Genomic DNA, 144,179 nt, shown 5'->3' with positions numbered 1-144,179 from the left:
TAGAGCTGCGAAAATCGGTGGGTAAGTCATTTAGAATATGGGTAAGCGCTTTGTAGATGAAAAAAAAAAAAAAAAAAATGTTCAAATTTCCGCCACCAAGGGAAAAACGGCGCTGCACATACGTAAAGGTTGTCGTTTACTTCAAGACAAGCTGTTTACGCAAATGACATCCTGTTAGATAAAAGCAGAAAGACCAACGCCACCTTCAATAACCATGATAGCTCTTACAAAAAAGGAACGTGCGCTTTTAGTAAAACTGTTCTACCAGAATAATAGTAACACTACTGCATCACTACGTGAATATTGGAAACTTATAAAGTTTTGCGTAAAGGACCTTTGACGTTAGTGGGGCTTCGAAAATTAATAAATAATTTTGAAGCGATCGACCGGGAAGTTAGGTGTAATTCCAGGCAGGGGACGACCACGTATCCCAACGGAGGTAGTGTTTGAAGTGGCGGTTGCAATGGTTTTTATGTACAATAATTAAATCCATAAATATGGTTCGAAGAACCATGTTTATGGATTGCTTCGTAAATTGCTTCGAATAATTTTACGTTGGTTTCAGTACAAGAACTAAAGTCTTGTGATCAGTAACAACAAATAGACTTTGCTCTACGATTTCTGGCTCCTATGTAACTTGACGATACACGGGCTCGAATGATCTTGTGGTCTTATGAGGCACATTTCACTCTTCTGCGGCTGTAAATGCGCAAAACTGCCGAATATGTGGAACTTCTCGTCCATCTGCTGTGCATGAAAGCCCACTACAAAGTCCATACGTCACAGTATGGTGCAGATTCACAGCAGAATTTATAATCGGACCATTTTTCGTCTACACCTCATGGCCCCGTAAGGTGTACGGTACTGCGCTCTTCTAAGAGATCACATTATTCCCGCTCTGCAAGAAGAGCAATGCTTAGAGACCGTAGTATTCATGCAAGATGGTGCTCCTCCCAACATTGGTCGACAAGTGAAGGAACTGCTCCGTTCAACATTCGGAAATAATCGCATAATTTCTAGAGACTTTCCTCAATTCTGGCCAGCCCGATCACTAGATCTCAATCGCTGTGATTTCTGGCTGTGGGGATACCTGAAAGGCAGAGTTTACCGTTGCGGCATACAGACGCTTGTCGATTTGAAAGCAAGCATTAAACAGCAAGTAGCCAACATCCCCAATGAGATGCTACGCGGAACTTTGTCGCATTCAGTCCTCCGTTTTCAGAATGTCATCTCAAGTGAAGGAAAGCACATGGGACAATATCTGTAGATTTCTAAGTTCTAATATTAAAATCTAATCCTAAGTTAAGTATTCCATCTCATGTTTACAGTGCCAATTTTTCTCCTGGCGGCGGAAATTTGAAGTAATTTTTTTTCTTCTACAAATGACATACCCACCGACCGATTTTCACAGCGCTATCTCTAACCGTTTCGACACTAGGGTCTCCTGAATAGGGAAACTTATTTTATAACTACCCGGTATATATATATATATGTATATATATACATCCTTAGTAAAAGAGTGTCGAAAAATTTTTCTTCCCGGGACCAGGTCATGAGGCTGACGACAATATTAACACACATAAATAACGAAAAAAACATAAAATCTCAATTTGCGCCAAAATAGTGACACTAGAGAAACTGATGCCATCTTTTGAACAGCACACAAAAACGGTTAAAAATAAGCATACACTTTTTTTCGTTATGTAATGTAATTTTACCTGAGGTTAATGACTTTGGCCGCCATGAACATTGTTCATCAGTTGCGCCAGATTTCCCCCCCACCTCCTCGTTTTCTTGCTATTACTGCACAGCGGATTGCGCACATTTTTTAATTTTAGCAGTTTTCTAAGCTGACAATAATTTTCTCCTCCGTAATTCATAAAAAAAAAAAAATTAAATAATAAAACTAAAAAAATAAAATAATAAAAATAAAACAATAAAACTAAAAAATTAAAGTAATAAAAATAAAAATAAAATAAACAATAAAAAATAAAAATAAATAAATAAAATTTTAAAAAAATTCTCTGACTTTAACAGAAACTAATATCTGATAAAATCAACTGAAACAAAACAAAAAATAATAATAAAATTAAAATAAAAAATAAAATGAAGGGAATAATCCACTTTAATTATTTCTGTTGGTATTGTTATTATGAATCGAACGTAAACGAAGTGACAAGTACACTGTAAAAAGTAGCAATTACTCAATGGGCAAAGGTATAGCTGCATTACTGCCCACCACTAGTGGAAATAACAGAACCTAATTCGACTCCCTCCAACTTGTGTCGTGTCACACGTATTTAAATAAACAGTCGAGTGTATTTCGAGTACAACACAGTCGTTGTCAACCTTTTCATTCCAGCGCAGGCAGAATTTACAGCAAACCTTTTTCTGGCTTGACATGGAACTACTACAAAGTAATCTTTTCACTACAGCTGAAGGGTGGCATATAGATCACCTCTGTAGATCGCTATGGAATATGCTATAGATCGCTGACTATTTAAAAAGGTATTCAAAAGCAATTCATAGTTAAGATATTCGCAATAAACGATACTAGACATTTTCCTTCCTAAACATATTTATCGAGGATAAGTATTGTTTTTCTTTTAAAAAGTTAGATGCGCTGGGAAAGGTTACGTAGTTTTTGTTCAGACTATGCCAATTTTAAAAGCGTATACATACCCTATTATTTCGATTTTTCAAACTCTTGTTTTTCTTGCAAGTAACTAATCGGCCGAATTAAAAATTGACTCGATGAGATGATAGGATTTATAATTTGTAATGCCACTTGTATAGATAATTATGAAAAGCATATAATGTGAACGTAGTTTATGGAAAAATGCTGTAAATTTTGAAGTATTTCTCGTTTTAAAACTTTTAGCATTATTTGTAAAAGATGCTAAAATTTATAAATTTCAGAGAGAGAGAGAGAGAGACATTTATTTAATGAAATATGAAATATTTACACCCCCCCTTTCGCAAACACGTGACTACAGATATAAATAGATAAAAAAAATTTAAATATATTAAAGATAGTTTTTATTAAAGATATTAAAGATAGTTTTTGATATATTAAAGATAGTATTTTTCATATTTTTCGGCAGTAGGAAAGGGGGTTTCTAACAACGTAAATTTTCCCCTATCATTTTACTTAGCATTACGACTTCAGTTGCTGCTGTGATAGCATAGTTAACAAAAACTAGTGGTGAAAATAATAATAATAATAATAGTAGTAATATTTTTAATCTTCCTATTGTATTGAAAAAAAGATGCTGAACTTTATCAATTGATTTAAAGGTTAGTTAAACTTTTTTAGGCGCTTTCACATTTATATACAGTGCCGGAAAAAAAACTGTATCACTTATGAATTTTGCAAATACTGTAATGTGTTTTGTGCTGCATTGTGGGTTGCAGAAATGTTCAAAATGCATATTTTAGATGGATATATATCTCTGTGAATGAAATCCAATAAAAAGACTCCACCTGATATACCTAATTGCCATAAATATCTTCCCAAAGGGTAAAATACGTAATTAATGGAAATATGAGAAATCATGCAACCAAACATACATTTTATGGCATTTACGTGTACAAACTGAAATGACAAGTTAACGTAATACTATTATGTACTGTAAATCGGCAAAATAAGTCCTCAATATTGTGTTGTTCCTCCTCCTTCATGTTATATTAAAGATAGTTTGTTTATTTTATTTTATATGCAATAATTAACTCTATGCCAGATCGTTGCAGCCTTGCAACGATCTGGCATAGAGTTAATCGACTTCTGGATATATGGTTGCCCAATTTCGTGGTACCACACCCTTACAATGCTCTTCTGCAGCTGAATCTTACTTGTTGGCTTCTTTTTAAACGACATTATGTACCAGCAATTTTCAATAGGGTTCAAATCTGCTCTGTTGCTGGGCCAGTCCCGGCAACACTGTAATGCCGGCATTTCTGAGGTATGACTGCATCTTTAGGGAGAAAAACGAGGGAAAACATTGGTGTAAGTATGTTTTAAGCCTTTTGAGAAAGAAGACAAACTCATCATTAAATCTCAATAGCATAAAACTTACCAATTTTGCTGTGTGGCAAGGTGCTGATTCCCGTTGAAAAATGCAGTTTTGGACGTCTGTGTGGTGATCTGTGGGGGATGGAAAACAAAAAATTGATTTTGATATTTTTATTTTATTTTAATTATTATTTTGTACATTTATTTGGTTCCTATATGAGTTCCCTTATACTGTTTACCCACCTTATTTTAATTTCCCCACTTACACATCTGACTTTACTTTACAGGAGAATTCCAGATTCAAGAGAACTTCTTAATTATTTATAATTCCCTTCGGACAGGCTGAGTGTTCAAGAATGACAAACAACACACACATTAATATATAACATAACATTTTATTTACGCTTATATACACAATATAAAAATTAACAATTCTCAAGCACATATTATTATTACTCAAATTTTGCCTATGTATTATCAGTTATATATGGCAATTAAATACATTGATTTTACACTAGAAAGATTATTTCTTTATACACAACAAACTTAATATCTTTACAAAACTGCTATAGCTTCTTCTTCACACATGAACAATAATTACTTAAGAGGATTAGGTACACCCTTTCTCCACTTTAAATCAAATTCTTACCTTATGTATTGATTTAGGAATTTCACTCTTAACTTCCGTTTTAATTAGTGCCCCATCTTATCTTGTCTTGGGGAATATAATTTCACAACTTTCTCTAATCAAGACAGATAGTACATTTGACATCAATTTCTGGACTAATGCTGGTCCCAAGTGTTAGCTACATTCATAAGGCTATTTCTTTCTCTGTATTTCTCTACCCTTCCCTTCCAAAATATATTATACCTATATGTTAAACAATAACTAATAGCAAATATCAAATTTCTCTCCTTTGCCTTTCTACATATGTCTAATTATACATTAATCAAAACCCCTATCTGATTTATGTATATATAATTATATTTTTGTACATCCTTCCCTTAACATCTTTCTAAACATTATACTAATCTGATATTAGAGTTCCAACAGTCCTTTATTTGTGAGGGAGAATACTATATAACTAGTCACTTACTTAATTTTACGAATCGGATTTCTCCGTTTTGGGTCCTTCAGCTCCTTGTCTGGGAATGGCATCATCGTTTACTAACTGCATTCATCTCAGAACTTCAACTTTCTCCATGGTCTGTAGTCTACGTCTGGATAGGGCATCATTGTGTCTTTTAGGAAATCATGGGCTCGTCTTCGATACTGCTACTTAACCTTCGGTTCAGCTATTCTGGCGGACTAGGAATTACATCTTTATCTTCTCAGCTCACTTATCTGCGCCTTGCCTTTATCACTGCCTTCAGATGATGGACTATGGTTATTTCTTTCCTTGGCCTTTATCACTGCCTTCTTATGATGGGCTAGGGTTATTTTTCTCCTTACACTACTTATTTTCACGCTGGCCACTTTCACTACCTTCCTATAACGGACAGGTTTATCTCTCCATACACTTCAGTCGTTTGCATACGGGCTACTACCCTTGCCTTTAGACGACGGACAGGCTTATTCTCCTTACACTTCATTCATCTGCATACGGGCCACTACCCTTGCCTTCCGACGACGGACTGACTTATTTGCATACGGGCCACTACCCTTGCCTATAGACGACGGACTGACTTATTTGCATACGGGCCACTACCCTTGCCTATAGACGACGGACAGGCTTATTCTTCTTACACTTCATTCATCTGCATACGGGCCACTACCCTTGCCTATAGACGACGGACTGACTTATTTGCATACGGGCCACTACCCTTGCCTATAGACGACGGACAGGCTTATTCTTCTTACACTTCATTCATCTGCATACGGGCCACTACCCTTGCCTTCCGACGACGGACTGACTTATTTGCATACAGGCCACTACCCTTGCCTTCCGACGACGGACTGACTTATTTGCATACAGGCCACTACCCTTGCCTTCCGATAACGGATTACTCGACTGTTCTCTTCTATTATGAAACTCCACTGACTTTTCTTAACTTACTGACTGCACTTAACTTATCTAACCCTTCACTACTCCATCTTACCCTGTCAAATCTTTCCTAACTGGCTGACAGGACAGGACAGGACTTATCTAACCCCACACAACTTATTACTCAATTTTCCCACTAACACTGTCAAAAAACTCACGTCTGTCTTTCCTAACTCATCTCCACAAACCGCCAACAAAAGCCCAACTCTGTGTTCTTTTTAACCCATTTTCACAAAACACTAACAAAAACTGAACTCAGTAACTTTTAACTCATTCTTTCCCTAACACCTTCAAAAACTCAACTCTATGTTTTTACTAACCCATTTCCACAAACACCAACGAAATCCCAACTGTGTGTGTGTATCTTCTCTCCCCGTTCACTCACTTTTGTTACTCTGAATTCAGCAACGCCCCTCATAATTCCTGCCCGCCTTTTTTTTTTTAGTTTACCCAATCTTCTCATTTTGTCAACTTTCATCATTTCCTATTCATCATTTCCAAATTTTTCCCAGGCAATCCGCTGCTTTGAAGTTCGCCGTCACCTTCGCCACCCCTTGTTAAACTTAGCAGATTTATTTTACATGCTCTAACAACCTTACCATCGCCGACAGTCAGACGCTGTGATTGCTAGCCGGAGTAATTTGAACTGGCTTTACTACCTGGCCGATATTTTAGGTGTCACCGGACAAAGGGATGTCCGACAATGTTCAGTCTACAGCCCTTTTGTTCTTTGGAGCCATAGTTATTCGCACCTGCACGCCAGTAGTTGCTGCCATGGTGGGAACTGAAATGTGCCCCTAATTGCTAATAGCTTACTGCTCCCTTCTCTAATTCGACCTTGTCTAATTTTAAATCCTTGTGAGTGACCTAGAATAATATTAGTGACTGATAATGTTTACTGTCCTATTTTGCTATTTCCTAAGTTTTATTTTAAATAAATCTCACTCATTTCTAAAATATTAACATGTAAGATTTTACATCTTACATACCTTCCGCTCTCCAAGAAAAAATTTATACTTGTGTAAATTTTTTTCTATTCTCTTACACTTTCCAAATTTAACCACTGTACATCTACAGTATTTACAAATCCCTATTATATACAATAGCTTAAGCTAAGTTATTTCCTGGAACAAAATTGTCCCTTAACAGTCTTTCTTATTCGACTTCTATCCCTGCTATCTGTTTTTCTAAATATTCTAATTTCTTATTCTATTTACAGATCCCTATTAAGTTTCTTAAATATTTACTTAGCTTTAGGGACCCATTTAAACTATATCCTATGCTGGAGTTTGCCCTTAGGGATTCTTCCCTTTCGTTTCTATTCTCACTAGTAGCCATCGGAGATCTTAATAGCATTGTTTATATTTTCTCTATTTAGATTATTCTAATAGCTAATACAAAATGATAATCAACCTCTATTAATCAATCTATAACTTATTAACTGACTTTCAATTAATACTTTCTCTGTTCATTAATTGTTTATACTTTCTCTATTTGAATTATTCAGATAGCTAACAACAAAATGATAATCAACTTCTATTAATCAATCTATAACTTATTAACTGACTTTCAATTAACACTATCTCTGTTCATTAATCTATCAATAGTCAACTTACCATACAATCAATCCATAATCACTTTGGAGTAATCCACATCTGTATGAATTCCCATCTATATATGAATTCAAATCCACATTTGAATAATTCACATCTATATGGTGCTTACACTTTTTATTTATTAATCAATATTGAACACATTTGCTCTTACCATTCCTTGCCCTATCTTCATCAATCTCCTGTTAATCTATCAATAGTCAATTTACCATATAATCAATCCATACTCACTTTTGAATAATCCACATCTATATATGCATTCAAATCCACATTTGAATAATCAACATCTATATGTTGTTTACACTTTTATTTATTATTTAACACATTTCTACTACCATTCCTTGCTCTACATTCGTTAACCTCCTGTTTATCTTTTACTACTGTTCTGGCTCGCCAGCTGAATTTTTTTTTTCAGTTTCAGCAACTGTTCTAAAATTGCTTTGTCATCCTGAACACAACCTTCCGATTTGGGGAATTAATCCTGGCGGGATTTTCGCCAATTGTGGGGGGTGGAAAAAATGATTATAAGGAATTGATGAAAATTCCCTTCGGACACAATATTAACATGTAAGATTTTACATCTTACAGATCCCTAATAACGAGTTTCAGGCACTCCTCCAAGATAGCAGTGTAGGTTTCTGCTAATAAACTTAATTCGCCCCACTCCTTTGCTTGTTATGCATCCCCAGACCATCTGATCTGCGGGGAACTTTAGTCGGTGTTATGCAGTCAGGATGGTATGCCTCCGATTTTCGTCTTCTGACATATCGCTTCCCATCCTAGCCATGCAGGTTGAATTTCGATTAGTCAGAAAAGATGACGGTGTCCCATTGCTCTTTTGTCCATGAAAACGTGTTTTAGCCCAAGCAAGTCGCTTCTTCCTCATTTGTTGGGTCAACAAAGGCTTCTTAGGCCGATAGGTATACAGACCACATTCTGAACGCTGTCTTTGGATAGTCCGTGCACTTGTTTCAACACAGAGGCCATCTCAAAGTCCAATTTTAGATCAGGAGCACTAGCATGGCGATTAGGAAGGCATAGCCACTTCAAATATGGATCTTGGGAAGGCATAGTTACTCTTACTCTCTTACGGTCTGATCCAGGTCTTCTCTTCACATCACTGGTTTCACGCTTTAATTTCAGCACCCGGGATACTGTTGACTCGTGGAAGCCTATTTTATCAGCGATAGCACGCGTAGGAAGCCCTTCCTGGGACAGAGCAACACCTATTTTCTTGGTGTCAACTGAACATATGGAACTATACTTACACCTCCGCAAAACAGGATACTAATGAGCGTGTATACCCTTCCAACGCCGTATTTATAGAAGCGGCTGATGCAATACCCTGTCTGATGCAATAGAAGCGTTATCTGACGCAATACCTTTGCCTTGCGACAAACAAAATGACTGTAATCAAACAATATCTTATACGTTTCACTACAAATGTTACTTTAAGGTGATGCAGTTTTTTTTGTCCGCCACTGTATATGTATAAGCACCAATTGTCTGCACCGTGTCCATCCGTCCGCAAGTAACAACTCGACTCCCAGTGGAGGGATTTTCATTAAATTTTACATTTGTTGGAGCTATTCCAAATTAATCGGACAACTAGAAATTCATAATTTTTTTTATTTTCCAACACAATTAGTATGGAAAAATAAATTCATACATTGAATGTAGTTTTAATGCAGCATTTAGCTTTATAGACAGTTCGTATACGCTTCGCGTGTTATATAATACTCATGAACGTGGTCTCGCTTATGAAGAGATGAATACAGCAGCTCCTCGACTTATGACCGAGTTCTGTTCCAATGACCACGTCTTAAGTCGATTCGATCATAAGTCGGACGTAAGCCCGTTTTTTATGAACATAACGCATTTATATTTATTTAATTGTTTGTTTATTAAACTATTTTATTTTATTTTTTATTAGATTAGTTTTTACAAACTGTTAAAATCCGCTTCTTTACAGGACATATAATTTCCTAAAGACCCATCGTCTAGGAGTGTTAGTGTTGTCATTTGATCAAACGTTTCATGTTATATTAAAGATAGTTTGTTTATTTTATTTTATATGCAATAATGTCCAGAAGTCTCCTTGATAAAAAATAATAACTTGGAATTCGTATTTTGTCTCAATCTGTTGCTAGGCTTTAAAGCTGAAGGATCTTTCTCCAATTTTTCCTCCTTGTAGGCACGATTTACGTATATAGATGGGGTTTCCAATGCGGATACATAGAATTAACTTTAAAAAAAAAATGTATCTAACTCGAAATTGGTGATTTTGAGCAATTTCGTAGGCTATCTGTGCGGACACCTCCTTTAATACCACTGCGCTGGTAATCATACGGCAATGTCACAGCTTCGTAAATTATTTATTTTATTTTATTTGGAAACTATCGTCGTAAGTCGAGAAGAGCCTATATACTGTATATCGAGAAGAGAGACTTAAAAAAAACCAGAATATACGAGAGCAGCGTAAATAAATATACAGTTGTAATTAAATTAAACGTCTAAGTTTAGAGAATGTAAAACTACGCATGTATAGTTTTATTTAGCGTTCTATAAAGTTGTAATTTAGTAATTAATTGATAAGTAAATTACTATATTTACTTTTCACTTCTATTAATCACAGAAAGTGAAAAAAAAAATAATAATAAAATCGAATGTTCCTGAAATGTATATGTTTGGCCATAACCCTCCATAGTATTCTACCCCCAGACGATCCACTATCACCAACCTCATGGAAACACATTAAGCAATAAAGAGCAACTTGATATTGTGTTTCTCAACGTTAAGGCGGCTTTCGACAATCTGTCCATCCCTGTACTATGTGCCATAATAGGCGATTACTTCAAAATCTCTAACCACCTATTAGATCTTCTTAAGAAGCTCCTACAGACCAGGACCCTACGGATAAAAGATTGTAACCATCATCGAACCATCTGCTCCAGAGGGCTCCCCCAAGGGGATGTCCTCTCTGCTGCATCTTTATAACCTTTCCTCGCAAATCATGTTAACTTTACCACACCACATATGCCGATGATTTAAAGTTGTTTGTTGTTACAAAATCCCACCAGTCTCTCCAGTCTACCACAATGATCTCCAACCGACAGTTACAAGAACTTGAAAATTACCTTCATGTGATTGGGCTCTCCATAAACAAAGAAAAACTGTTCAACGTACTGTCACCAAAAAGAGAAATATAAACGATGTAAAAATCAAGAATCGGAACTCCCTAGTTAAAAGTCACCCAGCATAAGGATTTGGACCTCACCTGGAACAAAGACCTTACATTCTTGCTTTATTTTAATGCCACTCGAGAGAAAAAAAAAAAAAAAAAAAACATGCAGCTATATGGGCCGTGAAACAGGAGATCTCCAACTTCCATAATCCGCATCTTATCGTCAACTATATTCTTCGTCGCATAACCCTAATCCCATTGTATGCCTCAACTATACGGTCCTCTGCACCCCATCTTACCAAATCAGGTTTCTATCACTGGAATGCTGATTAAAATGGCTAAATAAGATTGCACTCCTACCACCCAATCATGCTCTCTGATCTAAATATGCTACTTTGGCAGTATTACACCATCTCTAGGAACCTCGTGATCTTCGCTCACCTTCTGTCTGGAAAATTAAACTCACCTGATATCTCGGATGTCTTTGCCAGACCGTAATAGAAGTCATACCAGTGCACTGCCATGCAAATCTAAGTTGCGTAGCATGACCTCTCTGGATAACATGTTTCCATTTTTAATTCCATCGAAATATTTAATTGGTTATCCATTGACTTTCAGCTGTGCAAGGACAAAACCCACAGATCTTTCTCTCTAGCAGATATGTATGTCCTCGTCACGCTCTAGGTGATGCTACATTATTCACATATTGTATTTATGTATCTACGATTATGCATTCATGTTGTATTTATGTAATAAGATGCTGTTTTAGGCCATGTATTGTATTAACTCATTTGAGTACTCTGTACATAAATTGTAAATAGCGTGCAATTATTCAATATTATCATGTAACCTGTGTCCTCTAGCTGGATAGCTGTAAAGGGACATTTCTTTGGAAATAAACTGATATTATTAATAATAATAACACACTGCGTTCATTAACTAACTTATCCTCAATATTAGAAGCGGTTTATACCATTAGCCAAGCTATCATAGTTAGATCTAAACCAAATAGCAATACAGATTAGATTTCTTATTACAGGACGTAATCTATTTTATACTCCGGCACGACAACCAAGTCAGTAGAGTTTACAATAAATGGTCAATACAAATATTTATCGTATTTAGTAGTCACAGGCTTGAACCCTGGTCACTCAAGGAACGCGTGCTATGTACTCTCGCTCCTGACCACTCGGCTATGCCTGCCAGGACGTAATCAAATGCTTCTAACAGTAATAATGACAGTTACAAGAAGCTCCTACAGAGAACCTCCTAATAATGACATTGGAATGTCTTAGGCTAAGAGAATAAAATCGAATTCCTTGAGGACCTCTTTACCAAATTTTCTGACGATTCACCCTACTACAGATTAACACAGTCTGGAAATTGCTGGTTCGCCAAAAATGGAAAAACGATTACTGTCGAGGAGTGGTTCTCTTAATTATGAGAATTCATGAAAAGGTATATGAGAATGGGGTGTGGCTTTTACTGAAAATGAGATTACACAATTGAAAAAAGAAAATAAAACAAATAAATTTTATGTTTATACCACAGGTCGATCACATAGGGTATGATGAGTTTCCAAGGTAGATAGACTAGAAGAACATCACTGTGTTTAGATGTCACGCAGGCTTAAACCAGGGTAAATTCAAAGGCTGTATACTACTGCACCCTTGCATTCTGGCTAAAGTCACTTTGGTTAAGGACGACACAACCAATAACAGATGATGAGCTCGTAGTTTGATTATTAAGAATTAAAGTTGATATACGAGGAAAACTTTATATTTGCAAATAATGGAAATCTTTTGGAATATCTGTTGCTGTTTTAAAGTTGAGAAATTAAGACGAAAGATTTAAATTTAACAGAGAAGCAAAACCTATTTCTGCTTTAACAGCTCGGCTCGTATCCCAACGTGGTGAATCAAATAAAAAAATTGATGTTTATTCCCCCCGAAAAAAAACGATCAGATATTTATTACGAGGATTTTTTAAAATACAAAACTAGTTTATAAAAACCGTTTTAAATATTTTTGCTGATTGTACAAAAATTAAACACTTAGTTTGTTTCAAAGTAATTAGCTATTGGCATTCGTTATTGGCTATTACTTGTCGCATATTTATGTCATACTCACTTTCTTTTATTTTATTGTGTTTTAATTTTCGATAAAGAATTAGCATTAGCATTAGTAGAGGCATTTGATGCAAGAAAGCAAGCTTATGCAGCATCAGCCAAAAAAAAAAAAAAAACCACTTCCACTTCACGTCTCTGTTCGTTCAAAATACCTGTCCAGCTGAGCCTTAAACTTATTTAGGCTATCAACCTCCACCACAAGGGATGGAAGTCTGTTCCACCAACCAACCACTCGCTGGCTAAAGGCAAATTTCCGCACGTCTATCCTACATCTGTCTTTCCTCAATTTGAATTTATGCCCTCTCAGGTGATTATTCTGAGCGAGAGGAAGAATCCCATCAGCCTTGAGCATGCTCAAACCATTCAAGGCTTTATACACCTCTATCAGATCACCTCGCTGGTGCCTAGTCTCCAGACACTGTAATTTGCAAAACTTAAGCCTTTCTTCGTAAGAGCACCCCTTTGTTCCATTCACTAATCTTGTTGCCCTTCTCTGTACTCGTTCCAGCAGCTCTACATCCTTCTTGAAATGAGGCCTCCAGACCTGTAAACAGTACTCTAGGTGTGGCCTGACCATTGCCTTATACAAGGGAATAATCACCTCCTTATTCCTGCTAGAAAAATTCCTATATATCATTGACAATACACCATGAGCTACCCTTGCAGCCCGTCTGCACTGCTCAGAGAACTTCATATCTGCCTGCACAACCACCCCCAGGTCCCTTTCATTCTCTACCACTGTCAGTGTAGTACCACAGAGTTGATACGTTGCTCTGGGGTTGCTGTTTCCCATGTGTAGTACTTTACATTTGTCAATGTTAAACTTCATTTGCCACCTCTCGGCCCATCTACCCAACCTTTCCAGATCCTGTTGCAGCAGCATAGTGTCAGTAGTGTCCTTGACAACCCTGCCTACCTTTGTATCGTCTGCAAACTTCGACATTAAGCTTGATATACCATCATCAATATCATTTATGAATACAGAAAACAATAATGGACCCAACAGAGCCCTGAGGGACTCGACTAATAACATTAGTCCATGACGAGCAGTGTCCATTGATTACCACTCTCTGTCTTCTCCCCCTCAGCCACCCCTTTATCCACAGCAGCAATTTGCCTCCAATGCCACACTGCTCCAATTTGTGCAGCAGTCTTCCATGTGCAACAGTATCAAAAGCGTTTCTAAGATCCAAGTATATAATATCAAAGTTATTCCCTGCATCCAGTTCCTTTGTGACTGCACCATAGTATCCAATCAAATTGGTCAGGCAAGACTTCCCTTTAACAAAACTATGCTGTCCGAGCTATAACTGAAGTCTTGTCTAAATGATCCTGCAGTGCTTCTTTAACCAGTGCCTCCATTAATTTTCCTGGAACAGAAGTTAAGCTCACAGGTCTATAATTACTTGTGTCAGCCTTTGATCCTCCTTTGTGAATTGGGGTCACATTTGCACATCTCCAGTCTGTGGGTACTTCCCCTGAGTCCAAGGAAGCTCTCATAATTATGGCTAAGGGTTTGCTTACTTCCTCTGCTGCCTCCTTTAATATAACTGGATAGATCCCATCCACCCCAGGTGCCTTTCTTGTATTTATCTTCAACAATTTCTCCTCCACTTTACTCTCAGTTATTACAAGATTCTCTAGCTTACTGCTGGAGTTGAATACACCTCTGGCTTTCCCCTCGCTAAATAACTCCTCATGTGTGAATGTCGATGCAAAATATTCATTTAGTTTGTTAGCTACCTGAGCAGGATCATCAACAGTTGACCCATCGGTATCAAGTGGGCCAATCTGATTCATCCCCTTCCTTCTAGAGTTTACATAAGTAAAGAACTCTTTGCTGTTTTTCTTTGCATCCCTTGCCAAAGATTTCTCGTAATCTGCCTTCGCCTGCCTAACCTCCTTTGTAACTTGGTTACAGATCAACTTGTATCTATCATAGGCTTCTGTGTCACGTGTTAATTTGTATGTATCCCATGCATGTTTCTTCTCTGCCATATGTCTCATCAGTTCATCTGACATCCACTTAGGCCTAAACCTTGAACAATATTTCTTAGTTGGTATGTAAAGCCTAGTAGCTTCCAAGATAAGTTCTTTGAATGCTTCCCATTTTGCATTTACTGTTGGTAACATCATCAGTTGGTCCCACTGTATAGAATTTAAATACTGTCTCAGTCCATCGTAGTCGCCTTTACGAAAGCAATAACCCTTCCCTTTACCCCTAATGGTAGTTACCTCTTTGAGTAAATCCCACTTCAGCACACTGTGATCACTGCCACCTAGTGGTTCATTTATCTGCAGATTCTTAATGCATGAAGAATCACTGCTGATAATCAAATCAAGAGTATTCCTCCCTCTAGTTGCCTCCCGAACATGCTGATGCAGAAAACAATCATCCAATAAATCCACAAAAGCCTTGCTAGTGTGTGAGTGACCAGCCCCCAAATTCCAGTCAATATCTGGGAAATTAAAATCCCCCATTATAAGACTCTCTGATTTACTGGCCCACTCTATTTCCCTGTACAGTTTCTTATTATACTCATCAGAGTCATTAGGCCTATAGCACACTCCTACTCTCAATTTTAATCTCCCAAATGCTTATGTCACACCAAACCGACTCGACACTGCACTGTCCAGCGATGTCGACTGGCTTCACTTCCTTGGATTTTATGTATTTCTTAACTAATAGCATAACCCCTCCTCCCTTCCTATCCAGTCTATCCTTTCTGTAGACGTTGTACTCCCCAAATTCCAGTTCTGCATTCCTTATATCTGTGTGACACCAAGTCTCTGATATCCCAATAATATCTGCCTTTGATGTTTTGAGCAATACCTCAAATTCATCAAATTTATTTACTAAACTCCTAGCATTGGTGTACATGCAAGTATACATGCACCTATTTTTATTCTTAGCTACCCTAACACAACCCATGTGTTTACTTGTACCGCAATGACTCCCAGCAGTCTCTGAAATATCCTGAATCTTATTTTTCAGGCTTCTGCTCATTCCAATAGAAGCAGTGCAAGAATCTCTTTCACCTCTGCCAGTGGCTACTGTTAATCTATTCGTCTTTGTATCCCCCCCAAGCTAGCAGTTTTCCGACAAACCTAACACTGCCTCGATAGCATCAGCAAATATTCTTGCATCCTTTCTATTTAAGTGTACCCCATCCCTGTAGAAGCAGTCTTTCCTGTTAACAAGTACAGTCCAGGCTGAAAAAAATTCTACCCCTTGAGCCTTGCACAATCTTTCCAGGGCCGAATTGATCGACAAGGCTCTCACCATATACTCCCTCCTATCGTGTCTGGGCAGATTTGCAGACACTTTCAAATTGAACCCTAATTCACGGCTTTTTTTCAACAGTGACCTGTACTTGTTAAGCAATTCTGCCGGTCTCCTACTCTTGATATCGTTAGTGCCAACGTGTACAACTATATCACCTTTTGTGCTCTTAAAAGATGATATCTGCTCTACAACGTCATCAACCTTTGCCCCTGGCAGACATTAGGTATACTGTATATGAATTGTTTCTCCACTGATAAAGACGATGAATCATCCACCAACAAGGAAATCTGGAAATTATTTTATTTTTATTTTCTCGATTCAAATTTCTATGTTTGATTTGTCTGTTGGGGAATGCTCCACCATTAGTACCCAAACCAACTATTCAATACCATTAGATCCACAAAGTACAATAAACCGACTCTCTTTGTTTTCAGCACTCTATTTCGTGATTAAAAATTTTTTTCGATTACACTGAAAACACCAGCTATTATACAGAGTATTTAACGCTTTCGAAACCTTCCGGAACTATTTCTTGGCGTCTCCTTCAACATAGATATATTAGACACTATTTTAGATGATGCAGAATTCTTTTTTAATTTAGGGCAGTAACTCTTGGTATGTGCCTTGTCTCCTGTAGCTCCACATAATTCGCATATATGGCTCCTCAGAATGGGACATATTACACATTTGGTCAGTGGATCTAATAATATATGAGTTCTGTAAAAGCTTCTCCGGTCTCCATTTCTTTTGCAAAAGGAACATTCAACTCTTAGAGGTTTATTCTGGGAAGGTTCACGTGGTAAATCAGGATCTTCGGATTCTTTTTTCTTGGTCGCCGTGTCTTGAAAAAATCCTGTAAAGATTAAGATATAGAGAATTTAGGAAAACTTATTAAGTGTATATCCAACTTGAAAAATACAATGAAATAATATTTTCTGCAAGCACTTGTAAATATGGGACGAGCCACGAACCATGATACAATTTGCAGTGCCGAAAAACAAATCTAAAATTCTCGATCTTTTGTTACTAAACATATCTCTGAAATTGAATTTTACTCTTTGTAAGATTTGAATCTTATAGCTATAATATATTTAATTTTATTGTATAATCAATACGTTGCATAATTGGTAACACACCTGCATTAGGCATTTCACATCCAAAGTTATATTTTACAAGTAGTAAACATTAAATGAAATTTTTTCAAGATAACAAATTTTTTGTATAATTTTGATAATAAATCCCATAGTCCTCACCATTAAGACTAACAGGCCAGAAAAGAGACCTACAACTGGTATTTTTCTCTCTGCTTTTCCCCAGCTTCTGTAATCTACAAAACAAATTGTTAGGAGGAGGAGGAGCTGGAAGTAGATTTTTATTATTTACCAGTAAGCCGCCAGTTTTGCGGTTGTTCACATATTTATGACTAATGACATGACAATCGCCTGTAGCCTTACCACGTCATTAGTCAGTCTGTCCGCATGTGATAATTTGATTCCCAATGAACGGATTTAAGAGAAAATTTATTTGGCTCTTTTAAAGAAAGATTTTGAGAGCCAAGCTAAATTTCATTAAAATCGAATCAATAGAAACCAGGAAGTTATTATTTCTTTTATTTTCGTAAGTATCATATGTACATTATAAAAACGACTGTGATTTCCAATAATAATCCACGCATTATTATTGGAAATCACAGAAGATCCGTTTCAATTTTTATTTAAAAATCCTGGAGGAAATAAGTTGCAGAATATTGAGTGGTATGATGTATATGAATATTAGGAAGTGAGGTGTGTGTAGTAAGGTAAAAGTGAAAACAATTACTTTTATGTATTATTAGTTAATTAATTAGTAATTAACTAGTAAAAAGGTAATTATTTATTTACTTTTCAGTTCTAGAAGTCACATAGAAAAAATTCAATTAATTTAAGACATAAAAATCGAACGCGCCTGAAATTTAACTCACTGTGTACATCACCTAACTTGCCAAAGTATATCCTCACAATATCGCGCTAAAGTGATTGTAACTGTCATAAACTAATTCCAAAATTCAAAAATTTCAACCCAAACATGGGAAAAAAGATCCAGACCACATACAGCCTAACCCTAAATATAAACTGAATAAACCCAGCCTTGGAATTGAAGCACAGAGTGTGTGCAATATAACTTAACTTTTATATTTTATTAGTTAAGTTAATTAATTAGTAATTAACAAAGTACGAGGCAATTATTTATATACTGATTCTGCTGCACAGCAGATTTTACCCAACGAGGAACCTCGTTATAACGTGGTAGCGTTATAATAAGGATGTTATCTTACGAAAGTGGTTATTACTATTCAAAGGACGTGTATCATAATAAAAATTAAATAAATAAATATACAAAAATACGTTATTAGGATATTTTAGTATCATAACAGGAACAAGAACATTAGATATAATTATAAACTTAAATTAGATTTTAAAAACAAAATAAAACAAATTCCTTTTGTATACACAGGAATGCAGTTTAAGTCGAAACAAGATCAGATCCAATTATAAAATAAATAAATAAATTTTCTGTTTATACTCCGGGACGACCAAACAGTCAGAGGAGTTAACAAGATAGACGGAATACAAGAACCAGCACCGTATTCAGCAGTCACGGGCTTGAACCCCGGTCACTCAAGGCACGTGTACTTATGCACCCATGCGGACAGGGTTCTCTGGTATACACGTATAGTATTTTATACTAGGGTCCACCGACAACAACCAACGTCAACGTTAAATCCCCCCAGCGTTACCACCCTACAATAAAGTCACCCGATCCTTCGCCGCTTTGAAACCTGGCATGTTTTTTTTCTTCTTTCAATATGAAACTTCTTTTAGGCATTCGTTTCCACAAAAGTCCTGCCTCACCTTTGTTAAAAACTTTTTGAGAAGTATAACACATAATATCCCTCTTCAATAATTTTAAGAAGTTCTTTTTTGAAAGTTTCGGCTCCTTCTGCACTTGCGGCTTCTCCCTGGATTTTAAATCTATTCAACCAGCCCTTACTAGTTTTAAATGGTTCCACATTTTTTTTTTTTTAGGTGAGTTTTCTTCAGATCATCATATTGGCTAATCTCTCTCTCTCTCTCTCTCTCTCTCTAATAATATTTAACTTAACTGAATTCTGCATTGGATATTATCTTCAATAAAATTAGTTAAAGTGTTTCCATTTCAATCCTAATAGCCGGCCTAGCCTTAGTTGCTTGCAGTGGAACAGCTATCTTTCCCGCTGCTAAAATTAATTCTTTATTTATTTTTTTATAATTGTTCTTAACAGTTAAACTTGCAAGTCCTAAATTATTAGCACATCCGCTTGATATAATGTTCAAGTAAACTGTCCGTTTCGCACGATGTCTAATACGGTACTGAGTGATGACTAGACTTCGGATAAATGCATATAACGCAAATATTACAAGCAATATACTTGATCATTTTTTTAAAATGTTGATCTTGGAACTACGTAACAATCACTCTACTGCAATTAAATTAGCGTGCGAGAAAATTTCACTGAGCGTGGGAAACATTTTAATGCCGTTTTGCTATTCATTTTCAAGCTATCGACTCCATCAAATGAAACGATTTCGTTAAATATGCCAAAAATGCAATCTGTAAAAGAGCCTTATAGTGATCTGTGACAGCGTTATGGTCAGATACCGGTTATAATATAAAAACAGCGTTATAGCGAATCAGCGTAAAGCGAACCGCGTTATAACGGGGCCTTCTGTAATCTAATTATGACAAATGCAGAGTACACAGAAGCAATGAGGTATTTCATCCAGACTGTACGTATGGTGTCGTACGCGCTCGCGATGGATCAGTAATGCTTTGCAGATGTTTTAACTAACGGGCCTCCTACTTGAATACCAACCTAGATAACCATGCTGGCTATACAAACTGTGTTGGATGATCAGGTTATCCTTTTGCTGAACATTTGAGGGACACTCATGATTTCGATACTCCTGTATTCCAGGATGACAACTATCCGGTTCATAGAGCCTCTGTTGTTTTAAACTGGCATGAGGGAATGGCAGGGCTTTTAAATTACCCACCAAATCACTAGATTTAAATCATATAGAGAACGTATGAAATTATCTTGAACGGAAAGTGAAAACATATCATCCAGAATCCTGAATGAATTATGGGTTCAATTTCAGGAGTCTAGTTGAATCCCAATCAACGAAAATTTCAGAAGTGATTCTTACTAAAGGAGGGGTTAAAAAGGTAAAAAAAAAATGAAGGTAAACTGCAGCCATTATCAATCCACTGCAGGATGAAAGCCTCCTGAACGGTTCATGTTGAAGTAAATGGACCATAATCTTCCATGCTGGTCCAGTGCGGGTTGGCAGATCGACCGAATTTAGCAGTCAGTGGCTCGAACCCTGGTCTATTCAAAGAGCGTGTGCTGCAGATTATTAATTGAAAAATTGCACAGGTGTGAAAAGAAAAAAATAATAAAAATTAGTTTTTATTATTATTTTTTTTCCGATGGTCAGTGTATAATACAAATGTAATGAAGAAATCTTAGCAACCATCACATCGTTGCCCATCGCATGTATAGTCAAATTATACCGCATGTTTTGGGTTGTTTCCGGTGAACTTGTATTCAACACACAATGAACTCGCCTTTCGTGAGGTGATATCAACAAAGATTGTTCATGAGCTTGTTTTCAGCGTGGAAATGTTTACAATTGTTGTCGGTTTAGTCTTGTTTCAGAAGCCAAGCAAGACAAGATACGCAATAATGTTTTAAATTGAATAGATAAACCGATTTTGTTTGTCGATACGTATACACAGTAGTGAGTATCCTGTTTTGCGGTATCTAGCACTATAGATGAAAACTGTAAACAGAAATGTGTTGAATGGTATCGCGCTTAGAAATCATGTAGGAGGGCAAGGGTCGCATTACAATAACTACCGCTATATAGCCTCTGTGTTTTATTGTGATTAGTAATATGATACAAAATAATACCCAGTGGCCAGTTTGGCCCTTATTCGGTACAATTTTTAAAATAATCGGGAGTCTACTCTTTCGATTTGCTTACATAAAATCACACGTTCAGGAAAACCTGTCAGTTATGCCTGCGCAGGCACCTGTACAGGTCTACTGGAACATGTGGATGATAAAACTGCCCAGTTATTTTGACCTGCACAGGCGACCGGAGGAAATACGAAAAATCATTCGATTTGCCTGAACCGGAGTGGCCTTTGCAGGCAAACCGGAGCGTGTGTAACGACGTGGCAAGAGCACTGCCAGATTGGGGGATTTCCCTATTCGACTATCATCAATAATTACATCAATTCTAAGGAAAATTCACTATTAATTTTGTCGCCGATTATTAAAAATTTTGCCTGGATTAGAAGTAAATTTTAACTTTTAATATCAGAGTGTCAATAAATATAATTTATAATAACAGCAATAATAAAATTAATTACTATATTATTTTATTAAATTTTAATAAATCTGGGGGATTTTTCTGAGAATTTCGTTAAAATTTAAGATCTTTTTTTTTTAATTACTGGAGTAACTAATGAAAGAAGCTCTAAATAAGTTTCTTCATTCATCCGCAAATAATTATGCCAATCTTTAGGGGCCAACTGCACAAGTTCACATGTGAATAAACTTTTCTTTTTTTCCATCATTCTTTGCACCATATATTACGTTTAAAACACTTCGTTGCAAATGATAAGCCAACTATTGCTAAAACGTCATCTGTTGATGCCATGGTCAGCCAGCTGAATGAATGGTGTCAGGTGTGGATGCCCTATGGGCGTCCTGTAGACCTGTACAGGCGTGCCTGCGCATGTATAACTGACAGATTTACCTGAACGTGTGTAGCGGCCTTTAGTGAGAATGGGTACAAGGGGCCTTAGTCCATCTTAAATTTTTAAAATTGTCACAGGTGAATTCTAAGAGAGAAGGGCCTCATACATCTTATAGCTTAGGGCCACAAGTTTAAATCCAGCCCTGGGGTTAGTGCACGGCAAAATATGAAAGAACCCAGTTTGTTATAAGAGTTTAACAATAAAAGTCAAAAGTCAGCGTGATCCCATCTCGATTTAAGGAGGAAACGAATATAAAAAAGTGCTGTCGTAAGTTTCTATTTAAAAATGTCTAACTTAAAAAAAAAGCCATTTGTTTATCCGATTTCATTAAAATTACACAAATTACACAAAAGCGAGAAAAATATACTAATCCTATCAAGTTTTTGTGTGTTAACCCCTCCCTCACTTCCCACTCCTTTAAATAAAAAAAAATAAATAAAAAATCATGACTGACGTTTTGGAAATAGCGATGGGCATAATCGAATTATTCCCACAATGGAATGATTGTCATAATCGATTATTTCAATAATTAAAATTGTCCATTATGAAATAAAAATAATACCAGTCGAACTAATGCTAAGTTCTCTCCCTCCCTCTGTATATTGTACCTCACTACAGACAAATTATTACAAAAACATTTAAAAGTGAAGAACTGCATATTACAAGTTTTATATAGTGGTGGGCACAATTGAGGTCATAATGGAAAGTCGCTTCCTTCGAAGGTGGGTGAGTGGGTGGGAGGAATAGTTTTGATAACATCCGTTCGAACCCCACCGCTGTTATGTCCTTTATTTTCGATTTCATAATCGAATGTCGATAATAATGGACAATACTGATTATTTCGATTATTGAAACATAAATTAATAAATAATGAAGACTGAAAGGACAAATGACAGTTGATTTAATTTGATATAATATATAGTATTTTTGCTTGCTTTCGGACCAATAATAAAGTATCTTTTTATACACCGATACATTCTCTCCCGAGGAGCTAGAAGAATCTTCATTTATTCACCAGTTATAATTTATTGTCATAATTCGGAAATACATTTAGGAACCGATAAATCCTCTTTGATCCTATTTCAACTTTATGCTTGGAATATACATCTTTGCGGAGATATTTACCATGTTCTCTACCTTTTATTATTTTCCCTCTCTTTTATTTTTACATGTGGTATACTAGCTTAACTATATACAATTTTAAAAAAAAAACCTCTTCGGTATCTCCTTCAGTTAATCTTATTTAAAATACAAAATACTGCAACATACCTTTTACTGATGGCTGTGGTTCGCATAACAGGCGAATTATTTCATTATTTAATGACTTGTCAGGATAAAATCTAAAAGTAGCCATGAAGGATGAACGATTTAACTGTCTTGTTGAGTAGTGTGCTTCGAAAACTTTTGTAAGGCTACAGAACATCAGTTGTCTATTGTTTCCCTTAAAACCAATCCCACAGCGTTCACTAATTGGTTCATTTTTCCGAAATAATAAACACGAGAGTTATTTATGGGTGTTTCAACAACGTGCTAAAACGGAACGGCTTTTCCTGGGAAACTCTTCTGACCTATGTGGTCATTCCGGAGTATAAAGTGACAATAGTAAATTTATTATTGTTGTGTACGAAATAGTATGGAGAGCTGTTTTTTTTTTTTTTTTTTTTTCGTGGTGTCACGTGGATCTTAAAATGTTAGGGCCTGTATTAGGTTTACAGGAATGGAGGTACAGTATTAGTATTAGTAATGACACACAAAGGCATTGCTAGGTTTTTGGCGCCCTTGACAAATTCGTGGCTACGCGCCTTTTTTTTTTTTTTTTTTTTTGGATAATTGGTAAAAAGCATTAAAAATAATAATAAGTACAGCAGAACCTCTGTTTAACAAACAGAGTATGATGGGCAGCCTGGCTCATCTCCTAGTGGTGGTGGTGGTGGGCAACGTGGGGTCCCACTAGGGGCTCTGCAGGAAAGCACCCAAAGATAAACAACAGCACATTACAGTCAGGGCCGGCCCGGACAAAAGGGGAACCCGGTGCAAAGTTGACTTGCGGGGCCTTGATACAAATTCGTACAACAAAATAATTTATTGCATTTTAATATTTATTACATTGCACAAATTGGTTTAGTAAGGATTACATGAAAATGATAATTAATTAAATTATTTTAATAAACTTAACATTTCAATCACAAAAAAATCTTTAATAAATCAAATAAGAAAAATAATTGCTTCATATACTTATAAAATACAATTTGGTATGCGACTTAATCGAATAAGGTCACAATATGTGATTTTTGTTTCATTTTCTTACATGTTTTATAGCAAATTCGTTGATAATATCATCATAATTTAGTTTTTTTCGGATTCGATAGATAAAATGGCTAAGGAAGTAAATCGTTTTTGACTAATGCTAGATCTCAAGTAATTTTTTTATTATTTTCAATCTTGAGAAAGATCTTTCTGCCGATGCGACGGTAATTGGTAAGGTTAATATAATTTTCAGAACAGTAACAAAATTTGGATACAATTCAGGTAAATATTGTAATATTGTGATCCTGGAAGGCAAAACTCGACGACAAATTTTGATTTCATTAAATAAATCAATGCAATCAATATCGTCTTGCAAGGTCGCATTTAAGAAGATCGTTTTCAGTCAGTTTTTGAATATTATCCGAATTATATAAAAAAACCATATGATGTCTCATGTTCGTGATAAATTTCGAATCTTTTCTTAAAAGAAATAATCCCACTATCGGTTATGATTAGAAAATATTGAATTCTGAAATATTCTTGGCCCGATGAAAGAGGCTGATCGGTTCCTTCATAACAAAATTGCTTCGTTTCTCGTCCAGTTCTTTGATTCTTAAATTCAGATGTCGCTTGTAATTCTTCAGCTATTTCCTTTGCAGAAGATTCGAATCCCGATTCACGATACTGTTCAAAAAAATTTAAAAGGCCTTTTAAATGTGAATTTGCAGTACCGATATCTATATTTGAATTTTGAAAATCTTGTTCACAATATTTACTTCATTCAGTATGTCGTACCAAATGACCAAACTTAATAAAAATTCAAATGAAGTAAGTTTATTTTCGATTGATTGGATTTCGTTTTCATGTCACTGGTATGTTCATAAAAGTATTTCAAAGCTAGAGAAAATTGTGGTACTTGGTATCTCACAGATTTCACACTTTCGAAGCGACATTCCCACCTCGTTTCTGACAGTGGTTTTGGAGTAAGATGTTTGACACGCTCTTTTAATATATCCCAGCGTATCACAGAACTTGCAAAAATATTATATACGCTTTGTAAAGTCCCAAAAAATGAATTTGCAAGAGAAGATGATTTTGAAATGTCTTCAAGAACTAAATTCAAATTATGACTTCCGCGGGGCATATACTGTGCTTTGGAATTCTTTTGCAGGATAAGTGCTTTGGTCAAACCAGTATTATTAACTTAAAATTTTCTCAGAAGAAAATTTAAGTCGACTTTTTGAATAATTTCGAATTCACTCGATCTCTCGAAGATAGAAAGCGAAAAAGGGCCGAGAAAACCTAGTCGGTGGTATATATAGCCCTTAGAGTACGATAACTATGCAAACGCTGGCAACATATAATCGTACGTCGCTAAGAGCGAATTAAGAGCTAAAGAGATTACCATATGCAACTTAGTGGTACTCGTAAAACCTATCCAACTACCTGTCCCACATATCGAGAAGTCGAGCTCGTTAACTAGTTTCTATGTATCCATAGCCAGTGGGCATATCAAGGCGTGTTCCACATTCGGACAATAGGCCTGGTCAACCTTCTACTGTGAGCACCTGTTAGAGATTCTCTCTCTCTCTGAGCAGCAGTGTACTTTTGCCACTGCTGTTGATATAATTGTTGTTAGCAGTTCTAGAATTATTCTGGCTCGATAGTATGGAGAGCATCTTGAGTTTCAATGTTATGTATTTCGTATGTCTGTATGGATGTGGAGGCGAATATGTATTATAAATCCTATATATCATCATGCATTGACGAAGAGTGCGTTTTCTTTATCCCAAGTGGCCATGTATTGTTTCATCCACACTTTGCCGTAAATTTTCCCTAATTCTGTTACAGTTGTTGAATATCCGAGTGATTCTGACATATTGGAGAGTTTCAAAAAAAAAAAAAAAAAATTCAAATTTAGGAACTAGTGACAATATCGAATTGCATCATAATTTGTTTCATCCTCATCGAACTACGTATTTTCGTTTTCGTTGTCCCGTTCAGGTTTGGAGTGGCTCATTATACGTCAATTTTGTAAGCTAGCGGAATGTTTTTTTATTTTATTTTATTTTTACGCAGTCTTTCTACGCCGTACTGATGTCTGCTTTTTTCTTTGGTGGCATGTCTAAAATTAATTGGGCTTTTGTTGTTTTATTTAAATTATAAATCACAATATTCACGATTACCTGTTTATATAGCAGGCAAAAACGCACATTATTTATAAGCTCTAACTTATTCAATATCGTAAAACGTACACAATGCGTGAATTGCGAACTGTTATGCATTCGAGCATGCGCTGATGAAGCGTTCGCTTGATTGGTCCCTTCAAAGTTAGGTTCTGGATGGCAAATAGAGCTAAGCTGCTATGCGGTATGAACTCAGATTTAAAGATGCACGCTGGCTTGAATCACCCTCTGAAAACTTTTGGCAAAAATTAATTTTCACCTCGCCCTCTGCTACATCCTAATGCGACATCATCTAGGGGCACCATTTCGTCAGGGAGCCTCGGGTATCGAATAGATTGACATGGAACTGATGTGGTCTGTCAATGCGCTCTTTTGATACCGGCGCTCTTGGCACCTGCCCCAATGCCAAGGCGTTCCAGCGCTACTGGTGGCAAATAATATAAGGAAGCAAGCTTGTATAGCATTAGCCAAAAAAAAAAACCTTCTAAGAATGTATCTAATTAAGATACATTAGTATCTTAATTAGATACTAATGTATCCAACTAATTAAGCCATGGCATGAAAAATACCATAAAAGTTCCTCACGTCATTGAAACTCCAGAGACTGGAGTTTTTCGTCCAGCAAAACAGGCAAATCGACGAAAGAACAATTTACAGACACAATACATATACAGTTATACACTGAGTGATCACTGAATTATGACCACCCCTATGAAAATTGAATGCGACCTGTTGACCACGTGAGGTACGAGATTGCGAAGTTAGCCAACCTATGTAGCATAGATAAAATGTCAGTGGTTTAGAAGGTAGTAAAATTTCGAGCGTGATGGATAAAAGGAAGGATTTATCGGACTTTGATAAAGGACAGATTGTGGGTGCTCGACGAGCTAGTGCCTCGATTTCTCAAACGGCTGAACTGGTGGGGTGTTCGAGAGCCGCCGTAGTTAAAGTGTACCAGGACTAGCGTTAAAATGGTGAAACAACGACCCGACGGCAAAACTACAAAGGTCAGTGAAAGGTTGTGTTAGAACTGAGCGCCGGGTCCGATGATTCGTACAGGCCAACAGGCGCAGCACTGTTGAAGAGTTGACTATCCAATACAACATGGGCCAACCTGCAACAATATCTGGCATGACCATGCGTCGAACGCTCGCACGTATGGGCTATACCAGCAAACGACCCCTATGGCATCCTCTCCTAACAAAGGTTCATCGGCTTAAAAGACTCGCTTGGAGCAAAGACCATGCAAGTTGGACGTTAGAAGACTGGAAGAAGATGTGCTGGTCGGATGAGTCACGTTATTTACTCCACAGCACACCGGGAATAGTCGTGTATGGATTTGGCGTCAACAACTTGAGGCTCTTCATCCATCATACATGGTATCAAAAGTGCGGGCCGGCAGAGGCAGTTGTATGGTGTGGGGCATGTCCACTGGCAGGAACTTGGAACCCTGTTGCATGTGGGACAACGTATCAGTGGTCTCCGCTGTCGTCAGCTGCTTGTTGACTGTGTACAACCCGCTATGTTACACTTTTTTCCGAATGGCGATGATGTCTTCCAAGATGATAATGCGGCGAGCCATCGGGCACTTGTTGTGTATGAATGATTTGAGGAACACTGTTCTGACTTCCAGCATATCGATTGGCCTCCAAACTCGACCGATATCAATCCCATAGAGCACTTGTGGGACACAATGGAAAGGCATATCAGGAGTCTGAATACACCAGTCACCTCCATACCTGCATTGCTGACCGCATTACACACACAGCTTGGGTGGCATACCTCCCGAACGCTTCCGACATCTTGTTGAATCAATGCCACGTCGGATAGCTGCTGTACGGAAGGCAAAAGGAGGTCCTACGAAGTATTAGGTAGGTGGTCATAATTCAGTGATCACTCAGTGTATGAAGTAACTTTCCGGATGATGCTAATGTAATAGTGTTAAGGACATGGCAATAGGCTGTCAATGTTTTAATAGTTTAGAATTATGGACTTTAGGAATGGGAAAGGTATAGTACTCACTTTAGAATTGGTGGGAATTTTTTTAAAATAAGATATCTATTTATTAGAGTGACTAATAATTCTAAAATGTAGCAACTGGCAAGCTTTATAACAAAGTTAGGGATATTGTCAGACCTGATGGAATTTCCATGGGGAAGGTTATTCAGAGGCGGGCCCTCCCTGGCATGAAGGCTGCACTGCACCCATGTGCCAACGTTCAAGGGGAACCTGAAAACATGAAACTTACATACACATAAGCTCGTAAGAAGAAAATTTTAAAGGGGGTGGCAAATTTAAATTGGTACCAGGGTCCCACATACCCTAGGAACTTCCCTGCGATTATTAATGGATATTTTTAGATCTGAAGCATTGAAGGGGAATTCAGATACAGTATAAGAATCTCACAGAAAGGGTCAGACCAGAAAACTGAGAGATTAAGAGAGAAGAAAGGTCATCAAATCAGCCTTGCATGTTCAAGCCATGCAAAGAGTTCAGAATGGAGGGGAATAATCAGTCCAACAGGACAAAATATTTTTAAAGTAGGTAAATGGAAGAGAGACTCCAAGAATTTACATTTTTCTTTTAACAAAACAAAAGTTTCATGGGCCTGAGTATGGAGGCGAGAGTTAGGGTGTGGGTGGGAGGTTGTTTTTCATTAAAGCACTGCCCTCAGGTAGCACAGTTCGTACGATTGCTGTCCTTCCCACCCAAGGGTAAAAAGACCTGAGTGCGAATTCCGGCAATGAGGTGAGGAATTCTTATTGACTTTTTCAAAACTTGTCTGAGTTAGTTGGTCTCAAATGAGAGTAACAAGTTTTTTTCCCCCCAGAAATTTGCATTTGTCATACAGCAAACAGGGAAATCGATCACAGAACACATGCAATTTACATACAATACACTGAGTGATCACTAAATTATGACCACCTACCTTTTGCCCTCAGTACAGCAGCTATCCGACGTGGCATTGATTCAAAAAGATGTCGGAAGCGTTCGGGAGGTATGGCCAACCAAGCTGTGTGTATCCTTGGTGTATCCAGACGCCCGATATGCCTTTCCATAGTGTCCCACAAGTGCTCTATGGGATTGATATCGGTCGAGTTCGGGAGCCAATCGATATGCTGGAAGTCAGAACTGTGTTCCTCAAACCATTCCTGCACATCAAGTGCCCGATGGCGTGGCGCATTGTCAATTTGGAAGACACCCTCGCCATTTGGGGAAAAGTGTAACCTAGCAGGGTGTACCCAGTCAGCAAGCTGTTGACGTTAGCAGAGACCATTGATACGTTTTTCCACATGCACCAGGGGTCCAAGTTCCTGACAGTGAAACATGCCTCACACCATACAATCGCCTGCACCGCCTGCACTTTTGATAACATGCGGCGCCTTCGTAGCCAGGTGAGAAGGAGCAGCAGTGCGTAGTACACACGCTTCTTGAATAGACCGGGGTTCGAGCCTCTCACCATCAAATATGGAAGATGCGGAAAGGTCAGGGAATGGCCACTGAATATCATCGGAGAAATATGGCCTTAGTTGCTAATGCTCCTAAAAAAAAAAAAAACCACATAACAATAACAATTGATAGCATGCATGTTGTTGAAGCCAAACCCCTACACGACCATCCAGGGTGTGGAGTAAATAACGTGACTCATCCGACCAGCACACCTTCTTCCAGTCTTCTAACGTCTAACTTGCATTCTCTTTGTGCCAGGCCAGTCTTTTACGCCGATGAACCTTGGTTAGAAGAGGATGCCATAGGGGTCATCTGCTGGTATAGCCTATACGTGCGAGCGTGCGACGCAGTGGTCATGCCCTATATTGTTCCGGTTTGGCCCATGTTGTATTGGGTAGTCAACTCTTCAACAGTGATGCGCCTGTTTACCTGTACGAGTTGTTGGACACGGCGCGCACCTCTAACATCAGCCTTTCGCTGACCTTTGCAGTTTTGCCGTCGGGTCGTTGTTTCACCATTTTGACGCCAGTCTTGGTGCACTTTAACTATGGATGCTCTTGAACACTACACCAGTTCAGCCGTTTGGGAAATCGAGGGAGCAGCTCGTCGAGCACCCATAAACTGTCCTTTATCAAAGTCCGATATATCCTTCCTTTTACCCATCACGCTCGGAAGTTTACTACCTACTGAATCACTGACAACTCCTCTATGCTACGCAGGTCGACTAACTGCAGACTCTCGTACCTCACGTGGTCAAAAGGTCGTATTAAGTTTTCATAGGGGTGATCATAATTCAGTGATCACTCAGTGTATATACGATGCAATATGGCCTAATTAGGTGATGCGCCAGAACTCCACAACAACAACAAACAAACAAAAGACTCACTTGTAGGCACGATGGAACAAATGTGTGATTGAAGTTCATTGTAGGATTTTAGGCGCATCAACGGCTTAGCCCATATTGAGCATATAGATATTCAGGCGTATATACATTATGCCTGATAGTATATAACAGAGCTATGATGCTCAATAAATGCTCATTCCAGAAAGCTCACCAGACCGGTCTTTAGGGGTCTAAAAAAATTTAAGTTATTATTTTTTTAGGGTTGCCCGTAATTAAATACATTAACCCATATTTGTGTCTGTAAATTGCGTATGTTCTATGGTCGATTTGCCTGTTTTGCTGGACGAAATAACCGCAGTTACTGGGGAGAAAAACCTTACTATCTACGCCTGAGACCGACTAACTCAGCTACGGAGTGAAAAAAGCCCATTAAAGTTCCTCGCGTCATCGACGGGATTCCAACCCAGGCCTTTTCCACCCGGTGTGGAGAGGACGGTGACGATACCACTGTGCTACCCGCGCAGACGTCTTTAGAGGTCTAGTGTAAAGTGTAAAGTGTAAAGTGTGTTCGTGTCAAACGGCACCAGGGGTTTCCCCCATCTCCGCGTGGTTTTCTTTGTAGGTGTAACAGATCACTGTTAAGGCCAGAGATTTAAAAGTGTATGGGATTTGGAAGTATTGTGTTGTGTATCGTTGTTCCTCTGGCCATTTAGCCGCTAGACCCCTGCTGGGGCCCAACGTTGCCCACACTCAGCCCCGTGGAGGCAGACCAGGTACACCCAGCATAATTATTTACTCTGGCAGGCCCTGCCACCTAATTTCCTGAGATTTCAGTGGCTAGGGCCTATAAAAAAAAAAAAAAAAAAAAAAATAGTAATAATAAATAAAATAAAATAAATAAAAATAATAATAATAACGCGATTTTAAGGGGTGGTTCGCTAATGAGGTTAAGTTTTGGAATTGATGCACGATTTGGCTGTTATAATTTGGAAGTTTAATTTTTTTTTTTGTCGTGTGGGGCGTACACTGTAATGTATAGAGAGAGAGAGAGTGGGGAGAAAGACTGAAGACTGGAGGGGAAAGACAGAAGTATGAGGCCAATAGGGTAGACGACCCCAGATATCAGTGTGGCATGCCCATGCCGCACCAGGAGAAGTAAACGGGGAAGACGGGGGAGGGGACGGTCCCAGCCCCTCCCACCGCCAGGATATGGAGAGAAAGTGGGCCAGACTAGGTGTCCAACCCAGATCGCCAAAAGGCGAGGCAACAGCGTAGCTGCGGTCACAGTCATGGTTTTTGGATGTTCAGTTCAGTGTCACTTCAGGTAGGTCACAGTCTTGGTTCAGTCTCACTTGTCTCGTGTTCATCTTATGGGATCAGGAAGAGGAGTGATGACTTTGGTCAGTTTGTAGTACTGCTTTGATGTCAATTCAGGTAGTCATATTCGTTGAGAGCATCAGTCCTGGCCATTTGCACCAGGTCATGAATGGAGAGTTATCTTTGTTGGTAATTTCTTCTGATCGGTTGTAGTCATGCGGTATGTTCATGCTGTAGTCTCCTCCTTGGTTAGTTTCAATGGAGTTCTTCTATTCAGATGTTTCCATATTGTTGCGGATAGCGATTTCTGTTCTCCTTCTGTTAAAGATGTCCTGGGCGTAGCGGCTGAACGCGGTGTACTCGTCTTCCGAATCCAGGAGGTGATGCTCATTGTCTTTTGGTACAAATTTTATACTGGTGATGAGTACTGATCTTTGTTCCTCATAGCATTCACATTTGTGCATGATATGTTGCCACGTCTCCATATTGCCACAGGTGCAAGTTGGGTCCTCGGTCAGTCCGAATGCATTCAGTTTTGCGTTAAAGGGCCCATGGCCCGTCAGGAGGAAGGTGGTGTTCAGTCCTGGGTAGAACCATTTGGGGGCTTTTGGATAGGTCTTGTCTACGTAGGGTATAAATTTCCGTGTGACTTCACCCTTGGTCGTCTCTTGCCATCTCCTCTGCCAAGTTTCTTTCAGGTGTTCCATGATTTTCTGTTTTTCCATTCGGTGGTTGTTTGTAGGGTCCAGTGTAAAAGTGTCAAACGTGGTCGGTGTTCCCTTTGCCAGGTAGTACATCAACCCACATCTCGCCACCTCCAGGTCCAGAGGGAGAGTTCCCGCCAGGACCTGCAGCGCACAGGTACTCACCGTGTTACATGCCCTGGTGATGGTGAGGAGTATTTTTCGCTGTATTGTATCGAGGATTCTTTTATTTACTGCAGTTCTTGCTTTGACGTACCATATTGGGGCTCCATAAGTAATTGCTGGGACGAAAATTGCTTTATAGTAGAGGGATAATGTTCTTTTGTTTAGTCCCCAGTCTCTGCGTGTTACTCTGACTACTAGTGCTGCGTATTTTCTCAGCTTCTCCTTCAGATATAAGAGGTGTTGTTTAAAGGACAGGTTGGAATCTAGGATAATGCCTAGGTATTTCATCTGTTTTGCCAGTTTGATTGTGCTTCCCCTTACTTTTATCTGGGGCGGCCGTCTGATGTCGAGTGTTCCTCTCAGTAGAATTGAGTTCGTTTTGGTCGGGGAAATCTCCAGTGTATGCAGGTTTGCCCAGTCCTGGAGCACTTGCAGTGCATGAAGGTAAAACTATCAAATTTCCAAACAAATAAAATAACTGGGGGTTACCTTTGACTCTCGTCTCTCTTTCCGACCACTTTTAATGTACATCGGAGATAAGATTCAGAAATACTTGACGATGATCGCTAGGGTATCCAGAAGGGACTGAGATATCAACAGATGGAAGCTGTCACTTTACTAGAAGGCCACCCTTATTCCAATTATAACTTACGCCTCTGCTGTTTGGTTCCACAAAAGCCGCCAATGTAGTCAACAAACGCCTTCTGGACACAATTCAAAGAATCATTTTTACTTACCGTCACCCGCTTACCACGGGTGACGGTAAGTAAAAATGATTACAGGTCCTGGCAGGAGCACTCCCGCTTGACCTCGAAGTAATCAGAACTGCCATGTTGTACCACCTATCTAACGGATCCACACGTACCCTCCTGGACTTCACACTTGATCCGGACAACGACCGAAAACTGGAAAAAAGCAAGACGCCATAGACACCTACAGCAGACATGGCAGACCAGATGGATGGCCTTGATGTAGGGGAAGATCACTAAAACCCTCGTCCCGACAGATGACAAGTTTTACCCCAGCTTCCCGACCTGGTTTCACCCAGCACTCCATGTAACGTTCCCCCTCATGAGCCATGGTGCATTTAACGCCAAACTCACCTACTTTCGGGTCACCCATGATCCCCTATGTATCTGTGGAGGATTGGAGTGTTGGCATCATCTGATGTTTAACTGTGAACTCTATGAAGATATCAGATGCATTCTCATCACAAAAATAACATACCTGCCGTGAAACGAGGAATCGCATCTACTGGACACGGTGGATGAATATAACGCCTTTACAAAGTTTGCACAAGCACTATTTGCACAAAGAAAAGCCGCCACCATAACGGCAAACTCGTAACTCCCGAAAACGACCGTCTGGTTTACCAAAGGAGACCAACACTGAACTACTCTAACTCCAAACGCTGCAATGCCCAATGTATGGGTAGCACAACCTCCTAGACGACTCAACAATGCCACAAGAATGGACTCCATGGACAGCACAATGTTCCCATGTATGACCAAAAACAAACCTGACAATTCTTGGATGGGACTGCACTGTCCCAGGAACTGCAACCAGACTTGACCTACTTGATTTGACCATGACATCTGCAGCTTTTCTGCCAGCGCCATTCTGGTGATCTGTACCGACTCATTTGCTCTGTACCTTTATTCCTTCCCCTGGGTGGGAGGGGAGGGGAGTGGACGGGCTTCTGTCTCTTTTTCCTCTTGGCTGCCCCCTTCTTCCTCTGGTGGGGCCTGTCTCTGCTGATCTATCGGGGGTCACCATATTTCTGTCTTGAGTCTTCCCCCACACTAACTAAAATGACAGCATATGCCCCCTAAATTAACACAGCCAAATTACTAGCGTCAAAATTCCAACCTCACTCTCATGTAATAGTTTTATTTCGGCCTTATCAAACTCTAGCGCTTATCCCATTTTTTTTTTTTATTTTTAGAAATGGCCCTTGCCACTGAAATCTTCGAAAACTAGGTGGCAGGGCCTGCCAGAGTACGAATATAATCTACTGGGTGCTGACCTACCTCCTCCTGGCAAGTGTGGGCAACGGTGGGTCCCATTAGGGGTTGAACGACTAAATGGTCAGATGATACAACATACCACGACATTACACAACAGAACAATACCCATATACTTATATAACGCGGAGATGGGAGTAACCCCTGGTGTCGTTAGACCCTTAATACTTTACACTTTTATGTTCTACGTTGATATCAATATAGTTTTCAATTGATTTTTTAAGTGTTAATCTTTAATTCGTTTTAATTTCTGGAGAGTATCATACGCTCCCTAAGTGTTCCACGTATCATGTTAAGGTAAATTTTTTCTTATTCTTCTACAAATACATTACGCCTGTAAATTGTGTGTTATATGATCTATTTGCCTGTTTGCGGGACGAAAAACCCGAATTAACATGAACAAAAATTGTGTCGCCCTCGACATAGACTAGCTGACTCAGCCATATTGTGAGAAAAGCCATTAAAAATATTTCTCACGTCAGAGACGGAATTTATTATTGTGTGTGTGTGTGTGTGTGTGTGTGTGTGTGTGTGTGTGTGTGTGTGTGTGTGTGTGTGTGTGTGTGTGTGTGTGTGTGTGTGTGTGAGAGAGAGAGAGAGAGAGAGAGAGAGAGAGAGAGAGAGAGAATTTGAAATTAGATCTTTCCCATCCGATCTGGGGGAGAATAGCGATACTGCCAACTGTGTTACCCACGAGGGCAGGTTGTAGAAGGAAATTATGAAATATCTGTAGAAGCAGAGTATGAGATATAGTATTTGCAGAAGGAGATTATTAGATATTTACTGACGAAAATGTGCGGAAATTTGCTTTCAGCCCGAGTGTAGTTGCTTGTCAAAATAAATATCATATAGTGTTGTGGAAGTAGGTAGTTTTAATAATTAAGTTGTTCAGCATAAGCACATCAGAAACTTAGGCCACATTGTGCCGTATATAATATGTCTGTCAATAGAAAGGGTTTTGTGGTGTGTTTACTGGATGAAAACCATGATGCCTGAGACCAACTAACTCAACCATATTGTGAAAAAGATCCACAAAATCCTTGACGGCATTCGAACTCAGGCCTTTTTCCACCCAGGTGGGAAGGATGTTGATTACGGCAACTGTGCTATCTACGTGAGCTACACTGATCAACAAAATTAACAGAACAAAATATTTTTCACGAATATTTTATTGTGAACAGTGCTACTGAAGGCGAATAACAGGCATCCCGGCATGAAAATTCCTAGTATACAATAGAAATCGATCTACCACCTAACAGGGCCGCACATAATGCAAATTATTCATGCCTATAAAAACACGAGTTGCAACCACATCACTTCATTCCCATTTTTTTTTTTTTTTTTGGCTTGCTCAGTGAGATTGTCACATCTCCAGTACTCAGGATGGCAAGACATCGTCCTTTAGATGAGTCTTTGAGATGGCGGCCGTTGGACTACTTGAAGCTGGGCAATTTCAGGCAGAGGTGGCACGTTGGCTTAATATGCCATGAGTGTCTTCTCAGAACTGTGGAAGCAGTTTCAGGAGACGGGACTATTACAAGAAAAGCTGGCCAAGGGCACCCGAGGACTACGTCAAACAGAACAGACGGCTATCTGGCTCTAACAGCAACATGAAACCTTACGATGTCCTGATATCAACTGTCTTTTGAGGTTGCTGCGGCCACAGGTGAAAATATTTCCAACCGGACTGTGTTAAGAAGGTTCAATTCAAGTGAACGCTACTACAAGGAAGTCAGCAGTTTGCATCCGATTAATTCCAAACCACCGCAGAGCTCGTCGAAAGTAGTGTGATTAACTTGTGATTTAGAGCCCTGATAAATGGGGTATAGTTCTGCTCTCTGATGAGTCCTATTTTAGCCTACAAACAGATTATAGACGTTATTTCATCTAAATATGAGAAATGCGGTACCATCCCTCCAACATCAGAGAAAGTGACAATTACGGTGGAGGCGGTGTTCCCATGAGGGGTGGAATAATGGTCAACGCCCCACCGCTCTTTATGTTTTTGATTAGGTACTGTAACTGTGGAGAGGTACCGAGAACAGATCCTGGAAACCTATGTGCGATTTTCTTGGGGTGCGATTAGCCTAGATTTTCTTTTCTTCCACGACAACAGCACTGCACATAAAGCTCAAGTGGTGGAGTAACATTTTGAAACTGAAGTTATTCAATCACTACCATGGCCAGCACGATCAGCAGACATCGATCAGCATCATGAAACGATCAGCATCCGATCGAACATGTGCGGTACGCCCTTGAGCTTCACATTACAACCGACAGCTAACTCCTAGATCGCGTGACGAGTTAAGGTCTGCGCTGGTGGAAGAATGGGATTTGTGCCACAGAATCTTATAGACAGCTTTAAGCGAGCATGATTCACCGTTGTCAGGCCTGTTTAGCAGTTGGAGGATGAGGATCGTACCCCGTACTTAAGTCATGTGACCATATTTTCGAGATCTTGTATCGACTTTTGTAATGTGACCGTTTTGGTAATTCTTATACAATCCCTATAAATGTCCCTTAAATCTGTCTGAAGTTTCTACCTGTCTCTTCTTTTCATTGTGATTCTATGGTGCACTACCATAAATTTTGTTCAACTTCATCGCAAGCTGCACGAATTGCACCATGTTTTCTACGTGTTCTATTACTTTTATCGAGCAGTGTATAATAATAAATTTAATTAAAGCAGGATGAAAAAAATTATTATAGAACAGGGGCAGCCAACTTAATTTGTGATGCGATCTACTTTTTTTCTTCCAAATGTGCCGCGATCTACCATCTCAAGAGTTTCATCGCACACGGTTAAAAAAAAGTTAATCAACCCATATTGAAAAATGTTGTTTATAAATTTTAAAATTAAATACAACTTAGAATTTTTATTTTTAATTCATACGTATTTAAATTTTTAATTTCTGTGAAGTTTGTCTTCATGTCATCTGCCAAGTTTTCAAAATCGGGGATATACTGTGATAAGGCCAACCGTAAAGAATCTTCTGTATGCAAGTCCGTAAGAGTAGAGCGAGTCTTCGTCTTTGTTTGTTTCAAATACGAAAAGGCCGATTCATATGTGGAACCAAAACAGGAATCTAAAAGTTTACTGCATTTTTTTACATTTGGGTACTTTTCTCGGCAAATATATTTCCAAAAGTCTTCTTCTGATGATCTGGCTTTTAGGAAGATATCGTTTCGCAATGCAATAATTTCATTTTCCAGTAATGTTTTATCCATGTGAAAAATCTCAGCGATTTTTTCTGCATTTGTTTCGTATCTAAGTCGACATTAAATGGATAAGAAATACAGTATATTGGTTCTTAAAATTGCTGAATCTGGTTTAAATATCATCCTCAACTTTTTCAATTTCAGAAACATTTTTCTCACTATTAAATTCAAAAACAAGATATATTTGCAAAATTATCGATTTTTTTTCCCTTTTAGATCCTTAGGCATTGCCAAAAATTGATATTTATATGCAGAAATACTACTAATCATACCACCCACATTTTTATTTTTTCCTTGTAATTCCAAATCACTTAATTTACTGGTAAAATCTGCCAAAAAAAGCCAGATCACACAACCACTCTGCATCTTGTAGCTACTGATAATAATCTCCCCTTTGATCAACATTTTTTTAAAAATTTCATTCAGCAAATTTCTAAATCTCTGTAGAAACTTACTCCGATTTAGCCACCTCACATCTGTGTAATATCAGATCTGTTTCATTTTCATCTAGTTTCATTTTGAAAAGTCTCCTTTGAAGAGATTCTCTGATAGAATTCATGATTTTGAAAGTAATGGCCATAATTAAGTTCTTAAATAAGTTAAATAAGAATTCGACGCATACACTATGTTCTCCACAACGTAACTGCTCGAATTTTCACTTTTAGTATTTAATCTTTTTCTGGCTAACACTTGTTGGTAGATGATACAGTGGTAACTCAAAAAATCTGGGAATTCATCATCCTTTTGGCACAATGCGATGAATCCGTTAAGATGCCCCGTCATTGCTTTAGCTCCAGCTGTTGCTATTGATACGAGCTTAGTGGTAATTTAATTTTTTCAATAAAAATATTGAATGCGTTAAATATATCAAGATAATGAAAATATGGTTTCTATAACTAAACCATACCCAGCATTTCTTCTCTAGTGGCAGAATCATCGAAAACCATACTAACAAAAACAGCAATTGATCTATATCACTGATGTGTCGTAAAGAAAAGGAGACACAATTAGCAATATGAGCACGCAATTGTTCACTCACATTTTTACTCATTTTTTCGATGCATCGCATCACAATATTTCGAGATAATTGCAGATCTTGAAGAGCACTTCTAATTAATTTAATTTTTGTTCTTAAAATTTTCAAAAAGAGAACCTGTTATTTGTAAAAATGCGTCTTTGCACTTTTTTGCAAGAAATGACTCACTTTAAATGATGCTACAGTTACTGCTTTAGATTGTAAGTTAAATGTCACGAAGAAATTTTGCCGTGCAAATAATCTGGATTTAAGTTATTTTAATTTATTTTTTCTAAGGTCACTTAAAATTAGGCGGAAAATCCGATTGGTATTTACCACGGAGTGCTTTGAAGTGCCTTTCTAAATTTCCTTTTTTGGTTATAGCCACGGAAGCATTGCAAATCAAACAATATTTTCATTTTATCATTACCAAAAAGTATTCCAATTCCCACTCTTGTTTTAAATGATACGTTTTACTCTTTTTCGTAGTTTTCATTTTAAATCAAAGGGTATTAAATTAACATATAAGTACTGTCCAGTTATTAATATTAAGTAAGCTGAATAAGAATTCGACACATACACTATGCTCTCCACAACTTAACTGCGCGAATTTTCAGTCGACAAGTCTAGCGGCTGCGCGGCGACAAGAGTAGTCATGTGGTTCAACGGATTTTAATAAGAATATTCCGTTGGGCGCTTAATAATAATAACATTTAGATTTTGACTAATCTATTTTTATATGTCTGCGTGGGTAGCACAGTTGTATCGTCACCGTCCTCCCCACATCGGGTGTAAATGGCCCGGGTTCGAAGCCCGTCGATGACGCGAGGAACTTTAGTGGGCTTTTTTCACTCCGTGGCTGAGTTAGTCGGTCTCAGGCGTAGATATCAAGGTTTTTTTCCCTCAGAAACTGAGGTTTTTTCGTCCAGCAAAACAGGCAAATCGACCAGAAACACACGCAATTTACAGACACGAATACGGGTTAATGTAATCATTTACGGATAACCCTAATTTAATCTATTTTTATATATATTTTAAATTCGTCGTGATTTACCGAAATTAAAGCGGCAATCGACTGGTAGATCGCGATCAACTTGTTGGCCATCCCTGTTAAAGAGGATGGACAGGTGATGTGGACTTTTTTTTTGGTTGATGCTGTATAGAGGTTTGCTTCTTTTCATCGTTTGATGAGATTAATGCTTATACTCTCTTGAAGAATATAACACTGTAGACATCTATCTTTTAAGAATGTAAATACTGTATATATTAATTTGAATAAAATTAATATTATTTATGCAACATTCGCTGAACTTTATATTTATTAATTATGTTAAGTGTCGCTAGTGTCGTTTTAATTTTTGGTTTCTGGAAGTTGTATCGTCTGCTATTTCGCTTACTGCTGTTAAAGTGGCATTTGTTATTATCGCAGCAATGTATTTACACTAAACTAGAATCAGTATGAATACTACGACAGATATGTCTCGATCTCTTATCACAAGTGGTATAACAGCAGTAAACTCGGCGGAAAGCAACCAAGATTCGATATTTCAGTTTTCCCAGTCGGATTGCCCTGCACGTGGATCATCCAGGTTGTTAAGTTTTAGTGTTCATAATTTGAAAATTAAATGTATCATCGAAAGATGATACATTTTTTTTATATATTTTTTATGGTATTTGGCTATTTCTTTCTTTCTTTTTTTTTTTTTTTTTTTTTTGGTAGACTCCTGTCACAGATATCTTCGTTAACTAAAATTTGACAAATTGTACATGATTTTGTATAAACGATTATAAGTACAGCATAAACCTCAGGCTTTCTTACACCCTATGGCTAATAATAATAAGTGGCGACAATTAGGTCTGTTTATCTTTGTGAAAGACTACAGAAACCACCCCTCAGATACTGCCGAAAATGTGTATCGTTCTTTCTTTACCATTATTATTATTGTTTAATTTACATCAGAGACGAACTTAGGCTGTCAAGTGACCGAGTTTTATGCCCCCCCCCCCATTCACTGGCATCTTTCCAAAGTGGAACCCCGCCGTCAGGAGGGGATTGATCTGTCGCAACATGTATCTGTGCATAAATATTTTCATGATTTACACATAAATAAACAGATGGATAGATAAATATACAATTGCCATTTGCAGCTCGCACTTTCTGCTGCTGCTGTTATGAAGAGCCACTGTACTTCGTGTTGTAAAACTTACTACACCTGCATTATTCGTATTTGATTAGGTGATCGTGAGCACATGCCGAAAAGAATGATATCCCAAATTTTCAGGTCTGGATCAACTGGTTGTTGGGATATGTGCTTGTGGGCTCAGTACGGTCTTTGCCAGGCATCTGAAATCCTATGCATGTGCGCCATGAGGTGGCACGTAGTAAGATTTTCTGTGGCATAGCAGAAATTTTTATTATGACCTTTTCTAAATTTTTTGCAGTGGTGAGCAATAAATTTTGTGAGAGGAAATAGTGGCCATGATTCTTAAGTGCATTAGTGTTATCTTTTTCTTTTGTCATTTGAAAACAATTTAATATAATATATATTTTATTGTTCTCATTTGGCTTACAGTACCCACAAGCTTTACAGGCCTCGCTGTTTATTTCACTCATATAATGCAGACAGAAAGAGGTTCTCAGGGTTTTTATTCTTCTTTTAAAGTGAGGAAAAAAACTTAAAAATAGACTGTTGTAAACACAGAACTGAAAGAGTTACAGAAAAATTAAAGTGTAGTTTAATTAAAATTTATAGACAACATACTGTTTCATAAGTCTTCAACAAATTAATAAAATATTGAAAATTTAAAGAAAACCAAACTGAAAAATCATGCATGGATAACCTACAAACCAGTTAATCCTCACACAGGTAAATAATATTCTATATTATTTTTGTAAAGAGAAGTTGTTATGATCATAAAAATAAGTTTCATTATTTAATATTAGTTTGTGTGTTCCACTAGAGCTAGTCCACCAGTCCTTTTGACGTATGCCATAATTGCCAGTCCAAAAGGAATGGCAATTGCTGACTATTCTTGGTGAAATAACAGATGAACAGAGAAAGCTGAACAAAATATTGCACAGATAATTACTAGAAGTTAGGTAAAGAGGCCTGTGTACTCTGGATTCATTCTGTATAATATATTATGTAGCACAGAGTGAAACGGAAAGTAAAATAAAATAAATGACAGGTTTAATGTTAAATAGTAAAACAGAATATATTAAATGCATGCAGTACAAAAAGCTTTCGGTTATTATGGTAACCTTCATCAGTTACAGAGGTTATTGACCAGTTCACTTGGGTGATGCACACCACATGTTAGCTGGTTGCATCTGGCAGAATATATCTTTCTTTGCTCTGTAAGCGTATTGGAACTGCTAAGGAGGGAGGGAGGATGTGATGCTATTACTGCACTGATCTGTATATTTATTTTATTTTATACTCTGATAAAGCCTCAAAATAGCCAGAGAAGTTTACACCTTCACTGTATAACTTTGGATCTTTTTTTTTTTTTTTGGTAGCCAATGTACGAGTGTCATACAGTCGAATGTCATCAATACAAAGTTCAAGGGACCTAAATTTCGAGGTCCCCCTAAAGTGTCAAAATTTTACCTTTTTTTTTTTTTTTTTTTTTTGGTATATACTGTATATCTAATAATAATAATAATAATAATAATATCAAAAATAAATTAATTAAAATTATTAAAATAAAATTAAAACAAAAGACTTGTCTAACAATACGGTAATAGGAATAGCATATTTTTTAAAGATTTTATTTTATTTGTAAGATAAACTAAGAAAAAAGCAATTAATAGAAATGAAAATATTGTACAGTATATATTTTGATATATACTGTTACACTGGGGGTTTTATACTTCTTACTATTATTATTTTCGTTCGGACTTCTCTGGACAACACATCTGTATAGCGGGACGTTTTCCTTCCTTAATCATTTGTTTTAACATAACCCCAGTATACTCATGTGACTGTCTAGTGGTTTTTATATTAGGGCAATGGTCTCAGCCCTCAGTATCCATCCTTTTGAGGGGAATGGAACTGCAGCATCGACCAGGGCGCTGTGTTGATACTCAAACCCTTTCCGGTTTTAGTCAGGAATTTTGAGCACCGCAATAAAAGTTCTATATATAATTCTTTACTTACTCATTCGTGTGAATGGAGAATAGGCTTGAGGCATATGTTTAAAACAAAACATAGTTTAATACAATCTACTATAGAATCGATACATGTATAAGAACTACTGCCCTAGTGGCAATGACAAGCAAATCCTAAATCATCTAGTTACACTAATATAACTGATTTCATGGATTTAAGAGTTCTTAGCATTATTGATCTTTGAAAATTAATGGGTTCCTCACATAGGTGTTCTTCATGTGGGTACTTCATCTCAGGCAAGAACTGACATATGACATAAAGGTTATACAAACATGGTGGGTGTCAATACTAAAATACTGCGCTATAAGATACATCACTTTACCTACCGTTAATTTGTGAAACCGACAATCTGAGTGATGCGCTATTTAAGATAGCACTATTAGGGTATCCTAGACTTAAAAATACTAGCATAATAAATCATATTCAATGAGGAGTAAAGTTTATGCATAACTGTAGGGAGTAATTAGAACTTACCGAAGTTAAGTCGACTCCTTCGGCTATTTACGGGGCTCAAAGGTCGGTCTCTCCATCATTTTTCCATCTTCCTCTGTCTTTGTCACCAGACTTCACTGCTTAGCTCGCAATTACTCTTTGCTACTCCGAAACTGCTTGTTCTCCCGTTGACCTCACGTTCTCCAACTCCTCGTCGGTCTCTCATCCTCCTGGTATTATGCACCTTATCGCGTGAACTTTCGCTACCCCCTCGGAGCCCGATCGAGGGTGGGGGCACCTTATTCTCACTTCGACACGACCGATAAGCTCACCAGTATTTGCCAGAGAGAGCGAAAGCTCATATTTTTCTGGACTGGTAAACTAACTTCTCCCTAACGACTGCTTATCTTGCGTAGCGACAACAGTAAACAGGGGGGGGGGGTTGATACAATATTCGGATGGTATTCAGACGTGTGAAGCCTCGGCCCTCCTGAATTTTGGACTCTTATCGCTAACGCGAGCTGGTAGTCAAGTTTGTCCTGTGTGTTTCTTAGTAATGTTTTCACTGGGATACCCAAGAAAACAAAAACACCTCTTTTAGCATAAGGGATACAGTAAAAGGGGGAAAGGGGGGTACGAAAAGTAGAATGTAAAATGAATGCATTTTACAATACAATATTTTAGTATCACATTAAAAAGAATTACAATCTTAATATTAAAGGAGACATATAGATCATTAACTTTTTAATAAATTAATCTGATTTAAAGAAAGAATCTAATGATTTTGCACAGTTTTTGTCCTATATGCATTTTTAACAACAGCACAGATATTATCAAATGCAATAGTTGTTTCTTTATAGTTGTCAATAGTGACTTCAATAGTTGTCACTGCAGGCCAACACATTCTCTATTATGTTCAATGCATTTTGGGCATTGTTTTTAGATGGCAGTGTGTGCACGTCTTCACTTTCGCTGTCGTTGATAACAAAAACATCATTGTTTTGTCTGGTGCTCAGCAGCTCTTCTGGTGTTGGCATTGCAGTATTAGCAACTTCATCATCGACCTTCACAAACTCTTCAAATTTGCCAACAAAATTCATATCCTCCTTCGAATTCCTCCATTCCTCAATATTGCTATCACATTCGTCTGCTGAACCATGTTTTTCGATGATATTCTCTCCAAAGCCACTCTTTCTGAAGCAGTTGATTATTACATTGATGCAATACTGTCGCAAGCAATAACAAGATTACGGATAGCATCCCAAGGCATTCCAATTTGGCTGCAAATGTTCCCTCCTTCTGTGTTGCGGATCACATACCTTATCAGGTCGGGCTCTATATGCTCCCTTGAATTTAGAAATGCCTTGATCCAGTGGTTGCATTAAACTGGTGGTATTAGGGGGATAAAAACAACAGCCATATATATGTCAACTTAAGTGTCTCGGTCTAAAATCATCAAAATGTTCTGTTTTTCTGAAGCCATTCTTCTGTCCACTTTTGATAACCAAGATGGAAAAATTTTGACCATAAGCCAAGCACTTCTATTGGCCTCGTAATCACAGGGAGGTTGGTTAACTGCTTTAAAACATCTTGGCTTGGAAAACTTACCAATCACAAATAGTTTTGTACTGCCATCTGAATTGCAGCATAAGAGAACAGTGAGTCTTTGTTTACTAAATTTTCCACCACACCAAGACTCTCCTCGAACAGCAAATGTTTAGTTTGGCAGCAAATTATAAAATAAATCTGTCTCATTAAGATTAAAAATATCCTTTGCCTCATATTTTTTAAAGAATGGACCATACAGAACACAACCAGTTTTTAGCCTTTTCTTTGTCGACTTATCCAGACTCACTGCAAACATTTCGCAAAACCAAGTTATTCCTATCCTTAAATCTTTGGAGCCAGCCACTGCTGCATTTTAATTTGCTAATTCCATGTTGCTGAGTTGAATAATTTGCCTTTTTTTGCAAAATCGAATATTGGCAAATTAGCATCAGATCTTGGCAAATGATATTGGCAAATTAGCAAATGATATTGATCTTCATTTGATCTTGGCAAATGATATTGGCAAATTGGCAAATGATATTGGTACCAACAAATGCATGCATTTGTTGGTACCACTTGAAAAGGTTTGTTTCAAGCTCCTCATATTTTGCACCACGAATTCATTTCCTGTTTTTCATCACTGCTCCAGTGTCACGCACTTCAAGTTTTTACGGTTTTTCAGTATTGTAGATAAAGGGATGTTGTATTACTTTGCAATGTCTGTTTTGCTTCTTTCCATCCTATCAGCCGCTTGTATAATTTTTAGTTTAACTTCCTGGCTTAATTCCATCCGTTTACGATTTGTCGCCATAACACTGTAGATAGGATTTAATATAAACAAATTTTAAATTAATTTAAAGATGCAAGTTCCAAAAAAGACATCAGCTCAGATAAAATGGCACAAAAAATAAATTGCTGTATATGGTAGAAAAAACTCTTTGAATTGGGGTACAATTGCAACTGACCTTATTCCTGTGGAGAATGAGGGAGTACATTTAACAAAAAAAAAGCTGTGGAGCAATCGGGTATGAGACATGATATTGCCATGGGGGATGTCTTTGTGTGTGCGCGATGTAAGGAGTGTAAGGAAATCAGGTGAGAACTGGGCCTATATGAGAACTTGAAGGACAGGGTGGATGCCCTCGAAGGATCTAAATTGAGGAGCCCATCAAGGTCTCAGCTACCCACATCAACGCCAGAGCTTGCACTTGGTCATTATGCAACACAGCGGCAACCCCCAAGGCAGAATGTGCTGGTCCCACAGGAACTAGTAGTTGTTGGTGATTCTATTGTCAGGGAAACGGGGAACATGCTTTGTAAAAAAAAGATAGGTGGAACAGAACCAGGGTGTGTCTGCCAGGGGCAAAGGTTGATGACGTTGTAGAGCGGATATCATCTTTTAGGGGTACAAAAGGTGATATAGTTGTATACGTTGGCACTAATAATATTAAGAGTAGGAGACTGGCAGAATTACTTAATAAGTACAGGTCACTGTTGAAAAAAAGCCATGAATTAGGGTTGAATTTGAAAGTGTCTGAAATTCTGCACAGACATGATAGGAGGGAGTATATGATGAGAGCCTTGTCGATCAATTCGGCCCTGGAAAGATTGTGCAAGGCTCAAGGGGTAGAATTTTTTTCAGCCTGGTCTGTACTTGTTAACAGGAGAGACTGCTTCTACAGGGATGGTATACACTTAAATAGAAAGGGTGCAAAAATATTTGCTGATGCTATCGAGGCAGTGTTAGGTGGGTTGGAAAACTGCTAGCTTAGGGGGATACAAGGACTAATAGATTAACAGTAGCCACTGGCAGAGGTGAAAAAGTGATTCTTATACTGCTTCTGTGAGAATGAGCAGCAGACTGGAAAACAAGATGCAGGATATTTCGAAGACTGCTGGGAGTCGTTGCGGTACAAGTAAACACATAGGTTGTGTTAAGCTAAAAATAGGAACAGGTGCATGTATACTTGCATGTATACCAATGCTAGGAGTTTGGTAAATAAATTTCATGAATTTGAGGTATTGCTCAAAACATCAAAGGCAGATATTGTTGGGATATCAGAGATGTGGTGTCACACATATATAAGGAATGCAGAACTGGAATTTGGGGAGTACAATGTGTACAGAAAGGATAGGAAGGAAGGAGGGGTTATGCTATTAGTTAAGAAATGCATAAAATCCAAGGGAGTGAAGCCAGTCAACATCACTGGACAGTGCAGTGTCGAGTCAGTTTGGTGTGACATAAGCATTGGGAGATCAAAATTGAGAGTAGGAGTGTGCTATAGGCTTAATGACTCTGATGAGTATAATAAGAAACTGTACAGGGAAATAGAGTGGGCCAGTAAATCAGAGAGACTTGTAATGGGGGATTTTAATTTCCTAGATATTGACTGGAATTTGTGGGTTGATCACTCACATGCTAGCAAGGCTTTTGTGGATTTGTTGGATGATTGTTTTCTACATCATCATGTTCAGGAGGCAACTAGAGGGAGTAATACTCTTGATCTGATTATCAGTAGTGATTCTTCATGCATTAAGAATCTGCAGATAAAGGAACCACTAGGTGGCAGTGAACACAGTGTGCTGAAGTGGGATTTACTCAAAGAGGTATCTACCATCAGGGGTAAAGGGAAGGGTTATTGCTTTCGTAAAGGCGACTACGATGGTCTGAGACAGTATTTAAATTCCATTTAGTGGAACCAGCTGATGTGTTGCCAACAGCAAATTCAAAATCTTGGAAGCTTCTAGGCTTTACATACCAACTAAGAAATATTGTTCATGGTTTAGGCCTAAATGGATGTCAGATGAACTAATGAGACATATGACAGAGAAGAAAAATGCATGGGGTACATATAAATTAATGAGTGAAATGGAAGCCTATGATAGATATAAGTTGATCTGTAACCAAGTCACAAAGGAGATTAGGCAGGCAAAGGCAGATTATATGAAATCCTTGGTAAAGGATGCAAAGAAAAACAGAAAAGAGTTCGTTACCTATGTAAACTCTAGAAGGAAAGGGATGAATCAGATTGGTCCACTGGATATTGATGGTTCAACAGTTGAGGATCCTGCTGAGGTGGCTAACAAACTAAATGAGTATTTTGCATCAACATTCACACATGAGGAGTTATTCAGGGAGGGGAATGCCAGTGGTGAAGTAAACTCTGGCAGTGAGCTAGATGATTTTGTAATTACTGAGAGGAAGGAAGGTGGAGGAGAAATTGTTGAGGTTAAACATAAAAAAGGCACCCAGGGTGGATGGGATCTATCCAGTTATATTAAAGGAGGCAGCAAAGGAAGTAAGCAAACCCTTAGCATTAATTGTGAGAGCTTCCTTGGACTCAGGGGAGGTACCCATAGACTGGAGATGTGCAAATGTGACCCCAATTCACAAAGGAGGATCAAAGGCCGACACAAATAATTATAGACCTGTGAGTTTAACTTCTGTTCCAGGAAAATTAATGGAGGCACTGGTTAAAGAAGTACCCCAGGATCATCTAGACAAGACTTCAGTTATAGCTCGGACACAGCATGGTTTTGTTAAGGGAAAGTCTTGCCTGACAAATTTGATTGGATACTATGATGCAGTCACAAAAGAACTGGATGCAGGGAATAACTTTGATATTATATATTTGTATCTTAGAAAGGCTTTTGATACTGTTGCACATGGAAGACTGCTGCACAAATTGGAGCAGTGTGGCATTGGATGCAAATTGCTGCTATGGATAAAGGGATGGCTGAGGGGGAGAAGACAGAGAGTGGTAATCAATGGACACTGCTCATCATGGACTAATGTTATTAGTGGAGTCCCTCAGGGTTCAGTGTTGAGTCCATTATTGTTTTCTGTATTTATAAATGATATTGATGATGGTATATCAGGCTTAATGTCCAATTTGCAGACGATATGAAGGTTGGCAGGGTTGTTAATGATGTATGCTGCTACAACAGGATCTGGAAAGGTTGAGCAGATGGGCTGAGAGGTGGCAAATGAAATTTAACATTGACAAATGTAAAGTACTACATATGGGAAACAGTAACCCCAAAGCAACGTATCAACTCTGTGGTACTGCACTGACAGTGGTAGAGAATGAAAAGGACCTGGGGGTAATCGTGCAGGCAGATATGAAGTTCTCTGAGCAGTGCAGACGGGCTGCAAGAGTAGCTCGTGGTGTCTTGTCAATGATATACAGTAATTTTTCTAGCAGGAATAAGGAGGTGATTATTCCCTTGTATAAGGCAATGGTCAGGCCACAGCTTGAATACTGTATACAGGTCTGGAGACCTCATTTCAAGAAGGATGTAGAGCTGCTGGAACGAGTACAGAGAAGGGCAACAAGGTTAGTGAATGGAACAAAGGGTTGCTTTTTCGAAGAAAGGCTTAAGTTTTGCAAATTACAGTGTCTGGAGACTAGGCACCGGCAAGGTGATCTGATAGAGGTGTATAAAGCCTTGAATGGTTTGAGCATGCTCAATGCTGATGGGATACTTCCTCTTGCTCAGAATAATCACCTGAGAGGGAATAAATTCAAATTGAGGAAAGACAGATGTAGGATAGATGTGCGGAAATTTGCCTTTAGCCAGCGGGTAGTTTGTTGTTGGAACAGACTTCCATCCCTTGTTGTGGAAGTTGATAGCCTAAATAAATTTAAAGCTCAGCTAGACAGATATTTCGAATGAACGGAGGGGTGAAATGGGAGTGTTTTTTTTTTTTTTTTTTTGGCTGATGCTGCATAAGCTTGCTTTCTTGCATCATATGCCTCTACTAATGCTAGTGCTTTTTATTCTTTTGTTAATTTAACAACTCATCCTTCAGAAAGATGTTTTTCAGAGTGCACTTGATGTTGTAGCTACCATAACCTGGTTTTGTTTACACAAAACTAATTTATAACAAGTCAGCGCCATCCTTTGGGAAGTAGAGATCCAGGTGGCCAGAGGCCAAAATAGTCGCAATAATCGTACAGCTCTGCCAAGATTTGTATTAAACATACAAAATGGCAATATTTATTTCTCATGGGGTGAAAAAGAACTTTGTAATATGTAATAACCAAATTTTGTAATAAACAAATATATTTACATAGAAAAGTCTATCCTTTCACAGGGGAATGGTATGTGCCTCATATAAACAAGTACTTTGTATAAAATAAGTTTGTATTAACGAGATTTTACTGTAGTTATCAGTAGGCCATGCTCTTTTATGTTTAAATGTACAAACTCGGTCTTCCATTGTGTGGGTTGCATCATAGCCAGCCCAAATACATTTCTGTTTGCAACTTCATTGTAATTGTTTTATTGCAGTCAGTATATGAGTGTAACAGCTAACAGTGGGCTGTGCACTTTTCATGGCAGTGAAAGACTCAGTTTCACAATTTGCACAACAGTGTCCATATTCATTACTTCAGGACCACAACCAGCCCTAGTTGGAGTTGTGGCTCTTCTGGACTGGTAGTATGTATTATTGGTTGGAGATGGTGCAGAGTTCCCTGTGGGAGGCTGCTTACAGGCTGGATGTTTGGATACTAAACAGTCAGTTGATATGTGTAGGGGGGGTCTAGTGTCTTCAAAGTAAAATCAGATCAGGGAGTAGATAACCTGCAGAAAACATTGCTTACTCTGTGCTTTTTGGTGCCAGGCAGTTATTGACTCAGTTTTTTTAAATATGTTAGCATCCTGCCTTCTCTCTTCTGATTTATTTTTAATGTAAGCATATTATTATTTATATTAAATGCTACTGCATGCTACTGTGCATAATTTAAATAAGCAAAATTAAATAATTTAAATAAGCCTTATTTTGCATTTTGATAACCCACTAGATCCGTTGGTGATTTCATAAATATGTATAACTTTTTTCAGTGCTTTCAGTTTATTAGATCCTTTGGAGGCATCTGCTGAAAGTAATGTGAAAAAACAGAAACTCAAGGTAAGATATTAATTTTATTTGCAGCCGGTTGAAAGAAAAAAAGATAAAAAACAATAATTAACATTAGTGACATACAGATCTTTTTCTGGACACTATTTAATATACGGAGTAACCAGTTTTTAGATATACCTTCCATCATCCAAGGAATCTACAGTTCTGTCAAAATGTCTGCATCGGGCTGTCTAAAGAAGGTAGTCGGATATCAAGGGACTGTGTGTAAATGCATGCGCACGCACGCACGCGCGCTCACACACACACACACACACACGCACGCACGCGCGCTCACACACACACACACACATGTACATATGCAATTCGGTGAGTAAAGGGGCCAATGGCATCTAAGTGACCGAAAGTATGTCACATTAGTCAGTGCCGAATTAAAGCAACTGGGGGCTCTGAGCTAGGAAACCTTGGAAGCCCCAAAATTAATAGCATTTGATCATGAGAAACAAAACCTCATTCTATTCTTTATCCACTCAATGAAAGTAGAACATTGCTGAAATTTTAGCATTGATAAAAAGATTGTTTATAAAATTATAACCTTTAATAAGTTTACAAAAGTATGGAATTAATGAAGATGTTCACACAGAACATTCATAGGGGAATCATAGCTATGTTATAACATTACATTATATACAAAGTCAGAACAGTCTCTTTTGAGCTTTTTTGGATGCAAACTTATCAATTATATCATTAAAATCAGTAAGTTGCAGTTTATCATTTTCTAGGCTGAGAATTCTTAGATCAGACAACCGATCTGGGGACATTGTTGACCATAGATCGTTTTTTAATCTTTTTAGTCTAGAAAATTATCTTTCTCCAGTACAGTTAGTAACCTTTAAACACAGCAACAATCTGAAAATTGTTTCCACATTTGGAAAAGCTGTCCGAATTTTCTCCTGAAATTTTCTTTTTTAGGGTGAGCTTGTTTGATGTACGTGTGGAAGTGCAAGAGTTCATCGACTAGACTAAGGTCAACATCCTTTGGATACTCTTGCATCAACATCTCGATGCCATTGTGAATCTGTTCCTTGGTTGCTTGCAGGTTCACCAAAAATGAAAAATTGCCAGCTACACTCCTATACACTGTTGTACTTCTGTCTAGGTTGGCTTCGAGAGCATCCATGACAGGGATAAATGAATTTAGTATTAGTATTAGTAACGGCCGCATGGTGCAAGAAAGACTATGGCTTATGCTGCACCAGCCAAAAAAAAAAAAAAAAAAAAAATCCGAACAAAACAATGATAAAAACAAAAAAAAAATAAATAAATAAAATAAATAACTAAATAATAATAATTAATAAATAAAAAAAAATAATAAAATAAAATATAAATAAAAAGGAAATTAAACCTATCATCCTATGCGCTTCCCTTACATGAAAGTACTATCCAGATGACCTTTGAATTTCCCCAAACTGTCGGCCTCTACCACCCATGAAGGCAACTTATTCCAGTAATTTATAACTCGCTGGCTAAAATAAAACTTCCTGCAGTCCATTCTAAACATTTCCCCCCGTAACTTGAATTTATGTCCCCTAGTTCTAGCATCATTTATAATCTTGAAAATTTTGTCCTCATTCATTTTACTGATGCCTCTCAGAGCCTTAAACACCTCAATCAAATCTCCTCTAAGGTCTAGTTTCCAAACTCTGCAACCCACATATTCGAAGTCTTTCTTCATAAGGACGCCCTTTTGCCGATCTCACCAGGCGAGTTACCCTTCTTTGCACCCTTTCAAGAAGCTCGATGTCTTTCTTTAGGTGCGGTCTCCATACTTGAACAAGTATGGAGACCGCAAAATTTACCCTAAACTTGTCTCTTGGAGAAAGTTTGTCTAAGGCTTCGAGTGCTGTCCCATCATTGTTTTGTTTTTTTTTGCACTCTGTCTTTTTTTTACAGTTTTATACTCTACATCTGGTAGAGTAAATTTTGCTTGCTGTTCTATTTCATCAAATTAGCCCAAGTGTTTGATACAAACTGCAATAGTGAGATCTAAATATTTGCACGTGTTCAATGAAATTTGCAAACTTTGGAGTGTGCCTTGTTAACTTTATGAAATTGATCTAGCAGATGTGTCCAAAGGTGAAGCATGAAAATGAATTAAGATTCTTCCATTTTCTGCAGAAGATTTTCACCCTGTTGTCGTCTAGTATCTCCTTTTTCAGTCTCATTACAGTAAATATGACTGAGGGCTTCAACAATGTTAGCATAACTTTCGCTAATAGCTGCAGTAGCTTTGTCGTAAACCTCCCATCTTATGTCTGATAAATGTTTAGGAACTTTTGACTCAGGAGGCAAGAAATGTTTTAGCACTGCCCATCTTTTTCTAGAAGCTGAGAAAAAAGAATAAAGCTCACTTATCGTGCCAAAAAATTTCACTGCATCCAGGCATGAGTCAACTGCGATTCATCCAACTAGATTTAGCTATACTGTAGATTTTAGTGTTTTGCACCAACCTTACGTAAAAATAAAAACACAAAGGAAACTGGACTTTTAATAACTGTGTTTATAATAAATTATAATAACCTGTATTTACAATAAATTTAACTTTACGATAAACTATACATATAAAATATTAAAATCTGCTACATTAAGAACAATAAAATGCATTAAAATATACTAAGTTAAAAGCGATAAAAAACCATAGCTTTCAAAGGCTCCAGCCTTCTTCTTCAGCGGTATTTTCTTATTCTGCAGTACATCTTTAAATATCAGCAGGTTCATGGTACTCATCACGTGTTTCATTCTCACGCGTTCCGTTCTCTTGCGTTGTGGAACCGGAAGTGGCTCGAGCGGGAGTCATACGGAACCGTTCATCCCTTCTGAGGATAGTGGCCTCAAAGAGGGGATGAATCCGCGTACCTCTATCTCTATTAATGTTGATTGTAGAACAGATCCGCAAACTCTCGAGCCACTTACGGTCCCAGAACTTATGCGCCCGATCGGTGATGATAGCATCGTCCGGGGAGATCTGGTGCTGCTTCTCCCAAAAATGTTCGGCCACGGCGGATTTGCCATACTCCGCATTTCTTATTGCCTTAGTGTGTTCCCCCAGGCGATCTTTGAGACGGCGTTTTGTTTCCCCTACATAACATTCCCCACAATCCGGGCATCTAATGCTATATACGACCCCACTTGTGTTCTCTTTTTGAATGGGGTCCTTAACCTGAGACACAATTGTGTGCAGCCTCCGCCCCGGAAGCTGCACACAACGTGTCTGGTACTTTCTTAGTATTCTAGCTATATGATCAGTCAGACCCGGATAATAGGGAATGTATGCAGTGGATGTTGGTGTAAAAGACTCGCCTCTCCTCTGATTTCCTTTAACATATTTATCTATAATCCTCTGGGGGTAACCACATTTTGCAAGATCCGTCGTGACCCGTTCATACTCTAACTTCCTATCATCGGAGGTACTGCAATGTGATTTTGCTCTATCAACTAATGTTCTTATCACACTGTTCCTATGATGGTTGGTCTGAGCTGAACTGTAGTGCGAATACTGCCCTTTACACATGGATTTCCTGTATACCTTAGTCTTTAGCTGTCGGTCTTCCCTACAGACCAACACATCTAGGAACGGCAAAACTCCTCCTTCTTCTGCCTCCGATGTAAATTGTATGAATGGGGTGAAGCCATTTAAGATGTTCAACACCTGATCTTCACTCCCCTTCCGAATGATAGAAAACGTATCATCTACGTACCTTTTCCAGGGGCGCATAGGGAGAACACTACCATTAAATATTCTGGCCTCGAGCTCCTCCATAGCTAAATTAGCTACAATTGCGCTAATGGGGGAGCCCATGGCTGTACCATTAACCTGCTTATACATAGTATTGTCAAACACCATAGTGGTGCTTGAGAGGCATAACTCTATTCCTTTCCCAATATCCTCTAGCTCTAGTTGTGTTCTAGTATTTAGGGTGGTGTCCCTCCGTAATGCCATGTGTGCACACCACACCCCATGGTCAATCGGAATACATGTAAATAGCGATTTCACGTCGAAAGATATCATGATTTCATTCTCTTCTATGTGTTGGCTTCTAATAAAATGCACAAAATCTTTACTATCTTTAATACTATATTCAGAAAGTCCCACTAATGGAGATAATAATTTGGCTAAGAAACCAGAAAGTGCATAGGTTGGACTGCCTATAAATGAGACTATGGGTCTAAGTGGCTCATCTGTTTTATGAATTTTGGGTAAGCCATAAAATCTTGGCATTTGGCTACCTGTAGCATGCAGCATCCAATATTGTTCCTTAGAAATTTTGTTAGATTTAAGCCAACCCTGTACCATTCTGTTCACTTGTCGTTCTAAACTAAGAAGTGGACTTTTCTGAATAACCTTATAGGTTATCTGATCTTCCAATAAATCTAACGCTTTATTTCTATATGTTTCCTTATCAAGAACCACCGTTGCTCTGCCTTTGTCCGCGGGTAGGACTACAATGCTATCATCTTGTTTAAGGCTTCTTAGCGCTAATTTTTGCTTCACATTAAGATTGGAGGGGGCATTTCTAGCTTGACTAAGGATAGCTGCTACTTTTACTCGAATTTCATTAGCTATAACTTCGGGAAATTTGTTTATAGCCCTTTCCACGCCCATTGCTATTTCTGCAACGGGTAACCATTACTCCGTAATGCCATGTGCACACATGGCATTACGGAGGGACACCACCTTAAATACTAGAACACAACTAGAGCTAGAGGATATTGGGAAAGGAATAGAGTTATGCCTCTCAAGCACCACTATGGTGTTTGACAATACTATGTATAAGCAGGTTAATGGTACAGCCATGGGCTCCCCCATTAGCGCAATTGTAGCTAATTTAGCTATGGAGGAGCTCGAGGCCAGAATATTTAATGGTAGTGTTCTCCCTATGCGCCCCTGGAAAAGGTACGTAGATGATACGTTTTCTATCATTCGGAAGGGGAGTGAAGATCAGGTGTTGAACATCTTAAATGGCTTCTCCCCATTCATACAATTTACATCGGAGGCAGAAGAAGGAGGAGTTTTGCCGTTCCTAGATGTGTTGTTCTGTAGGGAAGACCGACAGCTAAAGACTAAGGTATACAGGAAATCCATGTGTAAAGGGCAGTATTCGCACTACAGTTCAGCTCAGACCAACCATCATAGGAACAGTGTGATAAGAACATTAGTTGATAGAGCAAAATCACATTGCAGTACCTCTGATGATAGGAAGTTAGAGTATGAACGGGTCACGACGGATCTTGCAAAATGTGGTTACCCCCAGAGGATTATAGATAAATATGTTAAAGGAAATCAGAGGAGAGGCGAGTCTTTTACACCAACATCCACTGCATACATTCCCTATTATCCGGGTCTGACTGATCATATTGCTAGAATACTAAGAAAGTACAAGACACATTGTGTGCAGCTTCCGGGGCGGAGGCTGCACACAATCGTGTCTCGGGTTAAGGACCCCATTCAAAAAGAGAACACAAGTGGGGTCGTATATAGCATTAGATGCCCGGATTGTGGGGAATGTTATGTAGGGGAAACAAAACGCCGTCTCAAAGATCGCCTGGGGGAACACACTAAGGCAATAAGAAATGCGGAGTATGGCAAATCCGCCGTGGCCGAACATTTTTGGGAGAAGCAGCACCAGATCTCCCCGGACGATACTATCATCACCGATCGGGCGCATAAGTTCTGGGACCGTAAGTGGCTCGAGAGTTTGCGGATCTGTTCTACAATCAACATTAATAGAGATAGAGGTACGCGGATTCATCCCCTCTTTGAGGCCACTATCCTCAGAAGGGATGAACGGTTCCGTATGACTCCCGCTCGAGCCACTTCCGGTTCCACAACGCAAGAGAACGGAACGCGTGAGAATGAAACACGTGATGAGTACCATGAACCTGCTGATATTTAAAGATGTACTGCAGAATAAGAAAATACCGCTGAAGAAGAAGGCTGGAGCCTTTGAAAGCTATGGTTTTTTATCGCTTTTAACTTAGTATATTTTAATGCATTTTATTGTTCTTAATGTAGCAGATTTTAATATTTTATATGTATAGTTTATCGTAAAGTTAAATTTATTGTAAATACAGGTTATTATAATTTATTATAAACACAGTTATTAAAAGTCCAGTTTCCTTTGTGTTTTTATTTTTACGTAAGGTTGGTGCAAAACACTAAAATCTACAGTATGAATATACCCAACCTCAGAGGCCTATTTGAAGAATAGATTTAGCTAATGTCCAGCACATGGAATAACTTTGCAAACTTGTTACTTTCCAGAATTTTTTGTTGAATGTTGTTATACTTTCCAGCCATATTAGCATTAGCATTAGAAGAGGCATTTGATGCAAGAAAGCAAGCTTATGCAGCATCAGCCAAAAAATAAAAAATAATAATAATAAATAAATAAATAAAAAATAACCACTTCCACTTCACCCCTCTGACCGTTCGAAATACCTGTCCAGCTGAGCCTTAAACTTATTTAGGCTATCAACTTCCACGACAAGGGATGGAAGTCTATTCCACCAACCAACCACCCGCTGGCTAAAGGCAAATTTACTCACATCTATCCTACATCTGTCTTTTCTCAGTTCGAATTTATGCCCTCTCAGGTGATTATTCTGAGCAAGAGGAAGAATCCTATCAGCGTTGAGCATGCTCAAACCATTCAAGGCTTTATACACCTCCATCAGATCACCTCGCTGGTGCCTAGTCCCCAGACACTGTAATTTGCAAAACTTAAGCCTTTCTTCGTAAGAGCACCCCTTTGTTCCATTCACTAATCTTGTTGCCCTTCTCTGTATTTGTTCCAGCATCTCTACATCCCTCTTGAAATGAGGCTTCCAGACCTGTATACAGTACTCTAGGTGTGGCCTGACCATTGCCTTATACAAGGGAATAATCACCTCCTTATCCTTGCAAGAAAAATTCCTATATTTCATCGACAATACACCATGAGCTACTCTTGCAGCCCGTCTGCACTGCTCAGAAAACTTCATATCTGCCTGCACAACAACCCCCAGGTCCCTTTAATTCTCTACCACTGTCAGTGTAGTACCACAGAGTTGATACGTTGCTCTGGGATTGCTGTTTCCCATATGCAGTACTTTACATTTGTCAATGTTAAACTTCATTTGCCACCTCTCAGCCCATCTGCTCAACCTTTCCAGATCCTGTTGCAGCAGCATAGTGTCAGTAGTGTTCTTGACAACCCTGCCAACCTTCGTATCATCTGCAAACTTCGACATTAAGCTTGATATACCATCATCAATTTCATTTATAAATACAGAAAACAATAATGGACCCAATACTGAACCCTGAGGGACTCCACTAATAACATTAGTCCACGATGAGCAGTGTCCATTTATTACCACTCTCTGTCTTCTCCCCCTCAACCACTCCTTTATCCATAGCAGCAATTTGCCTCCAATGCCACACTGCTCCAATTTGTGCAGCAGTCTTCCATGTGCAACAGTATCAAAAGCGTTTCTAAGATCCAAGTATATAATATCAAAGTTATTCCCTGCATCCAGTTCTTTTGTGACTGCATCATAGTATCCAATCAAATTGGTCTGGCAAGACTTCCCCTTAACCGAACCATGCTGTGTCTCAGCTATAACTGAAGTCTTGTCTAGATGATCCTGCAGTGCTTCTTTAACCAGTGCCTCCATTAATTTTCCAGGAACAGAAGTTAAAACTAACAGATCTATAATTACTTGTGTCGCTCTTTGACCCTCCTTTGTGAATTGGGGTCACATTTGCACATCTCCAGTCCATGGGTACTTCCCCTTAGTCCAAGGAAGCTCTCATAATTATGGCTAAGGGTTTGCTTACTTCCTTTGCTGCCTCCTTTAATATAACTGGATAGATCCCATCCACCCCAGGTGCCTTTCTTGTATTTATCTTCAACAATTTCTCCTCAACTTTACTCTCAGTTATTACAAGATTCTCTAGCTTACTGCCAGAGTTGAATACACCTATGGCATTCCCCTCGCTGAATAACTCCTCGTGTGTGAATGTCGATGCAAAATATTCATTCAGTTTGTTAGCTACCTGAGCAGGATCATCAACAGTTGACCCATCGATATCAAGCGGACCAATCTGATTCATCCCCTTCCTTTTAGAGTTTACATAAGTAAAGAACTCTTTGCTGTTTTTCTTTGCATCCCTTGCCAACGATTTCGCGTAATGTACCTTCACCTGCCTAACCTCCTTTGTAACTTGGTTACAGATCAACTTGTATCTATCATAGGCTTCTGTGTCACGTGTTAATTTGTATGTATCCCATGCATTTTTCTTCTCTGCCATATGTCTCATTAGTTCATCTGACATCCACTTAGGCCTAAACATTGAACAATATTTCTTAGTTGGTATGTAAAGCCTAGTAGCTTCCAAGATAAGTTCTTTGAATGCTTCTCATTTTGAATTTGCTGTTGGTAACATCATCAGTTGGTCCCACTGTATAGAATTTAAATACTGTCTCAGACCATCGTAGTTGCCTTTACGAAAGCAAAAACCCTTCCCTTTACTCCTGATGGTAGTTACCTCTTTGAGTAAATCCCACTTCAGCACACTGTGATCACTGCCACCTAGTGGTTCATTTACCTGCAGATTCTTAATGCATGAAGAATCACTACTGATAATCAAATCAAGAGTATTACTCCCTCTAGTTGCCTCCCGAACATGCTGATGTAGAAAACAATCATCCAATAAATTCACAAAAGCCTTGCTATTGTGTGAGTGACCAGCCCCCGAATTCCAGTCAATATCTGGGAAATTAAGATCCCCCATTATAAAACTCTCTGATTTACTGGCCCATTCTATTTCCCCGTACAGTTTCTATTATACTCATCAGAGTCATTAGGCCTATAGCACACTCCTGCTCTCAATTTTGATCTCCCAATGCTTATGTCACACCAAACTGATTCGACACTGCACTGTACAGCAGTGTCAACTGGCTTCACTTCCTTGGATTTTATGTATTTCTTAACTAATAGCATAACCCCTCCTCCCTTCCTATCCTGTCTATCCTTTCTATAGACATTGTACTCCCCAAATTCCAGTTCTGCATTCCTTATATCTGTGTGACACCACGTCTCTGAAATCCCCACAATATCTGCCTTTGATGTTTTGAGCAATACCTCAAATTCATTTACTAAACTCCTAGCATTGGTGTACACGCAAGTATACATGCACCTGTTCCTATTTTTAGCTACCTTAACACAACCTATGTGTTTATTTGTATCCCAATGATTCTCAGTAGTCTCTGAAATATCCTGCATCTTATTTTCCAGGCTGCGGCTCATTCCAATAGAAGCAGTGCAAGAATCACTTTCACCTCTGCCAGTGGCTACTGTTAATCTATTAGTCCTTGTATCCCCCCAATCTAGCAGTTTTCCGACCCATCTAACACTGTCCTCGATAGCATCAGCAAACATTCTTGCACCCTTTCTATTTAAGTGTATCCCATCCCTGTAGAAGCAGTCTCTCCTGTTAACAAGTACAGACCAGGCTGAAAAAAATTCTACCCCTTGAGCCTTGCACAATCTTTCCAGGGCCGAATTGATCAACAGGGCTCTCATCATATACTCCCTTCTATCGTGTCTGGGCAGAATTGCAGACGCTTTCAAATCCAACCCTAATTCACGGCTTTTTTTCAACAGTGACCTGTACTTGTTAAGTAATTGTGCCGGTCTCCTACTCTTAATATCATTAGTGCCAACGTGTACAACTATATCACCTTTTGTGCCCTTAAATATTGGCTGCATTGTCATTTGATTGTCCTCTACATTTACTGAAATCTATTTCAAGTTCACTGAAGTAGTTCAGTATCAGCTCAGCCACACTTTCACTGGTGTGATCTTTCAGTTCAAAAAAAAGTCAGAAATAATTCAACTGGTAATCCATCACTAGGAGAAATATATCTAACATGACAGTAAGTCAATCAACATGGGAAACATCAGGGGTTGAATCAACTGATAAACTAAAATAACCTACTTGTTTGATGTATTGATCCTTGAAGTTTATTAGCCATAAACTGGATAACCTCTTCACATATGGTTTTGGATAAGTATGATGTCTGACCAGAGCCTTTACCTCCATACTGATTTATGTGAGCACACAGAAAGGGATCAAATTTGGTAATTAATTCAAGCAATCCAAGAAAGTTACCATTGTTTGGTGAACCAAATGTTTCATCATCTTCCCTTAATGCCAAGCCATGTTCTGCCAAAAGGGAAATCACTGCAATAACTCGCTGAAGTACGTGCCTCCAGTAATCCTGTTCTGTTTTGATTTGCTCTTCGAGTTGTGATGTGAGCGTTTGACCATGCTTTCTTGAGTTAATATGATTTTTAGAGTTTCAGTGGGTTTGAACAAGATAAGCGTGATGCCAATCATCGAATCCAGTAGAAGCTAAAGCTGTAGTTGAGGTAGTTTGGTTAGAGAAAAGTTTGCACACAAAACAGTAGACTTTTCCTTTTGTAGGAGAATACACTAGCCATTCTTGAGGGTAGATGTCTCCATTTACTTTGGTGGAATGGAATAAATTCTTTGAGCAGAACCGAACTTGGTTTTTGTATGTTCGCTTCAAATTGGTAAAGGGTCCATCCCAGTGCTGACATGCTGATGGACCTTTCTCAATCCAGAATAATATTTCGTCATTATTCAATGTGGTCCATAAACCTACATCATTGTCTCTGAAATCACTAGTAGCATGAACAGTTGGTATTTTTGTGTCTGCAATGCTAGGATTTTTGCTGAGATCATTTGCTTTGTTTTCCAAGTCTTTAAGATAGTAATGAGCTTGAACTGCTTCTTTTGGTGTAACTATCTCGTGGCATGTTCCTTCAGCGCCTTGTGTTAATTCTTTGGCTGTAAGTCCTGTCACTTCATTGTCACTTTCTCCAGAAGTGGTAGTTACTGACAGCAGTTCTCCTTGAAGTTCTTGGGAGGCTGTGTTCTGTATATAAACTGGTTGTTCTACAGTATGCTCAGTGTAGTCTACTTGATTTTCTTCTGTTTGTAAACACGACTGTTCTGTATCTAAGGGATTATGTAGGGCTGATTCTGCCTGCTGTACAAAGCCATATGACGTGATTGGCTTTAAATGCTTGAGTATTTCCTGCTGTTCTTTTTGTCGCTTTTGTTTACTAGCACCACTTTCATATTGCTTACTCATTATTATTTTCACAAAAAAGTTAAAATTAAATATTATTGTGATTCACAATGATATAAAAGAATCCTCACTTGTTCTCAAAATGCACACTATAATGATAGACAGTGATCTGAGCACTTGTATTGCGTCATAGCTGAATTTATCATTTGATTCTGAGTAGCTTTAAAGCCTCCACAAACTTTACTAAATAGCAAGTATGCACTTGTGTAACTATTATACAGTCATAGACTCATATGTCACGTGTTTAATGTTACTAAGCAACTGGGTCTAGATAGTAAAATCAAGGATTCAAGGGCGAGTGTGTTTGGCACTCCCATCAAAGTGTTCCTGAATTTTGGGTTTGTGCTTACACATTATTTTGGCCTAGGTACGCCCCTTATTTTTATCATTACAAGTGAAAATTTAAAAGCAATCCCACGTGGTCTAGTGGTTAGGATACCTGCCTCTCACCCAGGAGGCCGGGTTCGATTCCCGGCATGGGAATTTATATTTAGGCTCACATCTGGTGAGTACGGGCATGGGATACCCAGGGTCCTGAGCTGGACATCATCATTTTTCTCTTTCTTGGTGATTCCATTCTACTTTTGACTCTCGTTCACTCTCTCTCTCTCTCTCTCTCTCAGGGTAATTCAGAAATTTTTTTTGGCTGGTGCAGCATAAGCCTCAGGCTTCCTTACACCATATAGCTAATAATAATAATAATAATAAATAAAATTAATGGAAAATTTAAAAACATTTTTTTGGCAGGAGGCTGAGGCCCCCTAGATTATGAGACCTTGGACTGCAGCCTGCTCAGGCCCATATGTAAATCCGGCACGGACAATAGTCTATGCCAGCTGTACCAATGTGAGTATTGCAGACACTGCCACCCTGCTGTCGTGTTCACACAAAACAGCATTTAGTATGTATCAAGAATGGTCCAGTGACCAGAAAACATCCAATCAGTGGCAGTCTTGCAGAGGCGCCTCCGTAGCCAGGTGGGCAGGAGCAGCAGTGTGTAGCACACGCTTCTTGGTTAGACTGGGGTTTGAGCCCATGACCACCAAATACGGAGGATGTGGAAAGGTTAGAGAATGACAACCGCACATCCCCGGAGCAATATGGCCTTAGTTGCTAATGCTCCTAAAAACCAAACAACAACAGCAGTCTTGCAGTGTGGCCAGAGACACTTTGTTGATATTAGCATTAGTAGTGGCAAATGATGCAAGAAAGCAAGAATCAGTCACCCAAAAAAAAAAAAATTACACCTCTCATTTCACCTATTTATTCCCTCCAATGGTTTGTCTAGTTCCTTAAATTTATTTAAGCTCTCAACTTCCACAACAACAGATAAAAGATTGTTCTAGCAATCAGCCACCTGCCGGCTAAAGGCAAACTTCCACACATCTATTCTACAACTGTCCTTCCCCAATTTGTGCCCCTTTCATGTGTGGTCTGAGCATGAGGAAGAATCCCATCAGCATTGAGCTTGCCCTATCCATTCAAGGCCTTAAACACCTCAGTCAGATCACCTTGCAGGTTCCTGGTCTCCAGATGCTGCAATTTGCAGAACTGAAGCTTTTCTTGTTAAGAGCACCCCTTTGTTCCCCTCACCAATCTCGATGCCCATTCCTGTACTTGATACAGTAGCTCCATATCCTTACTAAAATGAGGCCTCCAGACCTGCATGCAGTACTCAAGATGTGGTCTGACCATTGCCCTATACAATGTAATGATCACCTCCTTATCTCTGCTAACAGAATTTCTCTATATCATTGACAAAATCCCATGAGCTGTCCTGACAGCCTGTCTGTATTGCTCAGATATGACTGCACAATTACCCCTAGGTCTATTTTATTTTCCCCACCCTAAGTGTAATTAGGTCTATTTTATTTTCCCCACGGTTGGTACCTTATTCTGGGGTTTCTGCTACCCATATGCAGTACTTTGCATTCGTCAATGCTAAACTTTAATTGCCATTTCTCAGCCCATCTGCCTAACTTTTCAAGATCCTGTTGCAGTAGCATACTGTCATTACTGTCATTAACCACCTGCCAACCTTTGTATATTTTGCAAACTTGGACATTAAGCCTGATATGCCTTCATCAATATCATTGATAAATATAGAAAACAACAATGGGCCCAACACCAAACCCTGGATGAATCCATTAATAACATTAATCCATGAAGAGCAGTGCCCACTGATAATAACTCTCTGTGTTCTTGCAACCATCCATTTATCCATAGCAGTAACCTGCCCTTAATGTGGTGCATTATAGCTTTAGTTTCTGATGCGCCAATAAAACCAAAACAACCAAGCTCTTAATGCTACATTGCTACAGTTTGTACATCAGTCTTTTAATGTGCAGCAGTATCAAAAGCCTTCCTGAAATCCAAATATATGATAATCAGAATTATTTTTTGCATCCAGTTCTGCTGTGACCACATGACAGTATCCAATCAAATTGGTCAAACAAGATTTTCCCCTGTTTGACCATTTTTTCCTTTAGTCTATTTTACCTTGTCTAATTCTGCCTTCAATTTATTCAAACTACCCACTTCTACAACACCAGATGGAACTTTATTCCATCAATCAATTACTCTCTAGCTCAAAGCAAATTTTTGCTTTGAGCTAGAGAGTAAATGTATATCCTCTTATATGTGTTGTCCATGAAAGACTAAGAATGCCATCAGCGTTTATGTTAATCAATCCATATAATGCCTTAAACACTTTGATCAGGTCTCTCTCTGTAGGTGCCTAGCTTCCAAGAAAAATTTAATTCTGCAAGTTTGCAGAATTAAATTTTTCCTGGTGAGAGTGCCCTTTTATGTCCATGATTAATAGTTCCTAAAATGAGGCTTCCAGACCTGTATGCAGTAGTCATGATGTACCTAACCATTGCCTTATACAATAAAATAATCAGTTCCTTTTTAATACTGGCATAATTTCTATATATCATTGACAGAACCTCAATGAGCTGCCATAGAATCCTCTCTGAACTGCTCAGAAAACTTCATGTCAGACTTACAATTACCCACAGGTCTTTTTCGTTCTCCACTACCATGACTGTGGTACCATCCAGTTGGTATGTTATTCTGTGATTACTGCTTACCATATACAGTACCTTGCAGTTTTCATTGCTAAATCTCAACTTCCACTTCTCAGCCCATATGCTTAATTTTTCTAGGTCTTGTTACAGTAGTATACCTTGATTCCTATTGTTAATCATGTTGCTAACCTTTTTTTTTTTTTTTTTTTGTATCATTTGAAAGCTTAGACATTAACATGTTCACTGCTTCCTAAATGCAATTATGTTGATTTGGATTTTAATCCACTTGGAGGGAAAACCAATTCTGCTTTTAGAACTTTTTTCTTTCAATTTGACAGAAGAAAAACTGGATATTTTTGTCAAGCAACCTTCACTAGTGGCTGATTAATTTAGTCATAGTGAGAAGAAAGCCCAAAAATATTTCTGCCCTACCAATCCTGATTGACTCAGTCCTGTAGTTTTCAGTGCACTGTCATAAAGATTGTCAGAAAAGCCAGCAGCAAAAGTATTAAGCTTGATTTGCCTTCATGAGTACGGTTAATAAATGAGACCCCTGGCAGCATGCCTTGATGGGTGTATTGTATGGCATCTTTACATACAATAAAGATTAATGACAACATTAATCCAAAAAAAGAATAATGGCCATGAATAACCAACTTCCAAAATTGAAATGGAAGATTTAAAAACTATTGGTATAATAAATTTTCACATAACATTCTTGAGCATATCTAAGAATAATGACCTCAGTATATGGATGTTAGGTATGTTGGATTGAAGAGCTATGTTCGGATTTTCAAAAGTTGGCATTACATTTAAAGGCACCTCCGTAGCCAGGTGGGAAGGAGCAGCAGTGCATAGCACATGCTTCTTGATTAGACCGGGGTTCGAGCCCGTCACCACCAAATACGGAGGATGCGGAAAGGTCATGGAATGACCACCGCATATTCCCGGAGCAATATGGCCTTAGTTGCTAATGCTTCTAAAAACCAAATAACAACAACAACATTACATTTAAAAGAAACAAGCAAATTGCTATATTGAAGCCAGAAGAGAGAAATATGAACAGACTTTTTGCATGAGTGAGGACAACATGCCTAGAATTATCAGCTTGCTTGGCCTGCTTAGAATTGTTTTTACCAGAAGTTTGCAATTCAGAAGTTCTTTTTCTTGGTGAGTTCATTAATTTATCTTTCAAAACTTCTTTTGGATCAGTAGTACTCACCAGTGATTGCTTGTTGTGAAAAGTGCTCATAAAGTGCTCCGAAAAGTGCTCATATGACTTTTCTCACTTTAATTCTTTTTTTAAAATAGATTTGATAAAGATTGGCACCATTTTATCAGTTTAGTTACACATTTAGCCAGAGACAGCCAGTGTGTACTCACATCTAATCTTTTTTAATTTGGTGGCATGCATCAGTTGATAATTTTTTAAAACTAAATTTTCCTTTTAGCACTTCTCTCTGGATAGTAGTAAATTTCCATCCCATATTCATCTTTAACATGAAGGCATGCAGCTGTTTTCAGCACACAAATTAATATGATAACCAGGACAGCCTATTACCACCAAGTACCTACTCTCTTTTAATATCCTTGCTGCCCCAGTGTCTAGGCCTCATATGACATTATTAACCTTGCATCACTCATACCCACAGTTTTAAGAGAGACCCATGGCATCTGTGTAATCCCTTTTTGTTTTAATTATAAAAATTTATTTTTAGCTTTTTTACTGAATTGAGAACAGTGATCTGTTAATTATGATTTGTTAAACTCAATTAAAAATGTTGAACAAAAAAATGATAGAGACTACCAATCATAATAATAAATTTTTTATTGTATTTTTTTAATTTTTTTATTAATTTTCAATGTCAGTGACCTCCAGATTGAGTCCCAAATGCCTGTATGGCATCTGGCAGACAATGTGAATATATTTTTGTCAGCTGTTTATGCTTAAGAGGGTGGAATCAAAACTTTACAGTGAGATTAGACACTTGTTGCTGGCATCTCACATGTGCAACTGGGAGTGGACTAGAAATGGTAGATGCTTTTGCTTACCTGGTGCAAATATGCCATAATTCATAATATGCCAAGAGAAGATGCTGTATAAGTTAGAGAACATTGGTGGTTAAAGGTATGTGGGAGGATTTGATATCATTTACAAAAAAAAAACCAGAAAAATTTTAAAAAGTAGCACTGGTCAGATGTCATGTTAGCAATGGAAGGTTAATAATAAGTACCAGACAGTTTTTTTGAAGGGATTATAGATGCTTTCCGATTGTTCAGAAAAAGATTCCCAGTGTTGTATCCTGTAGAGTCATCTTCCAGTGCTGGCATTGAGAGCAAACTGCTTTTGATTTTAATATTTTTTTATTATGAAAGATAACCATAGTGGGATATAGCTTGGAATCACTTTAATTACCGCTATCTGTTGCAATTGAAAAGGCACATTTTATATTTTTTAAGCAACATCACTACCTTTTCTTTCTATCTATACAAGTTCACTAACAATTCTTGTTGTTTTTGTTCTTCCACAACTGCATTTTTTTGCTATCAGGGAACATATTTCTGTACAATGCATCAGCACAATTCAGGAGGAAGATTTTTTTTGGCAAAAGATGCAAATAAACATTCAGCACACTTGACATCATTGTCACTATGAAATTCTACATCTGTTTTTGCATATTTTTCTGTGCACTGCATGCTTGACTTATTTATGCTTATTTGTTTGTAAATGTCTGCTGATTACATTGTATTTATCACTGCTGGAAATTGAAAAATTACTTCTATATATGGCAAAATGTGTTAACATTTTCAGAATTTACAATACATGGAAAATTTTGCATGTATGTCTTGATTTTTAATTTTTTACACTGCATTTCTTTGACATCTTGCTGAAAAACATTGTTAATTAGCTTTGCATTACACAACTATAATCAGTTGATCATACTTGTCCATGTTTTTTTTTTTTCCTCATATGTTTTTGCAGACACATCTCTTCTGTAATTTTAACCTTACATTACAGAGAACAAGGCTGTTATCTGACGTTTCTATCTTGAAATATAGACATAGACTTGCATACCTGATGGCTAATTCATTATAAAAATAAGCAGATGTTTCCAAAAAATTTTTAAAATTTTTTATTTTAACATATTTTACTTTTTTTACATATTTTACAAAAATAAAAAAAGAAACAGAATTTTTACAAAATGATGAACAACTCTTTGTCACCAACTATATTATGGTGAGATGGAGAAAGGTTCAAATCAAGTAAAAATTATGGATTCTGCATCATAAATCTGGAGATTTTGCAGCTATGGTGCTGATAAGAAAAAGAGTATTGTTTTTTCTTTTTGTTTGTAGAATATGCTAGTGCAGGGAACAGTCACCAATAGATCATTCTGGATGCATTGATTTGCTACTGTGTGAGTGACCAATCTACAAGTACCAGTTAAAATCTGCTGTTTTAAGATACAAGTAACCACATATAACACGTTCCCATAAAATCTTGTGTAGTGCAAAACTGTGTTATATGGGACTAAGAACCAGTACAAAAAGGGAGGGTTACGTTCCAAAAGCTAGCAAAAATACATCATTTTAAAACTATTGGAAACTTAATTTTTATTAAAAATAGTAATAACTGAATAAACGTCTTACAAACTGTGATAAATAGTCAGATAATGTACTTTCATTTAATTATCTGCCTCTTCACTGCTGCTAAGCACAATCAAATGAGAACGTTTTCTCTGTTGCAAAATATCTTCGCCTTCTGAACTTTCTTGGCGCCTCCGTAGCCAGGTGGGCAGGAGCGGCAGTGCGTAGCACTGCCGCTCCTGCACTCCTCCGCCGCTTCTTGATTAGACTGGGGTTTGAGCCTGTGACCACCAAATACAGAGGATGCGGAAAGGTCAGGGAATGATCACCGCATATCCCCAGAGCAATATAGCCTTAGTTGCTAATGCTCCTAAAAACCAAATAACAACAACTGAACTCTCTTTTGCAGCTTCTAGATTTCTTGTATCTTCTGCTCTCAAAAAAAAAATATCAGTAATCTAGGTTTATTTGCTTTTGCTTGATAGAGCTTTGTATATTGCATGGTATGGACTAAGCTTTTTTGAAGCTCCCTTTTGAAATTTGTGTTCCTCTCAGTCAAAGGATCTCCATTCAGAAAATAAGATTCTAATTTCTCAGCTAAGTTTATGCCTTCCCGTATACTTTTTAGTGTAAAATTTGGAACTTCAGAATTTTAATCTGCGCTATCATTCTCTGAATTGATTTGTTTTACCTCCGATGCCATTTCCACCAAATCTGCCTCGCCAGCCTCTTTTCTACCAGTAATTCGTAAATGTCTTCAGTAGTCATATCATCAAAACCTTCCCCTCCTACTGACTTAGCAATATCTACTGTCACACCAATTCCGTTTTCTGCCAATTCAACCATATTTCCTGAATGAACTGACTCCAACCATATATATTTTTCCAACACGGTTTTATTTCTTTGAGCGATAAAGTTATGATTCCGATACAGTCCACAATTTAGAAATGTTTCCATGCCTCCATCACTTCAATAGATTCGGGATCAATTTTTTCCAAAATCTATTGTAAATTTTTTGATATAATGAGTTTTAACGGTAGATATAAAGCCTTGATCTAATGACTGAAGTTGTATTAGATGGTAGGAACAGTACTTCAACATTTTAGAAGTTGTATTAGGTGGTAGGAACAGTACTTCCACATTTTAGATGACTTAAATCTTTTGGAATGCCTGTAGCATTATCCAATAGTAATAAAACTTTTACTAGATTTTTCTGCTTTAAATAGTTTTCCACAGCTGACACAAAACAATTTAGAAACCATTATTCATTAAATCGGCAGTTACCCAAATTATGCATTAGTTCCTTAGGCGTAATTTAGGGCCGGAATTTGATTCACAACAAAGAAATTATTCCAATACTGTTCTTAAAAACAAAGTTTAGTAATGCTTCAAAGTCACAATTTTTCTTTTTTTTTTTTGTAGTTTCAAACAAGCACAAGTTCAATAGCACAGAACCTAAAACTGGGATTTCCGAAAAAAATAAAATATAGGGATTTCCCAATAATTTTTTTTTTGCATAATGACGAGCCAGTCAACAGCGGCGATTCACAAAAAAAGAATGGAAACGTTGAAAAATTGCATCCAACATAATAGTAGGATTTTCTTCACACAAATACTCAAAAATACCCTGTTATGCGAGGTTTGTCGAAATTCTCTAACCATGTTACAGCGAAACTGTGTTATGTAAGTACCGTGTTGTGCGAGGATTGCCACAATTTATCAGTTGTGTCAGAGCGAAACCATGTTGTAGAAGTATCGTGTTGTATGGGGGATTCTGATTTACTGGTCCGATCTAATTGTCTAAATAGTTGTTCATTATATTCATCACAGTCATTTGGTCTATAATGTATTCCTACTCTCATTTTTGTTTTCCCAGTGCTTTTGTCACTACAGAGATTACACTGGCCGCCCATGTCAACTTGGTGCGCTGATTTAGATTGTATATGTTTCTTAACAAAGAGCATGACTCCCCCATCTCCTGTGGCATGATGTTTCTGATATCCCTACAATGTTTACATTTGATGACTTAACCAGTACTTCAAATTTATCAAATTTGTTTACTATACTCCATTGTTTGGTGTACTAATGTTGATGTACAAGCATGTAGCATGTGCTCTTTTTGCTTTTAGTAACCCTAACCCAACTGATATGTTTGCTTGTCACAAGAGGACTCTCCCCCTCCAGAAGGTCTTATAATCCCCCCACACCTCATTTTCCAGGCTACTGCATATCCTAGTAGAAGTAGCAAAGGATAAATTTCATCTCTACTTGTGGTTGCTATCAGGGCTGGATTTTCGGGTTCATAGGTCCTAGGCACTTTTATTCCGAAATGTGCTAAAAAAAAAGGAGGATAAAATGTTTCTTCTATTTTAACACTTTGACTGCAATTATGTGCCTCAAGTTTCAACTATAATAAATGATAAACCACCTTAATTGACGGAGTGACCATCACTTTGATTCTTCTAATTTCGAGAACATTTGCTAGATAGTGTATTATTATTGAATTGAAGCTCCTAGAGTTGATTGCATACATATTTTCTCAGCTCGTTTTTCAATAGTCACAGCGAAAAGAGTGAATTGTTGTTGTTTTTTTAATTTTTCCCCTTCCTTCATAGGCCCTAAAAATTCTGTAGGCCCTAGGCACTGTGCCTAATGGGAAATCCAGCCCCGGTTACTATTAAACTAATAGTCCGTCTATCTACCTCAAACTAGCAGTTTTACAACCTGTCTAACACTACCTCAGTAGCAACAGGAAATATTCTTGGTATCCCCTTCTATTTAAATGTAAGTGTATCTCGTTCCTGTAAAAGCAATATCTCCTCTGATAAGTACAGACCATACTGAGAAAAATCTGCCCCGCAAGTCTTGCACATTTCTTTCCAGGGCCAAATTGATTGTGATTGACAAGACTCTTTTCATGTACCCTTCCCATCATGTCTGGGAAAAATTCCAGAAAACTTTTAAATTTAATTGTAACTTGTGGTCTTTTCTCAACATTGACCTGTTAAGTAAATCTTCAGATCACCTATTCTTAAAATGGCCAGTAGCAAAAGTATCACCTTTTGGGCCCTTAAAAGATAATTGGTATAGTTAAGCATGATTAATTTTTGCTCTGGCAGAAAATACACTACTCTTATTCCACTGTTGCACAATATATTTCCTGTTCCCCTGACAGTAGAGTCACTGAGAATACTTTCTTTGAAACCAGCACTTTCTTCCTTTGAGGATGCCATTGTGTTGTCTGGTGCACGAATGCAGACTAGCATTGATCTAGGCAGCTGATTGATTTATGGCTTCTCTTTTAAATCCTTCAAGGGCATCAACCCTATTCTTCAAGCTCTCATATTCATCCACTAGAATGCTGAATTTGTGCTTAATCTCCCTACACTTTTCAATGAAAACATGCAAAGGCTATATCCCTTTTGGCCATATCATGTCTCCCTATGGATATGCAACAAGTAGTGCACTTTATGAATCTGATTTATTTATAGGAGAACTGCCCTTAGCAGTTCTTTCCCCTAATCCTTAGCATTTCTGCTATTTTTAGCTCTTTGCTTTGTTACTGTAGTCCTTGGCATGATTTTAGCTTAATTTAAATTAAAAATACCACACTAAACTATGGAAGTGCAATAATAATGCTGCACCTTTCCTAGTTATGTAACAGTAATTCATCTATAAATTATGTTATGTATTATGTTATCCAGTTACATTATAAAATCACATTCATACTGTTATTAATTTATAGTTTACAGATTTTACCTATGGAATTATATAAAGAATATTAAACAGTGTTTTTATTGTTCTTATATTGATGCTGTGAACACTGGATAGAATTGAGTTTTACTTCAACTCTAGTTTTTGGCAGTTTCCAAGGAAAAATAAGAAAGTTTCACCCACTTTATCAAATAAACATGAACAATAATTGCCTTAATAATTTAAAAAAATAAATAAATAACAAAAATTAATAATTTTTAAGTAATAAAAAAAAATCTGTTTAGCAGCTATAAATTTCACAAATCACTCCCACTTAGTAGCTAGCTTATGCACATCTCCAATACTTTAGTATACTTAGCAGTCCTGTATAAATGTATGTGGCGTGGCCTTCTAACTTCTTAAATTAACCCTTAAGCCCATGGGTAAAGATTAAAGTCATGTTGTAAAGCCATAAATTAAATTTCAGAATTGTGTTCACTTATGACAAAGAACACAGGTTTATAGTTTAGCTTTGATACTTTACTGTAAAGAAAGAGGATATATCAAAAATATTTTAATATAAAGAGTGTATTTTGCATGTTTTATGGTATTTTTAATAAATAGCTCATGAAATTCCTATTGGTTTAATTTTATATGCAAATAACATGGGCCAGTGGATAAAAAAAAGAAGAAAAACCCATGTTTGGGTTTTTCTTCTTTATGTAAAATTTATATTTCTTCTTCAATATGTAAAACATTTGTGGTATTTTTTATGGTTGAAACGTTTAAGAACTATCAAGTAATTCTAAATGAACATCAATTGATGATGATATCTCTTTTTTCTTCTCCCATTAAATATTTCTGTTTCTTTTCTAGAATGACATTATTGAGGTGGCTGAAAAAATTTCAACAACCAAAGAATATCTTCATTGGAATGGTGGTAAGTGATAGAATTATAAGTTTAATGTGTACATGCTGTGACATGTAGAACTTGTAGTGGCAAGTCTATATGATGTGACATGTAAACTTGCCCAATTATCAATCATAGTTTATCTGAATTAATTTTACCAAACCAAAGTTGATGAAGGTTTATTTTAACATTGTTGTCATCCTGTCATTAATAAATTTAAATATTTTAAGTGCTTTGATTATGGTGGGCATTGCTTGACAACAAGAAATAAATCATTGATTTTTGGGAACACTATTTTGAGTGATGGAAAAAAAAAACATTTACATGACATTACAATATAACAACAATATATATACACTGGTTATAAAATAAATATATATTAATTCAGCTTCAACACAAAACTTTTTAAACTGGTTTTAGCTTTTCAATAAATTACAAATCTCATAAAAAGAATTGCATGCTAGGATTTTTCTTGCCCTGAGAAATTTGATCAGCAGTAATACAAAATAGAATCATAATGTTTGATAGACTTAGCTTTGATGTGTCTTCTCTAATTCACTGCCATACACAACAGAATCAATTACCTTTATCTACCTGTTACCAGTTTTTTTTTTTTTTTTTTTTTTTTTAGGAGCATTAGCAACTAAGGCCATATTGCTCCGGGATATGCGGGGATCATTCCCAGACCTTTTCCGCATCCTCCGTATTTGGTGGTGACGGGCTCGAACCCCGGTTTAATCAAGAAGCGTGTGCTACGCACTGCTGCTCCTTCCCACCTGGCTACGGAGGCGCCTCTGTTACCAGTGGCATAGCCAGTATTTTTTGTCAAAGGTACATTCACAAAAAAGGTGCCAATTGCCTAATGCTAACCTAATGTTATTTTTGGTTTTAGGCGGGTACAGTATACCTGCTACCCTACCCTGGTTATGCCACTGCCTGTCACCAAAGTAGAACTTGTTGGTTAGTGTAGATTTCAGGCTCAGGAGAAGTTATTCTAGCTCTAAATTAAAATTCTTAATAAGAAAATTTTTGATACTCAGTGATACAGTAGATTAGAATTGCTATGCAGATAAATTGCTATCTCTGTTTGCAGTGTGGAATGTACTATGTGTTGTCATTTCATTATCTTTTCTGTTAGATAACAAATTTGTATGCAAAAACTGTTGTAAATGAAGAATTACAATTGTTGTCAAGAAATTTGCTTTTCTTAACAAGTTCGTTTATTGTAAACAAATTCTCTTGATGAAAATAAATTGTATTGTATTATTATTATTATTTAATTATTATTTTTATCACTAGAGGGCTAAGTGTAAGCTTGTATCATGTATACTATATCAACGCTCTTAGAGTAAATCGGAAAAATTTGCAATTTATATACACTGATTATAAAATAATCCTTTCTTTTGTTGTTTATTTAGTGTGAGTGCATTATCTGAAATGTCCTGTGTTGACTAATCCAAAGATTTGCAAACATGAATCATAATATATGCAGAAAGTGCAACCTTCCGTTGCACATGCTAGAGGTGGTATGTCATGGCTGCAACAATGGGTATCATTATCGATGCTCATTGAAAGAAGCAACCTATAAGGGGATGGCAAAACAAAAGAAACAGCAGTGGAGGTGTATTTTGTGCAGGAAAGAAGAGAGGGAAGAAAGAAGTGAAATTTCCTACTCGACGGAAGAATTTTACGATTTGCTGCATTCAACAACAGTAGTAAACGAAGACTTAGAGGTTACACAACCGCAGGCGAACACCCTAAATATAGAGGACGTACTAAGGAAATTATCCAGTAAAATCCATTTGCTGGATTTGCTAATAGAAATATTACCAATAAAGAAGCTAATGGAAGACCTGAAGACAGAAGTAGATGATATCAAGAAATCGATCTCATTTGTCTCAGATTCCTTTGACAAGATACAAAAAAGCATATGTAAACTGCAGGACTTCAACGCTGCAATCAGCAAAAGAATTGTGGATCTGGAAGCTTCATTCAAACAAAATGAGAAAAATTCCAACCTACTTAACTTAAGGATTGACTCGATAGAACTGCAATTACTAGCAAATAATGTAGAAATAGTAGGTTAACTGGACTAGCGGGCCAAGATTTAGAGCTTGTTATACAGCAACTAGGACTTGTATTGAAGCTACAGCACAATAAAGAAGTAGAACACTATTACATACCTAACAATAAGAAAATAAACGACAAGCCTACACTAATTGTAAAATTTCAAACCATGTGGTTAAAGAAAAATGGATGAGAAAGACAAAGGAGATCCGACTGACAGCAAATGATGTATTTCAGAACAACAGTAATATCCAAATCTACTTAGATAGTATGAATCAGAGCTGTAATACTCAATATGTTCTACGTTGATAATAATATTAGTAAATTAATACGAGGAGTTTACCTCAATATAGTACGTGGAACACTTCCGTATGATACCCTCCAGAAATTAAAACGAAAAAATCGACAACTTACCGGTACATTAAAGTAAAATATAAATAATTAAAGTAAAATATAAATAATTAAATAATCAATTTAACACAATTCAAAATCAATTCAAAACAATTAAAATTCAAATTAACGCAATTAAAAGAATCTAACGAAAATATTCAAAACGATTTTCCTTCCTGAAGCTGACAATGCTTTTCGACCGACCGTCGTGATCACAGGAATGAAAATTACCAGATCAGGCTAAACCTGCAACTTAAAAAATCGTTTTGAATATTTTCGTTTGATTCTTTTAATTGCGTTAATTTGAATTTTAATTGTTTTGAATTGATTTTGAATTGTGTTAAATTAATTATTTATATTTTACTTTAATTATTTATATTTTACTTTAATGTACCGGTAAGTTGTCGATTTTTTCGTTTTTTCCGTTTTAATTTCTGGAGGGTATCATACGGAAGTGTTCCACGTACTATATTGAGGTAAACTCCTCTTATTAATTTACTAATATCCCAATCTACATAAATGACCAATTAACAACTCACCTCAAGCAATTGTTTTGGGAAACAAAACAATTAGTAAAAACACACAGTTACAAATTTCTATGGTTAAACATGGAAGAATTTATGTGAAGAAGAATGAATCTTCAAGAGCCATAAGAATCTTGAGTTCAAAGGATCTACAGTATATAAAATAGACCCTTATATTGTGAAAAATTGAAATTTAGACCTAAGTTAAAGTTAAGACTTCAGTTATGCTTTTTGAGGAATCACAGATTTTCAGCTCGCCTTTACATTTTTTAAATAATCCAAATATTCAAGATCTTACAATTGATAAAAATCAGTTCTTTCTGGTAGCTCTAAATATTAGGTCATTAAGAAAAAATTGGTTTAACTTCTTGCAATATATAAATGCAATGAAAGATTATATTTCATGTATAGTTTTAACAGAGGTGAACATAAAAAGTGAAGAAATTTCTAATTATAATATACAAGGTCTATATGTTGAGAGAGTCGAGAAGGGATGGAGGAATAATAATATACTATAGAACATACTTTAAGGCAATACAGGCTTACCACTTGACTCAGTCTTGTGAAAACTGCTGTGTCAAATTATTAGGAGAAGATCCAGAAAACACATTCATGATTTGTGCATTTTATAAGCCACCATCAGATTCCATAAACAACTTCCTAATAGAATAAGATAACATAATTTTCCAATGGGATGACATACAGACTGATAAGAACATACTAGTAGGAGATTTTAATATTAATTTACTAACTGATGAAACTGATAATGTGATACACAGATACTCTGCAATCTTAAACAATTATGGATTTGAACATACCTTATTTGGAATAACTAGGCAACAAAGGATAGAGGGAGACAGAACAGTAAGCTCTTGCTTAGATCACCTTATAACAAATATAAAGTTAAAGTATACTAATTCTTACATATTATTAAATCAACTTTCAGATCACAGAACTATACAAATAGTAGATAAGTATTCAAAACAACATCCGTGTGTAGATATAAAATTAACAAAAATTACGAAGAAAAATTATTTATCAACAGGTAAACTGAAACAGAACATAGAAAACATGTTAATACAAGAGCAAGCATCATACACAACAAATGTAAATGTCTTTTCAAATAAGATAATACAAATGATAAACAATTCAAGGTTTAATATCGAGAGAAAAGTAAACCACTCAGCCTGCAACATAAACACTAGGAGTAGCAGGATCAAGCTTAAGAAACCTTGGATGGCTAACGAAATAGAAGAATTAATGGTACAAAGGGATAAATATTTCAGGCAGTATAGAAATTATCCATCAAAGATAGAACACTATCACAATTATAAAACACTCAGAAATAAATTGACAGGTATGATAAGAAAACAAAAAAACACTTATCACAATCACCTTTTTATGGATAAGCAGATAACACAAAAGTAAAAATGGAACGTTATAAATAACCTGTTAAGTACAAGGAAGAAAAAAACAAGGGGAAATCAAATTAAAACACTATTAGAACAGATAGATGGTACAAACAAACAATATGAGGCTGCAAATAGGTTTGCCAAAGCTGTATTAGATCTCAACAGATATAATTTACATTATTGCCAAGCTTCCTTTACTAAACAAGATAGTCTTCCTCAGATAGTAAACTCTTGTGTAGTCTTAACTCCACAATATACTGAGATTCTTAAGATTATAGAACAGTTAAAGAACAAGAAATCTTATGGACTGTACAGTATTACAGTAACCGAAGTAAATAGAAACAAAGAGCAGTTCTCTGTTCTCTTGGTGGAGCTTATAGCACGGATGTTAGAGTCGGGAAGCTATCCTACAAATTTACTTTCTTTTAAGATAATTCCTATATATAAAAAGGGACCACCAGATGACTTTTGCAATTACAGACCAATAACAATACAGTCAGTTATTAATAAGATAATAGAAAATTATATATTTTCCCATATAAGCAAATACTTACATCAATATGGGCTGTTAAACAACTCTCTATTTTCATATCAGAAGGGCAAGAGCACACAAACATTATCAGAGAACTTAGTAGACTCTTTTAACTTATATTTAAACAACAATAACTTCATAATGATTTTATTTATAGATTTGACCAAAGCATATGACTTAATTGATATCCCAATATTGCAACAGAAATTACAGAAATATGGTATTAGGGGAAGAATCAATCAACTCTTAGCAAGTTATTTAACCAATAGAAAAATAACAGTTGAAGTAGAAAATACAAAGAGAAAATCATACGATGTAAAGAGAGGAATACTGCAGGGTACTCATGTTGGGCCAATCATGTTCAGCATCTTTATAAATGACATATTCGAAGTAATAAAGAACTCCTTTATAAAAATTTATGCAGATGATATAATCTTATATGCAATTGGAAAGAACCTGACAAAAATGGCAAAAGATTTACTGCAGAATGTAATACATTTACAAACTTGGTTGCATGATAATAAATTAGCACTCAGCTTTGAAAAGACAAAATTTTTGGTAATTATACCTCCTCATCAAACCATGGACATTCATCCCTCTATTAAATTACATAAACATGAATGCCTACATGATCAAAATTTCCAGAATTGCAAATGTCTAACTGTGGAAGAAGTTTCAAATCATTGTTACCTTGGGTTATGGATTGACTACAGTCTAAGTTGGGCAATGCATATAACAAATCTGTACAAAAAAATGAGATTTTATGTGTACTTTTTTTACTAAATTAAGAATAAGTTAAATCTTAGAACAAAAGTTACCTTATATTATGCATTAGTGGACTCCCAACTCAATTATTTAGTAAATGTACGGGAACGAGCAAATATAACAGAAATAAGGGTAATAAACAACTTAATTAACAGGATTTTGAAACTTTTAATGGGGGAAAACTCTTGGAATGACCTGAATAAGAGAAGGCAATTTTTGTTAAAATACAAAATACTGTATCCAATAAAAAAACTGAAGTTAAATTTATTCTTGAAAAATCTTAACACTATTTATGAAGAATCAAATCTGCAATCGAATGACACACATGATTTAAGGAACCCAAAGGCAATTATTTTGCCTCACTCTAGGGTACTAAATAGATTTGGAGATAGGCACACAATGAATATAATAAACAACTTGCTGGCTAGTGTTGATTTCAGGCTCAGGAGAAGTTATCCCATCTCCAAATTAAAATTTCTAATAAGAAAATTCTTGATACTCAATGACACAGTGGATTAAAATTGCTATACAGATAAATTACTATCTCTGTTTACAGTGTGGAATGTACTATGAGTAGTGATTTTATTGTCTTTTCTGGTTGTAAAAGAATTTGTATACAAAACTGTTGTAAATGAAGAATTTTAACTTGTCAAGAAATTCACTTTTCTTAACAAGTTCATTTATTGTAAACACATTCTCTTGATAAATAAATTGTATTGTATTGTATTGTATTGTATATATTTATGTATTTTTTAACAATTATTATTAATATCTCTTTTCATGATTTTTTTTTCAAAACTAAGTGATATTAGTGACATATCAAATTTTGATAAAATTTATTGCACAAAGCTGTCTTAATTTATATTACCTTCTCATGTTCAAATATGTGTAGCATGAATAAAGCGTGGTAAGGAAATAAAATAAAAAATGTAAATATTATTTATAAATTCTAATATCGATAAAATATTACAAGAAATGTTATTTATTGGGGGGGAATTACAATGTGCCGGGGCGGCATATTTCTTCTTTGAACACGAGCAGCCAATATACAGGGTGTCTCAAAAATATTGGTACAAACGTTTAGGGGAGGTAGGTAACATCTAAAGGAATGTGAATCGCATAGGAACCCATAACCGGAAACGTCATTGTAAGTCAGTACACGGCACTGTTCATCAATTCGTGAGAGGGAAAATTTCTGGTTACTCATTCAAGCAGTAGTCGCCGCACAAAGAGCATGCATCGATATACGAACTGTGAGCTGGCAGACATGCGCCTAGTGTATGGATTAGAGAGGGCAGTGGATTGCCTCTCAACGAATTTATGGAGAATGCTTCCCAGACAGACATGTACCAGACCACCGTTTGTTTGTGCGTGTGCATCAAAATTTGTGTGATTATGGGTCATTTAGAGGTAACAGGAGTAGTGCGGGCAGACCACATTCGACGCGAACTCCCGCCATGGAAGAAAGTGTGTTGAATGCCATCCAGAATAATCCTACTACCAGCACACGTGCCGTTGCCTCTGCCTTAGGAGTGTCTCGTTGCAGTGTACAGCGTGTCTGGCACGACAATTCCTTACACCCCTTTCATCTCCAAAGGGTTCAATTACTGCTCTCCCAAGATCATCCTGCACGTGTGGCTTTTGCACAGTGGTTTCTCCAAGAAAGTGTTCAACAAGACTTGAATTTTCCAGCCTATGTTTTGTTCACGGATGAGGCTTATTTCACTCGGGAAGGCTTACTCAATCAGCACAATGCTCATGTGTGAGCTCACGACAATCCACACGGTGTGCGTCCCATGCGGCACAACGTCGCTTCGCAATAAATGTGTGGGCAGGTATGGTCAGTGACTGTTTACTCGGCCCATACCTGTTACCATCCCGTGTGAACTCCGCTAAATATCGGATCTTTCTTGAACAAGTTCTACCAGGGTTACTTGACGATGTTCCAGCAAATGTGAGATGCAACATTTGGTTTCAACATGACGGGGCACCTGCCCATTATGAAAGGTGTGTTAGTGACCATTTGAACAGGCGTTTTGGGCATTGATGGATTGGCCATGGTGGACCCGTTGCCTGGCCCCCATGCTCACTTGATTTATCGAGCTTTGATTTCTTTCTGTGGGGGGTCCCTCAAATCTATCGTGTGTGAATCGCCTGTGGAGACAGAAATGGATCTCATGGTGAGACTCGTCTGCGCTGCTGCTACTGTCAAAGAAACTCCAGATGTGTTCGACCGTGTCCACCAATCCATGCTGCGTCGGTGTGATGCATGCATTGTGTCTCATGGTGGAACCTTCGAGCATCTGTTGTAACATCATGATATGCATCCATCTCGTACTCCATTGTTAATATTATGTCAAATAAATGTTTGCCACTAATTACTGTCTTGTGTCATTTCTGCTTCTTGTGCCTCTGCTACTACTGTCCCGTGACGTTTCCGGTTATGGGTTCCTATGCGATTCACATTCCTTTAGATGTTACCTACCTCCCCTAAACGGTTGTACCAATGTTTTTGAGACACCCTGTATATGGCGCGGCCCTGGACAGGACTACATGTATCTAATCTCGGCACTGAGTACTGTTTAGCGTGATTTAGATTTTCAAGTTGACAGTGATGCTCACTAAATGCAACACCCTTCATAAACAAATTTTTAGGCCGCCGTAGCCGAGTGGTCAAGCAAAAGGGTGCATAAGTACACTTGCCTTGAATGACCGGGGTTCAACTCGTTCAAAACAATACTGCTAAATACAGTGCTGTTTCTTGTATTCTCTCTATATTGTGAACTCCTCTGACTGTTTGGTTTTTGGTTTCGTCCTGGCATATAAACAGACTATTTTTTTTACAATTTCGAATACTCCACATGGGGAAACTGGAGTAGCTCAGTGAAGCTGTTTACCCCAGTGCCTGAGCTGACTCTCGACGTCTCCCTGCTTATACAGCTATCCGATTTTGAGTTATACAGGCAGGAGCAATAAACATTGCTCCTCTCTGAACATATTCGGATGTTTTGATTCCTTTTTTAAATACTTAAGTGTATATATGTAGAAATTTGTATTGCAGTAACGTTACTTAGTTTTGTTATTATACAAAATTACAAAAAAAAAAAAAATAATAATGCAAGTTCCATAATCACCTTATATTTACTTTATTAGGTGATTCAAAATATCATTAGTTCATGGATCATTAAAATCATATTTGAGACAATGGAATTAGTACGGTAGTCTTTTAGGCTCTCAGCATTCACAGCCCGAGTAACCAGCAAGTTGAACACTGTGGTCTTATTTAGAAAATGTAGTGGAGAATGCGTCACCAGATCTGAATAGCTGACACAGATAATATTAACTGAATTGGTTGTCTAGGCAAAAGTGACGTTATGAGTGATGCGGATCAGAATTTCTAAATTCGTCAGCGGAACGTAGAAGACGTTGGCTGTTCTTCACTAGCGGTGAAGTAATGACAGTTAACAACAAACTTGATAAAACGCCCCCTCAAGGTATTTGTTACTTCTCACTCCTGAATTTCCTCTGAAGTTTTAAGCAGTTTTGAATAAGAGGTCTTGTGGAGATAGGGATGCCACGTGCAGTTTTAACAATCAGAAGAGCACAGGCAACTGAACTACATCAAAGACTGCTGCTACTAAATGACGATAAGTGATTGCGAGTTCCACTTTTATTTCAGAAGCTGACAAAATATTTTGAGCAGTGGCAAGCAGGTTGGTAATAATTGAGTGCTTTGGAGGAATAGAGTAGGGAATTGGTGAATTTTCTTCTTTGAGCCGGTGGGAAGTAAGAAGTAACTGGCAGGAGTAACCTATCTAATAATTTTAGCGGGCAAAAGTTTTTTGGACTGAGCTGGGTTTTGCCGCTTTGAGTGAGATCTATCTGTAGATGTTCTACTCACTGGAAAAAGCATTATTTTTAGAACTTTTGAAAGTTGCGAGCAATGACTGAAGACTCCAGCATAAATTGTGGTACACCTTCAGCTTGTTAGTGGGCGGAAGCGAGATCGTGTTTCTAATAACTGTTGCTTTTAATATAATGTGGGAACTGAAGAAACTATCATACGTAATGGAGTGTGGTAGACTTAGATGAGCTAGATTCTGGTTGCATTTGTAAGAGAAGAACCCTGTAAAGTAGTCTAGCCAATCTGAAGTGGATTATAGATTTTCCTTTTGCAGATTCTTAGATTTTTCTGTAGATATAAATTAAAGAAATTCGTTATTATTAGTGAGTTTAGGCGATCAAAATGAGCCATAGCTTTTCGAGCTTTAAAGAACATTGTAGCAAAACTGGCCATTTAGTATTATTATTATTATTTAGTTGGATGACTAAAGAAATAGAAGAACTAATGGTACAAAGAGATAAATATTTCAGGCAGTATAGAAATTGTCCATCAAAGAAAGAACATTATCACAATTATAAAACACTCAGAAATAAAGTGACAGGTATGATAAAAAAGCAAAAAAACACTTATTACAATCATCTTTTCATGGATAAGCAGATAACATAAAAGGATAAATGGAGCATTATAAATAACATGTTAAGTACAAGGAAGAAAAAACAAGGGGAAATCAAATTAAAACACTATTAGAACAGATAGATGGTACAGACAAACAATATGAGGCTGCAAATAGGTTTGCCAAAGCTGTATTAGATCTCAACAGATATAATTTACATTATTGCCAAGCTTCCTTTACTAAACAAGATAGGCTTCCTCAGATAATGAACTCTTGTGTAGTTTTAGCTCCACATTATACTGAGATTCTTAAAATTATAGAACAATTAAAGAACAAGAAATCTTACGGACTGGACTGTATTACAGTAACCGAGGTAAAGAGAAACAAAGAACAGTTCTCTGTTCTCTTGGTAGAGCTAATAGCACGGATGTTAGAGTCGGGAAGCTATCCTACAAATTTACTCTCATTTAAGATAATTCCTATATATAAAAAGGGACCACCTGATGACTTTTGCAATTACAGACCAATAACAATACAGTCAGTTTTAAATAAGATAATAGAAAATTATATATTTTCCCATATAAGCAAATATTTACATCAATATGGACTGTTAAACAACTCTCTATTCTCATATCAGAAGGGCAAGAGCACACAGACATTATTAGAGAACTTAGTAGACTCTCTAAACTTACATTTAAACAACAATAACTTCATATTGATTTTATTTATAGATTTGACCAAAGCATATGACCTAATTGATATCCCAATATTGCAACAGAAATTACTGAAATATGGTATAAGGGGAAGACTCAATCAACTCCTAGCAAATTATTTAACCAAGATAAAAATAACAGTAGAAGTAGAAAATACAAAGGGAAAATCTTATAATGTAAAGGGAGGAGTACCTCAGGGCACTCATGTTGGGCCAATCATGTTCAACAGCTATATAAATTACATATTCGAAGTAATTAAGAACTTTATAAAAATTTATTCAGATGATATAATCTTATATACAATAAGAAAGAACCTAACAAAAATGGCGAATGATTTACAACAGGATGCAATACTTTTACAAACTTGGTTGCACGATAATAAATTAGCACTCAGCTTTGAAAAAACAAAATTTTTGGTAATAAGACCTCCTCATCAAACCTTGGACATTCAACCCTCTATCAAATTGCACAAACATGATTGCCTACATGATTAGAATTTCAAGAATTGCAAATGTCTAACTGTGAAAGAAGTTTCAAATCATTGTTACCTTGGGTTATGGATTGACTACAGTCTAAGTTGGGTAATGCATATAACAAACTTGTACAAAAAAATGAGATTTTATGTGTACGTTTTTTACTACATTAAGAATAAGTTAAATCTTAGAACAAAAGTTACCTTATTTTATGCATTAATGGACTAACTCAATTATTTAGTAAATATATGGGCACGGGCAAATAAAACAGAAATAAGGGCAATAAACAACTTAATGAATAGGATTCTGAAACTTTTAATGGGGACAAACTCTTGGAATGACCTGAACAAGAGAAGGCAATTTTTGTTGAAACATAAAATACTGTATCCAGTTCAAAAACTGAAGTTAAATCTATTCTTAAAAATCTTAACACTATTTTTGAAGAGTCGAATCTGCAAAGAAATGTCTCACAAAATTTAAGGAACCCAAAAGCAATTACTTTGCTTAACCCATTGCTGCAAAGAGATGATCCTGAAAAACGAATGGCATTTGCTCTAACGATTTTGGCCAGAATGGAAGTGGACGATGCCTGGCCATGGAACATTCTTTGGGGATTTCTCGATGGGACTGTCAAAACTCAAAACTGCTGAATATGGGCTTCAGAAGCACTGCATGCTATTCAGCAAACCCCATTGCACTCGCTAAAAATCACCATCTGGTGTGGTGGGACTTCAGATTTCATCCTAGGGCCATACTTTTTTGAGGAATTGCACTCAGCAGGAGCAGCCACCTGTTTTGTTACAGCACAAAGATATCATCACATGCTAAGCAGTTTCATTATTCCTTAACTGCAGCAAAGAGGATGCCTGGATGAGACAATTTTAATGCAAGATGGGGCTCCTCCTCATATCGCGCGACCAGTACAGCAGCTTCTCTGGCATCACTTTACTGCACAAAGAGTCATTAGTTGTTTGTTTCCCACTGCATGGCCACCACGTTCGCCTCACTTGACACCATGTGATTTTTGGCTGTGGGGTCACCCCAAGGCCAATGTCTATCGAGGAAGTGTCCTTAACCTGGTTGTCTTAAAGGACAACATAATGCAGCGTGTGCAGAACATTACTCCAGGGATGTTGCATTCTGCAGTTGAGCACACTGTGCATCGAATGCAATTTCTGGTCCAAAACAATGGTAATCACATCGAAAACCAATGCCACCATCAGCAACATCATCAACCATTGGGAGTAAACTGTGAGCGAGTTTGGAGCTGTGAAACCATTACTTCTGGCAGTTTAGTTCAGTTTCTTTCTGTTGTTTTGCAAAGAGCACAAATAAAAATTTGTAATTTCATTAAGGTTTATCTTAATTATTTATTTGTTGGTACTTTGTCGTTTCCCCAGGGGCTCACATCTGGTGAGTATGGGCTTGGCACACCCAGGGTCCTGAGCTGGATATCATCATTCATCTCTTTCTTGGTGATTCCTTTCTACTTCTGACTCTTGTTTTCTCTCTCTCTCAGGGTAATTCAGAAAATTTTTTTGGCTGGTGCAGCATAAGCCTCAGGCTTCCTTGCACCATATGGCTAATAATAATAATAATGTCTTTCCTCTCATACAGTGCCATATTATCCCCTATCGGCAGATTTTGGAACTATTATTTTTGGCTAAGGTAAAGAAAGCCAACGCGGGAAACTTCGGGAAACTTTTACCAGTCAAAAGTGTTTCCCGGTTGCATCTTCTCCCTACATTCTCGGTAAACAGATGGTGCGTGTAGTGGCAGCAGAAGTTGATAACGATAACTGAGGCAGTCTGAAGGGTGTACCCGTAAGTAAATTTCAGCCGCGAAGACATTAATTAGTTTTTTGTTATTATTAAAAGCAGATTATATTGATTAAAAAATAATCAATATATCGTTATCAACTTGTTCTGCCATTACCGATAACATACATCATCTGTTTACCGAGAATGCAGGGAGAAGCTGCGGTACTGGGAAACACATTTGACTGCTAAAAGTTTTCCGTGGTTCTCGTGTTGGTTTTTGTTACTTTCGCCATTTTTTTTTTTTTCCACCGGATCCTTCTCCCCATGCCTTGAATGGTTTACTTACTAATTTTAGTGGCATTCTGCTTATTACTTAGAGCTACAGAGACCTCCGAATAGGGATACTTTAATTATGGCCACCCTGTATATCTCTCTATCTATCTATCTATATATAGATGTATAAATTTAAAACTTTAACTAAATATTCAAGAAGATAGAAAAAAAAATAGAATAGAAGGAAATTAGTACAGCAAACAATAGTGGCTACAAATGCATTATCCACCATATGTTGCTTATAATAAATAAAAATAAAAATAAATGAAACAAATGCCAGTAAGTATGGCAAACCAGTAGAGCAAAAAATAAAATAAACCCACATGTAATATAACAAAAAAGGAGGAGGAATCAAGATAAATGGGGTATTGCAGAAGGAATGCTTCTAAAATAATTTAGAAAAAGTCAATTAATAGAACATCAAATAATGTAGATTTTAGAATAAGCCAATTAGTAGTTGAAATTTAGCACCCCCTACTTGAGAGCACCAGGTCCAAATTATGTGAAATATCACTAAAAATGCAGGAGAAAACCAACTGCAACACTTGACCAGCAAAATGAAAATAACAAATAAAAGAGACTGACCATTATGCCCCATCTCAACAGAGGACCACCATAATATATATACAGGGTGATTCACTACCAGTGCGACAAACTTGCAGGAGGTGTAGGGGGCACAAAGATGAATCGGAATCACATAGCATTGCAGGGTCCGAAATGCCTTCGTCATGCGGTAGAGGACGTTGAACGGGAGGTCGCGTGAACAGCGAACCCGCTGGAAGTCAGCATTTGTGAACCGGTTCCCGAGGCAGTAGGATGGACGAGTATTCAAACGTTGAACTGGCCGACATGCACCTCGCGTATGGAGCTGCGGATTGTAACGGGCATGCCACTATGCGCTTGTACCAGGAACGTTTCCTGCACAGACATGCTCCTCATCATATGATTTTTGCACGTGTGCACAGAAGGTTATGTGAGACTGGTTGTTTCACGAGAAGTACCATGAATCGACAAGGACGCCAGACAACGAGGAGAATGTCCTACATCTTGCAGAAGGCAATCCAAGTACGAGTACTCGAGCGATAGGCCAACGATTGAGTATTTCCCAATCCACTGTATGGAGGATACCGTCAACAAACCAAATGAGTTCATACCATCTGCAACGCGTTCAATCATTGGAGCCTGCGGATTATCCACTCAGGAGGACTTTTGCTACTTGGTTTCTTCAACAGAAACGGTTCGCAAATGCTGACTTCCAGCAGGATCACTGTTCACGCGACCTCCCGTTCAACGTCCTCTACCGCATGATGAAGGCATTTTGGACCCTGCAATGCTATGTGATTCCGATTCGTCTTTGTGCCCCCTACACCTCCTGCAAGTTTGTCACACTGGTAGTGAATCACCCTGTATATATACACTCCACCTAAAAGTGTGGAGTTACAGTGTATTATAACAGTTTTGTTATTTTTTTTTTGAAATTAACATTAGCATTAGTTGAGGCATATGATGGAAGAAAGCAAGCTTATAAAGCATAAGCCAAATGAAAAAAAAAAAAAAAAAACCCTTCCCATTTCACCCATCCGGTTACTCCAAATGTTTGCCTAGTTCAGCCTTAAATTTATTTAAGTTATCAACTTCCACAACAACAGATGGAAGTCTTTTCCAGGATTCAATGACCCGCTGGCTAACGGCAAACTTCCGCACATCTATTCTACAACTCTCTTTCCTCAGTTTGAATCTATGCCCCCTCAGGTTCTTAATCTGAGCAAGTAGAAGTATCCCATCAGCACTGAGCCTGCTCAAACCATTCAGGGTCTTGTACACCTCAATCAGATCACCTCACAGGTGCCTAGTTTCTAGATGCTGCAACTTGCTGTATTTCAGCCTCTCTTGGTGAGAGAATCCCTTTGTTCCTCTCACCAATCTTGATGCCCTTCTCTGTACTCGTTCTAGCAACTCTACATGCTATCTAAAATGAGGCGTCCAGACTTGTTTGCAGTACTCGAGGTGTGGCCTAACCATTGCCATATACAAGGGGATAATCACATCTTTACTCCTGCTAGAAAAATTCCTAAATATCATCAACAAAACTCCATGACCTGCACTGCCCAGAGAACTTCATTTCTGACTTCACAATTACCCACAGGTATTGTTCGTTTTCCACCTACCTGAGTGTAGTTCCACACAGTTGGCACATTTCTTTTGGCTGTTGTTTGTTATTTAGGAGCATTAGCAACTAAGGCCATATTGCTCCGGGGATATGCGGTGGTCATTCCCAGACCTTTCCGCATCCTCCATATTTGGTGGTTATGGACTCGAACCCTGGTCTAATCAAGAAGCGTGTGCTATGCACTGCTGCTCCTGCCCACCTGGCTACGGAGGTGCCATTTCTCTTGGGTTACTGCTACCCATATGCAGTACTTTGCATTTGTCAATATTAAACTTCAGTTGCCACGTCTCAGCCCATCTTAACTAACTTTTCTGGATCCTGTTGCAGTAGCATACTATCTTTACTATCATCAACAACCCTGCCAAACTTTGTATCATCTGCAAACTTGGACATTAAGCCTGATGGCATTAGCATTAGTTGAAGCATATGATGCAAGAAAGCAAGCTTATACAGCATCAGCCAAAAAAAAAAAAAAAAAAACCTTCCCATTTCACCCATCCGGTCACTCCAAATGTTTGTCTAGTTCAGCCTTAAATTTATTTAAGCTATCAACTTCCACAACAACAGATGGAAGTCTGTTCCAGCAGTCAACTACCCATTGGCTAAAGGCAAACTTCCGCACATCTATTCTACAACAGTCTTTCCTAAATTTGAATCTATGCCCCCCTCAGGTTCTTAGGCTGAGCAAGCGAAAATATCCCGTCAGCATTGAGCCTGCTCAAACCATTCAAGGCTTTATACACCTGAATCAGATCACCTTGGAGGTGCCTAGTCTCCAGATGCTGTAACTTGCAGAACTTAAGCCTTTCTTCATAAGCGCACCCCTTCGTTCCTCTCACCAATCTTGTTGCCCTTCTCTGTACGTGTTCTAGCAACTCTACATCCTTCCTAAAATGAAGCCTCCAGACATGTATACAGTACTCAAGATGTGTCCTGACCATTGCCTTATACAAAGGCATAATCGCCTCCTTGTCTCTGCTAGTAATATTCCTATATATCATTGACAAAACTTCATGACCTGCTCTGGCAGCCCGTCTGCACTGATCAGAGAACTTCATATCTGACTGCACAAATATCCCCAGGGCTTTTTCATTCTCCTCCTCCCTTAGTGTAGCACCACAGAGTTGGTATGTTTCTCTTGTGTTACTGCTACCCATATGCAGTACTTTGCATTTGTCAATGTTAAACTTCAGCTGCCACTTCTCAGCCCATCTACCTAACTTTTATAGATCCTGTTGCAGTAGCATACTGTCTATGTGCACCCTGCTGTGTTGCATTTTTTCCTAGACAGAAATGGGATCTTTCAAGACAATAATGTGCCATATAATCAGGTCCACACTGTGCACAAGTGTGGCACAGGTGTGGGCCAAATTCGCTTGATACCAATCCAATTAAAACATCTGTAGGATGTTTTGGAATGGGAAGTGAGGCATATGGACATGTGGCCATCATCTGTTCCAACACTATGGAAAGCCTTGTAAGTGGCATGCTGCAGGTCTCTATGGATATTTTCAGACATCTAGTGGAGTCAGTGTCTAGGCGAATGAATAGCAGCTGTCATTTGTGTAAATGGTGGACTAACACAGTATTAGGTAAGTGATCACTCAATGATTATATATATGTATCTGTTTATTATATATGTATATATATATATATATATATATATATAATAAAGAGAGAGAGAGATTACTTTTAATTTACTCTTTTCTTCTCTTCTTACACTTAACATATTGTGGGTAAATGATAAAGTCTCTTTATTTTAACTGAACCAACTTATAGCATATGAACAAGAAAACTCAGTAGCTAGAGATACATCTAGATTAACTGCTACAAAGGATGATGGAGTAGTTGAAGATATCAGTATGGGATCATTAATGAAAGGTAAAAATTAAACATTTATATTTTTGTTATTGTTTGAGCATCTTTATGCCTAGACAAGTTAGAGAATTATCAAGGACTCCATCAAATTACAAATTTGATAGGGCCCTCAACAACTATTAGCCACCCAGCATCTGCTGTATTATTTATATTATCTTTTTAGATTATTTTTGTACCTCACCTCTTGCTTTTCTGCTACTCAATTGGCCATGCAGTGTACCATGAATAATCAGTAATGTATCAGAATTACATTTGTAAAAATGCATTTTTACATAAGTAGATAATGCATCATTGAATAAACAGTGGATAATGGAAGAAGAAGAAGAAGAATCTCCCTGTGTAAGTTATGGTAAATAGATAGCTTATTGGGTAAAAAAATGAATGCTTCAGTTTGATGTTTCCTTATTTAACATTATTTGATGACACCAATTAAATTGTGTTCAGACTTTTTCTTGGTACAAGTGGCTCATCCTGCAGAAAATACTTGTGTTTTAGCTTTTGTTTCAATATCCACCTTCCATGTGGCTACCAAAAAACTATTGTGCTGCTCTGATTATCAGTCTTTTTTTTTTGAACATTTTAAAGCCAAATTTTCTTAATTTTTTTTAAATAAAATTAAGTGTGGTCATATCGCCACACTTAATTTTTTTTAAAAAATTAAGTGTGAAGATTATTGTAATAGTGCTATTCTTCAAAATCATTGTGTTGCCAGTTGGAGTTATGCTTTTGAATTAAAGAAGATTTTTAGGGCTTATTTTCGAAACATGGTTGTAATGGGTACGGATTATATGGCTTTCCTTTTGAAATTTAGGTTTTTAATCACTCAAATTTTATGGATAACTGTAGAATATTCTAATTAAATTCAACAGCAAAGCTTCTTTATGTAAGTAACTCACCTCTGATAATTGCTGAGCTCCTTTTTTATTGTGAGAGGCCTAAAATAAAAATGAAGATAAAAATATTGAAAAAAAAAAAAAAAAAATCAGAGGAACTGTTACATAGCTATTACCATCTTACCATATTGCATAGCTATTACCATTTTTGGACGGATGTGGAGCTGCTGGAGCAGGTTCAGGGAGGGACAGCAAGATTAGTGACTGGGAAAAAGGGTTGCTCTTACGAAGAAAGGCTTAAGATTTGCAAATTACAGTTTCTGGTGACTAGGCACTTGCAAGGTGATCTGATTGAGGTGCATAAAGCCTTGAATGGTTTGAGCAAGCTCAATGCTGATGAGATTCTGCCTCTTGCCCAGATTGATTGCCTGAGGGGACATAAGTTCAGATTGAGGAGTAATGGTTGCAGAGTGGATGTGTGGAGGTTTGCCTTTAGCCAGGGTGTGGTTGATTGCTGAAACTAGCTTCCATCTGTTGTTGTGGAGGTTGACAGCTTGAATAAGTTCAAGGCAGAACTAGACAAACATTTGGAGTGAGTGGTTGGGTGAAATGGGAAGGTTTTTTTTTTTTCTGATCCTGTATAGCAGCAATTTTCAACCAGTGAGCCGCAGAGTTTGGGGAAAGGTAGAAAAGCAAGAAAAAAATTGGAGAATAAATAAAATCATCGAGGTAAATTTTAGAAGTGCTGTAAATTTTTCATGAAAGGCTGATAATAATGAAAACAATAATAGTTTAATAAAAAAAAAAAAGTTATTATAGTAAAATTCCGAGAACTTCCGTCCCTGTTGTTCCAGATCCAAAAATAACTCTGCAATGTACTTTTACCACCCAACCTTTGATGGGGTGGTAAAGACGTCCTTGATGTTGTCCACCATTGTCAGTCTTCAGTCAGCTGTTGTTCGCATTGGGTGTGTTATTCCGTGTGAGTTTGCACTAATGCATTTTTGTTTATTTCTATTTTGTTTTAATTATTTTGTTATTTTTGAATTTAGTTGATTTTTATTTTTTTAGGACTTATTAGACATGGACAGATTTCTAATTAAAAAATCGCAAGTTAGATGATGACAATGAATCAAGTGTAGCTGGCACTAGTTCTGGTTGTATAACACTTAGTGCAGTTAGTATTAGTTCTAAAACTGTCGTACGCCAGTATAATGAAGACTATTTTGTCTTTCGGATTCTTTTCATCTGGAGAAGAGCAGCCATATCCTAAGTGTGTTGCTTGTGGTGAGAAACTGGCAAACCAAGTTATGGTTCCAAGTAAGCTGAAAAGACACCTTCACAAAAAGCACTCACATTTATGTGAGAAACCAATTGAATATTTTAAAAGGCTTATCAAACTCACCAGGCTGAACAATGTACCAAAATCACAACTATTTCTGACAAAGCTCAAGAAGCAAACTATGCCATTGCTGAAATCATGGCAAAAAAGATGAAGCCACATACAATTACTGAGTCAATAATTGTACCAGCATGCTGTAAAATTGTAAATATTATGTTTGCCGAGGAATATGAAAAAGAGATTTTGAAAATCCCTATATCTGATAACACTATTAGTTGGTGTATACAAGACATGTCTCAAGATGTTGAGTCACAAGTGATAGCTAACATTAAAGAAGCTGATTTTTTTGCCATCCAGTTGGACTAATCAGCTGACATCACTGGAAAAGTTCAACTGCTAGCATTCAGCAGGTTTGTTTGTAATGGAGACATCGTTGAACAATTTTTATTTTGCAAACCACTTCCAGAAACAAAAAAAGGCCAAGACATCCTTGATGTTGTCCACAGTTATTTTAGTTCTCATGATTTGTCATGGAAATTATGCATCAGATCTGCACCAATGGTGCTCCCTCTATGTCGGGAAGCCTGAAAGGATTCGTCGCACTGGCCAAGCAAAAGAACCCTGGCATTGTTTTTACACACTGTTTCCTGCACAGAGAGGTCCTCATTTCAAAATCAGTAGTACCCGAGCTCCAAAAAGTACTGGATGGGATGATCAAAATGGTTAACTACATCAAGAGTAGACCATTAAAATCGAGGTTGTTTTCAGCACTGTGTTCTGCCATGGAAGCTGCTCACACACAACTCCTACTGCACATGGAAGTGAGGTGGCTATCTCGAGGGTGGGTACTTTCAAGGTTCTATGAACTGAGGGAAGAGCTTATAATTTTTTTTTACATCTGAAGAGTCTAAGCTGACTGACCTGCATAGTGATGAGACCTGGTGCAATAAAGTTGCTTTCCTAGCTGACATTTCCCAAGACTTGAACACTCTTAACAAGAGTATGCAGGGAAAGAATGAAAATATTCTTACTTATACTGACAAAATTAACTGTTTTAAGGAAAAATTAACATTGTGGGGAGCCAGAATCAAAAAAAGAGAACAAAGTTGAAATGTTTGAGCTGACAAAAAGTTGCAGACCGGACAAAAATCTTGTCATTTAATTCTACAAAGTTTGTCACTACCGAGTAAAAACAATGAAAAGTATTTTCTGTCACTTTATGTATCTTCTTTGGACTAGGTAAGAGATCCATTTGTGTTAAGTGCATTGGAATCAGCAGAATTAACTGTTGCAGAAGAAGGTGAGCTGATGGAAATAAGAAACGACAGAGGACTGAAACTAAAGCACTCATCAACAGATTTGTCCTCATTCTGGTTGTCTCTCCAACAGGAGTATCCCCACCCTTATCACAAAGAAGGCAATTGAAGCACTCTTTCCTTTCTCTACATCGTATCTGTGTGAGGCTGGCTTTTCTGCTATAAATATGGTGAAGAGCAAGAACAGGTCATGGCTTCAAACATTGGAGGAGGACTTGAGGGTATGCTTATCAACCATCTGACCTCGGACAAGAGACATCATGAAACATCACCAAGCACAGGTTTCCCACTGATATTTTTATATAAATGATATTTTTTTTATAAATAGCATCTTTTTCAATGATATCTTATTTCAATAATAGGAATAATAACATATGAACAGAAATTTTAAAAATAAATCTTTTGAAATCCAGATCAATATTATTTTAAAAAATAACACAATGATTAGAATTTTAGCTATTGAACTTAATACGGAATTTTTTAATGATAAAATCCCTCCATAAAAAAACTATGGTGTGCCTTGACAATTTTAGCACCTTGCTCAGTGTGTGCCGTGAGTTGAAAATCGCTGCTGTATAAGCTTGTTTTCTTGCATCATATGCCTCTACTAATGCTAATCTCTGAATTGCATTTCAGTTAGGAAGTCAGTCTTGAACAGTTCACTAAAAATGGAAAGAAATTAAAGTAAAAAAGAAATCACAAAATAATTAAACACATTTCTCTTTTAGTTCTATTTCTTTCAATTTTTTAGTGCACTGTCCTTAGTTTTTAATATTGACTTCCTATCTAAAATGCATATCAGAGTAGATAATGCCTATTTAATAGTTTCCCTGCTTTTTTTTTTTGTTCATTTTAACCCTTTCACAATGAGAAAGTAGCTCAGCAGTTATCAGAGGTGCCATTTATATTAAAGAAGGTTTGTTGTTTATTTTAAGAACATTAGACTGTAGAATATATATGATAGTCTAGTCTGGGAAGTAGCAATTGAGGTTTAATATTGATAAATGCAAGGTACTACATATGGGCAACAGTAATCCCAGAATAACATACCAGTTGGATGATACCACACTCAGTGTGGGGGAGATTGAAATGGGGTAATTGTATAGTATGACATGAAGTTCTCTGAGCAGTGCAGATAGGTTGCTAGGACAGTTCTGAGGTTCTATCAGTGATATTCAGGAATTTTTTCAGCAGGGACAAGGAGACAATTATCCCATTATATAAGACAATGGCTAGGCTGCATCTTGAGCACAGCATATACAGGTTTGGAAGCCCCATTTTAAGACAAATATGGTCTGTTGCAATGGGCATAAGAGAAGAGAAACAAGATTAATCATGGACACCAAATGGCATTCCAAGAAAGGCACTACCAAGAAAGACTTCAGTTTTGAAAATTGCAACACTTGGAAACTAGGCACCTGTGAGGAGATTCAATTGAAGTTATTAAGTGTTTAAATGGATTGAGTAAACTGGGTGCTCTGATGGCATCCTTACTCTTTCTCTAACAGCCACACATGAGGAGACATAAACTGAATTGATAGATGAATTGAACTAACTTAAATTTAAAAAGGATGGATGCAGGATCGATGTGTGAAAATTTTCTTTCAGCCAGAAAGTCATTGACTGTGTGAACAAACTTCCATCTGGTGTTGTGGAAATAGGTAATTTAAATAAAGTTAAGGAAAAATTGCACAAATTATTAGAGGGGATGGTTAGATAAGGAGGTAGGGTTTTTTTTTTTTTTTTTTGACATGCTGCATAAGTTTCTTCCTTGCATTATATGTCATTACAAATACTATGCAATTTTTAGACAAAAAGGGTACAGTGAACTGATTATGAACGGTACAGTTGCAAGGTTTTGCCCATTAGCTCTAACAAGCCTTCCATTGCACGAAGCCCTCATAGCTATCACATTAGTCACAACTGCTGTTTCTTCCATACCTTGTGTAAGAACTGGATTTGTATGCTATGATCTAATTAGTCAATTTGGATAGTGATTACAGGTAGACTAGCATTATCATTAGTAGAGGCATACGATGCAAGAAAGCAAGCTTATGCAGCATCAGCCAAAAAAAACAAAAAAACCCGCTTCACCCCTCCGTTAAACTCACAGGTCTATAATTACTTGTGTCGGCCTTTGATCCTCCTTTGTGAATTGGGGTCATATTTGCACATCTCCAATTTGTGGGTACCTCCCCTGAGTCCAAGGAAGCTCTCATAATTATGGCTAAGGGTTTGCTTACTTCTTTTGCTGCCTCCTTTAATATAACTGGATAGATCCCATCCACCCCAGGTGCCTTTCTTGTGTTTATCTTCAACAATTTCTCCTTCACTTTATTCTCAGATATTAAAAGATTCCCAAGCTTACTGCCAGAGTTGAATACACCTCTGGCATTCCCCTCGCTGAATAACTCCTCATGTGTGAATGTCGATGCAAAATATTCATTTGTTTGTTAGCCTGTGTAGGATCATCAACAGTTGACCCATTGATATCAAGTGTACAATCTGATTCATCCCCTTCCTTCTAGAGTTTACATAAGTAAAGAACTCTTTGCTGTTTTTCTTTGCATCTCTTGCCAAAGATTTCTCGTAATCTGCCTTTGCCTGCCTAACCTCCTTTGTAACTTGGTTACAGATCAACTTATATCTGTGATAGGCTTCTGTATCACGTGTTAATTTATATGTATCCCATACATTTTTCTTCTCTGTCATATGTCTCATTAGTTCATCTGACATCCATTTAGGCCTAAACCTTGAACAATATTTCTTAGTTGGTATGTAAAGCCTAGTAGCTTCCAAGATAAGTTCTTTGAATGCTTCCCATTTTGAATTTGCTGTTGGTAACATCTTCAGTTGGTCCCACTGTATAGAATTTAAATACTGTCTCAGACCATCGTAGTTGCCTTTACGAAAGCAATAACCCTTCCCTTTACTCCTGATGGTAGTTACCTCTTTGAGTAAATCCCACTTCAGCACACTGTGATCACTGCCACCTAGTGGTTCCTTTATCTGCAGATTCTTAATGCATGAAGAATCACTACTGATAATCAAATCAAGACTATTACTCCCTCTAGTTGCCTCCCGAACATGCTGATGTAGAAAACAATCATCCAATAAATCCACAAAAGCCTTGCTAGTGTGTGAGTGACCAATCCACAAATTCCAGTCAATATCTGGAAAATTAAAAAATCATCCATTATAAGACTCTGATTTACTGGTTCACTCTATTTCCCTGTACAGTTTCTTATTATACTCATCAGAGTCGTTAGGCCTATAGCACACTCCTACTCTCAATTTTGATCTCCCAATGCTTATGTCACACAAAACTGACTTGACACTGCACTGTCCAGCGATGTCGACTGGCTTCACTTCCTTGGATTTTATGTGTTTCTTAACTGATAGCATAACCCCTCCTCCCTTCCTATCCTGTCTATCCTTTCTGTACACATTGTACTCCCCAAATTCCAGTTCTGCATTCCTTATATCTGGGTGACACCACGTCTCTGATATCCCAACAATATCCACCTTTGATGCTTTGAGCAATACCTCAAATTCATCAAATTTATTTACCAAACTCCTAGCATTGGTGTACACGCAAGTATACATGCACCTGTTTCTATTCTTAGCTACCCTAACACAACCCATGTGTTTACTTGTACCGCAAGACTCCCAGCAGTCTCTGAAATATCCTGCATCTTGTTTTTCAGGCTTCTGCTCATTCCAATAGAAGCAGTGCAAGAATCACTTTCACCTCTGCCAGTAGCTACTGTTAATCTTTTAGTCTTTGTATCCCCCCAAGCTAGCAGTTTTCTGACCCACCTAACACTGCCTCGATAGCATCAGCAAATATTCTTGCACCCTTTCTATTTAAGTGTATCCCATCCCTGTAGAAGCAGTCTCTCCTGTTAACAAGTATAGTCCAGGCTGAAAAAATTCTACCCCTTGAGTCTTGCACAGTCTTTCTAGGGCCGAATTGATCGACAAGGCTCTCATCATATACTCCCTCCTATCGTGTCTGGGCAGAATTGCAGACACTTTCAAATTCAACCCTAATTTACGGCTTTTTTTCAACAGTGACCTGTACTTGTTAAATAATTCTGCCGGTCTCCTACTCTTAATATTATTAGTATCACATGCTATACTGGTCAAGAAACCAACAATTTATAGCAGTGGGGCCTAATGGCTTTTGTTGCCTTGGTGTCTAATCTAAACAACCCAACTCAAAGAAAAATTTCTGTAAAATATTATTTGTATGATCAATGAAACTTAATGATTCATGCTTGCAAAACTTAGTAACGATCAAAGTATATCACAAAAATTATGTACCTTAAATTACATGTACAAATAAATTGAGTTTGTAAACATTTGAAAATTAATAAAAACATTTTAAAACTTAAGTTTATGTAGTTAATTGTGTGATTATAAAGAGAGTATAAAAATTAGCTTGGATAAAAATTAATTCTATACGTAAAGATTAATTGGACTTTTATCACTAAAAATGAAGATTATAATCTTCATTTTTAGTGCTATTTGAAGATTATATATTTGAAGGTTATCTTCATAACCTTCATTTTTAGTGTGAAAAGCTGAAAATTATACTGTGTTAAATTTTTGAAGTAACAGAATAAACATTAGATGTAAAATATTGCAAGAATATTTGTAATCCAATAACTATATTGCTTGACAAAATTAACCGAACACAGAAAATTTGGTGTAACTCGTGCAGCTTATGATGAAGCAGGACAAAATTTGGTATGGTGGTGTACCACAGAATAATGATGAAATGAGGGGACAGCAAGAGACTTCAGACAAGTATAAGAGACAGTGGTGAATCATGCTTGATATAAGGGTGTCTATAAGATTCTGTGGCAACAAATTCCATTCTTCCACCAGCACAGACCTTAGCTCATCATGTGACCGAGAAATTGGCTGTCAATGTGAGACCAAATGGCATCCCAAACGTGTTTGATTGAATTTAAGTCTGGTGATCATGCTGGCTATGGCAGTCGTTGGATATCTTCAGTTTCAAGATATTCCTCCACCACTTGAGCTCAATGGGTGGTATTGGCATACATGAAAAGAAAATTGAGGCCAATTGCAACCTAAAAAGTTGCACATAAGGTTTGAGGATCTGTTCTCAGTACGTCTGCCCAGTTATGGTACCCCTATCAAAAACACAGTGAGGGGTGTGGCTATTGATCATTATTCCGCCCCACACAAGATCACCATCTCCATCGTACGTGTCCCTTTCTCTGATATTGTAGGGATGGTACTGCATTCCTCATCTCAAGATGAAATAACATCTAGAATCTGTTTGTGGGCTAAAACGGGACTTGTCAGAGAGTAGAACTGTACCCCATTTGTCAAGGCTGCAAGTCACATGTTAGTGACACCAGTTCAATGAGCTCTGTGGTGGTTTGGTGTTAATGGGATACAACCTACAGGCTTTCTTGTGTAGAGTCCACTTGAATTGAGCCCTCTTACACAGTCTGGTTGGAAATGTTTTCACCTGTGGCCGCAGTAACTTCAAAAGACAGTTGATGGCAGGACTTTGTAGGGTTCTGTCTTGCTGTTAGAGCCAGATAGTAGTCTGTTCTGGTAGACATAGCCCTTGGGCGACCTTGGCCAGCTCTACTTGTAATAGTTCTTATTTCTTGAAACTGCTTCCACAGTGCTGAGATAACACTCATGACACATTAAGCCAACGTGCCACCTCAGTTTGTGACTTCCCAGCTTCAAGTCATCCAACAGCCTGCCATCTCAAAGAATTATATAAACTATGATGACTTGCCATCCTGAATACTGGAGATATGGCTATCCCACTGAGCAAGCCAAAAAATGGGAATGAAGTGATGTGGTTGCAACCCGTGTTTTTATAGGCATGAATAATTTGCATAATATGCAGCTCTGTAAGATGGTAAATTGATTTTATATTGGATACTTGAAATGTGCATGCCAGGATGCCTGGTATATCAACTATTCGCAATAAAATATGAAAAACATTTTGTTCTGTTAATTTTGTTGAGCAGCGTATAATCTATATGGAATATATAATAAAACTGTAGTTTTACATTTTAGAGATTGGACAAGAGGCAAAAATGTTTTATATGTCATGGAGTGGAGCCTTCTGGTAAGTATTATAATGAACATTTTGATTTTTAAAACTACAAAGAGTATTTCCAAATTATTGGGGCAGATTTTATAATGAAACTAGGAAATAAAAGATGCTTTAACCTGGTTAAAATGGCAGTGTACGTAATAAATATAATGTGAGTGTTTTGTTCTGGAGAGGGCCGCCTCTGTAGCCAGGTGGGCAGGAGCAGCAGTGCGTAGCACACGCTTCTTGATTAAACCGGGGTTCGAGCCCGTGACCACCAAATACGGAGGATGCGGAAAGGTCAGGGAATGACCACCGCATATCCCCGGAGCAATACGGCCTTAGTTGCTATTGCTCCTAAAAACCAAATAACATTGTTCTGGAGTTTACTTTTCACAGTTTCTATCTATGGCAGTACACTTCATTGTTTTTTTTTTTTTTTTTCTTTCATTTGCAGTTCCTTACTTACATAAATGATTCCATACAATAAGAATCTGATTGTAGAATTATGCTTACAGAATCATTTATGTAAGGACTCTTGTACTTTGCATGCCTCAGGCAAACTCTCTATATTGATTGTGTTTGCTGCAGCTTGTATGTAAAGACTGACTTGATACCTGAATTACATTTCAAAAATAGATGCTGTCTTCAGAAGTATTTTTAAACTCACTTGACAATGAATTTAAGAAAGAAAACTCAAATGATTTACATAACAGTGGTGATAGTATCGAGTAAGAAAACACAAAGGTCACAAAATGAAACCACTAACAATAAATGGAGGTGTGTGGTCATTGATAAAATAATTATGAAAAGATATAAGTAAAAACCACACTATGTTGCATTGAGTAGACATGGGGTATTTAATCTAAAGATATATCATATTAACTGTAACCATATATTTCAGAACTATAATGAGCTAAAGAAAACACTCAGAATAACTAACATTATGATTTGTTTTAAAAATATTACTATGCTTTTTATTTATCATAAGTCTGTAGTTCTTATATGAAAGTTATGGACTCTTGAATAATAAAATATAATAGGTAATGCTGTTTGGTGTTATTAAATTTATATGGGCTTAGGGGACTATCTTCTCCTCTGTTATGGTTTTTTTTTTTTTTTTTTTTTGCAGTAGGATTTAAGTCCTTTTAATACAGTAATCTTAATGCTCACACCAGAACAAACTTTGACTTCACAATGATTACCCCGATATTGCATAGCTTTCAAACACATTATTAATTTAAAGTAGTGCAATACCGAGGCAATTCATTGTCAAGACAAGGTTTATTCGGTTTCACACATCAATGACTTTTGCATTTTTTGTATCTCGCAGAATTTAAGGCACTTAGTTACTAAGCACTTTAAATCCTGTCAGATGCAAAAAGATTTATAAATAATTAGTTATTAATTAAATTATAAAATAAAATAATTGGCAAAGGTAAAGAAAGCCTGCATGAGAAGCACGCAAAAGTTTGATGAAATTTACCGGCAAAAGTACTTTGCCGTAACGGCATTTGTATTGTTGCTCGCTCTGTACACAGATGGTGGGTGTTATCGATCAGGAGTAGAAATTGAATCCCATGGGAGATTGAAACCCTCCCGAAGTGGAGGGGGTAACCTGACCTTTTTTCTTTAGAATCACTGGTGGATAAATTGTTTTTTAAGAAAAAAAAAAAAAAAAAGGCAAAGGAAGCCCACATGAGAAGCACAGCAAGCTTCGAAAAAGTTTAGTGGTGAAACTACGTTATGAACATTTTTTACGACAAGTGATTCAATTAGTGATTCTAAAGAAAAAAGGTCAGGTTAACCCCCCACCTCCCCCCCACTTCGGGAGGGTTTCAAGCTCCCGTGAGATTCAACTTCTACTCCAGACCGATAACACCCACCATCTGTTTACCAAGCGAGTAACAATACAAATGCCGTTACAGCAAAGTACTTTTACCGGTAAATTTCATCGAACTTTTGCATGCTTCTCGTGCAGGCTTTCTTTACCTTAGCCAAATAATTTTATTGTCTATGTGAATCTAGGTACCCAAGGAAACCCATAGTAAGTATGGGTTTCCTTGATATTGCACTATGTACATTAAATAAAATTTACAGTGCCCGTTTCCTCACTGATGGCACTGTAAACAGACACTGTAAAATGCTTTGCGGTCCAGCTCAAAAATCCAAAAAATGACTAATCAAATTTGATTCAAAAATTATTTATTGTTGGGTTTCATTAGCTAATATATAAAACTGCATGGTTAAGCATTTTATAAACTCTTTAGATATTTTAAATGTTGATTATTTATATGATTTTAGCGTGAGATATTTCTTGAAACTTTTTAAATTGTGGTTTTGATATGGCCAATTTTAATGTACAGATGTGAAACACGAACCCTGAAGAAAGATGTAATAAAAAGAATAGAAATATTTGAGAAGAATGATGAAACTCAAATGGACAGACAAAATATCCAATAAAACAGCCCTTCAAATGAGTGGCACAAAAAGAGAACTATTAAACAAAATCTGCAGACTAAAAATATAGGCTACTGCGGCCACATCATAAGAGGTTCAAAATATGCAATATCTATAAATTGACCTTAGAAGGGAAAATTCCCAGCAAAAGACCCAGAGGAAGGAAAATAAGAAATTGGATGGATGATATAAAAGACTGGATGGGACTCTCCATGGATGAAATCATTCATAGGAGTAGAGAAAGAGACTACTGGTGTTTGATGGCCTCCAAGATGGAAATGGCACACGAAGAAGACACTTTCAGAATCTTGCAGTCCTCATTTTCAGGAGTGTTTCACAATACCAAACTGTTTCTTTTCTCCCTCCTTAATACTTCTATCGCTACATACTGCACAGCATGATGGGAATTCTTATTTGAATTCCCATCTTAATCACAAAATGAGGATGAACATTCAATTTGTCTTCTGCATCTGAACTCGGCAGCCTTTTTCTAGAAAGAATGTTCTTATTTTGGATATCTCCTACTAGCTGAACAAGCAACTTATTTTGTGCTTGTGGTGAAGGTTTTTTGAGATGGATGTGACACCTTCATCAAGATGATGAAGAATCTTCTGTTTGCAGTTGAGATATCTAAAAAACCAGAAAGCCAACTTCCTCCACCATTTCATTGATTTTCAACTGAATGAATAACTATCAGAGTAATGGTCAGCTCTGCTACATCTGAAAGTCACTATCTGTGAACACATATTTATTGTGTTCACAGATAGTGACTCTGATAATAGTTTTTCACATTTCCCACAACAGTGATTCTAAGGTGTTAGTTTATGAAATTCTTTTGCTAGTTGAATATTACAATAAAATCGTTCAGTGAATAACTGAAGTCCACTACCCTCAATACTGTGAAGCAATTTTTGGATCAGATGAAGCATGATCCATGTGGTGAAAATCAAACCTGGTGTTATGAAGTCAGAAGCAGGCTTTACAAAATGTGGCATAACAGCTGACATGCAACCTGTTCTAGCCTGCTAAAATAAATATCCAAAGCCCACCTTGTTGGCTTTTGAGGATTATAACATTTGAATGAAATTCTACCCTTGAAACTAGCAGTAGTTTCGACTAATGCAATAATTCTTCCTAGAACAAAATATTCATTTAGATAACTGAATATATTTTTTATTTGAGATCCCCTACTTAGAATTCTTTTTGTTTTCTGTTTTGTTTGTGGGCAAAGTGTAACATCCAAAGTGTCTACAGAAATCTCTTCCTGCAAAATTCATTCTTGAAAAACAGAATTCTGACTGTCCATTTTTCAGAACCTATTCCTTTATATCAGTTTTTTTCATTTATTCCCATGTAAACACTGAAAATGCCTTCAGTTTATTCAAATTCTGAATCAGAAATTGATAATTTTTTTTTAAATTTATCATTTTATTCATCATAAGGTCTGTTATGAGACATTGATTGCTGTACTACACTTCTAAAAACACAAATAGTAATAAAGGCATGTGATGCAAGAAAGCAAGTGTATGAGCTTATGTAGCATCAGCCAAAAAAAAAAAATTCACACAACCATTCCCTCTAAATATTTGTCCAGTTCCTCCTTGAATTTATTTAAGCTATCAACTTCCACAATGACAGATGGAAGTTTGTTCCAGCAATTAACAATCCGCTGGCTAAAGGCAAATTTCCGCACATCTATTCTACAACTCTTTCCTTGATTTGAATTTATGCCCCATTAAGTTCATAATCTGAGCAAGTGGAAGAATCCCATCAGAATTCAGCATTGAGGTGTATAAGCCCATTCAAGGCCTTATACACCTCAATCAGATCACCTCGCAGGTGCCTAGTCTCCAGCTGCTGCAATTTGCAGACCTTAAAGCCTCTCTCGGTAAGAGGATCCCTTCATTTCCCTCACCAATCTTGTTGCCCTTCTCTGTACACGTTCAAGCAAATCCACATCCTTCCTAAAATGAGGCCTCCAGACCTGTAGGCACTACTCAACGTGTGGCCTGACCATTGCCTTATACAAAGGGACAATCACCTCCTTTTCTCTGCTAGCAAAATTCCTGTATATCGACAAAACTCCCATGACTTGCTCTTGCAGCATGCATTGCCCAGAAAACTTCATATTTGACTGCACAATTACTTCCAGGTCTTTTTCAATTTCTACTACCCTAAGTTTAATACCACACAGTTGGTAGTTCCTCTGTGATTACTTCTGCCCATATGCCATACTTTGCATTTGTCAATGTTAAATTTCAGTTGCCACTTCAGCCCATCTGCCCAAATTTTCTAGATCCTGTTGCAGGAGCACACTGCCATTACTGTCATTAACAACCCTGCCAAACTTTGTATCATCTGCAAACTTCGACACTAAGCCTGATATAACTTCATCAATATCATTGATAAATATACAACAGTGGGCCCAACACTGAACCCTGTGGGACTCCACTAATAACATCTGTCCACAAAGAGCAGCATCCATTGATTACCACCCATTGTCTTCTCCCAATCAACCACCCTTTTATCCGTTGTAGCAACTTACCCTTAATACCATTCTGCTCCAATTTGTACAGTAGTCTTCCACGCACAACAGTGTCAAAAGCTTTCCTGAAATCCAAGTATATGATATAAAAATTATTTTTTGCCTCCAGTTCCTTTGTAACCACATCATAGTAACCAATCAAATTTGTCAGACAAGACTTTCCTTTAACAAACCCATGCTGTGCCTGATTTATTGCTGCAGTCATGTCTAGATGATCCTACAATGCATCTTTAACCAGTGACTCCATTATTTTACCCGGAACAGAAGTTAAACTAACTGGCCTGTAATTATTTGTCTCCCTTCGATCCCCCTTTGTGAATTGTGGATACATTTGCACATCTCCAGTCTGTGGGGACTTCCCCTGAGTCCACGGACGCTCTCATAATTATGGCTAAGGGTTTGCTCAGTTCCTTTGTCACCTATAATATAACTGGATAGATTCCATCCACCCCAGGTGCCTTTATGTTTAACTTCAACAATTTCTCCTCCACTTTGCTGAGTTATTACAAAATCATTAAGCACCCTGCTACAATTTGATAAACTTCTGGCATTTTCCTTCCTTAATAACTCCTCATGTGTGAATGTAGATGCAAAATACTCATTCAGTTTGTTTGCTAACTGAGCAGGATAATCAACAGTTGAAACATCAATATCAAGTGGATCAATCTGATTCATCCTCTTCCTTTTAGTTTATATAAGTAAAGAAATGCTTGCTGTTTTTCTTAGCATCCTTTGCCAAAGATTTCTCATAACCTTTTAAGTGAATCTGTACTTGTTTTGGTGGAGTATCTTATACTCCACAAAAATGAAGAAAAATAACTGCTACCTGCTGTTAGCAATTGAATATAAACATTAGTCTAGTTTTTAACATTGTTTATATTTTAAGTATAATGAGCAGTACAATTATTATGCCAGCACAGCAAGAAAATAACTTATAATAATAGGCAATACTGACTGTTGTCAGTAACTGCAACATTCGATGGGAAGTGGAATTTTAGTCATGACTGCCATAACATCAGACTGCAAAAGTCAGCATACTTCTTCATTGAAGAAGCATTTTTTTTGTTGCTCAATGCTATGTATAGACTCATGCTTTTGTTTTAGATTCATTGTAATTTTAAAATTTTCTAGCACCATAAAACATCTGACATACTGTGAATATTTCTGGGTTGCCACCCATTTATAGTGCCTGCTTCCCTATCAAATGAGTCTCCAACCAAGGCTGAAAACTGCAGTAAAAGCACAAGCTGGTCCAGAGTTCTGATGAAGGCTAATGAGGCTGAGGTGTTAATAGAGTTCAAAGAATGGCTCCTTTCCTTTTCTTGAACCTACTTTAGCCTTTGACTTATATTCTCCTTTCATCATTCCATTATTCATGTGCTCTTCTACTATTTGGGACATTTGTAGAGTGAATTTGTTTTGTTTGCATTAACTACAAAAACCAGAGTTGAAAACCCAGGCCATATGGAATAGTATACTTTTACAATAAATGGCACATACTCCTTCACTGGAGCAGTACTTTTTATTTAAATTGAGTAGTATAATACTGAGGTAATTTGTGATGTAGTGCCTTCACGAGATTGATGCACTGAGTAGCAAACTTTGTTTACTCAGTGCTATGTACAGAACTGAGGTGATGCATTTAATTGTTTCCAGAAATATGGAATGATATACTTTTATTTTCCATATTCTTTTATGTTAAGCCATTTTGTCCCTGGATTTGAAGGGTAAAAAATGGTAACCCTGTTATATTAAGTACAATGGTATTCAATCTTTTTTTGTTGATATACCTCTTATAATTTCTTGAAGAATATCTAAATATATAAAGAAGAATATGCACATTTTTGAAAATGCCTTTTTATAACAAAGATGACAACTAATAATTTAACCCAAACATAGGATTAACATAACTTCAGTGTAGACATTAAAAACTTATAGGTAATTTTTAAATTAAGTTAATTTTTTATGCTAGCATATCTCCTGAAAGGGCCTCACATACCCCTTGGGGCATACATATTGCTGGTTGAATACCATTGGACTAATTTAGCCATGTGAAACTCTGTTGGAGTGCTTGATTCCTTAAATGAGGGCGAGGGCTTAATAAACTGGCCACTGTACACATTCCTGGTTTCCTTCACGTTTGAATTATTAGGTTGATTACCCTTGCAGATTTCCATTTTCATTTATGTAATTGTAGTTATGCAGTTTCTTTTATATAATATATATTCTTGTTCTTATTTAGTGATACTGAAAATCTAGAGATATATTGCCAAAAACGACTGGACAGTCTTATCAAGGAAGCACTAGCTGTTGAAGCAAACCTAAAGAGGCAGAAGGAAAGTTTATATCAACGACTTCAGATGCTTACAAAAACACTTCAGGGACTTGATTAATAAAAAAAAAAAAAAAGTTTATTAAATAATATACAAAAGTATAATTTTAGTAGTTTAATTTTTTAATATAGTAATAATTTTTTTACAAACAGATATGCTCTATAAATCTTGAGCTGATTCACCAATTAATCAATTCATTATCTCCAAATTGGATAAGAATGATAGCTAAGAAAAACAATTTATTAACATTGTCACCCTCATAGTTGATGATCTTTATTTAGTTTTTGAATTGGAAGACTTTCTTCAGATTAAAGTGATTTATACTTCTGTTTTTTGATTAAGTGGATTGCTTGGGTGATTTAATATTTTGAACATTGGTATGAGATTATAATCTTTTACTTTACTGTTTTGCTAGTAATTTAATATTTACACATCCTGTAACCATATGTATAAATATTAGTTTAAAAAAAAAAAATTTTCATATTATAACTATATTTTGAAATCATTCAATCATCACATCATTCTTATATTATGGAATATACTATGAGTTATCAAGTTATCTGAAACTTAATTGGCCAAAATATGACTGTATGTGCATGCACATACACTGCAATCATCATAAATATATAAATCTTGATTTTAATTAAAGTATGGGATTCAGAATTTAATATCAATTTTTAACTCAAACACGTAGCTCACATTACAGTAATGGCAAACCGTTGAGCCTACATACAAAAATAGGCTGAAGCCAAAATACAAGATTTGTGCATGCTACAGGAAAAAAAATATATTAAAATTAGTAAATATTGTTTATTGATATGAGAATTTTGTTGCTGCAGAATTACACTTAACAGTTATCACTGCTAGATGTGGCTGATACTCCATAAAACAAGTTTACCTTGAAATAAAAATACTTTTTTTATACTATAAACTGAGTAGTGGCTGTGTGCCAATATATTTTCCTTTGTGACACTCAAGCTTTTGGTTCACCATTGCTGTCGTAACAAAAGTAAGTTATGTATGTTTTGGTTTCATCAAAAATTATAAAGCATTTTTATTCTGTCAGATATTTTTCCTTTATGCAGGATTTTTTAAATAAATACATCTGATTTGGTTTGAATAAAAGCAAATCCCCACAAATAAATTTGTGGGGACAAAAGTTTTTTAAAATCAACTAGATGATGATCATTTGTATCAGCATGTTAGAGAAAATACGAGGGATAAGGGCATTCTAGAACTAATCATTACCCACGAACCAGTTGACGTCATAGGACCCACAATACAGGAACCATTTAGCAGCAAGTAATCACAGTTAAAAGTAAAGGAATAGGGTTTCATTTCATATTTAGCAGCACTTGGAAGATAACACCAGATCCAAATTACATGAAATATCACTGAAAACAGAGATTAAAATAAACTACAACATGTGGCCAACAATGAAGAAAAAAAGATAAAAGTAGACTGACCATTATGCTCCATCTTGGAGGAGGACCACAACGCCAATAATCATCAAGGAATTGCTGCATTTAGAATGTCAAACAAATGCATGCATCGCTGAACTTATACACTGGTTAAACTGTAAAGGCTCAATCCCACTAGGGTCTGTTCTATTATAATTTTTCACTGTGTAAGGGACACCATTATTCAAATCCATTGAATTTGCAGTTTGATAATGCATGGATTTGCCTAGCATTCGAGGATTTGGATTATGGATTTGCCTAGCAGTAGTTCTGACCATTAATAGCCTTGTGGTCCTCCATCGAGATGGGGCATAATGGTCTGTCTATTTTATCTAATTATTTTCATTTTTTTGGCCACATGTAGTTGGTTTTAATCTCCATTTTCAGTAATATTTTGTGTGATTTGGATGTGTGCTATCTTCCGGATGCTGATAAATTTGAATTAATTGGCATATTAAAAATTTTTATTATTTGGTATTTTATTAATTGCCTCTTTCTAAATTATTTTAGGAGTATTCCTTCTACAATACCATTTATCTTGATTTCCTCCCTGCTTTATTATGTATGAGTTTTATTTTTATTTAAACTAGTAGTTTTCAACCAGGGTGCTGCAACAACATTCTTGGGGTGCTGTGTAATTTCGGTTTAAGTTACTTAAAGTTATTATTTAAAAAAAAATTTTTTTTTTGAAATTTATACATTTCATTATAAAAAGGTGTATGGTATCCATTGTACCATATCTTTTTAATTTTGTGGGTGATCTATAATTGATCTTTATTTAGTACCTCTCTATATAATGCAGTTTGGTATTGTGAGATAAGCTTCAGAAAATCAGTATCGTGGTGAACATTTGATTTGATAAAATTATTATATAGGTATATATTAAAGGTTGAAAACCACTGTGTTAGGTATTTCTTTTGGCCTAGGAGTGCCGTGAAAAAATTACTGGGACACTAAGGGCACCGTGAACCAAGAAAGTTTGGGAACCTCTAATTTAAACTATTATAAGCAGTGTGGTGGATAATACATTGCAGCCACCAATGTTTGCTGTACTACTTTTCTTTATATTCTTTTTCAGGTTTTCTATTTCCTTGCATATTTAGTTAAAAGTTTTTAATCTACACACACACACACACACACCATTAACCCCTTGTGGTCCAGCATTATTTCCGCTGTCTTCCCATTCCAGTTCAGCTTAAACAAAAAAAAAATTAATACTGAATATGAGCTCTTCAAAAATTATTTTCAAATTTAAAAGAGTTATATAAAACATTCTAATAACATTTTAGATATTTATTTTTTTAATGATTTTAGCGTGTGTTTCTTCAAATGTTCACCATGATATTGATTTTCTGAAGCTTATCTCACAATACCAAACTGTTTCTTTTCTTCCACCATTTCCACTTTCTTCCTTTATAGAAGTTTTCATTTAGTCCCACATTAATAATCACACCAAACAAAAACCTTTCGTTCATTTATCGAAACTGAAGCCCAGTCAGACCACATGGTACAATCAGGAAGTAGCTTATTTGAAAGAGTTTCGTTGGCATAATTATTTATTTCATTTTAATTTTCTTCAAATAAAGAATTGGTAAAAAAAGCAGCTGAAAATATTCAAGTTCAGTTTTTGGAATACTTAAATTACTCAAAAGAAATCCACAGTTCAAAACAGTAAAGGCAAAATGATGATTAAATGAAACATCATTTACCTTGCTTGGTCTACACCAGCATTAGTTGACAGGTCGTCATCAATTTTTTCATTACTGCTATGTGATATATTGCTGAGATAAAAAATAACATTATCACTATTGGACAAACATAAATCAAATTCTGAATCTGAAAGTTCTATGAATGTTTGGGAATTTTCAAATTGGCAGATGTCACTTGGTCCTGTCAGACTTTCATTTGTACTATTTTTTTTTTCTCTTTGTAAGTATTAGTGTGTGCTTATGTGTAGGGTAGAGTTTCCTAGCATTACTTTGGCAGCAGTTGTCTTATCCTTGCAGGATCTCCCCATTGTGCTTCTCTGGAAGTTACCAGTACCAGCTATTGCTTGTTAATTTTGATTTTCATTTTGTAATTTCAGTTTTCTTTAGTTTATGCTTATTGCTTGGTTGCAGGTAGTACCTCTCAATTATAACATAGTAGCAATCTTCATATGTGAAAAAATATAAAAGTGTTTAATTTGGGACATCTTTAGTTGATTACACAAAATTTTATTTATCTTGATTAAACAAAATTTTCTTTTTTAAATTATATATGCAAGATCTAAATATCAAAGTTTAGTGCTGACAGAAATATATAACATTAACCTAAATGCCCATAGCTGATTATACCATTTCTTTAAATCAACACTACAAACTAGAAATGGTTCTTACCTCTCTCACTATTAGTGGACCAACTGGAAGCACTAGACTAATTTATACAATTATTAACTTATAAAGTGCACACAGCTTCTAAGCATAACTAGTATATACTGCAAAATTTTGAATTTGCAATTAAAAAAAAAAAAAGGGAAAAAAAAGGAAGAGGACAAGTCATTTTTAGAATATTGGTTTATTATACAATTTGACTTGTAAAATTAGCCATAATAGAGATCTGAGAGCATATTAAACATTCTGCACCTATACTAGAAGTGGATGCTGACTTCTGAATATATAGTTCCCATTTGCCCCTTACTATGTACAATATCAAAAACATAAATATGGGTTAAAATTAAGATAAACAATGACAATGAAATTACACATATAGGACAGACAGTGAAATCCTCCTGCTTATATAGTATCCTCCTATAAGCACTTGCTTGAGAATGTTTCACTTACAGAAGTTCATTGTAATATCTTTTGTAAGCTGAGTTACAAAAGGTGTAAATGACTTGAAGTTTATATTTTAAATGAGATCTTGCATAACTTAGCTACTATACAAATTAGTAGAAGTGTGACAACTTTCAAGAACAATTGAGCACACCAGTAGAAATTTTGGCATTTTATATTAAAATGCCATTTCTTAAAAAAAAAAACAAAAAAAAAAAAACATTCTATAAAATATGCTCATAAGAAGCCATTCTAAAGCAATTCGTATCGTACAACTGAAATTCCACCTGCAAAATATCGTACATAAAATGATCTATTAAATTCAGATCCTTAATGAGTAGTAGTGTTCCATTCTTATTTTGCGAATGAAAATGTCATTAAAAAATTACACCCTACGTACCAAAATGGGAAAGGAAGAAAAAAAAAAAAAAAATGAAATATGTATATGATCTATTTGACAAGTGGTCATTTAAGCTGTCCTGCCTAGTTACCATCTGCACTTGTGTACACTATACCTAGACAAACATATCCAAACAAGAATGCATTTGGTTGCATTTGGCACTTAGAACAGTACAGCAATATAAGCCCAAAGTATATTTGTACTATGTAGGAACTATGTATAAGGTAACAAATTCTTATATACTCTAAGCTATTAAAGAAGTCAGACTGAATAAAATGTTAATAGATGTACTTTTTTTTTAAAAAAAGTATTTTATTTTCAAACTGTAAATGTATAAAATTTTGTGGTAAAATGAAGTATCAAAATACAGTTAGGAAATGGTACCAGGATGAATAAATTAAGTTAGTTTGCAGAACCTCTGCAAAAATGACCACCTGTTATGAGTTCTGGAAAAGGTGCTCACAATATACAATGTCTAAAAATGAAATGGTGGGGAGAGGGAAAAACAATTGTCCTTTCACTGTACTCCTAATCAAGTTTACAGGAACAGAATACACATAGCAATTCAGTGCTGAATGCTGATAACTTGAGGTACACCATTGATTGTTTTTGATTTCAAAACTCCATCTTCATGTACAGTCACTGTTTCAGTTCCATTTTCTTTAATTCTGAAATAATCAAGAAAAGCAGAATTCAAATACACAGGTTTCTTTAACAGAAGTAAAAATTAATTTGCTTTTAACACATTAAAAAAAAAAGAGATATATAAAGCATAATTTAAAAAAAAAAAAAGGTATATAAAGCATAATTTAAAATATATATATATATATATATATAAAGCATAATTTGAGAAAGTGATTAATATACAACTAGCCTCTTTTACAACTAAAAACAATATATGGTTTGATCAAAAAGTTTGGTGAATGTTTCAAAAAATTTTTATTCAATGATAAATGCTTAACATTGTGCCTACCACTGATAAAAACATTTTCAGAAGTCTTCTTTTTTGGATGCTTTTAAGCAGTCCATATGTTTTTTGACTGGATTTCTTGAATTAACTCATCATTTTCCTTTCATCTTGAAATTTTGGGAATTGCAAAAAGTTGCATGGTGCCAAATCAGAAGATTAAGGCAGACATCGCACAACAGGAATGTTAAAAATTGCTGGACAGAAAGTGACATGTAAACATCATTTCACTATAATGATGTAGAGTTAACCATTTTTCAGACTGCTGCCTCAACCATTTTAAACCTTCTTTGTAGCAGGCTACCTTCCTTAACAGTGACACTTTGAACAACGAATTCTGATATCATCCTCTGACTGCATTCTTTGACAGTCAGCATGACCTTCATATGTGATTTTAAGTGCTGCATCTTTTTTTCCCAATGAGTGATTTGAATCTGTCTCTGGGTCATATCCATATACTCAATCACAACGAATTGAAGACGAAGTTTTTGATTTTTGAGTGATATGTGTGGAACAATCTTTGCATTCACCTCGTGCCAAATCTTCAATCAAAATGGTTTGAACCAAGCCAAAAGAAAGAGACATCTCATTAGCAAATTTCTAAAATGATCAGCCATCAACCTGATTAATGATATTGTGGACTTGACTGATATTTTGATCATTTTTGGTTGTTGATAGGTGACAATCTGTTTTCTTTCATCTTTAAGCAAAATATTTCCCCCACAAACTTTGAAATCACTTTGAACTTTTTTTTTTCTTTATCATAGCATAATTTCCATAAAGTGTAATGAGCATTTCAAATGTTTCTCTTGCTGACTCCAAAGTTTAATTTTTGCACATTGTTCAAATTTTATCATTTTTGTGTGGGATTAGACTTTCTGATAGACTAGTGCATAACTTATGTGATAGATTTTTTTGTGTATACATGCATAAGATGCCATAAGTCCCACTCACAATCTTTTAGCTACTGCATTCAAGGTCATTCACAGAACTTTTTAATCAAAACTTGTACATCTGTTTTTGTTCTATTTATTTCCAACAGTGTTATTTGAAATACTATCAGTATAAAGATTTGAGTGCTTTTTACTTATATATATTTCAGTAAAGATCTTTTTCTTTTTTATTCAATGGGATTGCAACTTTTTGTAACATTTGCTGTTATTATGTTCCTTAAATATTAAATAGTCACCATTATTTGTCTATTACCATTATTCCTTTTAGCATTTATACATATTGTTCATAAAATTTAAACATAATATGCATATTTAAATAAGGGATTCATTAAATAAACTTCAACTCTTTCCTTAATAAAATATATTTACTATATATTTTCTACCATACAGTATATATATGGTTTTAACACTAAGTTGACCATTAGCAACACCATTCTAATATCTTGTGGGACCACCTTTCCATACACAATCTTGGCATGCTCTTCAAAAAGTGTTGCAGGGCGTCCCATGATAGTGCTAACTGTGTATTGATATTACAATGTGTCCATTAATTCCTACACATTGTCAGGTTGGCGCTGCAGCATCAAATGTCCTTTTCCAGTAGATCCCAAGCATGCTCAATTAGGTTAAGATCAGGTCAGTTAGGATGATGGAGAATTAATTGTCATATTTCTGAAACCATTTAGCAACCTGCCAGTCTGTTGTCTTGTTGATAGGTGCTGTAGTTTGGTTATTTCCCCCACAAACTTTGAAATCACTTTGAACTTTTTTTTTTTTTCTTTATCATAGCATAATTTCCATAAAGTGTAATGAGCATTCACTATCATCAAAAAGGGGTATGATGGCTGGTGATGATAGAAAGGTAGGCATTCCATCAAGCCACTGATTAACAGTGATCAGAGGACCCAGAGCATGCCACAAAACAGCCCTGAAACAATACCATCTCTAACTTGCTGAACACCAAAAGTGTGTCCAAGTGACATGGCCTCATGTTGCTTTTTCCAAATGCAGATACAACCATCAGCATGACAGAGTTGGAAAATGGAATTAATCAGACCAGGTGACAGATTTCCACCTCAGTGGTCCAGTGTTGGTGCTGATGTGCCCATGCAAGGTGTGGTTTCTTATGTCTTACAGTGATCATGGATACACATGACTATTGACTGCCATAGCCTATACAAGCTAACGTCTGGTGCATAGTCCATGTGGATATTTGTCTTGCTATTCCTGCGTTGTACTGGGTGGTTAACTGAGCCACTGTGCTGTGTCACTAATGTGTTGTACATTCATCCCAGACGTCACTAATGTGTTATGAGATGACACACAATGTTAGCATTGTGTGTTAGCATTGTATGAGATGACACACAATGCTAACTACGGATACTGACCACGTGGTTGTCCCATGTGTTATTTGGATAATTGTTCAACTGGTGTTGAGCCAGCCATGGCAGACTCATGGTATTACAGAATGGGAGCACTTAACCACGTTGGCTGTTATTCAGATAGTGGCTCCTTCACATCTCGCCCCCACAACCATTTCAAAGTCAGAAAGCCCTCGACACTGACCCATTCTTCCTTGAAGATGCTCAAAAATTGATTGCCAAGTGTGTGAACTACACTCTTATGTCAGCCATTCCCAACTTTGAGCTTTCACCGGCACTGAAGACCTTCTATTCCTACACAAGGGAGCACTGTTAATGTAAAGTTAAATCAGTGTAAAGGTAGAATATAGTTTCTACATCTGATCAGTATTTAAACTAATTTAATAGAAAACATTTAGAAATATAGAAACCTTGAGAATGGTTACTGGGATTTTATATTTACTGAAGAGAATGCAAGACCAATTCCTAATTTTTTTTTTTTTTTTTTTGGTTTAGCATATGCATCAGCTTCATTGTGCCAATTTTTTTTTTATTTCTTGGAAAACATAGTGAATGAACCAAAAATAGAAATTTAATTCAATCACGCTTTTTCTCTAATTATTTATGCAGTTACCCCTAGACATCTCAGAGTACATGTGACAACAGCTGGTTTATAGATTAAATATATGCAGGCCTATGAAGAACACTGTTGGATCTATAAAACAAGTGTTAATGAAATTAAAGCAAAATGTAGAAATAAACTGTAGCAAACAGCATTCTCTACAATTCATTTCATTGCTATATTTCATTTCATCCAATAAATATAAAAATGTGAAATCCCAGCAATTACAAATATTTTCATAAAAATACTGTCTTGGTCAATTAATAGAAGAGTAATAGCTACCCAAAGATGATTTCTAATTCCAATCCATGCACTTGTTTAACAGGCAGTTTTAAGTTCCAATATCTCCCTAGTTATAAGCTGCATTCTAATGAAAGTAACTTATATTTCAAGTCAAAATTTCTCTATTTTAATGTTTCAAATGGTAGGGGTGATTCAAACGAAGACAGAAAAGTGAATCTTTATTTGCAACTAATAGTGATAAAGGTAATTATACAAATTATCAGTATGAAATTATTTTTAATTAATTAGCACTCCTGATTATGTCATCTGTGTTCACAGATGACATAATAAGAATCAAAATGGATTTGTGTGTGGAAAGTTATACCAAGATGGAGACAAGAAATGTTATGATTTTTAAATGCAGAATGGACAAAAAACTCACAGAAATTCATTGCAGGATGTGTAGTGTGTATGGTGAAAACTGTCATAAAGGCGAGTGTATGGATGGGTTCAAAAGTTTAAAAATAAAAGTCCATGACCAGGAAGAATTTGCTTGACCTAGCCAGGTTAATTGCACTGTAATTTCCAGACAATATTTCTTCTGTTGAAAGGCTCATTCACAGAATTAGTGCATTAAAATAGTAAATACAAGTGAAGAGCTCAATGCAAGCATTGTGAACAGAACTCATTACACTGTTCACAATGAGCTTGGATTCAGTAAAAATGTGTGCAAGATTGGTTCCCCAACTTACAGATTAACTAAAACAAGTTGATCGTGTGCTCTGTGTTGTTGACTCAGCATGAAGAGAAGTACGTATGCACGTGCGCAAACATGTAAAGGGTAGCATAATTCCAATCCCAAAAAGGAGAAGAAATTCCAAGTCATGTCAACCCGACTAGGAATTTTTTAGACAAAAATGGGATTATTTTGAAGAGTTACAAGGGAACAATGTTAACAGTGCTGCATATTGTGATATGTTAACAAGCAACCTGATCCTGAAATCCAGGCCAAACCAATGGATGATCTCAAAGGGGGTTTGCAGCATGACTGTGCCCAGCCTCAATCTTCAGGTTACAGGTAAAGAGATTTAAAGTGGATTTTAAGAAGTTTTCTTTTAGCCAGCGAGTTAATTATTGGAATAGGTTACCTATGCAAGGAGGGAAACACACAAGTTGTTTATTTTTTAGATATTTTCTATATTTTATTTATTTATTTTATGGCCAGTGCAGCTAAGGCACTGTGGCTTCCTCGCACTACATGGCTCAGCATACAAAAAGAAATTCTGAGAATACTGGCATTAGTTTTGTAGTGGAAGATGCATTTTGCTTGACCATTACTCAAGCAGAAAAGGAAGAAGCCAGTAATTGAAAAGCAATGAAGTTTTATCATGAGTTTGAAGAAAGAATTAATTTTTCCTGTTATCATCCAAACCACCCTTGTATAATACCTGGGAAGGAACACTACTATGCCACAGTGGAACACACAAGAATGGTATGTAGCATCTAATAGATGCTATTCTAGACAACTTCAAAAGTTAAAAATTTTTTTTATGAGCTATAAAAATTGATATCACATAAACAATGAACCCTAAAGGAATTTTAAATCCTGATGAAAATGCTGTTACTTTCACTAAAATAATTAAAAGATAGACAGATGTTGGCAACTAAAATTGTCTGCTTGCCACATTCACAATGTAATGAATAAGAAACTTGCAAGCAGTCTTAAAAGTAATTAAAGAAATGCAATATAAATAAAGCATCCCTGAAATATGTGCAAAGTCAAAGCATATCGCCAAAATTTGTAAAAACATGGTATTTGGTTATTCAAATTGAATTTATTATGCTAAGTGTTTACAAAAATGTATGAACTCTCCAACAAGATATTAACTTAACACAAACATTTCTAGATTCTGTTTTGAATCCTGTCATTAGGCCAAATTAATGTTGGTTAAAAAAATAAAGGGGGAAAAGTGAAGCAAAGATAAGAATATGCAGTGACTACAATTTGTGAAAAACAGGCAACAACTATACATGAACTTAGAAACAGAATCAAGAGATGTCAGACCTAAGCTCAACAGGTCTAACCATTTGTTTTTCGCAAATTGTTGTGTAATTTTACACATGTAATAGTAGTTTTAAGCTGATATCTCTCATTACGAGATTATATAAATAATTTGCTATTTTATTCATTTGCATCTAGCTGGCAAACACTAGTGGACACAGGTCAGACATGTTCTTTCAATTCAAGCCCCACTTTTCGCTTACTGTTTTGGATTTGGTCATGTATAGTCAATGCCGTTTTTCTCAAATTCGTGTAGTCACTACACATTCATTTCTTTAACTTTGTACCTCTGTCTTTAATTAGGCCTGATGACAGGATTCAAACCAAATCCAGAAATATCAAGTTGATATATTTTGGCAAGTTTGTGTACTTTGTAAACACTCAGCAAAATAATCTCTAAGTATCCATGTAGTTTATTAGTCTATTCTTTCTCAGTAATTCAACATCTCCATGTTTTTAGAAAATACCTTTTTATTTATTCAGTTCAGTTTAATCAAATTCATCACCCTAGAACAGTGAGGAATGCTTGACGGGTGCATTATAAGTTAATCAACAATAAAGGAAATCTACTCTTGATTTATTCCCAGTACTACTACTTCTAACTCAAAACCACTATTGACACACTGATCACAGAGAAAGAAAACTTCCATTATTACTTATAATCTAATGTTTAAAAGTAATTGCCTTTATCAAGTTATCAACCAGATAACTGGTTGTGAGACCTCTAGAGAAACCAGACACTAATATCATTGGCAACAAAATATGTGTAACGTGAACACACTATAGCAGACCACAGTCACCAAAACAAAATAAAAATGACAAAACCTTCCATTTTGGTGACTGCAGTCTTCCATGGCAAGTTCATGTTGCTCTTATTTTATTATTAATGATGTTGCTGCTAGGTTTCCTCTAGAGATAACATGCTTCATATCATTGATAGTCCAAAGGGCAATTACTCTTAAACATTGGGTTATAATAATAGGGAGTTTTATTTTTATGTGATCAGTATGTCAGTATTGTTTCTAAGTTAAAAGTACGAATAAAGAAATCTGCCTAAATAAATTATAGGTGGATTTCTTTATTGAATAATTAATACTGTGATAATGAACACAAGGTCTATTTATTAACATGTTAATCAATAATACATTTGATACAATATAGTACAGGGGCTTAGAGGGGAACAGGTATCCTGTGTGTTATCAGACACTCAGCTTAAAACACTGATGGATCCAATATCTTTCTATTACAGGATTTAGGAGAAGTCCGGTTGGCCTGCCTCCCTAAAATCCACTCATGCACACCTTCTTGATGGTAAGCCCTGTTACGTCACTTAGGTGGCAACGAATGTGTAGAGTGGTTCTCTTCAAGATGCCTGGTTAGCGTGAAGAGGAAAAGACCAAACCCTCCTGCATATGACAGCACGACAAAACAAATGGCCCTCAGTCCCCAGCAGCTTTCACTCCCCCTCTTACAGCAGCGAGAGGATCAGAGTGGAAGCAGAGGGTGCTAAGAATCTCTGGGTGCCATGCACGGAAACTGAACTTGGCCTGTTATAACGTAAGATCACTCATCGGTGAAGACAGGATATTAGAGCTGGAAAAGGAATTAGAAAATGTGAATTGGAATATCATCGGTTTGGCTGAAACAAGAAGAAGAAATGAATCACTTATAAGTTTATCAAGTGGAAATCTGCTGTACACCAATGGAAACAGGGAAAGGAGTGAAAGTGGAGTTGGGTTTCTGGTCCATAAAGATTTTAAAAACAACATTTTGGAATTCAAAAGTACATCACCAAGGGTGTCAAGACTAATACTCAAGATTTCTAAGAGGTACAAGCTAAAGGTTATAATGATTTATGCACCAACATCGAGCCATGATGATGAAGAGGTTGAAGAAATGTACACTGAAATTGACAGTCTTCTAGATGAGCAGAAAACCCGCTACACTATTATTATGGGGGACTTCAATGCTAAGGTTGGAAAAAGACAAAACAGCGCAGAAAGGGGATCTATAGGAAATTTTGGAATTGGTGAAAGAAATGAAAGAGGTGAAAGACTTGTGGAATTTGCAGAATCTCAAGGATTGTCAGTAATGAACACTTTTTTCAAGAAAAGGGTGAACAGAAAGTGGACATGGAAGAGTCCAAATGGATTAACAACTAATGAAATCGACTTCATCCTTGCTAACAGAAGATATATTGTAAATGATGTTAGCGTCCTGAATAAGGTAAATGTTGGAAGTGATCACAGAATGGTAAGATGTACACTTGATATAGATGTAGGAAAGGAAAAAACTGACTTGAGTAAATAATACAAAGGTCTTTGAGATAACAGAAGAGAAGAAAAAGCAGTATGTACTGGAACTTAAGAACAAGTTTGAGCTTCTGCAGACTGCTCAGGACCAAGATATCGACAAGGAATATTACAACTTTCTGAAAGTGATAAAGCCCAAGAAACCTATAGGGAAAACGAAACCCAAAGAAGAAAAAATTAGTCAAGAAACACTTGTTATGATGAACCGAAGGCAAAAAATGAAGAGCAAGTTAAACACTGACAAGGAAAAAATTGAGTATACTGAGTTATGCAAAGCCATTAGAAAGAGAGTCAGAGAGGACATAAGAAGATTTAACACAAGAAAAGTAGAATAACCAAAGGGAAAACAAAGGATTTAAATCAACAGCCATGAGCAGTAATACAGAAAGACAAATGATACTGAAATTGAAGAATAGCGATGGTGTACTTATAAACAGCAGAGAAGGCATAATTAAAACAGCAGAAGACTACTATAGAGAATTATACAAGGAGCGAGGGAAGGATGCCAGCAGTGGGGAAGATGGATTGCAAAGTAGCAACACATACGACATACCCAATATTCTTCCTGATGAGGTAGAACATGCATTGAAGAAAATGAAGAATCAGAAACCCTGGGGGAAGATGAAGTTACTGTAGAGTTGTTAAAATTGGGAGGAAGAGACATAACACAAAAACTGGCAAGGCTCTTCACAAAGTGCATTAGAAAAGGTGTTACGCCTAAGCAGTGGAATAATGCAATCATAGTTTTGCTGCATAAGGAAGGAGATAAATTGGAAATTATAGACCAATTATCTTGTTATCCCATATCTACAAGTTGTTCACAAGGGTCATTACTAATAGACTATAAAGAATACTTGATGAGAATCAACCGAAAGAGCAAGCTGGCTTTAGGACAGGATTCTCAACTATGGATCACCATCACGTAATATCACAGCTAATGGAGAAAGCAAATGAATATAAAACACCATTATGCCTGGCATTTGTGGATTATGAAAAGGCATTTGACTCCATACAGCATAAGGCAATGTTTTGGGCACTGGAAAGACAAGGCATAGATACCCCACATATTATGATTTTGAAGAAAATATATGAGAGTGCTACCTCCTTTATTAGACTAGACAAAGACAGTAGGAAATTTAAAATCGAGAAAGGAGTTCGACAAGGAGACACAATATCTCCGAAGCTGTTTACTGCTGCCCTTGAGGAAGCTTTCAGAAGATTAGACTGGTCGCAGAAAGGAGTCAGTCAATGTGAACAGAGAGTACCTAAACCATTTACGATTTGCAGATGGCATTGTGGTCATAAGACACGATCCCAAAGAATTAGAGGAAAATCTTAATCAGTTATGCACAGTTAGTAAGGATTTTGGACTAAAGATGAATATGGCTAAAACAAAAGTAATGATGAACAAGTATGCCACAGAAACGGAAATAATGATTGAAGGAGCAGTAATTGAAAAGGTGGAGTCATATACTTATCTGGGACAAGTTATTAGCTGTAATAATGATAAATGGCTGGAAGTCAAGAGAAGAATAAATTTTGGATGGATAGCATTCAGGAAATATAGTCACATACTGAAGAGCAATATCCCAGTTTGTCTGAAACGTAAACTAATGAACCATGACTTATGGAAGTGAAACTTGGGCACTCACCAAAAGAATGGAAGAGAAGCTGAGAACTACACAGCGAAGAATGGAACGAATTATATTGGGAATCACACTGTTAGATAAGAAGAGAAACACAGATTAGGCAGCAAACTCAAGTAAAGGACATTCTTATCAAAACTAAAGAACTAAAATGGTCTTGGGCAGGACACAGCTCAAAGGCATGATGACAGATTGACTAAGAAAATAACAGAATGGTACCCAAGAGGAGCTAGAAGAAAACCTGGAAGACAAAGGCGGAAATGGATAGATGAAATTCATCTATCCATTAATAGGTATGGGTAGTAAATGGATGGCCAGTGCTCAAAACAGAAGGAACTGAAAAGTTGCTGGAGAGGCCTTCATCCTGCAGTGGATTGAAAATGGTGATGATGATGAGTACAGGTAATCCTCTAATAACATAGTAGTCAGGTTCCTATAAACTCTCATGTAATGCAAAACTGTATTATATGGGATTAAGAATCAGTACAAAAAGAGGGATTACGTTCCAAAAGCTAATAAAAATACACCATTTTCCCCCCCTAATTATCCAAAACTTAATTCTTATTAAAAACAGTAATAACTGAACGAACATCTTACAAACTGTGATACATATATGTCAGATAATGTACGTTCATTTAATTTTCTTCCTCTTTATCACTGCTAAGTACAATCAAATGAGAATGTTTTCTCTGTTGCAAAATATCTTCACTTTCAGAGCTTTCTTCCACAGCATCTAGATTTGGTGTATCTTCTGCTCTCTTTAAAAAAAAAATCAGTAATCTGAGTTTGTTTGCTTTTGCTTGGTAGAGCTTTGTAAATTTCATGGTATGGAGCTAAGCATGTTTGAAGCTCCCTTTTGAACTTTGTGCTCCTCTCAGTCGAAGGATTTGCATTCAAAAAATAAGATTCCAATTGCTCGGCAAAGTTTATGCCTTCCTGTATGCTTTTTAGTGTAAAATTTGGAACTTCAGAATTTATCTGCACTATCACCCTCTAAATTGATTTGGTTTTATCTCCAATGCCATTTCTACCAAATCCACTTTGCCAACCATTTTTTCTACCAGTAATTCTTGATTGAATTGTCTTCAGTAGTCATATCATCAAACCTTCCCCCTCCTACTGACTTAGCTAGTTCTACTATCGCACTGATTCCATTTTTTGCCGGTTCAACCATATCTCTCTAGATAACTCAGAATTTTTTTTTTTGGCTGGTGCAGCAAAAGCCTCAGGCTTCCTTGCACCATATGGATAATGATAATAATAATAACTTGTGGTGGTAGGAACATTATTTCAACTTTGGATGACAAATATTTTGGATGGCTTGGCATGTTATCCAATAGAATAAGACTTTGAACTCTAGATTTTCCCACTTTAAATAAATCAAGAGTTACCCAAGCTTTTTTATTTGCTTTCCGATACACTGGTAACGCATTTTTATTTACACCTTTCATTGCATGAGGATTAGAGGATATATAAACTAGCACAGGTTTTATCACGTAAGCTCCTAATGCATTACTGCACATAAGTAACGTTACATGATCTTTTGATGCCTTAAAACTTGGTGCAGTTTCTCTTGTTTTTGAAATAAACATTCTGTTTGGCATTTTTTTCACCTGTCTCATCGGCATTGAAAACTTGATGTGGGTGTATCCATGCTCTTCAATAATTTTTTGAAATCATCTGCATACTTCTTGGCAGCTTCATTATCGGCCAATGCACTTTCTCCTTGAATTCTTATGTTATGTGATGAGAAGCGGTTTCTAAATCGCTCAAACCAACCTTTACTGGCAACAAACTCCGAAGATTCTCCATTTTTTTAAAATGGTTATAAATTTTTAGTGCCTTTTGTTTAATTACACTACCATCTAATGGGATCTGTTTTTTACTACTATCATCAATCCAAATACTGAGTGCTCTTTTCATTTTCTCAATTATTGGCACTCGGGGACAAGCTGTCATATTTGCAGAAATGAAAGATCCTGCAGCAACAGCAGTTCTAATTTTCTGTTCATTTTTCTTTATGGTCTGAATTGTTGTTTCATTTAAATTTAAACTTTTTGCAACGTATGATACCTTTTCTCCTTTTTTATGATGATCCAAAATTTGTATTTTTGATTCTAGAGAAATGAAGTTTCTTTTCGGTAGTGCTTTTTTACTTTTCTTAGGGATAATTTAGGGCTGGAATTTTATTCCCAACAAAGAAATTATTCCAATACAGTTCTTAAGAACAAAGTTTAGTAATACATACCCAGAAAAATTTATAAACGATCAAATAAAAACCAAAATAACCTTACAAAAACCTTAAAAGTCACAAGCTGCACACTTCATAGTCATTTTTTTTTATGGTCTCAAGCACAAGTTCAATAACTCAGAACCTTCAACAGCAAAATTCACAAAAAAGAATGGAAATGTTGAAGAATTACATCCAAAGTAATAGCAGGGTTTTCTCTGCACAAAAGCTCAAAAGTACCATGTTTTGCGAGGTTTGCCACAATTTTCTGTGTTAGGATTGCCGCAATTTATCAATCGTGTTAGAGCGAAACCGTGTTATATGGGGGGGGCTGCCTGTATATCAGTAAAAACAAAGACATCAAATGCATAGAAATTCATTAAGCTAATAATATACAAAACAAAACAAGAGGTATAAAGACAATAACTAAAGATTCTCATCCCAGACAGAAGATGCCTTGCTCCATATGGACCTTAGAAATGGAGATTTTTGTACATTTCTTCAAAGACTATTTTCCCATATACACAATCAATGAAAATCTGGATGAGGTCAATATGCAGCTGATTGATGAGCCCAAGAATTATCTGGAAATTGCTTCTAAGAGTTGAGTAATTTTGGTACAGAGCTGAGTTAGTACCTACATGTACGAAAATATATAGACACTTTTATATCACATGGATTGGAAAAACAAATTAAGTTACTGATTTTTAACATTTAGCAGTACAGTTAGCGATGTCTTATTATCGAGCCTCACTTTCGGTCAGATGATAGGATTCAGAAAGAATCCTGAAACATCACCAGATAACAATTTAGTGTTGATATTGCATGTGTAAATAACATAAATACCAATAAAAACCAGTTTTGTTTTTTCCAATCCATGTGGTATAAGTGTCTTACTATACACAAAATTCTTTTAAAACTATTTAGCAGTTGAATAATTTCTTCAACTGCTTTTAAGTAGTGTAAGCTTAGAAATTTTCTGCTATACTTCGCAGCCATAGCTATTTTCAAACTCAGGTGGAGTTTTCATACTTATGGTAATCTCCTCTGGCTTCTTATACCTACAATAAATTGTGGCTGCTGATTAAAACAATTTCTTATTAAGTACAGGTAATTATCATTTTTCAGACTTAAATCATTCTTTTTTCATAAATGTACCTAATTAAAAATAACTTAATTCTCTTTCTTAACACATTTTATAATTAATAATTAATTTCTCTTTTTAGATTAACAAAGAACAACTTTTTTTAATGGCATAAATATAAATCTGCCCATTTTAGTTAGAAATCACAAAATTGTAAATATAAAGTTTATCTTTACAATTTTATGATTTCTGGTGTTGCTGTAGTAGCACCAACCATCCACCTTAACAAACTTAAATTCTTCAACAAATTCATATGCTGCTTCAAAGTCCCCATCCCTCAATGTTGCCATCACACCTGTCTGCTGAACCATGTTTTCAATAATATTCTTTGTAAAGCAGTTTATTATTATACTTGATGCAGTACCATTCCAAGCAATAACAACTATGAATAGCATTCAAAACATTCCAGTTTGACTACAGGTGGTTACCTCCTGTTTTGTAGATCAAGTATTTAATCAGGAAGGCTTTATAACACTGAAGGTTTAATAATGCCTTTATAATAATGCTCGGAACAATGCCTTTATAATAACCCAGTTGTAACATAACACTGGTGGTATCAGGAGGGGTATTCTTCAGCTTAAGTATCAGCAGAATTTTTTCCCCCTTCTCCTCTGAAACCACTCTCAATAACCAAAACTGAAAAATTCTGAACACAAATCAAACACTTCTGTTGCTGCCAATTGTACAGAAGTTGGTTAATAAACATTCTGGCTTGAACAATTTCCCAATGTCATGTGCATTCAGTTTTGTACTGCCATCTGCTTTGCAGCATAGCAAAACAGCAACTTTTTTAAATTTAATTTTCCACCATTGCAAGGCTCTTCTTGAACACCAAGTGTTTCGTTTGTGAATAAATTAAAACTTTAATTCAAGATCATACCAAGTTTCATATCAATTAAACAAAATAACATAATTTATTTTCCATAGGATAAAACTGCAATACATTAAAAGAATTTTGAAATAAACATGTATTTAGAAAACCCCATTCTTTAGCAATGGAGTGATATGTACTTTGGATAAATTAGATTCTATGGTATGGTATATTTTAATGCTGAAAAATGCATCAGTTTTACACTTGAATAGGAAGGTTATAGTTCCACTGTACAAGGCAATTGTGAGCCCACTTAGAATAAGCGTCCAGGTATGGATGCGACACCCTGCAGATGGGGGGGAGGACATAACTCCTTTAAAAGATCCAAAAGTGGACCTGATGAGATCAGGTGAGATCACAGCAAGCATACACCCATATGAGGACGAACTGAATATGTGGGTGAAACCTGGTTACTAGGTACCTAATCAAGGTCTGTTTAAAGATCTGAGGGGATACTAAAAACAGGGGGTAACAAATTCAAATGGAAAATTTTAGAATGGACTGCAGAAGTTTCCCTTAATCAGCAAGTGGTGCCTCAGATCATAACACAGTATCACCTAGTCTGTCAGACCCAAATTTCCTTTTTTATTTCTGAAAAATTTTTGTTTTTGATGTAATTAAGAAGTGTAGCACTATTTCAATGCAGGTTATTAATAAACTGAAATACGAAATTTTTAGAAATCTTCAAGTACCGTGTTAATAGACTAGAAAAGAATAGCGAAAGCTTAAAAAGCGGTACTCACCTTGAAATTAATCTGCGATGGTTTACTTAGGTAGCGTGGTTAATGTTTAAGTTGAATTGTTAAATTGAAAAATTAAAAGGGAGGGAAGTAGGTAAAAGTTGACTGAGTTAAATGGGCGCAAGGAAACAGAAGTGTACACATCCAATCCTTGGTTGTCATCGAAATAAAAGAAAGAAGAATAATTAAAAACTATGTAAGTGAATCCGGTGAAGCCAATAGTCTTTACGAGGACTTTCGTTAGTTAAAGAACGTCTTCAGTTGGCAATGTGTGGAGAGAACGCGCATGGTATTTTAAGAATAAAAAATTATACTTTCGTGATGCCTTTTTTGACATGTGGGAACTTTAATCTCGAGAGGTTCCAAATTGGGGAAAGGTTGAAGGGGAGTTTAGAATTTAGAATTTTGAGGTTAGAGTGGTGCTTGTACCATTCGATAACTAGAGCTTCATATTGAAGTATTCTGTAGCTGGATTTTAGTTTAATGATGGAAATGGCAGAATCGATGAGCGGGTTGTGGTTGCGAGTCTGGGTATGAGTTGTAAGTTCTGTGACAGATTGGTTAGACGTGAGACTATGGAAATGGTAGTATGCACGGGTGTTGGATGTTTTTGATGAGCCAAATTTGGTAGTGGTACTTCCGATATAACATGTGTTGCAGTTTGGTTGACAATTAATGAGGTATATAATATTATTAAGGTCGTTTGTAGAATATTTGTATGTGTCTTTATAGGTGCTGAAGAAGGATCCTAATTTGTTGTAGGTGGAAAAAACAAGGGAGATATCAGTGTTGTTAAATAGGCGTCGGAACTGTCCTGCTAGTTCATTGTGGTAAGGGAGGACTATGCGGATGTTAGTTTTATTTTTGTCTTTGGTTGGGATGTTAGATTTAATTTTATTTTTAGCGTTAAGGATTGTATTTAAAATGAGTTGGTGGGGGTAACCTCTGGATATAAATTTGTCGGTAATATACTGTATTTCATTGTGAAGGTCGGTGGGTGAGGAACTGTAATTAAAATTATACATGCGCTATGCCGACGACATTCTTGTAGTAGGCAACATATCCATTATTAATAACCTCTTCGTAAAACTTAACTCTGTACATGATAGACTTAAATTCACCCTTGAAATTGGACAGAACAATCAGATAAATTTCCTTAATCTCACTATCTATATAACAGGCACAAAATTAAATACGAAAATTTGCAGGAAAAATACAAACACCGGTAAATACTTACATTTTGCTTCTCATCACCCTCTAAACACTAAAAAGGCAGTTTTATATAACCAAATTCACAATGCACTAAAGTACAGTTCCTCACCCACCGACCTTCACAATGAAATACAGTATATTACCGACAAATTTATATCCAGAGGTTACCCCCACCAACTCATTTTAAATACAATCCTTAACGCTAAAAATAAAATTAAATCTAACATCCCAACCAAAGACAAAAATAAAACTAACATCCGCATAGTCCTCCCTTACCACAATGAACTAGCAGGACAGTTCCGACGCCTATTTAACAACACTGATATCTCCCTTGTTTTTTCCACCTACAACAAATTAGGATCCTTCTTCAGCACCTATAAAGACACATACAAATATTCTACAAACGACCTTAATAATATTATATACCTCATTAATTGTCAACCAAACTGCAACACATGTTATATCGGAAGTACCACTACCAAATTTGGCTCATCAAAAACATCCAACACCCGTGCATACTACCATTTCCATAGTCTCACGTCTAACCAATCTGTCACAGAACTTACAACTCATACCCAGACTCGCAACCACAACCCGCTCATCGATTCTGCCATTTCCATCATTAAACTAAAATCCAGCTACAGAATACTTCAATATGAAGCTCTAGTTATCGAATGGTACAAGCACCACTCTAACCTCAAAATTCTAAATTCTAAACTCCCCTTCAACCTTTCCCCAATTTGGAACCTCTCGAGATTAAAGTTCCCACATGTCAAAAAAGGCATCACGAAAGTATAATTTTTTATTCTTAAAATACCATGCGCGTTCTCTCCACACATTGCCAACTGAAGACGTTCTTTAACTAACGAAAGTCCTCGTAAAGACTATTGGCTTCACCGGATTCACTTACATAGTTTTTAATTATTCTTCTTTCTTTTATTTCGATGACAACCAAGGATTGGATGTGTACACTTCTGTTTCCTTGCGCCCATTTAACTCAGTCAACTTTTACCTACTTCCCTCCCTTTTAATTTTTCAATTTAACAATTCAACTTAAACATTAACCATGCTACCTAAGTAAACCATCGTAGATTAATTTCAAGGTGAGTACCGCTTTTTAAGCTTTCGCTATTCTTTTCTAAACTGAAATACTTCTATAAAATAATACAACTTTGCATTAAGTTTCACAATCAACTATCTGAGGATGTAATCCAATTAAAAATGATATCAGCTACTATAGGTTGACTACATGAACAAAATGTAGCTGTTTTTAAAGAGCCTAAGCTCAAGCAATGGAGGGACACAGCATCTACAGGTGGTTGATAACAGCTGATGCAGAGTAGCATTATTTTATAGAACAATTTCAATTTATTTACATTGAAATATTATCTCACTTTTTAATTACATCATAATATTGAGCTCATGCAGCCTACTTAATAGGGATACACGTGACATAAATTTAATTTTCAATCAAAAGTTTTCTTCTGATCTATTGCTTGGCTGCTCATTTAGATTCAATACATCTGTTTGTCACTCGATACAAGGTTGCTAATACAGGCTACCTGCTGTCTGATGATGGAACCAAATAGTTCCAAAACTATTTTATAGCAGTGCCTTTAAGTTTTTAAAGGATAATGGATTCGCATATTGGGTGAAATTATCAATTAAAAATTACATTAGCCACTTTAGATTGACTATGTGGACAAATGCAGTTATTTATAAAGAGCCTAAGCCCAAGCAAGCAATGTCATCAACACCAGATGGCCAATGGTAGAACCTAATGAAGAGTAGAATTTTATAGAATTATTCCATTCCACTTTTTGTTTTCATTTTTGAGTTATGCTTGTAATATCACACTTTTTTTCTAATGGGCTGAAACACTTATTAAAATTAATTTTTTTAAACGAAAATTTAATTTTTCATTTAAAAATGTTAAATTAATTAAATTAAGCCTTCTCTGAGCACAAATTCAAAATTACACACATGCAATTATTAATGTTTTGTCAAGTAAAAAATAAAACAAACTTTTTTATATTTAATAAAAAGGTTTGTTTTAATTGGACATAAATAAGACAAGAAGCCATTTTATATAATAATTCAAATATAAAATGAGTTGTGCCATAGTGAGTACAGCAGCAACGGTGCCAGCTGTTCAATGAGAATGAAAACAGTATACACAAAGCAGAAGACAAATATGGCAAAACTCCCACACTGGGGCCTTATCAGCATGTTTAATGTAATTACTCTGCAAAGAATAACTTCCAGCTTCAAAACTACACAGTGCTTGTATATTTAGGAAGGTGGAGAATAACAGTTACTAATCCCACACTGGCAATTAATATGCATTAGTTTTTGATGGGTTTATTGGACAAGGCACTACCACTGCATGTTAATCCAGGAATAAATTGCCTCCATGGGCCGTTCTGGCCAATGGTTCAGGGAAGTGAAAAGGCCATGAGCAGTACCTGTGGGAAGAGGGACCCATCTTGCATTAGCAAGGACACATGATGCCAGAAAGCAAGCTTAAGCATCAGCAAAAAAAAAAAAAAAACACCCCTCCTTCTCATTTCACTCATCCACCCGCTCCAAATGTTTGTCTAGTTCTGCCTTCAATCTGTTTAAGCTATCAACTTCTACAACGACAGATCGAAGTTTGTTCCAATAATCAACCACCCGCTGCTAAAGGCATTGTATGGTTAATACTATAAAGACAGCAGCTAGTTCAGAAGAGTTTTAAATAATACATTTATAGAAGGAATTAACTAACAAAGTTTAAAAAAAAAATAATGAACAGGTTAAAACTTACTTTCTTGTTTCTACTTTTTTGCCATTTAGAAATCGTGTGGAGGTTGTAGTCTGTCTCACACCAGGTCTGTTTGGTGTAGTACTATTAAGTGAACTAAATGCTGTAAAACTGAAATAAATAATTCATGTTATACATCAAATTTTGCATAAACTGGATAATTTTTCAATTAGTTTTACACTTTTTTACTGGATAATTTTTCAATTAGTTTTACACTTTTTCTAAGTCTTTCTTTGTATTTAGAGAAAGATTATTCATTCAGTTACAAATTAAGAAATAACAATTTTGATCTCACCAAAAAAAAAAAAAAATATCTTTGTATGAAACCTATGGAATCTGACTATTTTTTTCTTTTTCTGAATTTGGGAGTGGGATCCCCCCCCCAAGTACATTTTCTCTAAATGAAACAGTATGTTCTGTTTCAATGTACTACAGATTAGAAGAGGTTAGTTGTTTAGTTACAATCTATAATTTTTATAATTAATTGCCATGTACAAACAGCTCTCATCCAGCAAACCATAATACATCTACCTACCCTACCCTTTGAATGGGTGTATGTATGAATAAGAGGGTAATGGGCCTGTTTTACCAACTGTGTGTATTTTTCTGAAAACTGTATTTCAGCACTCACATCTGTTGGTTGAAAAACCAGATAGCTGATAGCAGAACAAATAAAAAGAAAGTTACAGTGCAAGAACAGGATAAATTGTGTATACCCTAATGAATAAAAATAGTTTTTAAAAACTTTTTGAAGGACATGGAAATTAATCAATTAAGAAAAAGAAAACCCAAATACAAGCGGTATTAGATTGGTAGTACTTAGTACCATGAAGGGCTGCTGCTGTTGTTTGGTTTTTAGGAGCATTAGCAACTAAGGCCATATTGCTCCAGGGATATGGGTGGTCACTCTCTGACCTTTCCGCATCCTCCGTATTTGGTGGTCACGGGCTCAAATCCCGGTCTAATCAAGAAGCGTATGCTACACACTGCTGTTCCTGCCTACCTGGCTATGGAGGCGCCATGCAAGGGCTGAAGGACAAGAAAGCAGAAAATACTGATTGACATTAAACTTGAATTTTTGTAGACAGTAATTTTTGAAAAATATATGTGAAGGTTATTTCAATAAACTGAAGTAGAAGGGATGAAATGAGGAAGAGTTAGTTCTGCAAATTTGCAGTCGGATAGTGACTGGATGTTGACTGGTTTAGACATGTACTCAGACTGGTTTGGAAGAGCAGTGGAATTACATATGCCAATTCAGAAAAATTGTGCTGATAGAACAACATATAAAAGGCATGCAGCAGACACAACATCTATGAGGTATAGAGAGAGAGAGAGTTTGTAAGGGATTAGTCATTAATTAATCTGACTGCCTTCTTTTGAACAGAGCCTAAGAGCTTGAAAGAGGTTTTGGGGATGCATCCCAGATGCAGGAACAATATTCCACAATAGGCCAGATTTGATATTTGTACAGAGTGAGTTGCTGATTAGAAGAAAAGTAACACAAGGGAAAAAAGAAAATTCAGTTTTTCCAATGCATAGCAAACAATAATTGTGACATGCATATGCCAAGAGAATTTTAGAAATTGGTAATCCTTAGTAGAGATGTCTAGAAATCCGAGTGTCAAAGATAAGCATAGGAGCAATATACTTTTTATGTGAGAAATAAGATAAGACTGAATTTTAAAGGGGTTAAAGTTAACTGAGTTTTCTTTGTCCTGCTGGAGATCAGCAGTTAAAAAACTGGTGGTGGATATTTGAGAAATTGAGGCTGTTTGTACATAAGATTTTTCAAACCGGAAGGTGAAACAGGGTGCTATTATTTGGACCTGGAGTTTTCTTGGCATTAAGATTGTTCAGAATTCTTCTAATATTCTTCTGTTGGAAGACCACAGGAAACATTGAGTGGAGTGTACTGGATATGACAGGAGGTGGTCTACAAGAGCATTGATACAAAAGTTAGAATAAGAAATAGGATGGTAGTAAGTACTTTGCATTTAGTGGAGGATGCAATAGAACCAATCAAGCTGTAACAGAGGTGGTGGGGGGGGGGGATACTGATGGACAGAAGTTGAGGTCAATAACTCCGCAAGAGACCAGAATGCTTGACTCTCTATTTGGACAATAAGCAGTTTTCTACACTTCAAAATGAAGTTTGGACTGTTCTGCAACAGTTACGAGCTTTAGTGTAGACAGAAAATTAAGTCGGTGAGGGATAACAAGCCAATTGTGATATGCTATCTTCTTACCTTGAACAGCCTTAGCACATTTATTGAAAAAACCAAGGTTTTTCAATAAATGTGCTAAGGCTGTTCAAGGAAAGATTTTAGCGTGGAATGCATGGAAAGGAGTTCTTCTCTAAAGAATAATTTCATGGACATGATCTGAGCAATTATTGGGATCAGAAGATTTAAAATAGTAACTCAACCAACGAATGGAAGAATAGAAATCATGCAGATCATCCCATTTCGCATTCCTGTGATGCCAACACGAAGCTGAGAATGGCCATGTGAAAGACCACCACCAAGTTGTGATCTATGATAGTCAGAAGACCACCAACATTGACAGTATAGTTGGAAGAGTTTGGTGAGAAAAAGATGTGTTGGGTATTTGGCATTAGTAGAGGAATATGATGCAAGAAAACAAGCTTATATAGCATCAGCCAAAAAAAAAAAAAAAAAAAAACCTCCTTCCCATTTCATAATCCATTCATATAGATAAGGTACAAGTAGGGGAAGGAACCTGTCATAATAATTACCAAAATTATAAGATATGACATATCACACACATCAAGAACCCATCCATTCACTCTAAATGCTTGTCTAGTTCTGCCATGAACTTAAATAAGTTGTCGACCTCCCCTATGTCAAATGGCAGTTTGTTCCGACTATCGACCACCCGCTGGCTAAAGGCAAATTTCTGCACATCTATTCTGCAATTGTCTTTCCTCAACTTGAATTTATGTCTCCTCGGGTGAATAATCTGAGCAAGAGGAAGAATCCCAATCAGTACTCAGTTTGCTCAAACCATTCAAGGCCTTATACACCTTGAATTCACCTTGAACACCAAGGTGATCTTAATTAGATCACCTTGGAGGTGCCTTGTCTCCAGACACTACAATTTGCAGAACTTAAGCCTTTCTTGGTAACAGCAACCATTTGTTCCATTCACCAATCTCATTGCCCTTCTCTGTACTCATTCCAGCAGCTCTACATTCTTCCTAAAATGAGGCCTCCAGACTTGTATGCAGTACTCAAGGTGTGACCATTTGGTACGTAAATGAACAAGCTGGGTGAGGCTATCAGTAATCACAAAAGCCTTGGGATCTTGACCAAGCAGGGTCCACTGCAACTAGAAAACTGATGCTGACTGGAGTTGCGAACATTAAAATCACCGAGGAAAATTATCTCACTACTAGAGACTGGAGAAAGTAAAGTTTTGAAAAAGGAAGTCAAAAAGCTCAGAGCAATTAGTGGAGTTCAGAGAATGACAGAGGCAACAGATGAATTTTACAGAATGGGGCAGAGAGATTTTAAGCCAGAGGTGATCATAAGCGAGATATTTCAAATTAGAAGTCTTTGACAATGAATACCAGAGTACTACCTTTGAAGCAAAAGTAATCAGAGTGAATAGTTAGGGCACCTGAGATGAGTTAAGGTTTGAGGTAACCAATAATTGAGATCCTGCCAGAAAATACAAGTAGGGCTTTGCAGCAGATTGTAGGTGGGAATAGACACCATTGAGATTAGAACTGGTACTGCATATACCGGGTGGTTATAAAATAAGTTTCCGTATTCAGGAGACCCTAGTGTCAAAACGGTTAAGATTTAGCGCTGTGAAAATTGGTGGGTATGTCATTTAGAATATGGGGAAGCGTTTTCTAAAAGGAAAAAAAATTAGTTTAAAATTTCTGCTTGCACATACGTAAAAGTTGTCATTTACTTCAAGACACGCTGCTTACACAAATGACATCCTGTTAGATAAAAGCAGAAAGGCCAACACCACCGTCAATAACCATTATGGCTCTTACAAAAAAAAGGAACGTACTCTTTTAGTAAAACTATTCTACCAGAATAACAGTAATACTAATGCAGCACTACATGAATATCAGAAACTTAAAAGTTTGCGTAAAGGACCTTTGACGTCAATGGGGCTTTGAAAAGTAGTAAAGAAATTTGAAGTGACTGGGAAGTTAGGTGTAATTCCAGGCAGGGGACAACCACATATTGAAACACAGAGGTGGCAGTTGCAATGGCCTCCAGCTCAGAATGCGAAACACTGCCAGAGGTGTATCAAGAGACTTGAACCTTCCTTGGTCTACTGTATGTAAAGTGCTTCGAATAATTTTATACTGGTTCCCATACAAGATTCACATAGTGCAAGAACTAAAGTCTTGTGATCAGCAACAAGACAAACAGACTTTGCTCTATGATTTCTGGCTTGAAAGCACATAGATACATGGGCTCGAATGATCTTGTGGTCTGATGAGGCACATTTCACTCTTCACGGGGCTGTAAATGCACAAAACTGCTGAATATGGGGAACTTCTCATCCATCTGCTGTGCATGAAAGACCACTACAAAGTCCATATGTTACAGTATGGTGTGGATTCACAGCAGAGTTTATAATCGGACCATTTTTCTTTGAAGAGTCTACACCTCATGGCCCTGTAAGGTGTGAGGTAACTAGTGCACGGTAATGTGCTCTTCTAAGAGTTCACATTATTCCTGCTCTGCAAGAAAGGCTGTACTTTTGAAGTAAGAGAAATATTTCACTACATGTGACTTATTAGTATTAGTAGTAGCAAATGATACAAAGAAGCAAACTTATATAGCATCAGCCAAAAAAAGAGAATACTATCCACTTCATTTACCTATCTTTTACTTTAAACTTATTCAAAGTACCCACTTCCACAAAACCAAATGGAAGTTTGTTCCAACAAAACCTATTAAATTTAAAGAACTGAATAAAAACAAACAGTACAACAGCATACCACTTATGATGGTATATCTTTTAGTATATGCTTTTAAATAATGGCATCATAAGTGGTACAATACAATACCACTTATGATGCCATTATTTAAAAGCATCACTGGGGAATGAGAACACATACTATTTATTGTATAAGTGCAATATAAATTGAAGTATCAAAAAAAGGAAAGGGTGACTTTATTAAACACATTGCAACAAAGAAGCAAGAGTTCAGGGCAAGTGGCAGAAGTAAAAATCAGCCGAAATGATGAAATTTTTTCCTAAGATCTCTGGAAAAAAAAAAATAAATAAAAAATAAATAATTGTTTAAGACTTTGTAAAAACATCCAAATTCAAAAAATTTGGCTCATTTGGCACCATGACTTTCTAAAAAATTTCCTGGGGGCGGTTTGAGGTCCTGTTTATATTTTACAAAAGAAAATGCTGCATACATTACAGTCTCTTCTTCAAGATCTTCAACTGATCTTACAGGAAGATCTCCAAGAAGAACATATGGTTATGGATAAAATCCCTATTTGTTACTGTTTAGTTGCCTAAATTTAATATGTTAATTACACACAGTAAAGGTTTTTTTTTTATTTTTGTATTCTATTTAGTGATTTTGTATGATTTAATTATGCTTCCAATTCTCAGATCAGCACCACCTCCAGAAAGTTTGTATTTAGTTCAATCCAAAGCAAATTTACAGTACATATGAGGATGGGGAAGATCTCGGGGTTACTATGACAGCTTTTATTTTTATCTGAAAATTTGAAACAAAATGGCTAATACACTGGCTGTAAACATCATCCATTTAAAGCTTTTATTTACAGAGTGATCATCCAAATTGAATTTATAGTGTGTGTGTGTGTGTGTGTGTGTGTGTGCGCGCGTGTGTGTGGCCCTAGAATGTCCTGATTATGTGGTGGAGGGGGTATTTTTATTTCAGTTTCCGCCTCAAAAGAAGATTTATATAGGCTCCATTATTTGCTCTATTGAAAAAAGAACAAAGTCTGTTAGTTCTATTTAGAACTTATTATTAACTAATAAATTTGGTAGAATAGCATTACAAACATAGTGCATGGATTGATTTACTAAGTGCATAGCATGGTCTTGTATAAATGATATCTTACCCTCTATTTAAACTACTTTTTCCAAACAAGTCAGGAAACCCGCTAAGACCAATTCCTAGACCAGGAAAACCAAAAAGTGCATCTTGTCTTCTGTTAACAGCAGCTATCATAAAGAAAAGTGAGTAAATATATAACAGAAAACTGTTATATATTTACTTAAAGGTTAATGCAAACTGTCACATTTAAAACAAAATCAATCAAAAGGAGACTTTAATTAAAATCAGTTGAAAAAAAAGTGCCTTTTGTCCCAGCAAAAGTCCTATACATTAAAATAAGATGTTTAAATTTCAAGTAGCAATTAGACATAAAAAAAAGGTATCATTATTCTGAATTTACTTTAATTTTTTTACTCATTCCTTTAGAGGCATAAACTGTTGATAGTTTCTTAATTAACATTTTAATGCAATAATTTATTATATCAGGCCATCCCATAAGTAATGTCAATTTTTTGAGATGCTGAATTGTCATATTTATGCAAGCAATAGGGAATATTTATGTGCTAATTCATACAGATGGTAGTCAGTCTACATATAGGTTTTAATGATATAACTATGCTCAGTTTTTTCCGGACATTAAAAGCAAGAATGAGGCACCAGAAGAATACACGAAACACAATGCTTTATGAATTTAAGAAATGCTTTGGGTGACCATCAGATTATCACCTATTCAGAAGACTATAACACTATCTTAATGGAAAGGCACTTGAAAGTGAAAGGTGTAAAAAATGCTCTTCAAAACCAAGGGAATTTTATAAAATGGTATTGATATACATAAAAGAAGTGGCAGTAAAGTCATATAGTATGAAGAAAAATATATACTTATTAAAATTTAATTCACAATGTAGTTGTGTTTTTAGGAAAACAGGAAATAATATTACACAAGAATGCACGGATACAAAAAGCTTATGATAGTACTGAAACAGATGAAGAATTCTTCATTTTGAATGAATTATTAAATTTATTTGCCTTAAACATTTAACAATTTATATATTAAATAAGCTATAACTATTTAAAACAGCAATTCAGGTTCCATTATTTTGAATTACTAATATAATTATTCTCTCAGTGGCTTCTTAATTCATAATATAATTAATGCTTATTTAATTACACACAGTGGGAAACCACTGCATTTGCATGTTCCATTATTTGTTAAATTCACCTATTCATGATTAGGAATTTCTGACAATTTCTTCTATTCATATGTTGAACTAATGAAACATGTCAATAATGGATGGACCCAATGAATGTCAATACTGTGTATGCACAAGCTCCCATATAGCCAGTACTTCCAATGCAATGATTCAAAAGTGTGTTTATTGTTAGCTGTATGTTGTGAAGTTGCTTATATAATTAAATTGATTTCTTTTAATCCTAAATGATTGTATCCATGTCAAAGTGTAAAGACAGTTAGTTCTCTGGAGAAATTTTCAAAAGATCAAACAAAGTTATGACTTTAAAAGAAAAAAAACTGAAGTATTGTTAAACTACCTACAGTGAGGAGAGTTAGCAGATAAAACTGGTCACTTCAAGACTGTTAGGGACCCAAGGACAAAAAGATGGAAAATGTGTTGAGTATTTGGATTGAAGATCAGAATCAGAAGAAAGTGCCTTTGAGTGGCCCTATAATCCATGAAAAGGTGTAACACTTATTTGAGCATTTTAGCACAGGTACTAGTAACCATTCAATATTCAAGATATTTACTGCTCCTGAAGGATAGTAATATAAATTTAAAATAAGAACTGCCCTGCATAATGTGTAGATTGTAAGTGAGGCCTCTGTAGATGCTATAATGTAGATGCTGCAAATTATCCTTTAGTGCTTTATAAAATCATTCAAGAGAAAGATTACACACTCAACTAAGTTTTTAATGCAGATGAAACAGGATTGTTCTGGAAGAGAATTCCTTTGCAAGTGTTCATCTCTAAACAAGAAAAAAATTCCCCTAGTTCCAAAGCCACCAGATTATAGTGTCTACAGAGGACTCATTTACAATATTCGCATTATACATACATTTCTTATCTTAAAATTATATTACCATCCTTCAGAACACTAAATGTGTTGAACATTGAATTTGTATTGTGTACCAATGAATGTCATGCTTTATAGATCATTAAACTCACAAGCACTTTGAAACAAAAAGGGTTAGGTGCCTGCTTCTCACTTCAATTTTATGAATTGGTTCCACAAATGTCTCTGAAGTGGAAAAATATTTGAAATAAAGAAAAAAAGATCTACATTTCAAAGCACTGTTAGTTTTACTACGTGATGTGCACTTTTAAATGTATAATGGATGCCACAAACAGCAACCCTGATTTAAATGTGACCTTGTGTTGGAAAAATTGACATGGTTGGTAGAAATAATAGCAATTGAAGCATCACTTGAAGAGTTAAGAGAATAAATAATAAATTTGCGCTGAAAAAAAAAGTTGTGGAAAGAGGCAGTAATTCTACCTTCCAAATTTATTAGGCAGGCCACAGTGAAAAATATAGAGGCAGTAGCTAATCGAATTAGAAGGAAAGAATTTCATCAGTTACAAGTAACTGACGCTGAAGATTGAATGGATCATGTGTCAGATAAAGAGCTAGAGGAATTAATCATACATGACACTGATTGCCACCAAAAAGATGCAGAAGATTCTGTTGAGGCATTACCCAAACTGAATGTTTTGAGCTTGTCAAAAAGCATCAAAGCTTTCTGAAGATTTATTCCAGATTTATTTTCATGGACATAGACCCAATAATGGAGAGGAGCCTCAAATTCACAAGAGGAATAGAGTGCATCTTGCACCCACAAACATTGTGCAAACTAAAAAGGAAGTTGAAACAAACAAACATTACTAGTATTTTCACAAAAAGAGTAAATTTTTTTCTAAGATACAGAAAAACCATATTTTTTTTAGTAATAAAATTTAAAAAAATTTTATTACTAAAAAATAAAAATAAATAATAAAAAATAAAATTTTAAAAAATTTTATTTTTTATTATTTATTTATTTTTGCTGCTCTTAGCAGTGATCCTGAAAAACATTATTGTAAAGGTAATGAAAGTGTTCGGTGGTTTCCACATTACAAGTTCAAAGTAGTTCCCTTGAGCACTGATACAGGATTCTCTGCTATTTTGGTAAATGAACAATCTGTGCAAAGTCATTAGTAATTGCAAAAGTCTCAGTGTCTCGACCAGCTGTGTCCATGTGACTAGAAAACAGAAGCCAACTGGAGTTGCGAACATTAAAATTACCAAGGAAAATTACCTCACTGTTAGGAAAGTTGGATTGGAGAAAGTCAAGTTTCAAAGAGAGGAAGTGAAAGAGTTCCAAGTGATTAGTGGAGTTGGGAGAACGATAGAGGCAACAGATGAACTGGACAGAATCTACTAAAGAGATATTAATGCAAAGAAGATCGAAAAGAGGAGATTCCAAATTACTTAGTCTCTGACAGGGAATATCAGAGCGGACATATGCACAAGTACCACCTTTGAAGTGAAAGGAATCATACAGCGAATAATTTGGACAACTGAGATGGGCAGTGGCTGAATCAACCAATAATTGGGATTCTGTCAAAAATAATACGTGGGGTTGTCAGACTAAGTGGAAATGGACATCACTGAGACCACCCAGATCTAAACCTCCGAAACACTTGGGAGGTTTAGATCTTTTTGCAGGTAAGTCTGTTCTATTAGTTTGCCAATTCATGATGTATTCAATAGTAAGAAAAGGTGGGGGGATGGACATGCTGTATGAAGTAACGAAATTCTTAGATATGGCATACACATGGCAAGAATGTTCCCATAACATGGCCTAGACAATGTCCCCCACAAGCAAACTACTTGGATTCCATCCAGTCACTATCTGGCAAAGTAGAGGCAGCATGATTATACACTAGCTCAGTGATCTCCAAAAAAACATTTTACTTAAAAGGACTACCACGCACTCCCGAATAAAAAATTAAATATATAAGTTTAATATATTTTTAAATTTATAAATCATTTACATGGAAGGCATTATATCTAAAATCACATATAATTTTAAAAGATCACAAATAAAAAAATACAAAACAAAATTAAACTGAAGTTCAAGTACAAAATACATGTACTTGAACATGCACGATCGACGGCATGATCAAATAAAGCCGCGCAATCAAACAAAGCTACATATTGAAGTATTAAAAATACATTTATAATTTTTATTTTCAATTACATTTCAAAAAACTAATGTTTTCATAATTAATAAATATTGATTTATTGCGGATTATCTCGCGCACCCAATTTTGGAGACCACTGCACTAGCTGATCCGGAAGCCTCCTGGAGAGTTACCAACAGGTTTGGTCTGGTGCACCATCTAGCAGCCGGCCTGCGTACTCTATTTTAGAGCTATACCCTCGAAATGTATGGAAGATTAGATCTCACGCCTGGATGTCCATCATAACCTTAAAAGATATCAATCATATTGCATGATGGAAGAGATGGGGAGAGTTGCCGGAGCTTTGCTCTGAAGATTAAACATGGGTTCCACGTCAAACCCCCAATAAGCAAATTGATGGTATTTCACTGGTTGACGAGAGTCATCTACCGCCTAGAATTGTCAATAACACAGAGGAGTGGCATTACTCTGTGTGGTGTGGGCACCCACCTCGATCTCTGGTTACACTGGTTCGCACCTGGGTGGTCACCTCCAGTATGCTAGATACTGTATTTCAGGACTTGCACATGGGGACTATACCCAGGTTGTTGTTGTATTTAGGGTTTTCTGGCATAAGGGCCTCTTGGGCCATACTGTGCCTGTTTCATGATTTACTTATCAATAATTATTACATCCAGGGTTACTAACAGTCCCACCATTGTGAAGGTGCAAGTAGAGGATTTGGCTATCACAGACAGAGTGAACTTTGTCTAGATCATATCCACTTGACCTAATTTATAAATTGATATTTGGTCATGTGTAACCGAATATCAGTTCAATCAGCGTTTTAGACCCTCAGGTAGCAAGCCTAGCTTGACATACCTAAAAGAATGTCTGTGACAACCTCAAGGACTATTTTATGGAAGCAACAAGAATTTTGATTATAATTCTGAGCAAAATGCTAATAACATGCAATTAAATCTAATTTATCCCATAATTTAATATATTTGATAATTAAAGCAATGAGAATAAAAGTAACCATAGAACTAAACATCAGTATTTGAGCATATAAGTTTTAATATTCATTTATAAAATTTTAAAAAGTAGTTTAGTATATAAATGATTATTTTATCCATTTTGTCCTAAATTTAACAATGCACTGCCATTCTGTACAATATTTAAAATTTTTCCTGTGTCATTTCATTACATTGATATCAATTCCCTTTTGCAATTAGCTGCTCATTAAATGGTTTATAAATAACTATATAATATGAACTTAAGACATACAATTAAGTATACTTAATTACATGTCTTAAGTTGGCTACTGAAAGCAGTCTACTTATTCACAATATTTATACAAAATTAAATCAAAATACAATTATAAAATATTAAAAAAAAGTGCATAAACCTCCGATTTGCTGTCACTAGGGTTTTAAATTAAACAAATTTCATCATATCTAATGCCAGTTTTATTTAGATACAAGGCTATATTTTTAATGAGATCTATTTCTTTTTTTGGCATGAATAACGACTATACTGGGGGTACCCTACGGCACTCAGGCTGTCATGAAAAGTGAAACGTCTAACCGCTGTTATATCTCCAAAACTAATAAACAATAGTATAAACAATTTATACTTATTTTGTTGGGTATATAATGCCGTTGATGAATATGCAAGAAAAAATTAGAAATTGATATTTAATATAATTTTTCTCGAAAAAACTAAAAAGTTTACATTTTTGTCATTTGCTTTGTGCCTTGGTTACTTTCACTCTCAATAACTTCTAAACTATGATAGATAAACATAAACAGTAAGCTTTTTTTTTTTTTTTTTTGATTTGGTAGTTGTTGGCGCATCGGCTTCTGTGGCCATATTGCACCTCCCAAGGTTTTTGCGGTACTTTGATCAAAGCCCGAGGCGGGAATCGAACCCGCGACCTTTGGGTTGCCGGGCAGGTACTTTACCCACTCATCTAGCCCGGTCGGCTAAACAGTAA

At 36.5% G+C, this 144,179-nt stretch overlaps 2 protein-coding genes and 1 non-coding gene across 9 annotated transcripts in view; 2 read left to right on the top strand and 1 right to left on the bottom strand.

Moving 5' to 3' along the window:
- Positions 1–40,671: 40,671 nt before the first annotated feature.
- Positions 40,672–108,207, top strand: LOC150079431 (uncharacterized). Of its 2 annotated transcripts, XM_090383549.1 has the most exons (6): positions 40,672–40,875; positions 51,289–51,355; positions 73,710–73,773; positions 91,119–91,220; positions 100,787–100,838; positions 108,053–108,207. In XM_090383549.1, exons 1-6 carry the CDS (start codon positions 40,745–40,747, stop codon positions 108,201–108,203), a joined length of 567 nt encoding a protein of 188 aa, XP_090239675.1. In that variant the 5' UTR covers positions 40,672–40,744; the 3' UTR covers positions 108,204–108,207. The 2 variants fall into 2 exon arrangements, with proteins under 2 accessions (XP_090239675.1, XP_090239676.1); XM_090383550.1 differs by lacking the exon at positions 91,119–91,220.
- Positions 62,936–63,006, top strand: TRNAE-CUC (transfer RNA glutamic acid (anticodon CUC)). The gene has a single exon. It is a non-coding gene; the product is annotated as a tRNA-Glu (tRNA).
- A 4,474-nt stretch (positions 108,208–112,681) lies between the features above and the next one.
- mrj (DnaJ heat shock protein family (Hsp40) member B6 mrj) overlaps positions 112,682–144,179 on the bottom strand; it is a 242,204-nt gene continuing 210,706 nt past the window's right edge. For all 6 annotated transcript variants that reach the window (XM_090383858.1, XM_090383862.1, XM_090383861.1 and 3 more), the window contains 3 exons: positions 138,066–138,168; positions 131,965–132,072; positions 112,682–113,484 (listed from right to left, as the gene is read on the bottom strand). In XM_090383858.1, coding sequence (XP_090239984.1) covers positions 113,382–113,484; positions 131,965–132,072; positions 138,066–138,168 — 314 coding nt within the window. In that variant the 3' untranslated portion in view covers positions 112,682–113,381. The remainder of the gene's footprint in view (positions 113,485–131,964; positions 132,073–138,065; positions 138,169–144,179) is intronic.

This window comes from Mastigoproctus giganteus, chromosome 10 (assembly GCF_048544385.1).
Source record: "Mastigoproctus giganteus isolate SK-2022 chromosome 10, ASM4854438v1, whole genome shotgun sequence".
Lineage (NCBI taxonomy): Eukaryota > Metazoa > Arthropoda > Arachnida > Uropygi > Thelyphonidae > Mastigoproctus > Mastigoproctus giganteus.
Note: the sequence above shows the minus strand (reverse complement) of the source record. Positions and strands in the feature narration are given on the sequence as shown.

Excerpts from the sequence above, each read along its gene's own strand:
- LOC150079431 (XM_090383549.1), top strand. The coding sequence starts at position 40,745 with ATGAATACTACGACAGATATGTCTCGATCTCTTATCACAAGTGGTATA. Across the intron at positions 91,221-100,786 it reads TATGGGATCATTAATGAAAG|AGATTGGACAAGAGGCAAAA; the intron begins GTAAAAATTAAA and ends TTTACATTTTAG. Across the intron at positions 100,839-108,052 it reads TCATGGAGTGGAGCCTTCTG|TGATACTGAAAATCTAGAGA; the intron begins GTAAGTATTATA and ends GTTCTTATTTAG.